Raw genomic sequence first — 144,179 nt, 5'->3', positions numbered from 1 at the left:
TTTTAGGAAATATCTGGATAGGTAGAGGTATGGATATTCAGATAGGTAGATGATTGTTAGGAAGATGATAGATGATAAAGTATTTTTTTAAAAAAGTCTTGCAAAAAACTAAAGCAGGAGGGATAGACATCTAAAATTTTTGGAAGAAGGATGATATCTAATATGCTGATGAGAATTACTATATAATATTATCAAATAGATTGGTTTAAATACATTTTTTCTATCCCAAGCATTGCCTAATTTAATAACCTGTTTTCACTTTGGCATTACTGGTAAGCAATTGAAAAGCAGATTATAGTGTAGGTTGCTTCTCTTTTTTTCCGTCCCCCGTGCCCTTTGGTAAATCCAAATATCGGTAAATTATGGTTTATAAGGAAGGAAGAGGATTATGAACTTTCATTACAATTACAGGCCTATACAGACAACAACTGTTGTCTAGTTAAAACTGTATCTAATCCCTTGACTGCTTACGGTAGACAAATGATGTTTTTATTTTCCAATAATATATTCATAAAAGAGAGTGAAGGCAGTTAGAACTTCTCTGTGAGGTGTTTTCACTGTGAGAAACATACTGTGGTGGTATCCCCTCTGATGGGATTTGATGGGCTAAGACTACTGTGTGGGTCCTTGATATCCCACTGCAGCATTTTTTGCTCATAAGTGAGAGTCAGGTCTTTCTTCTAGAGATTTTTTCCATTTAAAGATTTGTTTTTAAAGCTTTGCTCATGGTTCAAAAGCATTTGTATTTATCTCTACAAGTCACTTGAAAATAGTGTCCTAGAGATATTTATGCATTTTCCAAAGTTTGATGATGCTTATAATTTTGGATTTGTCATTCAGCAAGTAAATACAGATTTTGCATAACACTTATCATTATGCAATTATGACATTTCAAAAGATAAAAGAGACTTTTTGTACAAGGAAATGGCTTTGCTGAAAAGGAAACAGTCGAAGTGTAAATGTGCTTTACCTTATACTTTACCATCACTGTAAAGTTGTTGATAGAAAGTTCCTTTGTCCACTTCTGGGGCTGAGTTCTACTGCCTGACTTGCCACTGGTCCTATGTCCCAGGCATAGGATTCTTGGCTTCTCAGACTCATCATTATTTGTGGAGAAAAACCTTTCAGTTGTTCACTTATTCGTAGCATCTAACAGTAATCCATGTGAAGAAATGGATATGTTAATGTAGGGAATTGGGCCAAAATTATCATGCTTTCATTTAGAAAGGAATGATCAAAGTGTACATTTTAACTTGGAGCTGTTTAGATTAAGTTGCCGCAAATTGGAAAGCAAGTGTAAATGTTATCAACCTCAACAAGTTAGAAAGTTTGATTTAGAATACTATCCAAATTCATTATTTCAGCCTGAATACAGACAGGTATTTTATGAGATTTTTATTTCCCCATTTGCTCAATTCCATGATTTATAAGAGTTCTAATTTGAACCATGCAGAAATGCCACCACAGAAACAGTGGGGGTTTTCTCCACAAAATTTATTATAATTGTTTCCAGGCCCCAGGGCACATTATCATGTGGAAGTATATATTTTAAAATGGTGTTTCAAATTTATTTAGCCTTTTAAACTTTCAAAGTAAAAAATCTATTCTTTTTTAGTTTGTTTTTAGAGGTGAAGGTATTTTGGTTGATTCTATTTTCATTAGCCTTGGCATACTTCTTGGTTAGCTCTTGTTGTACACTACATTTTCACAGACAGCCAGAACAGATTTCAGTCCTCAGTGAGTTAGATTATTCATATTATAGGAATGTGGTCAGAGCACTCAAGGAAACTAAACATTTCATAATTATCTATTACTATGAGCTGTTTCCAAGTAAGCTTTTACAATATAAAGGGAATAAAAATAAAAGTAAATGTGATATTATCATACAAAGAAAGTGTCCAAATAATGGCACTTTTTTTGGAGCTAGACATTAGGGTTAATATCAATGAAAATTTCCTAATGTAGCATGAGGACTATTGACTTATTTAAAAAAAAATTCACCAGATCACCCAGTGACAATATTCAAATTAGAAAAAGTTAGACATATATCAAATCTTCTTAAAGAAATGACCTATCAACCTTAGAAGTAAGAAAATCATGTCTGGAACTCAAATTATGAAATAATAATCCAACATTTCTGTGGGAGAATGGTAGACTCTAATACAACATGTAGAGGCTAGTTACAGTTTTCCTATCTATCCTGTGATCTTAAATAATGTCACTGTTCACATCCCATGACATGATGCCATAATACTAAAATTCTTGTAGAGAAAAATAATCCATTCAAAGAAGCTGAAGTAAGGTAATATTGACATAGGAAGGAAAATAGATTGCACTTCTCTTAAATACTTCATGCTTCTAAAATCATAGGAAAAACTTGCACTGGGCCCTAAAGGAATATTTTAAGGGAAAACCAGAAAAGAAAGCATTAAAGGAAAGTACCAAGAGGAAACTTCTGTATTGTTTGGTAAAATAATAGCCAAAGTTAATGGTCAAAAATCCATGACTTTCATCTTAATGAATTACTGATTTAGAATCATATAAAGGAAATTAAAGCATTTTTTTTCTTATCAAAATGTGAGTTTTTTTTTAAAAAAATCATACTACTCCTCATTTTTCCCTACTCCTTTTATAGGGACAAAAACAAAAAAACAAAAAAATCCTACCATACTTCTCATGGTCACAACAGATTCCTTGTTAACCATAAAATGCAATTATGGACAAGTTCATAGGAAAAAATAATAAGGAAATAAAAGATGATATTTGTTGTATCTAGTATAAAGCATGGCATGAAAAGAAAAACCTCTTTAATGCTTAAGGCATTGATTCTTAATTCATGTTCTGAGAACAACTTCCCTGAGAATTACCTGGGAAGCTTGTTAGAAATGCTACTAATTCCTGGGCTCTATGCCAGATCTACTGAGCCTGAATCCAGGGAAGTGAAATTCAGAAGCAGTTTTGCTACACAGATAGTCTCAGATGCATCTTAAACATGGACAACTTTCAGAATCCCTCTCTTAAAGGCAAATCTTTAGCCTATATAATCACTTAGAATCACAGGCCAAATCAGATTAACCAGTGGAGTGAGATTAACTCTGAAACACATATAATAAAGAGAATTTAAATATTTTCTGTTACATTTTTGTGTTTGTGAATTATCTTCTACATGGCAGGCATTCATCCAACATATATTAAATAAATGAATAAAGAAATTTCATCTGTAACACAGACAAATATCATTTGGATACAAAATATACATTTTAGAATAGGGAATAAAAATTAGGAATTTTCAAAGGAAATAATTTTTTCTACTTAATATATGTGTATAATAATATTTGGAAAATAGAAGATAAATAATTTAAGTTACAGACAAAGTAACAAGGAGGGGGCAAGATTAAAGATAATCATGAACTCTTTAGCAAGTCCCTGTTTATATAAAAAATAGAGATGTTGAATTTGCTAGCCATTACTTTTTTTTTTAAACTTTTGATATTTTTAAGTAGAACAATTGTTTATGTTAAGTTTATTACAGTTTCTGTATTTATGGATAAAATTTCACACTTAAACTCAAGAACATGAATGTTTTTTACCCTTACATATTTGCTGAAGGTAAGATTATTTCCCGGAGAAGGCAATGGCAAGCCACTCCAGTACTCTTGCCTAGAAAATCCCATGGATGGAGGAGCCTGGTAGGCTGCAGTCCGTGGGGTCGCTATGGGTCGGACAAGACTGAGCGACTTCACTTTCACTTTTCACTTTCACACATTGGAGAAGGAAATGGCAACCCACTCCATTGTTCTTGCCTGGAGAATCCCAGGGACGGGGGAGCCTGGTGGGCTTCCGTCTATGTGGTCACACAGAGTCGGACACGACTGAAATGACTTAGCAGCAGTAGCAGCAGCAGCAAGATTATTTCCATTTTAGCAATAAGAAAAATGAGAAACTCATTTTTATATGTTTATACATGTGTTCACTTATTCAACAAATATTTATTGATTGCCTAGTCTGTATAGCAACGGCAACCCACTCCAGTACTCTTGCCTGGAAAATCCCATGGACGGAGGAGCCTGGTAGGCTGCGGTCCACGGGGTTGCTAAGAGTCGGACACGACTGAGCGACTTCACTTTCCCTTTTCACGTTCATGCATTGGAGAAGGAAATGACATCCAACTCCAGTGTTCTTGCCTGGAGAATCCTAGGGACAGGGGAGCCTGGTGGGCTGCCTTCTATAGGGTCTCATAGAGTCGGACACGACTGAAGTGACTTAGCAGCAGCAGCAACTGTCTGTATAGTTAAATAAGGTATGGTCCCTGGCCATGGAAAGCTCATAGTTCAAAATAGCAAGAGAAATGGCCTAATTACATGACAAAGGGTTAAGGGAAAATCTAGATTTATAAACATGTTGTGTCATATTTCGTGGCTGATCAATCGTGTATCAGGGACCATACTTTTTTTTTTTTTTTAATGAATCTCTCTCATAAGTCTGCTTGGAGACCATATAATTTAACAGGTAAATATGTAGTTGAAGGTGAAAGGCAAGGACTAGCTGCAGGAAAGCTGCCTCCATTGGTATTTCAGTGCTAGCCCAGAAGGAAGCCTTTTCCTTTTAATCACAGATGGTTACCAGGCAAAGTCGGATGCTCTGATTTTGGTCATAGTCATTGGGAGTATTCTTGAGCAAAAGGCATTAGCGTTTATATCTCATTCTCTTTTTGTTGAAGCAAGCTGCCATAGGCTCAGTAAACATGTACTCAATTGTTTATAGACCATCATTAAGAGCAGTCGGAGTATTTCCCTTTCTTCTATCATTGTTAGGGATACCTCCTTCCCCACTATTGTTAAACTAGGTGTGTCTACATCCTGCTTCTTTCATAATAATCTGTTTAACCTCTTTAAGAGTTTTGTCTGCTTAATTAATGGACTAGCTCCTAAATACTGAGGTGACTTTCGTGTAATTTTAAAAAAGAGATAATAAACACACACACACTGGTGTCTTTTAATTAGAAATATTATGGGTAGATGAAGGTATTGGCAATAACTGAAATCAGCAAGTCATTAAAAATTCTTCCACAATACTACTAATTTTTTTGTAATAGCCTTCTAATTGCAGCATATAAACAAAGGCAAATGTGGATTGGACTGTATGTAAAAAGTATCCATCTTATGTTTCCTGTTTAAAGCAATTATAATTTCTACTGTTGGTGCAGTTGAAATAAAGATAGAACGCTATATCCCATGTCTTTGGCTGGCAAGGTCCTAATGCTCAGGAGCCTTTTCTGAAAGGTGGTGTCTTTATAAAATGTTTATTGTCAGTTGGTAGCATTGTGTAGTCTAGAAGAAACCACAAGAGATGCAGGTGCCTTATGAGTAACCAGATGGGAAATGGAAAATGATTAAACTTCCTTCTAGACCCTATGAGTCAAAGAGAAATGACAAAAGATTTTCCTTTGAACCGCTGAGGAGAGTGAAACTGAATTTTAAAATGTCTTATATACAAATGATGATAATGTCCTGCATGAGCCTCTTTCTTAAAGGCACAAAACCTGTTGTCTAGGGCTTTTCCCATCACCAAAATACAGCCCAAGTCTGTGATTAGACTCAGCAGCTGTTTAACAGTGCCAGGAACACTTATGAACTTCCAAGACATTTCCTTCAAGCAAAATACTATCCTCCAAAGAGAACATTCTGAGTTCATCTACTGCTGACTCAGAGGGAAGAGTGCCACCTATTGAATCCTGACCTCAGTATTCACAGCACCTGCCGGCTCCTTCCCAGGCTCCCTTCCACCCACCCACCAGCACATCCTGCTTCCTGCAGAGCTGGATATAATAAGGCTCTGAGGTGGTCTGAAGTTCACGTGTAAGTGTCCTCATATCATGCTCTATAATTTGAAGAAAACACATGAATTTTAATCAGTTTTTAAAACAACCAAGCCTCTCTTCTCATTTACTAGAATGGAAAAAATTCACTTTTATTACCTTAAAGATGCCAAACAGTGCCATTTTATTACTGTGGGAAGCTGGAAGTCATTTCCGAACTCTTTTGGCAAGGGTGCTATGTAGAGCATCCAGTTCAGTCCTTTAAGTGTCTTTTGAGAACCACCGCACAAACTGTGATTTACTGTCTCCAGGAGCTAAAGGGACACTTTCTACCCTGAAACTGAATAAAGAAAGGTAAAGTGTGTTTAGGAAGCATCCCATGGGACTTGCAAAAAATATGAGACAGCACAGAGTGAGCCAGATGTAAAGAATGTTTTGATAACCCACAAACATTTCCAACTCGTAATTTTAAATTTGGCTTAAATGTTGTGTTGTTAGCCTTTAAAAACTGCAAAGACTTTTGTATATTGATTGATAGGTCTTCAGGCCACTTTCACAAACTTCTTAAAATTCACCACTACATGGTTCCACTTTTCCCTCTTGCTGTTGCATCCTAAATAGGTTTGGTACACTTCCGTGGCAAATAAGATGTCATAGTTAAATATATGTATACTATGCTAATATATTTATTTGTTGTTGTTTAGTAGCTAAATAATGTCTGATTTGACCTGGCTCCTCTGTCCACGGGATTTCCCAGGCAAGAATACTAGAATGGGTTGTCATTTCCTTCTCCAAGGGTTCTTGCAGCCCAGGGATCAAATCCACAACTCCTGCACTGGTAGATGGATTCTTTACCACTGAGTCATCAGGGAAGCCCACACATATATAAATTTATACATATACACACACTTACACCCCCATACACTCCCTTACTGTGGAAGCACTTAAATTTTATAAACACATATTTGACAGATTAAGACAAATTAAAACAAGAAGCAAATGGAGATTTTGCATATTTTCTAATTGACATAAAAAGGTGGCATACCATTCAGTAGCAGCCATCAACGATTTGAATTTACATATTCTTTAACTGACTCAAATCTTTACTATTTAGAACAATGTAAGCTGAGGGATTGCTATTGTTAATTAACATATTCTCACACACGTGTATTTTGCTACCAGTGTTATTTTGTTTAAAGATTCTGCCTGGCTAGTTTATAGAGTCATAGACCCTAGGTCATTAGATGCAAAAATCCAATAATACAAAAAAAGATATTTAACTGCTAGTCAAAAATTACATTACACTTGTGTACATGCATGCTAAGTCACTTCAGTTGTGTGGGACTCTTTGAGATCCTATTAACTGTGGCCCTTTAGGCTCCTCTGTCCATGGGAGTTCTCCCAGCAGGAATACTGGAGTGGGTTGTTATGCCCTTCTCCAGGGGATCTTCCCAACCCATGGATCAAACCCATGTCTCCTGTGGCTCTTGCTTTGCAGGCAGATTCTTTGCTGCTGAGCCAATAGGGAAGCCCTATATTACAGGTTTAGTTCAGTTCAGTTCAGTCACTCAGTCATGTCTGACTCTCTGCGACCCCATGAATCACAGCACGCCAGGCCTCCCTGTCCATCACCAACTCCCGGAGTTCACTCAAACTCATGTCCGTTGAGTCCGTGATGCCATCCAGTCATCTCATTCTCTGTTGTCCCCTTCTTCTCCCACCCCAATCCCTCCCAGCATCAGAGTCTTTTCCAGTGAGTCAACTCGTCACATGAGGTGGCCAAAGTATTGGAGTTTCAGCTTTAGCTTCAGTCCTTCCAATGAACACCCATATTATAGGTAGTGCCTGACAAATGGTGGACTTTCTATAAATACATGTCAAAATAATGAATGGATAAACGATTTTATTGTGGAAAATAATGTCAGTCACATCACAAATGAGAAGCTGTTTGATAGTGTAAAAAAATCTAGTGTATGCTTTTTCTTGACAAAAATCAATGAACTACTGGCTTTAAGTAAAATTCCAACCTTTACTTGCTTTTATATTTTTAAGCTTTGACTAGTAATTGTCTAATGCAATACTCAAAGGAATGGATAAATTTTTCTCTGGTTATAAAAACTCCAAATCTTTCTTGGCAAAATGTCTCTTCAGTAATTACATTCTTAGCAGAGCATTATATTCATAAATGTTTATCACAAAGGCATCCATGATGGTAGCCTGCAGTTTCCATGTCTTTTTTAAAATGAAATTAATATTTCTTATGACACTGTGGTTATTAATGAGGAGACTATTATTTTTTCTTGTTTGGCCAGGTAGGTAAATAAAATTTGGTGCTTGGAGTGGCATACTATTAAGGCATTAGAATATGTGGTCTATTCCTTGTTAGAACCAAGATGATATATCTACTCAGAAGTAGAAGATTCATGATTGACAGTTAAATTTAAGATTTCATGCTGTTTTCATTGCTAAATCTAGTAGGGGTAACAGAGGCCAAATCTTCAAGTAGCACCTGCCAGGCAAATGGTGAAGGGAAAGGAAGTTTTCAGCCTGGAGGTGTAACACAGTGTCTCTATCCAAAGGTATCTAGGATGTCCAACTTAAAAGGAGTAAAATTAAAGCTTTGATGTACATATAACAAAAAAGTAGAGAAAATTTCCAGGAGCAAATTTATCACTAACTTGCAAGTTACCATTAACAGCTGTTACAGGGAAACAATAGAGGAAAGAATGATATTTAAAGAAAAAGTCAGGAAATCAGTCAGTTTAAAAAAATATCATTTTTAATAACTATGCCCAAGAAGCTCTGTCCATTTAAACCAGCACAAACATTGGACTGACTCATGAATTTCCTGTATGCATATGCTATTATATTTCTGATATTTCCATCTGACCACCCATCATTCAACCTTCATCTAGTCATCCATCTATGCCAACAAGGTATTTACACATAATTTATTTTTTTCCATTCATTCATAGACCCTATTGGTTTGGGTACCCGCTACATGACAAGTACCATTACTAGTGATAGAAAGTCATACACAAGAGAGACCATTCCCTCAAGGAGCTTAGTTGAAGAGAAAGCATATCAATACAGCACAGTGTGATAGATACTAAGATAGCACTACCCAGTGAGAATAGAAGGACTTCTAAATCAGACTAGTGGGTCTGGGTAGGCCAACATCAAAGCTGAATTTTAAAAGATAAAGAAGAAATGGGTAGATGACGAAGAGGTAAGGAATTTTTGATGAAAGGCATGGTGTATACAGAATGTGTCATTAATAATTGGTATTCTTTTATAATCACAATATAGTCATTAAATAAATTCAAAAGCTCTGAGCGATCAAGCCTCACCACTGGCCCCAGATTGAATTCTTCTTCTCCAGAGGCCAAGAATCCCAGCTTCTTTTGTGGTTCAGCAGCAACCTTTCATGTTCGGGGCTCTTCCAAGATTCTTCAGGGCAAGGTAAGGATGTTTGGAACTCTAGTTATTTGTTCACCTAGTGAACATGTTTTCTGCTGTACTTTACTAACTCTACGGTGTGCTTGTGTGAATGAATAACATGCCCTGTGCAAAGCAAGTGAGGAGCCATGCTCTATGGTTTCGTGGAGACCTCATACGGCTTATGGCAGAAACCGTGTCAGGGGTTTATACTGACCTGCCAATGGACTTCCCTGGTGGCTCAGACTGTAAAGTGTCTGCCTACAATGTGGGACACCCGGGTTCAATCCCTGGGTGGGGAAGATCACCTGGAGAAGAAAATGACAACCCACTCCAGTATTCTTGCCTGGAAAATCCCATGGACGGAGGAGCCTGGTAGGCTACAGTCCATGGGGTTGCAAAGAGTCAGACAGTACTGAGTGACTTCACATTCACTTAACTTTCACACATATGGGACATAATGACTCAGTTAACAATGACCTGGGGAAACAACAGAATTTAGTGGTTACATGTGCTTTCTCTTGGGCTTCCCTCATAGCTCAGTTGGTAAAGAATACACCTGCAATGTAGGAGACCCTGGTTCGATTCCTGTATCAGGAAGATCCCCTGGAGAAGGGATAGGCTACAGACTCCAGTATGTTCTATTAAGGTATTAGAAATATGTGGTCTGTTCCTTGTTAGGACTAGGATGATATATCTACTCTGAAGTAGAAGATTCATAGTCGGCAGTTAAGTTTAAGAGTTCATGCTGCTTTCATTGCTAAATTTAGTAGGGGTAACAGAGGCCAAATCTTCAAGTAGCACCTGCCAGGAAAATGGTGAAGGGAAAGGAAGATTTTAGCCTGGGAGTGTAACACAGTACCTGTATCCAAAGGTATCTTTGATGTCAAACTTAAAAGGAGTAAAATCAAAAGCTAACATTCAGAAAACTAATATCATGGCATCTGGTCCCATCACTTCATGGGAAATAGATGGGAAAACAATGGAAACAGTGACAGACTTTATTTTGGGGGGCTACGAAATCACTGCAGATGGTGATTGCAGCCATGAAATTAAAAGATATTTGCTCCTTGGAAGGAAAGTTCTGACCAACTCAGGCAGAATATTAAAAAGCAGAGATATTACTTTGCTAACAAAGGTCCATCTAGTCAAAACCTTGGTTTATCCAGTGGTCATGTATGGATGTGAGAGGTGGACTATAAAGAAAGCTGAGCACTGAAGAATTGATGCTTTTGAAATCTGGTGTTGAAGAAGACTCTTGAGAGTCCCTTGGACTGCAAGGAGAACCAACCAGTCCATCCTAAAGGAAATCAGTCTTGGATATTCATTGGAAGGACTGATGCTGAAGCTGAAACTCCAATACTTTGGCCACCTGATGCAAAGAACTGACTCATTGGAAAAGACCTTGATGCTGGGAAAGATTGAAGGTGGGAGGAGAAGGGGACGACAGAGGATGAGATGGTTGGATGGCATAACTGACTCAATGGACAGGAGTTTGAGTAAACTCTGGAAGTTGGTAATGGACAGGGAGGCCTGGCATGCTGCAGTCCAAGGAGTCGCAAAGAGTTGGACATGACAGAGTGACTGAACTGAACTGAACAGAACTGACCCACTCCAGTATTTTGGGCTTCCCTTGTGGCTCAGCTGGTAAAGAATCCTCCTGCAAAGTGGGAGATATGGTTCGATCCTGGGTTGGGAAGATGCCCCAGAGAAGGGAAAGACTACCCACTCCAGTATTCTGGCCTGCAGAATTCCATGGACTACTGTCCATGGACTCACAGAAAGCTGGACACAACTGAGCAACTTTTACTTTCACTTTCGTGCTGTCTCTGAACCAGACTTCTAAATTCTGGCTCTTTTACTTTCTATCAGATAACTTGGGGGAAATTACTCAACATTTTTCTGACTCAATTTTCTGCATTCAAATTGGGAATTCTTTTTCTAAAAATTAAATTTTTATACAATTTAAAAGCTTTCTTTCCATTTACAGTTATTACAAATATTGGCTATATTCCGTGTGTTGTACAGTACTTCCTTGAGCCTATCTTATACTGTATAGTTGTGTCTCCCACTCCCCCACTCCTATACTGTCCCTCCCCACCGACATTCACCGCTAGTCTGGTCTCTGTATCTATGTCTCTTTCTTTATTGTTGTATTCACTGCTGCTGCTGCTGCTAAGTCACTTCAGTCGTGTCTGACTCTGTGTGACCCCCATAGACGGAAGCCAACCAGGCTCCCCCTTCCCTGGGATTCTCCAGGCAAGAACACTGGAGTGGGTTGCCATTTCCTTCTCCAATGCGTGAAAGTGAAAAGTGAAAGTGAGGTTGCTCAGTTGTGTCCTACTGAGTGAGGTCGCTCAGTTGTGTCCTACTGGTAGGAGTGTCCTACCAGGCTCCTCTATCCATGGGATTTTCTAGGCCAGAGTACTGGAGTGGCTTGTCATTGCCTTCTCCGTTTGTATTCACTAGTTTGTTATATTTTTGTAAGACACGTGTAAGTGATATCAAGCAGCATTTGTCTGTTTCTGTCTTACTTTATTTAGTGTAATGCCTTCCAAGTTCATCTATGTTGCTGCAAATGGCAAAATTTTATTCTATTTTATGTTTCAGTAGTATTCCATTATAGATATATGCCATATCTTCTCTCTCTATTCATCTGTTGATAGACACTTAGGTTGGCTTCCATATCTTGGTAATTGTAAATAGTGCTTCTATAAACATTGACATGAATGTATCTTTTCAGATTAATAATTTTTTTCAGATATATACCCAAGAGTAGAATTGCTAGGTCATATGGTAGTTCTATTTTTAGTTTTCTGAGAAACCTCTGTACTGTTTTACACATTGGCTGCACCAATTTATATTCCCACCAACAGTGTATGTGTGTGCATGCATGTTCACTTGTGTCCAATTCTTTGTGACCCCCTGAACTGTAGCCTGCCAGGTTCTTCTGTCCATGTGATTTTCCAGGCAAGAATATTGGAGTGGGTTGCCATTCTCTTCTCCAGGGAATTTTCCTGACCCACAGATCGAACCTGTGTCTCTTGCGTCTCCTGTATTAGCAGGTGGATTCTTTACCACTCAACCATGTGGGAAGCCCTTCACCAATGGTGTGTAGGAGTCCCCTCTCTTCTGCATCCTTCCTACATTTGTTATTTGTATTCTTTTTGATGATAGCAAGAACAAATAATTTTAAAATTTGCGTGGTAACACAAGATCCCAAAGAGCCAAAACAATCTTGAGAAAAAAGAATGGAGCTGGAGGGATCCAGTCCTTGACTTCAGACTATGCTACAAAGCTATGGCAATCAAAACAGTTTGATACTGGCACAAAAACAAACACAGAAGAGCAGAACATAATACAAAATGCAGAAATAAATTCACACGCTTATGGTCAATTAATCTATGGCTAAAGAGGCAAAATATACAATTGAGACAGGATAGTTTCTTCAACAAGTGTGCTGGGAAAATTGGACAGCTACATTCAAACAAGGAAATTATAATATTCTCTAAATCAATAAACAAACAGAACCTAACTTAAAAGATTTCACACATCAAAGGAAACCATTGACAAAAGGAAAATTTAATCTACTGAATAAAAGAATATATTTGAAAATAATATTATGTTTCTTCTAGTGAGTATTAAATTTATTTATACATGAAACATTCATTTATATCTGGCATAAAATAATCTATTTTAGGATAATATTTTCCTTTGTTAAAATTCACTTACTGATGAGAATAGTGATGACAATAATAGCAGGTTGAAGGGATGGATAAAAGCTATCACAAACTGAAATTTACTACATTCATAATCCAAAGAGATTTAACCTTTTCTGAAAATTAAAACTGCTCAGAGCAAGGTGGAGAAGCCACTAGCACTTCAGCTAGATGCCTTGAGCTCAGATTTTGTCTGTTCCTTTCCAAATCTGAAGTCTTAGTCATGTTGCTTAATGCATGTGCCTCAATTTTTTATCAGTCATGGCCCTACTAATGACACCGACAAATTCCTTCTGGGCATCTGAAGGGGTTAAATGGGATGACATATAAACGCATCATTTATAGATTTTTTTCATCATCAAAAAATAAAACCCTCTAAAATGCTTAGAAAAAATATAATGACTAATCTAAGAATTGTGAAAAATATCTTTCTCAAAATACTTCTACAGTTTGAGAGATAACATATAAATATTCTCATCTGCATTCACTAGCTCTGGAAAACACTCTTGAATGTTATTGCTGACTCTGATCGGCTGCCTTTGTGTCTTTGCCAGAACTTGCTCTGGTTTGCAGCTATTCATAGAATGCCCTTGGATAATATGATAGGTGGAATTCGAATTACTCCTCCAATCATTTCAGAGGGAGTAATAATGGTAACTAAAATGGTCATCTGGAGAATAAACTAAGCTTGGGCATTTTTGATAAAATCTTTCTTTTTTGCCCATCAGTTCAGTTCAATAGAATAACCCAAAAGCAGATTATCTAATGCTATATGAATAAATAAGCATTAAACATGCTAACATAAAATGAATTTTCCTTAGATAGATACTATAGGTTTTAAAATACCACTAATCTCAGGTGGAAAAGATATACGAAGCAGCTTAAAAAACATAAATTATTGGAAAACAGATACTGCACTAGATCTTTTCTGGAATTACTTTTAATTGCAAATTCAGCTTTATGATTGAGAACCCAGTCTACCAATACATATGCAGACTAGCTTTAAATAAATTTAGCTTGTATATCATATTGCTAATACTATTAAAATCTTTGGTCTTACAAACATCTTGACTCCTTTTTTCTACACATATGAATTTCTTTTACATGTAAGTCCAGGCTCCTAAGTCTGCCTGAAGGAGTACGAAAGTTTCATGCTACCATAGCTTTTATTTTATTAGAAATTTTTTTGCCTGCAACCTGATTTCTTCTGGGCCTGACCTAATTCCTTTGATGCCTGGGGCTTGGAGGCCTGTGCTAATCTGCATCATGGATGTGTGGAGGAAAAGTGAGACATACTAAAGAAAAGTAAAGGGAGGAAAAAATGACACCTGAGTGAGAGTGCTCTTCAAAATCAAATAAGCATTGTGAAAGCTGGCCATTTTCTACCCCATCCTTTAAAGAGAAACCTACATTCAATGCTTGGTCTCAATACAAATCTCCCTCTTTTATCTTTTTTAAAACTGGCTAGTAAAACATTCTGTGATAACAAAAAAAGGCAATAACATAATGCTAATTGTTAGCATCATTGAATTCTAATGTAAGAAAAATATCTGCAAAATAAGTCATGTTCTAGAAGTTGTAATGAAATGATACATTTTTGCTGACTTTGATACAGAGCTCCTGCAATACCCTAAGCTTTGGGACGTGCTGATGCCCAGAGCTTTTGAGCCCTATCTACTAACTTACTGTTCCTCTGAGTCTGTTCCCAGTTTGTTTGTTTTTTTCCCCTTTTGGGAAGCAGGTTCTTCTTACTGTTCAAATATGCATTCAACATCTTGTAGTCATTAATATCTCAAAGGTAAGGGGTATAGGGGCAGATTTTCAAAGTGTCTCTGTTCAGTTGATTTCAGAATACTACTACAAATCCTGGAGAAGTGGAGAAGTAAAATGTATCCTTCCTTGGTAACAAATCATAGGTTTTCTTCTCTGTGATGTTAAGAAGCTGTGATTTTTGTTTGTGTGGATTTACTTGAAAAGGGGTGTGCATGTCCATTTGTGATTTGATGAATGACGATTCACAAAACCATCAGTACACCTGTTCCCATGAGAAGAGATATACTTTATCTAAAGCAAGAAAATGATCAGTAACAGTAATTGTTTTCAACACAGTAGCATGGTTTGGTTCAGGGATATTTTCACTTCACAGATGTTTAAAGTCACTTGGTGCTCATCCTTCAAACTTGTCATTCATTTGGCATCCAAATTCATGTTTCATAGCCATGCAGCTATCTAATGTGGTATAAAAAGAAAAATCCTCTGAATTTCAGAGCTATATTCTGGGTCTATCCGAGCTGCCTAACCTATGCAGCTTCTGTGTTTCAGGATATATTTTCAGATTCAAAATATTTATTTTGGTCAATTGCTTAAAACCACTTATTCATCAGATATCTATAGCTGCTAATCAATATAAATCTATGTTCTTTTGTGTTTCTCTTCAGGGTGGTGGATGTCTTCTTTATACTCTCCTTTTATTTGCACTTGTGTTTGAGTTGTAGATATACCAGTAAGCAGGAGAATGACCCTACCCTGGTGCTTAGGAGGACAGAAAATGAACAGAGGTTTAGAATTCAGGTAATTCAAAAATGGAAAACTAACAGAGGCAAGGTCCACAATGAATCGACTCCTCGAGAGTACTAAAGTCATTAGGAATGATCACCCGTGTGCACACACGCACTACTGGTATATTTAAACACAAGTTCACAGAAGCAGCATTTTTCACGCTGATGAACATTTTTTGCAATTTAGTCTGAACGTTGTTCCTAGCAGAGCTGAGAATGCTATTTCAAAACAGCATGAGTCTCCACATCATTTCCTACTTGATTCAAAGAAATACAAACTCATATAATGGTACAAGATGCTGCTACTTTATTTCACTGGCCCCTTCCACATAGACTAATGAACGACTAAGAGCAGAAAATCCAGCTATAATTTAGGGCCTCAAACTATGCATTCTAGTTTTCCTTTAACAGGGCTATCTAAAACAATCTCATATTTAGAGGTTTATATTGCTCAATTTTGAAATACATTATAGTTTCAGGATTGGGCAGGTGAGAGATTAATTTGCCTTTGTAAAATTGTACACCCTTGGGGGCAGCTGTATTTTATTCACAGGTGAACAGGAATTTTTTAGCACCAAATCTATGGAGCTGACATTTTTATGCCTTCTATTTTTTTTTTTTTTTGAAGCATGAATTTAAGCCATGAATAGCAGATTCCCAATTTTAAATTGCTTATTGGACACATCTTTTGGTTTAATGTAATAATTTATGTGGCTCATAAACCAACACTAGGTGCAAACTTCACATATGTATTTATATATGTATATATATATATATATGCTTTTCTCAGAAATTTTTATTTTATAAATTACAAAATATTTATCAAGTTGAGTATGGGAGTAATTTCTTTCTACTTTAATTAATACTTATGATCCATTTCATAAAGGGTGCTGCTACTTGTTATATTGAAATAAGAAGAAACCATTAAAAATGAGCCTTCTCGTCATACATCTAGGACGGATTGCCTAAATTTTGTTATATTTTTGCAAAGATAAATAATTTTGGTGAGCATTGATCACAGTGGCTTTGTATAAGCTTTTCTCTGTAAAAATTTAGTTGCAAACAATTTTATTTTTGTAAAATTTTGATGAGCAATAAATGGTGCTGAATTCCTCAAGCAAGCTGCACTGAATGCTTATGATAATGATCACAGCAATTACAAACACAATAGATGTACATTGCCCCAAATCAGATGTGAAGTCCTGATAAAAGGGAGACTGGGCCTCTTCCTTTTTCCTGTGTGTGTCTTGTGTAGCAGACTCATTATTTGTAACTAATAGGTAAAAATATAAAGAGATGATTTTGTATTATACTATATAGAGAAAAAGAAACCAAATCGCTTCGTTTCCACTGTTATGCTAGCCCTTTTCTCAGATGATCTTGGCAGCTTTGCCTCTCTGTAATTTTGCTAACATATCATAGATATAAAAATTGTGCACCCCCAATCCTTTGGCTCCTTCCCTTCCCTTCTCCTTCCTGCTGTTTCATTACATTTTCTTATGTGCATACCATCAAGTCCTCTTGGACACATAATAAGATTTGTGCCAGACTATGTTTCTTGGCTTTAATGGTTAGCTAGCTTTCCAGAATACACATGCTGCTTTATACATGCTTTTATTACTGACATCATGAGAATGCATCTCTCCTATGTTTACAATTGGGTGTTCACCCTTAAATAAAAGCAATGAGATCAGGTTGTTTAAGAGAATCTTTGAAAAGCAGAATAAAAACAGCTGTTATCTGCTTGAGCCATTTCATTTTCTTTCATGATCTGAATGATAATGATGTGTAGCAGTGGGCAGTCTCCAGCTCTCATTATACACCATACATCAGAGCCTCTTTCAGGTTGGAATTGGGTCTCTGAGTTCCAACAGGATCGTTTCAACCTCACTTCTAACAGGTGTTGGTGTTTGCAGGAGGGGTGAGGGGAGGATAAAACACCTTTGCTTGTTCCCCACTGACCTTCAGATTCAGGAGGCTGGTTTTCATTGGCAACGTGGGTTTGAAAGTCAAACCAGGTCCTTTCTGAAATCTCTCTCACTAGGAACGAATTACAAATATTTCCACATGTCAAACAAATGAACAATAGGGTGGTCCTTATTAATCAAAGCTCTCTTAAACCAAGTACAGATGGTAGCAATGAACTTCCCTTCCATGAAGATTTCTTGAGACGGGAGGAAAACACATCTCAAAGACATGCACATTTCTTTAAGTGACACCAGGCAAGGCTTAAGGAGTTTACATGAAATGCAACCAAAAACAAACACAGCAAAACGGTAATAAATAAATAAAAATTTTAAAATCCCAGTGTTTGGATCTCAACAATCCAAAGCAGAAGGTTGATTGAGTGCATTTTCATTTACATGGCCCTCATCACAAGCCATTTCTGAAGATTCCACAACATTTGCTTAGAGACTGACAAGCTTAAATTGGTGTTAACCTTGAGAGCCCACTTTTCATATCACAGATGTTGCTGATGCTGATGTTCCTGCATTCCCCAAAGTCAGTGATTTTCAGGCTCTGGTGGCATCTAACCACAGACAGCGTCAGAAAACAATGTCATTTGTTATTTTTAATTAATGGAAAAGCACCAGTAGAAATGGTTTAAATTGCATTGTATTCCAAACCTGAGAGTGAGGAGAGTCAGAGAAGCAATTCTATTTAAAGATCAGCCCAGAGGCTGGACCTTGGGCTGTGTTTCTCTGACCCCAGCTGTATTACCTAAGCCTCTAGGGTAACAAAAACCTGCGTTGGAGAACCTCCTGGGAAAAAAAGATTTCTTGGGACTTTCTGTATTACCAGGTGTTACTATTTAGGAAGAGTGTATTTCAGATGTTTTAGCAAAATTGGTTCCACTTCACTCAAGATTGGTGTTATTATGGTCCCGTGTAGTCCTTCAAGGTGAGGGATCAAAAGACACTGAGGCGTCACTCAGTTCCCGCCTTATCTCAAAACAGTGTTAAACATAAATTGTATTTGAAAGGTGAAAATTCTGTTGTGAAGCCCTTAACACAGAGAGTCTGTGATTTACACTGATAAAAATAAATTCCATAATGTAAAAATTACCAGAGGCCATTTCTCTCTAGCCTAAATCTTTTATACTGCAGTTGAGAGTCTATTTCCTCTTGATCTATGCTTCATAAAAGGGAGCAATATTCAAATTGTTTAATGTATGGGTAAATTTTTTAAACTCTCTTCTCAAACTTTCTCAAGCTAATTATAGTAAATATGGAAAGTTTTTCTACTAAGAGATTAAATATGTGTCTGAAACCTCAGAATAATTATAATCTTTTTCAAAAGGACAAAACTTTTATAACATTTCAGGAGGAGATAATGTTTTATTGGATTTTAGAAGGAAATGAAATAAAAGTGTTATATATAAAAACAATCCCCTTACTGCCATAATTATGACTCCACAATGACTTTTTTGTGGGGAGGGGAAGAGATTACCCAATTGATTTTGTTAACCTATTGGTTAACCTATTGGTCGCGGAGAGTCGGACACGACTGAGCGACTGAACTGAACTGAACTGAACCTATTGGGAAGTTGCAAAAAATCTTATGAAAAAACCTCTAGTATTACTTTGAGAATGAGGGATATTTTGTTAAAAGTGTATATATTACTTTACTTCAATATCTTGTACTACATTTCAGTATCTCAAATAGTATCCTGAATATATGGAAGTATATTTGAATCCAGGTCTTGTCTTATCCAAAATAGATAATCAGATTCTAAGTTGACACAGAATCATGGGGAAATGCCAAAAGAAGACTTCGGTCTTCCAACTTTCTTGTGGTGTTAAGTGATGGTATTTCAGTGAAATTTAGTTTTGAGCTTTCATGCTCCTCATTACAGAGAGGCATTCTTCAGAAAATACTTGCATATGCTTTTAGGCTTGTTACTGAACCATCATAAAATTCAGGGCTATTTGTGCACTCTGTAGTATAAACTAACATAATAATTTCTATGTCGAGAAGACAATGAACAATTTAGAACAAGTAGTGAAGTCTCAACACTATTGAAGAACGTCTGAAATTGTCATAGACTATAACAATGGACTTTTAGAATCTTTTTAAAGCCATGTTTACCTTCAATTTAGTCATACAAACTGTATTTTATAGTAATCTTAGTTTGTCTACTAGTCTCTTAAAATAAGATGTCACAAATCTGTCCATTAGAGGGAGGTAATGAGAGTGCCATGAGTGAAAAGAGAGTGCAGACAGATGATATTTTAATGGAAGAGTCAGAGGAGAAAGTAAAGGTAAAGGAAGAAGAATTCTAATTCTCCACCTAGATAATAGTAGGACCAAAAGTTGCTACAATTTGTCTAAAATCATACATCCAGTAGGTGGTAGGAAAAGGGTTGGTATTCTATATGCCTGATTCACAACCTTCATTGTGCCCAAGTGAGTGAGAAGGATGAGGTCCAAGGTCTATCTATCAACTGTTAACTACTGACTAAGATACTTTAATCTGATCTTCTGATAAAAACCAAAGACCCTAGACTTTATCTACAATCTCTGTCATTTTAGGAAGGAGTTGTAGATAAGTTACCAAAATACAAAATCAAAATTGCAAACATGTACATAAGCCTTTTTTTTTTTTTCCTGGAAGTTCACTTTTCAAGAGTACCAATTATTGAACCGTTTGATGGTAACACTATATTTGATATGGGAACTAGAGGTATTATCATTAAAAATCATGTAAATTCCACTAGATTTTTTATTTTTATTTACTATCATTATTATTCTGGAATTAATTGCTTGTTACCAAGAGCATCCTCCCAGATTCCCCTGACTAGATGAAACTGTTATTTGGATCTTCCCTCTACTGAGTGAACTTTGTATCTTATACATGTCATAATTTTATCACACATTTAAAAATGATTATTTGAAATATGAGTGTCTTCTCCATTCCACTGAAAGCTCTATGAATGAAATAATTATTTCTGGTTTGTTCAAGCTTTTATTTTTTGTACCTAGAAATGTATGCAGGATAGAGTGGGAATCACTCAATAAATGATTTTCAATGAATAAATGAAAGTCACAGGCTTTTGACAAGAGCCCTTTGAAGGTTTCCCTGGTGGCTCAGAGGTTAAAGCATCTGCCTGCAAAGTAGGAGACCCGGGTTCGATCCCTGGGTTAGGAAGATCCCCTGGAGAAGGAAATGGCAACCCACTCCAGTATTCTTGCCTAGAGAATCCCATGGAGGGAGGAGCCTGGTGGGCTACAGTCCATGGGGTTGCAAAGAGTCGGACACGAATGAGCTACTTCAGTTCACTTCACTTTGAGGGTAGTGGTGGTGATTAAATAAAATAAAGACCAGTAGCATACTGGTAACATGGTACAAGCTGTATGACTAGTAATGCTCTATGGACAACATGTGTCATGGTTGTTTCAAGTAGTAAGTATGAAAAGATAATACTAAGGAATCTGAAGAAAATGGGGAAAACAAGATCTACATGAAAAAAAAAAACCTGAGTTATTTTGTTTCAATGGGAGATAGGGAGTTTAACAGGAAAATTTTTACTTTTTACCGTAGTTTTTGCAGTTTTGAGTTGAGTCTCTGTTTGTAGTCTTATTAAAACAAGTTGGCTGTGGTTAGAACATGTAGGTTAGAACAATGTATACCAGAGGGTTGATGGCAGCAGTAATATCACCTTTATATGGTGGATTCTCTTGTTGTGTATCAGTGAATCATCACTCAGTGACCCTTGAGTGCAGGAACTTGTATATGATTAATCAAGGAAGCACTTTTTTTTGTTGAACTCTGGAAAAAAGTTTCTGTACCCAGCAGGTGAAATAACATACTAGTGAGCCTGGCAGGCAGAGTGGCATATTCCTTTCTGACCTCAATTTCCCAAAGACACTGTGTAGTCTGTTTGTGGATCACATACTCAATGGGAAAAGCACCAGACTAAGAAAAACACTGAGGATCCTATCATAACTCTATTGATAGGGAGATAGTCATCTTCCCATTTAGTTTAAAAAAAGAGGCTAGATTTCAATGGCATTTGAATAAGAAAAAGATAAACCTATCTAATTACCTGTTTGGAAAGAAACAGGGTCATCTAAGTCCGTTGTTGCCAGTTGTATCTGTTTAGCTTGCAACTATTGGAATTGCAAAAAAAAAAAAAGGAAAGAAAGAAATCTGCTCTTAATCCTTCAGAGAGAAAGTCTAGTTATCATTTTTTCTCTATGGTTGATTGAGTAATTATTTTAGAGGTGGGTATTTATAGAAATTTAAGCATAAAATATATTTGAGTTTATTTTAAATTTAAAAGTTAAAAATGGAACAAAATTATGTGGATTTTATTGCCCTAAACACACAATCCACAAATGCACAGTGAATTTGAGCCAGTAGCTGAAAACGATGCTACTTAATTACTTCACTGGGCAACTAAGATATCTCCTGAAGTTGGTCAAAATAATTCTCAAAAATCAATTACTCTCATCTAATAAAGACTTTCAAAATGATATATATATATATATATATATATAAAGTACAAAGTACAAATATATATATATTGGAATAGTATAATTATTAGTTGGTCAATTGATTTATATCTATTATAATGGGTAGAATTTTTATTTGTTATTCTTATGCATCCAGTTGGCACAGCTCTCTTCAATTTTAAACTTAGGCTAGGTGAATTTATAAGGATTTTAATGCTGGAGGTAGGTAACAGCATCTTCCTATCTCTTGAATCATACAGGCCTCTCATTGGTGTTTCTTCCTTCTGATAAATTAAAACAGACCATAACTCTTAAGTAATTAAAAAAGTAAAAGCAATTTGTCTAATCCTCTTTTCTTTCCAAACTTAAACTGACATGGATTTCACTTAGAGAACCATAAGAATAGAGACTGGTTAGCTATCAAGGGGCTTACCTATGAAATAGTTGATGCTTATTTTATGAATGTTCTTAAACTTCAAAAGAATGACTTCCATGAAATTCTCCACAAGTACAATGACTTTTCTGGGGCATGAAGTTTTGTGTTTTATCTGAACTTTCTTTATATCAGGTTTTAATCACTGATCTCCTCCCCCACCCAAAAATGATAGAGATAACTAAAAATATTTAAATATTGCTTGCTGAGAATTTCTGATTTATTAAAAATATAATTCTTAATAAAAATTTTACCAATTTTTCTCCTCTGTGAGAATATATTATATATATATATATATAAAATTTTCTGCCTCTCTTCTTCCTTTGTAATGTTAGATCTCCACTGGAAAGAAAAGCACTAACAGCTGGAATTTATAACTATATGGAAACATCAACATTGTTGAAATTTACACTCCCGTGTGCAAATGTTATCAGACAATCAAAAAAATGTGTACAAACAATAAAAGAGGAAAGCAATTTTACCAAAGAAGCATGATTCAGATGGGGTACAAAAAGTTATACATGTATATTTTCAGAACAACAATGTGGATCGATACAATGAGATAGATTTTATTATAGCAAGATTTGTCAAAAGGTTTCTAACTCTAGGATAGGCATGATCTATACTAGATGGCTGACTTTATGAAACATAAGTGGTTTTGCTCCCACCACATTATATAAGCAAGAGAAGCTGAACTAATAAAATGAAACTGTGCCAGTTGGCGCTCCTTCCCACTGGATTTTAAGACTGTAGTCTAACACGTATCTCCCTAATACTTTTGGGCATGGTCTCTTAATAATATGCTTCCAGCAGAGAGGTTGGGCCAAGTCTTCCACTGCTAATTTATATCCTGCTTATCTAAGAAAGATTGGTTAATCCAAGTATGGCATTTTGGGATGTAGGATTAGACTAATACTCCTCTAATGTAGATAACTTTTTTTTGCTTCCTTGGGGCTTTATCTGTCAAGCTAGCTTCTTTGTTAGCATTAGCTTGCTCCTCCAGCATAATTTAGTAGAAATTGGTTAAAATAGATGAAACTTTAGTATCCATAAAGACCCTAAAGCTGCAAAATTTTATGGGAAGGTAGGCGTAAAACTTAAATATCTCACATACATTCAAAACCCTCTCCCTAAAAATAAACTTTATTTTTATTCATTGCAATACAGGCAGGAAGTTTCTTCTTAAGTCCAGGGAATTTTTTTTTTGGGGGGGTCTGGGCGTGGGTTGTTGTGAAGGACAAGAAGTATGTATTTGGTGATTTGATACATGGCTTAGAAATATTCAGATTTGAAAACAACCTCTAATTTGTAGAAGTGTTGCATAACGGTTGAAAGTATGCATAATAGAATCAAACAGACCTGAATTTAAGGGTTGGCTCTGTATTTGCAGGATATACAACTTTGTGAACTACTTTCTCCCCTGCATCATACTTCTGATGAATAGATTGGAGATAATGAGTGCTATGGAAATTAAATAAGATGATTTATGTAAAGTGATTAGTATAGTAAATAAAGCACTTACTACGGCCTGGCGTGCTGTGATTCATAGGGTCGCAAAGAGTCGGACATGACTGAGTGACTGAACTAAATTGAACAGTGGTAATAATTCAATAAATGATAGGTACTGTAGTTTATATTATCATTATTATTTTAGATGCATCCCTAAGCTTAATTGACAACAGTAAAATACATGTTTCTGGATAGTCTCTATTTCTCCCTTCCAGAAACAGTATCCAAACAGGCATCTGCTGGTCAGAGAGAAGTTACTAAATAGCTTTCAATGTGGACACAGTGAAGTATGGAGTGAAATTGTCAAGCATTAGTCTGACTGTTTCATAGACAGACTTCTGCAAGGATCAACACTGCTATATTCAAAAAGAACATAAAGATAAATAAAGTTGCAGAGGACTTGATAGAGAGGTAAGAGTAGAAACATAAATCCTTCCTTTATTTGAGAGGAAAAGATATGTGAGCCACAGATAGGAAATTATTACAAAGTGCATAAAAACTGAAGCTTGTTTGCCAAATTTTTTTTCTTTCTGCAGAAAACATTGAACAGTTGTTGAAAATGCCTGAAGAATGACTACATACTTGCAGTCATAGCACTGGTAGAGAGAGCAGTGGCTCTGGTTCATCATTTTCAGTATTTACATTAAAACAGCAAAATCACAGGGCAGCTCTCTGGTAATAGCACTTGCTACATTGTACTGCAATTTATGTTAGCATGACTGTCTCTCCCACAAGTGCTACAAGCACAGGACCAATCTTATTCATGTATCATCAATTCTGAACACAGAATCAGTGCTTAGACAACGAGTTTGCTGCATCAATGAATCAATTTCAGTGAGTCTCAGATAAGGGCATTCATTTATCCCATTTGTTAACAAATTTGATTGCCTGTTATACTTCAAAACAGCATATGCTAAACTAAAGCTTAAAACAAATTTCTAATTCAGTAGTTACCAAACGATTTTAGCATGAGAATCTTCAAGTGTCAAAAATTTTCATGAGTATTTGTACTTGAATTATCTCTTGATTGAGAAAATACATGACACAGCAGCTGCCAAGGCAGTTCGTACATCTAGTCAAAGCTGGTAGTGTAAATGGCTGTTTGTGATAGCCTCTTTGTTATAGCAAAACAACTGAAGGCAGGTTCTGAAAACATAAATGTCCACCATAGTGGATTGGTTAAGTAAATTATGCTAGATTCACATAATGAGATACTTCACAGTACTAAAAACGAAGCTGGTAGATCAATATATACTGATATAGAAAAATATCCAAGATACAAGAGAAAACATCAAATTGCTCCATGGAACATACAGTATAACTCCATTTATGTACAGAAAGCTACACAAATCTGTTTCAAAGAATATGTAAAATTTTGTAAAAATATACAATACCTTGAAATGAATGTGATTGGAAAGGGACATTTATTTTTTACATTAATACCTATTGTACTAATAGTACTATCGTACCGTTTAAATTTTCCCTGGATGAACATGAATTATCTGTATTTTACAAATCAAAATAGCATGAATATGCATGGATTATATGTCTTTTTCTCTTATATATATATATATATATATACATACATACACACATATGCATGCTTGCATGTGTGTGTGTGTGTGGTGTGTGTGTGTATGATATTCCCCCTTTGCTAAGACCTATGCTCTGCCAATAGCTAACGTTTGGTATGTGCCTCCATGTGAAAATCCTTTGCAATATTTCTGCCGCTTTCCCATCATTCTTTCATCATCATAATGAAAACCAGTCATACACAGATTCAAAAACCTTTTACCTTTTTTTTTTTTGACAAACAAACAAACCAGCAGGTTTTCAAATGCTTGCTAGCTGCACTATCGTTTATGATCAGGAAACATTACAGGAATCCCACTATTAGAATGGATGAAAGCAGAAATCTGACGGATTTCAGAACGAAGTTTCAGGACTCCCTTCCTCTCTTGTTCTGTGACAGCCTGAAGTGTGAGTGGGGAAGGGTGAAAGGAAAAAGCCACAGAACATTATGTTCTGGGAGCCCAGTGCCATTGCCTTAATCTGTGCTAGTACGTCTTTTGGTTGATTCAAGGTCAAACAAGCTACAGAATTGAGATTAGAATTCAGTTTCACCAACATGAAACTTTATGAGTACAGTTTCTTTTTAACCTTATATGAGTTCCATGTTGCAGAAAGTTCAGGAACTACTCTGTGCCCACCTTCACACTCACTTCCCCTGACCACTTCCATCCAGTGCCAAACAGTACCTTGTATTTCTAGATAACCAAAAACTAACTAAATTAATTAGTGAATGAATTGAATAGGTTAAATGACTTCCCCAAGACAACTCAGCAGGTAAATGACAGGAGGGATCAATCCAAGTAACCCTATTCCCAATTCAGACCTCTTACTATTGTATGCTAATGCTACATTGCTTAAGCCATTTGTCACAAGGTATTTAATTTAACTTATACGTAATTTTAAATTCCTTTGTAGGTTACTGTTGATTTTCCAATTTCCTTTAAATTTAAGAAAAATAGTAAGCTATTACATAAAGTGCTCATTGCCTGTATCCTTGCACTAATATCTGTCTCAGCTCCTTGTCTATTAACTTCATAGTTTTAAATCACAACTCAGAATCAATTTGTCTTTTTATTTCTTTTGAATATGATTGTCTGACTAGAATGCAATTTCTATTAAAGAAAGACCCTGTCCCTGTTATTTATTGGAGAAGAAAATGGCAACCCACTCGAGTATTCTTGCCCAGAGAATCTCTTGGACAGAGGAGCCTGGTGGGCTGCTGTCCATAGGGTCGCACAGAGTAGGACATGACTGAAGCGACTTAGCAGCAGCAGCAGCTGTTATTTATTGGGCCTCTATGTTCAATAATAGCTATATTATTGAATGCTGAATGGTTCAATAAAGGTCACATTATTCAGAGAAATCTCACTGAAAACAACAACAAAAATTCACATTAAAAGGATTTTCTTAAAAGGATCTAACAGGTGACAAGATAGTAAGATCTACAGGATAAAATTGAAGAAAAGTGACATTCTATAAAAGCATGGAGCACTTAACTTACCTTTGACTCATGGGTATTTTGTATTTTGTCACATTAGACCTATAGTTTCGGCAGACTTGTCATAGGTCTTCAATTAAGGGGTTGTAAAAGGACATGTGTGCATGCGTGCTAAGTCACTTCAGTCATGTCCCAATCATTGCGACCCTATGGACCTTAGCCCACCAGGCTCCTCTGTCCATAGGATTCTCCAGGCAAGAATACTGGAGTGGGTTGCTGTGCCCTCCTCCAGGGGATCTTCCCAAAACAGGGATTGAAGCCATGTCTTTTATGTCTACCTGCATCAGCAGGTGGGTTCTTTACCACTAACACCACATGGGAAGCCCTGTAAAAGGATAGCTAGCCTACTTATGTTAAGCTGTCCCCAAAAGGCCCCAAATCTCAGAAGACAAGTGAGACAAGAGTAACCATGATTTTATCCTTTCATCCTCTGCTTCTTGAGGTCTGCAGTGAGGGCTGATGTGGCAGATCACAGAACAGATGAGAAAAGGAAGGAGGAAAGCAACCTACTTTATAGAAGTTATTGCTGATTCTTTCAGGAATTTGCAGCCTCTACTATACACTGCTTTAGCGATCCTGGGTTCTTCAATCAATGAACTTGAATTGTGATGGTTCTAGATAGTGACACTAGGTGTTTGGCAGAAATCACCATGTATTCATCTGGAGGAAGGCACTTCCATTATAGACCTCAAGGAATCTCCATGATTAAATATATGAGGAATCTACAAATGAACACCAGGAGAAGGGAAAAATCTACAGACCTCAGATACTGGAATTTTCTGTCAGAGACACTGAAACTACTACTGCCACTATTAGGGAATTAAAAGGCAATTTTGAAAATAGTTGCAGGGAATAAGAGCTATAAAAAATGACATAGAAGAGTTGAAAAAACTGTTAGCTTAAAATATTTTCAGAAAACTTAAAAAATTGAGATTAAAATACAACAGGTAGATTTAAAAGGACATAAAACACCAATGACATAGATCAGAAAAATGATTTAGAACAAACCATAGAGAAATAAAATGAAAGAAAATATAGAGGAAAAAGTAAAGATATATAGCATAGAATGAAGGATTTTAGGATATATTAGATTCCCAGAGGGGAGTTAAGAGAAGATGAGACAGACATTATTTGGTGAATAAAAGAGCTGGGAAGTTTTCAGTTCAAGAAAGGCACTAATCCAAATGCTTGAAATATCCCCTATTCTCAGGCAAGATAAATAGAAAAAAAGGCATACCACCTACATCATCATGAAACTTTATAGACTGCAAAAAACAAAGTGCCTGAAATATAGCAGTTGGCTAACAAGTAATGTTGGATAAATGAACTTATTTGTACTTAACACTGAAGGCTTTGAGGTTAGATTGCTGTGTTCAGTCATATAACAGGCTAGTTTACTTCATTTCTCCAAGCTCTGGTTCCTCTTCTGTAAAAGAGGGTAACAATAGTATTTACTTCATGATTGTAGAAAGGATTAATAAATATTTAAAGCATATGAAGCAGGTGCCTCACATGGAAAACATATTAAATGTAATCTTCCTTTGTTGTTATAATACAAAAATAAAGTAACTATTTGCATGATTTAGGATTATAAATGAAAATTTTCTTAATTTGTTTTATTTTCTGAGTTCCTCTCTACAATAGACACACTTAGGTGGTATAATTTGCCTGTCTGTGATTATGAATTGTTTTGGAAAAAATGTTGGTGACTAAAATAGTCTACAACATTTGGCACAGACTCAAAAATCAATAATGATAACAATTAATATTGGTGTATTGCTTTACAAGTTCAAAGTGCTTTAGTATAGACCATTTCATGCCTGACTTTCAAAACTATAGCTTGTGAAGAATGAGTAATTTCCTGTGGAATAGTAAATCACAAGCAAAACTAGCTGAAGTTAATTCTGAAAATAAAGATCAACTTCTATTAAAATCAGAACTATATTAAAATCAATTCCTAAAAGCCATGACTGTCTAATACTGTGATGCAGTGCCTAACCACTCCTCGGGGTAATGACAGAACATTGGTCTTGTGGTCCTCATGAAATATAAATTGGATATTGATGGACAGCAGAGTAGAAAAGACAATATCAAGGACCATAGAGATGAGAGGAGATTTAACAGAGCGCAATTGAAATGAGTGCTTCTACTCACAAGAATGGTAGCAGCAGTCACAGTTCCATAATGACCATTGATTCAATAGACATTTATTTAGTACCAACTGTTTGCATCAAATTGGTCCAGGATTTTTTTAAACCTGGTATATACACAGTAGGTGGCACCTACATGAAGAATCGGCCTGCCAATTTAGGGGACAGAGGAGCCTGGCGGACTACCGTCCATGGGTTTACAAAGAGTTGGGCAGAACTGAGCGACAGCACACACTAACATGCTGCACATCATTTATTTTAATGTGCTTCTATTAGCTCAGTATAAATTCTGTTGTAAAGCATGGTGACCAAAACACAAGGCGTACTAGTGCCGAGACAATGTAAACTTCTAGCTTATTGCAGAGAAAATCATGCCTGATAACAGTACATTTATTTGGTCTTCACTGGGGACTTGTTATTATATGGCTACCAAATAGGAGGGGAAAAAGAAATAACTTGAAGATATTTTACTGTACAATACAAAAAACACTGTGAGAGAAGGTGGAGACTAGCAAATAGAACCAGTTCAGTTACCACCTTGCCACCCACCAAGGACTGCTGGTTACCTTTGAAATCAAGGCCCAAACAACTAAGCTAAATAAAATGGTTTCCTGCTTACTAGGTTCATTTTATTAGGTCCCTTATAAAAGAGCCTGTGTCTGTTTTATTACATTTAGATAGAAGAATAGTCAGACATGTCATTAGATTACCTTTGAATTTGACCTTGTACTTGTCATATTTTATGGTAAAGAATAGGACTTTTTTCAGGAAAAAAAAGTAAAATTCTTTTAAGTCAGACTTTGCAACCTAATAGATTGTGCTATTTAAACAGAAAACAAATTAAGATTGCTCTGGAGCTTTTTTTTTTTTTTTTGTAATTAGCCACAAGTTCCTAAAGGACATTAGACAATTATAGAAACATACTGAGCTATGTGGTCTCAGACTTCAAGTTGACGCTTATTATCCTGGTTTCTGATGACCTTTCAAATCTTTAGTGATAATTTTGGGGACCATTTCCTTTGGCTCCCAAGTATATCTTTGTATTTATTTAGCAGAAACTGTAGATTTGAAAAGTAGAATTGTCTTAGTTTTCTGCTTAGAACAATCTTGATATAAGTGAGTCAAGTCTTCTTTAGTTTTATTTTAGTTATTAATGAAATATAGAACATATTTCATTATTAACACATAATTAAATCATTTTCTAATTATCCTAATAAACAAATTTTCTCTAATACTAGAGCAGGCATTCCAGTTTCACCGAATAATATCTAAGGATTTTTCCTTGCCCCTTTTTCTAAAATAGTGTTTGATAGCCTTATGTATCAGGCAACATTTCTGTATGCTTTATCTATATCACTTGTGTTTATTCTTTCTTATTATTTGAAGCTTTATCTTCCGTTTCCTTTTTATTTAATTTACTTGACATCAACCAGTTATTATGAATAGACCAAATTTTCACAAATTTTCAATTTCACAACTGTAGTAAGATGATGTTTTTTGAGTTCTCATTTTGAGTCCTCATGAAATATATTTCAACTCAGGAAAATAAAATCAGTTAAAAAGCTTTATTTTTATACTAGGCTTATATTCACATGGATTTATGACTTTTCAGTACTCACCTAAGCCCCCAAAGCTGTACCTCACTAAAGACAAATAGTTTTAAATAAATTTATAAGACTATTACTTTTATATGGTCATATAATAAAAGAATATGTGAAAAGGTTGGCTTGAAGCTCAACATTCAGAAAACAAAGATCATGGCATCTGGTCCCATCACTTCATGGGAAATAGATGGAAAAACAGTGGAAACAGTGTCAGACTTTGTTTTTTTGGGCTCCAAAATCACTGCAGATGCTGATTGCAGCCATGAAATTAAAAGACGCTTGCTCCTTGGAAGGAAAGTTATAACCAACCTTGATAGTATATTAAAAAGCAGAGACATTACTTTGCCGACCAAGGTCCGTCTAGTCAAGGCAATGGTTTTTCCCGTGGTCATGTATGGATGTGAGAGTTGGACTGTGAAGAAAGCTGATCGCCGAAGAATCGATGCTTTTGAACTGTGGTGTTGGAGAAGACTCTTGAGAATCCCTTATACTGCAAGGAGATCCAACCAGTCCATTCTAAAGGAGATCAATCCTGGATGTTCATTGGAGGGACTGATGCTAAAGCTGAAACTCCAATACTTTGGCCACCTCATGAGACGAGTTGACTCACTGGAAAAGACTCTGATGCTGGGAAAGGTTGGGGGCGGGAGGAGAAGGGGACGACGGAGAATGAGATGGCTGGATGGCATCACCGACTCTGTGGACATGAGTTTGAGTGTACTCCGGGAGTTGGTGATGGACAGGGGGGCCTGGCGTGCTGTGATTCATGGGGTCGCGGAGAGTCGGACACGACTGAGCGACTGAACTGAACTGAACTGAACTGATGTGAAAATAGTTTTGATAAAATTTAAGTATTCTCTTTAGGTATAGCAGAAGAACAAAGGGATGGAATATTATGTCCATTTTTATTTATTTACCCAACTATAGGCAATAATATATAGAACTGATTACAACTTACTATCATGTTGGCCAATGATGAAAGCTATGGTAGCTACCGAGTTATGATGTTTAAGGTAAATAGGAGGAAGATAAAGTCAAGTTCTTCACAAGCATTAACAACTGATAGAGAAGATAATAGATATCTAAAAATTATTTTTTAAAACATCCTGTGCTTAAAATAAATGGATACAATTGATGACTTGGTTTGTCCTTTTACATTGATCTATTACTAGTGATATTATGAATTAACCATTCTGTTACATTTTCAACCATGTTGGTTATCATTGATACATGGTCACTAATAATGTTCTAAATATTCAACAGGTGTATGGACTGAATTATGTCCCCTTCAAATTCATATGTTGAAGTCCTAACTCTCAATATAACTTTATTTGGAGATAGAACCTTTAAGGAAGTGAAGTGAAGTGAAAGTCAATCAGTCGAGTCCGACTCTTGCAAACCCATGGACTGTAGCCCGCAAGGTCCTCTGTCCATGGGATTCTCCAGGCAAGAATACTGGAGTGGGTTGCCATTTCCTTCTCCAAGTACTTAATGTTGAATGAAATCAAAGGGATGAGATGGACTCAAACGGAATCCTAACTCCATTAGGACTGTCCTTATGAGAAAGAGGCAGGCACCAGAGATCTCTCTCACTTCCTACCACACAAAGGAAAAGCCATGTGAAGACACAATGAGAAAACAGCCATTTGCAAGCCAAGAAGATAAGTCTCACTAGAAACCAGTTCCACTGCTACCTTGATATTGGACTTTGACTTTCAGAACTGTGAGAAAACAAATGTCTGTTGTTTAAGCCACCTAGTCTGTGGTATTTGTTATGACAGCCAAAATGGTTTATTACAGAGGGCAGTCAAATATTTCAGATCGCATATCAGTAAAACTAAAAAAACATATAATGTATAGAATTATAGTGACATTGATGGAAATAGTATATTCTGATTTCACATCTGTTATAAACTTGTTATTTTATACTACTCAAACCAGAAAATGATTCATTATTTAAAGCTTAATTTAAAATGCAAAAAATTATTAAACACTGGGAAGAGGAACAAAGTAAAAAGCTGCTTTTCCAACCACTTCAAACCTGCCCACACATTTTAACCAGGAATCAATTTTTAAGAATTTCTTTAAAATCTTTCTTGTAATCTTGTACCAGACACACACACAAGCACACACGCTCACATACCATTTTTATGCAAATAAGATTATTCTATACTTCAGCAATCTATTTTTGGGAGACCACACCTTTCAGCATATAGGATTTTAATTCCTTAACTGAGGTTGAACCCTTGTACCCTGCAGCGGAAGTGAGGGGTCTTAACCACTGTACTGCCAGGAAAGTTCCTAATAATTTGTTTTTAGTAACCTAAAAACAGATTTCCCAGTATAGGGTCCATATAGATCTGTCTCATTTTTAAGGGTTGCATAACATGCCACAATATGAGTACACTCTAATTTTTCTACTCAATTTCCAACTGATACGCATCTTAAAAATTTTTAATTGTTTTCTGTGATAAAAAAGCTACACTATATAGTTGCAAATATCTTTGCACATTTATATGAGAATTTTTATGGAAAAAATTCTGAAAAATAGTGAAAAAACTTGTATATTTTGGGTTTATTTTTACCTTTGATAGACATTGCTAAATTTCCCTTAAAAATATTTTATCAAAGTGCTTTCTCACAACACAGTTTGCAAAGAATCTGCTTTCCCATGCTTAAGTTAAAACTGGGTGATATAAAGCCTTTAGATATTTGTAGAGTATATCTTATAGTTGTTTTAATTTGGATTTTCTTAATTATCCAGAAGTTGATCACCTCTGACAAACTCTTCTCTGGAGAACTTGTTGAATACTGAAGAACACATCACTTGTGGTTGTTCAAATAACACACACACACATGCATACAGTCCTCCTCTCTTTTTATCTCTCTCTCCCACGCTGTCAAGGAACACTCAGAATCCCAAAACTTTTTTAGCTGTTGTATGAGATGTTTCAATGATGCAGGATGAGGTCAATCACTTTGATCTACTATTAAAATCAAACTAAAAGAAATATTAAAAGAGTTGAGTTTTCAGTTTAAAATAACTCCGAAGGAGTAAGCTTTTTCTAAGTATCTAAATTTTTCTCCAAAATGGTTCAAGAGAGAGCTGGAGGCATGGATGCAAAGGGCAGATGTTATATAAATTAGAAAAATATTGGAAACTTGAGGAGTTCTCTTTGCTGGTACATCTTCAAAGCTTAGGACAATGCCTGATTTAAGTGCTTAAGACAGGTTAAATGAATACACAGACAACTGTAAATGCTAAACATGTAAGTAAAGCAGTTACAAAGTTACCTTCGAGAAAGAATCCTGCAAAACTTCCTTGATAAACAGAAACATCCCAGAACATAGTTAGGCTTCCCATGGAAAAATTAAAATTTTATAATCACCAGTTTAGCAGAACAGGATCTCCCAACACATTTAATAAAATCTTTCATATTTTCTATTACTCCCAGAAATTCTGGGATCCTAAGAAGAATTATATCAATCCAATTTTTTTCTTTTTTTTTTCTGTTTATTTTTGGCAGACTTTCAGCTCAGAATGGAACTGGAATCTTTAAATGCAGGTTTGTCTTTGATCAAAATTCTTTGCTGATTTACCTCCTTTATTTAGCTCTGTTTTTACCCAGTGCCTTCAGTTTCTTTCAATCTTAAAGTTGCTTTTTAAAGAGCAAATTATCTAGACAATGGCATGCAATTGAAAATAGTTCATTTCTATCTCAGACATGTGTGGGTCATCAGGCACACAATATTGCCTAGCAAGTTGTTAGCTCACAACAGTTACCCCTATTGTGTGTTAGTCTTTAATAGTCATTCAAATCATTATTATCTTAAATAGCAATAGAAGTCTTGATAATGATGAGATATTGAAAAATCACATATGTTGAATCTGGGTAATTTTAAAATTCTAATCATGCCAGTGAAAACAAAACCTGCATTTAGCTATGAATGTTGATGTGATTTGATGTGAGAGGTGAAGAACTGATAACTTGTTGAATGACAGAATAACTCCCCTGGGAAAGTTCTATATAATGATGATTATATAATGTATGCCATGGTATGATGAAACTTATTTAGAACTTTAAGGCACAGAAGGGCTCAATTGGGCCAGTACTTGAGAAGAACATCTCCAAAATTATTTTATGTCAGTAATTAGTGAAACATAAGAACAAACATTAAGGAAGAAAAACTAAGGCACTGTTGGACAAAGAAATCATGACCAATGAAGGGCATGACCTTTGTCAGTACAAATCAGGTCAGACAAGCTTAATTGTTGCTTTTATAGGATTACCAAATTGATGGATAAACAAAGCAAGTGGAGTTATAAGAACAGGACTTTAAGGAATTGTTTGATGCAACAATTATTACTAGCTTAAATTCTTGGGCTATAAGTCCATTGTTGGAGTCTTGTGAAAAATAATTTACCATAACCACATGAGGTTTAATCTCAGGAATGGAAGCATGATTCAGTATTATAAAATCTATGCATAGAGGATAGCAAGTTGATACATTTAAAGGAAATGATATGTTTGTGTCAAACATTTCTGAAAAGGAGGCTGAAAATTTCTGCAAACGTTCTTTATGAAAGCACTAAAAGTAATAATAAACCATCTTTTGGACATGAAAAGAGTCACTATTGAAGACCAAAAGTGTATTTAATGGTGAAATCTAGGACTAAGAGAAGATCCTCATTACCATCATTTTGTTTGTTTTTATTTGGGGATTTCTGAAAAGCAATGTTCATGAAATCAAATATGGGTTACAATTATTGGGCAATTATAATCCCCTCAAAATTATAAAAAGACTATGCATATGACTTAATATAGGAACATGGAATGTTAGGTCCATGAATCAAGGTAAATAGGAAGTAGTCAAACAGGAGATGGCAAGACCATAAAGAAAGCTGAGAACTGATGCTTTTGAACTGTGGTGTTAGAGAAGACTCTTGAGAGTCCCTTGGACTGTAAGGAGATCCAACCAGTCAATCCTAAAGGAAATCAATCCTGAATATTCATTGGAAGGACTGATGCTGAAGCTGAAACTCCAATACTTTGGCCACCTGATGTGAAAAATTGACTCATTTGAAAAGACCCTGATGCTGGGAAAGATTGAAGGCAGGAGGAGAAGGGGATGACAGAGGATTAGATGGTTGGATGGAATCACCAACTCAATGGACATGAGTTTGAGCAAGCTCCAGGAGTTGGTGATGGACAGGGAAGCTTGGCATGCTACAGTCATGGGGTCGCAAAGGTTTGGGCACAACTGACCAACTGAACTAACTAGCTGATGACTTAAAATATAATTATGTTTATTGCAAATCTAGAAATGTAATTAAAAGAAAAAATTCCAGTCAAAGCATCAATAAAAGATATTAGTAATGCAAGAACTCATAAAATGCAATCTTTACATCTTATAAAGAAAATTGCAATTATAGTTGCAAACTATTTAGGTATAGTATATAAAGAAAGTTAAGAACTTTATTGAGATCTTTAAGGGAACATGATTCTGGAAAAGATAGTTGAACCTCATTTATTAAATATGTAATATAATTCCCACACTTATTTGGGAAATGAAAAGGTAAATGAAGTAAAATTGGAGCTTTTAGGGAAAGTCAAAAATATTTTCTGACATAGCACTTATTTGGAAAGAAGGAAAGACTTTAAAAGTAAATTTGAAACAATTATTACTACTACCACTACCACCATCACCACCATTACAGAATGGGTTGTAAATTTCTGATAAGTAAACCTATGATTTTGATATAAAAACAGATAAATAAAAAATAATAAATAGCCCAGAAATTATTGTCATTATTTTAAAAAATGCAATCCATAATAGAGTGTGTTAGTCACTCAGTGGTGCCTGACTGTTTGTGACCCTATGGACTGCTGCCCACAAGGCTCCACTGCCCATAGGATTTTCCAGGCAAGGATACTGGTGTGGTTTGCCATTTCCTTCTCCAGGGAATCTTCCTGACCCAGGGATCAAACCCAGGACTCCTGTACTGCAGGAAGATTCTTTACCAACTGAGCTACCAGGCAAGTCCCCAATGTATAATGAAGGAAGTATAGATCAATACAATGAGGAGGAGAAGCCTTAGTCAAAAGGCATGTAAGATAAAGACTTAAACAGTTTGGAAAAAGCCATTTATTCCTTCTGACCCTTCAGGTGTCACAGTGATAAAGAATCCACCTGGGATTCACAGGAGACACAGGAGATGCAGGTTCAATCCCTGGATCAGGAAGATCCCCTGGAGGAGGAAATGGTAGTCTACTCAAGTATTCTTGCCTGGAAAATTCCACAGATAGAGGAGCCTGACGGACTGTAGTCCATGGGGTCACAAAGAGTAGAACACAACTGAGCATGCACACAGCATGAACATGTATTCTTCACCTCACCTTTTTTTCCAAAGTAAGTTCAATGTGAATTAAAATGTTAAAATGATAAAACAAGCACTTTGTTAAGTTAAAAAAAATAGACATAAATAAAGTATATTGTTAGAAGATGCATATGAATTCACAAAAGCTTAAAAAAGTCATAAAAGTCAATAAATTTAGTTTTATAAATATTAAAAATACTTATTTCATAAAGAATACCTCACTGTATATTTAACAAAGGCAATGGCAAGCCACTCCAGTACTCTTGCCTAGAAAATCCCATGGATGGAGGTGCCTGGTAGGCTGCAGTCCATGGGGTCGCTAAGGGTCAGACACGACTGAGCGACTTCACTTTTTCACTTTCACACATTGGAGAAGGAAATGGCAACCCACTCCAATGTTCTTGCCTGGAGAATCCCAGGGACGGGGGAGCCTGGTGGGCTTCCGTCTGTGGGGTCACACAGAGTCGGACACGACTTAAGTGACTTAGCAGCAGCAATATATTTGTAATTAAAAAATATAAATTCGTAAGTACTGGACAAAAGACATGAATAGAAAATTCACCAAAGAGGAAATAGAACTCGTAAGCAAACTTATGGGAAAATGTTCACCTCATTAGTAGTCAACAAAATGCAAATTCAACTTAGGCTGGGAAAAAAAAAGGTTGCAGTTTGTTTTCATAGCTCAGTCTTCTGAAAAAAGGAGGGAGTAGAAGCAGTTTGAGTCTTGGGATTTCTGTTTGTTAGAGAAATTATGAGATGTCCATTAGCAGGAGAAAACTGTGTCATAGTGACCTGGTAGAAAACTGCTGCCCTGCAGTTTTCTCCCACAGATTTTTCTGGGAACAAGTGACTGAGTGGTGGGGGTGTAGAAGATTGGATGGAGAATTCTGGGAAAGATGCTATTATTTTCTTTTAGTTAAGTTGAAATTAATTTTAACAAACAGCTAAGTGTGGTATTAACAAACATGAAATATGGCATCATCTTTCATGTATCACCTCATGGTGGCTGAGATCGTAAAGAATCTGCCTGCAATGCCACAGACTCGGGTTCAATCCCTGGGTTGGGAAGATCGCCTAGAGAAGGGAATGGCAATGCACTCCAGTATTCTTGCCTGGAGAATACCAGAGACAGAAGAGCCTGGTGGGTTACAGTACATGGGGTCACAAAGAGTCGGACACGACTGACTAACACTTCAAAGATCACAACAGCAAAATATTGAAAAATAAAATAAAATATTGTAGTGGTGTGAACCTGGTATTATACTATCTAAAATAACATTTATAATATTGTATTATAGGATGTTAACAAGCAGTTAGAGGTGGTTAAAAGATTAAAGACTAATCTCAACCATTAAAATGCCTAATGTTTAGTGAGTACTATGTTTTGAGCATTGCAGGAAGCACTTTACATGGCTTCTTTAATTTAATTCTCACAATGAGGTATATGTTGCTATTGTTATTATTATTACCTCACTTTTACATAAGGAGAAAATGGGTTTCAGGGAGGTTAAGAGACTTGTAAATCTTACATTCTAATACACAAGGGAGCTACGATTTGGCCCTGGACATTCTGACAACAAAATCTGCTCATAATCACTACATTACACATAATGTGAAACACCATGGCATGAGATAGTATGCACATTATAATTTTGATTCTAAAAAGTGCATAAAAATTCAAAATATTAAAATGCTGAGTGATGTGCTAGGTGGTGGGAAAGACAATTAATCATTTTTCTCTTTTTGAAGTAAAAATTGAACGATGATAGTTGTAAGATATTTTTGAAATGAAAAACATCTGTCAGGCAATTAAAAATATTTACATCTATTTCCACGTCATAGAGATTTGTAGCACGAACAGGAAACCCTAACGGTTAACATGGACTTAGGATGATTGTAAGTGTAACAAAGTTCCCTTTAGGAATCTCAGAGATTGAGTAGAATCTGAAGATTTTCCAACCTAAACAGCTCTGGGATAATACCTTTCCTGATGTCTTAGTGTAAATATGTACCAAATAGCATCCAGACAATATCAGGATATGATTTTACCAAAATAGGTGCTAACTGAAGATTTTGATAGTGATAGTAACTTGAGCATGAGGAAGGTGGTGATGATAATAGCACCATGTGCTGAGCATTTATTACATGCCAGATACTGTGCTGAATACTTCTCTTGCACACTAGCTCTCAGTGTAAATTTACAGTATTATTATTATCTGTTTCATATATTTGCTGATTGATTTTTTCTCTAAGGTATTATTTATCTCTTGGCTCCAGTTTGGTTGCTTTTGATAGATGTAAAGAGTCATGAACTTATCTTCTTGACCAAGTGATGTGCGGTTGGTGTTGGCAATGTCTGCCTGAATGCACTGTGGCTCCAACTCCAATAGTCACAGCTCATATTCTGTCTTGTTAGGTCACATGAAGTGGCCAGCTTATTCGTGGGGTGCTCATCCTCTTCTGTCATGTAGGAGTAAATAAAGCAACTCTAATACCAAATCACAAAATATTGGCGGGCTGGGTAATTGATAGGAGATAGTGAAAAGAGTGGAGAAGGCAAGGGCACCCCACTCCAGTACTCTTGTCTGGGAAATCCCATGGACAGAGGAGCCTGGTAGGCTGCAGTCCATGGGGTCGCTAAGAGTTGGACATGACTGAGCGACTTCACTTTCATGCACTGGAGAAGGAAATGGCAACCCACTCCAGTGTTCTTGCCTGGAGAATCCCAGGGACGGGGAAGCCTGGTAGGAGGCCATCTATGGGGTCACACAGAGTCGGACATGACTGAAGTGACTTAGCAGCAGCAGCAGTGAAAAGAGAGAATGAGAGAAGAGACAGGTAGGGAGTGAGGAAGGGAGATAGAGCAGGAAGAACAAAGGAAGGAAGGAAAAAGGGAAGGGAGGGAGAAAGGAGAGTGGGGGAGGGAGGGAGAGAGTGAGGAAGAAAAGGATGTGACTCTTATTAATCAATTATAACATAGGATTCTGTGAAATTACTACAGATCTAGTCAATTAAATGAGGCATTTTGGGAGCACTGTAGTGTTTGGTCTGCCTCCACGAAGCAGGCTGGAAAAAATCCCAGAATATCAGGCCACGAGGCAGTTTTTTCTTGGTTGGCAGTATTCTGCTGTTCTCTTTCTCAGAACTGAAAAAAAAAAAAAATGTGGAAAGTGAACGTTACCCCATAGGCAACTGGGAAAAGGCCTAACGGTTCTCTGGAATAGGTTAGCAATAAACTAGTACGTCCAGCTTTGACTTCACAGTTTTGAATAGAACAAAATGGGATTTTTAAAACTTAGAAAATTGACTTGGGAAGTAAGGTTAAGGATATCTATAATATTCTGCCTAAGAAAAGGAAGAGAGACAGGGCCAGTGCCAGGAATGGCAGAAACAACGCACCGAAGAATGAAAGCTGGTATTTATTGCTGTCTTGATAATGATCTTGTTGTTGTAGTACAAAATATCAAATTAATTTATTTTACTGAACATAGTGAGCATAAGACCCAATATGAGTCTCTTTGTTCTAATTATCAGTGTGTCAAAGATATATTCTTGCTTTTAAAAATAGCATCAACGATAGCATTAAAAAAAAAAAAAAAGATCATTAAGTCCAAGTGATGAAGCAGAACTGAATTTATCCCTGAGGCCACCACTACATTATGGCATGAATCTAGTGCAAGCCTTCACAGAAGGGGGTGTCCCAAAATTTCATTTACTAAGAGATTGTTTTAAACAGTCTAGGAGACATCCAAGATAGAATACCGAGCAAATAATGTGACACCATTTCAAGTACTGATATTCTTGCAACATTCCACTTTAACCTGCTTTAATCCCAGAACAAGCGCTAGAACATTAGAAGCATCTAAAGATGATCATTTTTTTCAGTTTGTAAGCGGTATCATGTTCTTTCCACTTGTATTAATGTGTTTCTAGAAACACACATGTTCAACTGATAGTTGTTGCTGCAGTAATAGCTCATTTATAGTTTCTTAATTGATAAAAATTCTCTTCTTTTTATGCCCATATATTATTATAAATGATCAGTCATTTCTGCTGTTTGTTATCTTAAATACCTTTGAATAAAATTCAAGGCACTTCATAATTTGGATTTGCTACACCACTAGCTTCATCTTTTGTCCTTTCAATGGTAATATCTGATAATTTATCTTCTAACAAGCACTTACTCATCCTTCCATTTTGAGCTTGAATGATACCTGTCATATAAAAACTTCCTTGATTTCCTGAGCCACACTTAAGTGGTCTCTGTTGCTGCCATCACATTTTGTATATACGTGTAAAAACAGATATCAAACTGAATCTGCTCACAGGTACTCAGATCTCAATTGGTCTCAAACCTCCTGAGACAGAGATGATATCTAGTTATCTTTGTGGGCTGCGGACCTAGCATTATACCTTGAATGAAACCTTGATGATAACTGACCTCATTTGGAAGTCCCTAAACAGATTATACCTGGTGGGCATGGTCTTCCACCCACTTCTGCTCTCAAGTGAAGGCTGACCAGAAGAAGGGTATTTTCCACTCAGGAAGGGAAAGACAAAGGATGGGTCTTTGAGTCTTCAGTATTATCTCATCTTCCTGACTAGAGACCAATGAAATTGGTGCTGACAAATCAGGAAACACCTGAAGTAGCTGTTGCTGTACTGGAATTCTCAATATATCTGAGAACCCTAAATGTGTATGTAAGTCAGTATGTATGTAAGCTAGAGTAGGCCATTACTACCACAGCTGGGACCTGTACATGTATGGATTGCATGCCAGGATCCCCAGGTTTAGTTGGGCAGGTTTGTCCTAGTCATTTCATGAGCATCCTAGCAAAGTAACTTTGCATTTTCTGGGGTTAAACATTTTTACCCAACACACTGTGTTATGTTGGGGGTTTATTGTGTACTTTAATAAGTGTTTCTGAATCAAGAACTGGATTAAAGGATGGAATTAAGTACTCTGAATAGGTTTAATTAATCTCAGTATCTTAAAGAATGGACCTATCACTATACTTTTTTGATACTTTCTCTCTCCCTATGTATATATGTACATATAATATGTATATTATAAATGTCTACTTGTGTGTGTGACTATAGTTATTTACATGTATATTCATATACGTTTAAAGGTGGTCACAAAATACTGTTGACTACTGTAGAACCTTTCTCATTCAAGGTTTTACTGAATCTGGGGTTTATGAGATTAATCTTTAAATCCACTATATTTTCACATTATCACATTTATTGAGTATAATCTGTGCTTCAGGTTATTGCTTCAGATTGTCTGGATCTGGCCAGATTCACATTCCATTTCCCTCCCCCTTCCCTACCCCCAGTTTTGAATCTTCTATAATTTTGATTGCCCACCCTGCATGTCATCATCCAAACTCTTGATGATAATAAGCATTTGAATTTAACTAATGAGGCGTCACATCTGTGAAGTGAGTGAAGTGAAGTGAAAGTCACTCAGTTGTGTCCGACTCCTTGTGATTCCATGGACTATACAGTCCATGGAATTCTCCAGTACAGGATACTGGAGTCGGTAGCCTTTCCCTTCTCCAGGGGAATCTTCCCAACCCAGAGATCGAACCCAGGTCTCCTGCATTGCAGGCAGATTCTTTACCAACTGAGTTATCAGGGATTGCCTTACCACTACAATCATCTTCCAGGCTGACATCAGTATATTATTCATCTAGGTCTTTTATTAATTAATCTAATTTCTTGGACACATAACTTATCTTTGTCAATGCTGTACAGCCTATTGTGTGTCCCTGATGTACTAAGTAAAAAAAGAAAAAAGATAAAATGCTGCAGTTAGTCTTTGTTTTTCATGAAACCCTAGGATTCTCCTGATTTCTGCTTCCCTTCCAGCATTTCCATGGCCTATCCCTTTGAGAATATGTTTGGAATCTTATAAAAAAATGTATGTGTAGCTCATTTGTCTATCACTGAGGAAACAGAAGACTGAATCACTGTTTGACATTTGCAGTCACAGACTTTCAGCTCTCTGTATGGTCTTGCCCCCAGCTCATTTTACATAGGATTTTCAGGGGCCAACAATGAGAAGTGTGATAAAGAGCTATTTATTCTCTCCTTCTTGAAAAAATAAATAAGGTACAATTATTTATTCATTTAGTCAATGATTTTAGTATTTATTGAGCATTTTTGAAAAGGTTCTGTTCAGAGGTAAGAGTCAGTCTCTACTACTTAGGCATTTACCAGGTATGAATAGGATTCTTGTTGTTGTTTAGTCACAAAGTTGTGTCTGACTCTTTTTGCGACTCCACGGACTGTAGCCCACAGGCTTTTCCGTCCATGGGATTTCCCAGGCAAGAATAGCAGAGTGGGTTGCCACTTCCTTCTCCAGGGGATCTCCCCACCCAGAGATTGAACATGCATTGGCAGGTGGGTTCTTTACCACTGAGCCATCAGAGAAGTTCATTGAATGGGACTGTTGTTTTGTTTAGTTGCTCAGTCATGTCCAACTCTTTATGACCCCATGAACTGTAGCACATCAGGCTTCCCTGTCTTTCACCAACTCCTAGAGTTTGCTCAGACTCATGTCCATCGATTCAGTGATGCCATCCAACCATCTTATTCTCTGTTATCCCCTTCTCCTCCTGCCTTCAATCTTTCCCAGCATCAGGGTTTTCCAAGGAGTCATTTCTTTGCATCAGGTGGTCAAAGTGTTGGAGCTTCAGCTTCTGCATCAGTCCTTCCAGTGAATATTCAGGGTTGATTTCCTTTAGGATTAACTGTTTTGATGTTCTTGTTGTCCAAGGGACTCTCAAGAGTCTTCTGTAGAACAATAGTTCAAAGGCTTCAATTCTTCAGCACTCAGCCCTTTTTATTGTCCAGCTCTCACAGCCATACATGACTACTGGGAAAACCATAGCTTTGACTATACTGACTTTTGTAATAGGATAGTAGTTCTCAAAGTTTGAGCCCCAAATTAGCAGCAACAATATCAAGTGGCAATTGTTAGAAAGGTAAATTTGGGGCTACACCCCAGACTTACAGAATCAGTAACTCTTGTATATAAGGAAATCATGATAGTGTTATGCTACCCTTGTTTTCAACATTTTTCTGGAGAATAGAGAAGTAACTAACCAAATTAATATGGAAGTACATCATGAATCTGTGTGCCTTAGTGATGTGTATAGGTGGACAGGAAAAGGTTGGTTTCAAGGTTCCCTGGTAGAAAGAAAACATCTCTTTACTTGCCTGTTGAATTTGTTATTTAACAGAGGGCAAAATTTATTACTAAACCATCAGAAGATTTGCTACCACTAAAATGTCTTTGACATGAGATGGGGTAAAAATTAATCACAAGCACAGGAAGCCATAAGCTGATATGACAACATACTGCAGTTTACTGAAATTAAATGATAGTCAGTCAGCAACAGATACACTTTCCAGGTTGTGCAGGTACTTGCAAATGGTGGCAAGTAAGGTACCAATGAGAAAAGAAAACCTGATTGCATTGATGCTTCTTCCTTGAATTCACCCTCTCTGAGCTCCTTACATAAGGTGAAACTTTGACCTTGCCCAACACCTTTTCATTTTATGGAGACTTGGTTATAAGCTCTATGATGCACTAACATTCTTTATGTTTTTATGATTTATGAAGAATTTTGCTCACTTTTTGTTCTTAACAGAGTTTGACTTTACTCATCTTTTTTCTGAAATGATCCATTATTTGAAGTATTGCTGTAATGGATTTTCAGGCTTTTTTTCTTTTTAATTGATTGATGCTGAGTGTGTAAGGTCTTACTGACATTTGCAGATTTAAGGATGACCTATCATTTTACATGGACAACTGACAGATTGTTTGTTTCATGTTGGTGTGTTGTCGAAGATCTTTATGCTGTGGCTTACTACGGGGGGAAAAAAGACTTCAGTGTTCTAGGCCTCCTATGCTGACCCTTCTTACATGACTGTCCTTCAGCTGTACCTACAACAGATCTCCATTCCAGCACTTATTCCATTGTTTATCTGTTTATGTATCTGTAACCTCCATTGGTATTTGAGCGTACTGGGTTTTCTGTCCATTTCTATGTGCCCAGCAATTAATGCAATGCTTGAGAAATGATTTGTTCCTTAAGTATTTATTAAATAAATGAAAGAATGGTTGGATGATGAAGTGCATGATTTTTCTTGTTCAAAATCATGTTATGCTTCCTGAAAAATAGTCTCTGTATTTTCTAGTAAGCAATTTTACTTAGAAGCTATCATGGGGATTTAAGGCTATACCTTTACATTCTATTTCAGGTTACTTCTTGTTTTTGATAGACCATTTCATTTATGAAGAGCAAAAGTGATTAATGATGGAATATATATTCTCTGTGATAAATGCTTTACATTTATTCTCTCACTTTATACTAAAAAAACAAGTGTTTGTAAGTGAAAATATTGGTAGACATGCTTAATATTTTTGACAGAAATATTAGTTTGGGAAATCCAGGGTCATTCCACAAACTCATCCTTTTCATTTATCCTTTTCCTTTCCCATTGTCCTAATCACCATCTTTTAACTGTTTTTCTCCAGCTCTAGTTTATTTTTATGCCTTATGTTATTTCAACCTACCTTGGTATATAAAAATAGAATTTGAGGAAATAGTTACCTCAGTTACACAGAATACTTAAGTTTAGCCCTGTGACTATGGGCCAAACAAGCATAACAGAGAAAGGTGGTTGACTCTAGTTTCCTGATTCATTTAATGAATCTGTGGGTGGTGGAAACCCTAAAGATGCTGCTTTTCTACTCAAGATAGATGAAGTACAGAAAACGAAAATTTATTCTACTTTTCAGTAACATCTGCCTCACTTGGCTACATATGGCCCAGAATAGATAGATTTTTAAAAGCAATTTATTAGCATACTGAAAATTCCCGTTAAATACTAGACTAGAAAACTCACTAAGTCACACACTATATTAAAAACTGTCCTCATGAGACTTCAGAGGATAGGGCTGATACATTTTTTCTCATCTCTAATATCAATGACTCTATTATATTTAATGCAACTTAATTCTTTTGGTATCTCCACATGAAAATTTATTACATAAAGTCATTTTTTTTTCTTTAAAGCACAAAGGGGCAAAATCATATTTGATATGGGATGAGGTGATTTTAAGTGCTATAGGATGTTTCTCAAAGGATTGGAAACATTTAAAATTTCTGAAGTAGACTTCCCTATAAATTTTAACTGTCTTCAGAGCTTAATACCTGAAAAATTTTTAATGGGGAGCATTTTCTTAGAATAAAATACACAAATATATTTAAGATGCCTCTATTTAGCTGAAAATATAATGTGAATATAATAATTTTCATGTAGAAACAATAGTAATTAAGTTTCTTTTATATACAATATGGTTTTAATGAATCACCTTATTCAAAATATTTTATCAAACAGACAAAAGCATTATCTCAGATAAAATTAGGATTATTTTCTGTTAACAGTAAGCATTGTATTATTTTGTAAAAGGCAAAAAGAAAAAAAAAATCCCTCCAGGAATGATTTAATAGTTTTGTATTTTATAAAGTTTTATATCATTTCTTTAAAATTCTGGGTCAATGCCAAGGTTCAATTTCTACTATACTAGTTGTATTCCATAAAAAAGGTAAAAATCAATTAAAGTCATATATTCTAGAAAAGCATCTAAATGTATGGAAACATTATTAAGTCAAAGCCTTTTTTGTTTTTTCTGGCAGTTCTCCTCCAAATTGTGTCCAAACCACTTTGCTTCACTGTAGAATAAAGGAAGCTGTATGTTTTCTTTTCTTGGCAGGTGAAGGTAGAACTAATACAGGGAGGAACATTTTTGGTAGTGTATGGGGCGCTACGGAAACTGGCTAACTGATGACATCACCCTGTAAAGAAGAAACTCTCAAGGCTATTCCACTGGCTCTGGAAATCAGTACAAGCTGCTATCCAATTTGCAATACCTCAGAACCAGAAAGCTTAGTGATAATAAAAAATTAATAAATAAAAAAATATCTAGTCCTGATACCAAAGGTAGTCTAGTGCTTACATGTGCTTCATGAAAATTAATGGTCAAGTTCAATGATGCTTTGTTTTATGTGACTTGTTTTTTTGCTATGCCTTTTCTGGGCCAAAGAGGTTTTTTTTCCCCCATGTCCATAGGAAATATAAATTGGTTTAGTCTAGCTTTACTTTGCTCATGGAAGAAAAAAAAAAGTATACATGCCCTTTCAAATGAGCCAATCACTTCGGAATAAGGTCATCCATTCATTCAGCTGAAGCAAGATTGCTTTTAGAAGCAGAACAATAGCCCTGTATAGAGAGGCTTGCATTTTGCCAGAAGTAGACTATATTTGAATGCTTTGTGCAAAATCCTTTAACCTTAATTCAAACAAAAAATAACCCAGGAAATGTTGCATGGTGCCAAGTGGCTACTAGCCGTAGACAGCTAATGTGTATGTGTGTATTTATACACACATATATTTGTATTTTTAGGTATATGTAAAGGTATATGTATACATGTATATATACACATAATGCATGGGAGCTTCCCCCATGGCTCACTCGCAGAGAAACTGCATGCAATACAGGAGACACAGGAGACACAGGTTCAATCCCTGGGTCAGAAAAATCCCCAGAAAGAAGAGGCAACTCACTTCATCTTCTTGCTGGGAAATCCCATGGACAGAGAAGCCTGGTGAACTACAATCAATGGGGTGGCAAAGAGTAGGACACAACTGAGTGACTGAGTATGCAAATACACAATATGTATACACACATTTTTTGTATCTCTGATGTGTCTAGCTTGACAGAAAAATAAACATGCCTTTCTATCACCATATTTAGCTGCATGTAATTAAATATACTGTAGCATTTGCTTAAAGGGGAAAACTTAGGAATTTTCTATTTAGGAACTTTCCTTTGGTGAGTCCTTGGAGTATTGATTCAAGGGAAAATGATAGCCCAAAATGAAAATGTATTAATGATAATTTTAGTTCTGTTGCCAAATATTTTCTTTATTGAATATCCAAATATAAACTTGTGAGGAAACTGTCTCCATTTATTCTTTTTTCTCTCTCTCTATATATAGAGAGAAATGGACTGGTTTCTCTCTATATATATCGTTATCTTTCTCTGTATCTGTCTCTCCTTCACAAATACATACACATATTCCTACAAGATTAATTTTCTTTTACTCCTTTTCTCTTTATTCAGAGCAAAGGCCAACCATTTGTTTAATAGATATATGTATATGCATATACATGTGTATATTTATATAATATATGATATAATAAGGGAAATATATGAATCTGATTTTCTCAGAGGAAGGACATTTATCTTATAGATATTTTATAATAATAGAGAAAGTTTTGTAAAAGAAATATGCCTAAAGAGGAATAGAAAAGTAAGCATGAGCGTCTCAAGATGGGCATGTGGAGATATCAGTAAATACATTTCATGTGTAGGAAAGTACATCCAGTGGGATAAAGGGATGCAAAATAATGGTTGATGGGAAAGTGGAAGCACAGAGGTGGTGAACAGACTGTCAGCCGTTCAGTATTACAGGAATGTAAAATATGAAGAAAAGACGTTAAAGACAGATGTTGAAATCATTAGGGATTGAATGGTAAAGGTCTTTGTATGCCATTGATGTAATTTCGGCTTTATTTATACATGACAGAGAGTCATTAAACGGTATTAAACAATGGGTTGACATCTCCAGATGTACACTTAGATCAGTCTCTCCAGCAGAATATGGTTGATAGAAGGAAAAGTGGACAAGGAGAAATATTAAAGCCTTAACTATGAAATTGGCAATTAAGGTGGAGATAGCTAAACTTAAGAGATATTAAGGACACAAAACTATTCAGATTTGGTAAATGATTAGATGGAAGAAAGGAAAGACCAATTAAAAATTATTTCCTCGATACAAAATCACTGAAGATGGTGATAGCAGTCATGAAATTAAAAGATGCTTACTCCTTGGAAGGAAAGTTTTGACCAACCTAGATAGCATATTAAAGAGCAGAGACATTACTTTGCCAACCAAGGTCTGTCTAGTCAAGGCTATGGTTTTTCCAGTGGTCATGTATGGATGTGAGAGTTGGACTGTGAAGAAAGTTGAGCGCCAAAGAATTGATGCTTTTCAACTGTGGTGTTGGAGAAGACTCTTGAGAGTCTCTTGGACTGCAAGGAGATCCAACCAGGCCATTCTAAAGGAGATCAGTCCTGGGTGTTCATTGGAAGGACTGATGCTAGAGCTGAAACTCCAATACTTTGGCCACCTCATGGGACGAGTTGACTCATTGGAAAAGACCCTGATGCTGGGAGGGATTGGGGGCAGGAGGAGAAGGGGACGACAGAGGATAAGATGGCTGGATGGCATCACCGACTCGATGGACATGAGTTTGTGTAAACTCCAGGAGCTGGTGATGGACAGGGAGGCCTGGAGTGCTGCGATTCATGGGTTTGCAAAGAGTCAGACATGACTGAGCAACTGAACTGAACAGGCTTGTATATAGAAACTGGTGACACCAAAATAAGAGAGGTATGAGGAAGAATGGGGCTGGGCAAGAAGAGTTGCCAGACATTTGAATTTGACAGAAAGATTATCAGTTGACATTATATGGCCCACCAGAACTCAGGAGAAAGTTACTGGTAGGAGAATGCATAGATCATAGGCATTAAGACTAGGATCATCTTGGGAAAACACGTAACGTAGACAGAGTAGAGCCTACGGATGAACCACTTGGGGAAAAACAACACATAAAGGTTGATAAAAGGAGAGGAGAGATAGAAATAATCAAAGAAGTAGAAGGATGAAGAGAGCCTTATTTGATAAAATGCAGTGGGCTTCCCTGATGGCTCAGTTGATAAAAAATCCACCTGCAATGTGGGAGACCTGGGTTCGATCCCTGGCTTGGGAAGATCTCCTGGAGAAGGCAAAGGCTACCCACTCCAGTATTCTGTAGAATTCCATGGACTATTCCATAGGGTTGCAAAGAGTCGACATGACTGAACTACTTTCACTTTAATGTGTGGGAGGCTTTGAAGAATCATAGATTTGAAAAGAATTAACTAAATTTTATCAAAGAATTTAACAATATAAATAAACTTTAAATATATGAAAATATTTTTATATTATTTGATTTTAAAGGAAGATTCAGTAAGTTCAGTTCAGTTCAGTTTAGTCACTCAGTCGTGTCCAACTCTTTGCGACCCCATGAATCACAGCACGCCAGGCCTCCCTGTCCATCACCAACTCCCGGAGTTCACTCAAACTCATGTCCATCCAGTCGGTGATGCCATCCAGCCATCTCATCCTCTGTCGTCCCCATCTCCTCCTGCCCCCAATCCCTCCCAGCATCAGTGTTTTCCAGTGAGCCAACTTGTCGCATGAGGTGGTCAAAGTATTGGAGTTTCAGCTTTAGCATCAGTCCTTCCAATGAACACCCAGGACTGATCTCCTCTAGAATGGACTGGTTGGATCTCCTTGCAGTCCAAGGGACTCTCAAGAGTCTTCTCCAACACCACAGTTCAAAAGCATCAATTCTTCGGCGCTCAGTTGTCTTCACAGTCCAACTCTCACATCCATACATGACCACGGGAAAAATCATTGCCTTGACTAGACGGACCTTTGTTGGCAAAGTAATGTCTCTGCGTTTTAATACACTGTCCAGGTTGGTAATAACCTTCCTTCCAAGGAGTAAGCGTCTTTTAATTTCATGGCTGCAATCAGCATCTGCAGTGATTTTGGAGCCCCCAGAAATAAAGTCTGACACTGTTTCCACTGTTTCCCCATCTATTTCCCATGAAGGGATGGGACCAGATGCCATGATCTTTGTTTTCTGAATGTTGAGCTTCAAGCCAACCTTTTCACTCTCCTCTTTCACTTTCATCAAGAGGCTTTTGAGTTCCTCTTCACTTTCTGCCATAAGGGTGGTGTCATCAGGCAAATCTATAGCACAAGTGTGAAATTCAGGTTAATACAAAGTATTTTTATATTAAATCAAAGGCTAGAGACTTTAATAGATTGATAGAGAAATATCTTTTTGGTGTGTATTAAACAGTAAGTGATCCTGGGCTAGTTAAAAGGATAATGACAGCAACAGTTAAGCAAGAAAATTGGTTGAAAATGTAATATCTGTATAATATAAGTCCTGCATTTAATTTTACTATCTTTTGTTTTACTACTCTCTGGTGACAGTGGTTTTGTAGGATTTCTGGCATGTTCCTATAAATATTTGTTCACTGAAACTGCTTCTTTGAATAAATGTGATTTTAAAAAGAACAGATCTTGCTGATTAGATTTACTATTTGTCTGGAGCCATGCTTATCATGTCCAGGTGATTTTCTTTTTTTTTAATTTTAATTTTTTTTTTAGTTTATTTATTTTAGTTGGAGGCTAATTATAATATTGTAGTGTTTTTTGAATTTCCTAGCAAAGAACTTATGAGGCGATGACGGTGTTTGAGATTCTTTCTGGCTGCATGACATACTCTTAAATATGATTGTAATCAGTTCATTTTTTATTCAAAACTTGGAAAACATGGGAAGTTTATGATGACTAAAAGAGACAGCCTCTAAAGATTTCCATAGATATTTTCAAAAGGAAGTTGTGAAAATATCTGTTGAAAAGCAACATACAATCCTTATTCAAAAAAGAAGGAAATTCACTGGAGTTGTAGAGAATAGAAAGAAACTATGATTCAAGAACCTAAGGCGAGTCACTTTAATATACATTAATAGACACATTTAACCTTTAAAACCATTCTTTAAGATAGTTCACTCCATTTGCCAATGAAGAAACCAAACCTGGAAAATCAGGTAATATGTTGAAAATCAGATAGTTTAGTCAGAAATGTCATTCAAAGCTAAATGACCCAAAGTCAATGATATGACTTGAAATCAAACAGATTTCAAGTACGGTTGAATAAGTGCAAAAGTTGAATCAAGGCAGTAAAATGTAAATGCTGTAACCAGGCTGTATATATTGTGGTCATCAAATGAAGATTTTTCAGTGCCATGAAGAGATGTGTTTTACGTCACAAAGCTGGATTCTCTCACTTCCTTTGATACAAGAAAGAAGAAAAAACATTTGATTTTCTTTAATCTTGATAGAAATAAACATAACAGAAGTGGAGATAATCATGATGTAAAGAGGAAGGGTGGCATATGCAACTAATTGCTTTTATCCAGTTTGAAGGAGAGTATAAGTTATTTACTGTAAGTGAACAGAAGTACAAATAAAAATAGCATTCATAAATTCCATTAATTAATTTTCCTATACATGTTAAATTTTTTCCTCCTCTGCTCTCCATGTCACCAGTCCTGGCTTTAGCTTCCACCTTGGTTCAGTTTGACTTACTGTCTACACCACCACTGTTTCTTCCAATTCATGATTTGCTCCCTCTCTTCTGGCTTGACCCTGTTTAACTGACCACACACAAATGGACTCTTTGTTCAAATTTTGTACCCGTCTTGGTAGAATGTTTCAGTGGGAAGCCCAGTTAGTCTTGGTTCGGTGTACTTTCCACCAGAGTGCCAACCTCAGGTGAATCAACTGCAAGGTAGAATGGAGAAAGAAATAGAAGCAAATAAATGCAGGGAATAATGGGTTATTTCAATTCAAGTCTTAGGTGAGTCACAGATTTGAAATATTTATTCAGTTCAGTTCAGTTCAGTTCAGTCGCTCAGTCGTGTCCGACTCTTAGCGACCCCATGAACCACAGCACGCCAGGCCTCACTGTCCATCACCAACTCCCGGAGTTCACTCAAACTCATGTCCATTGAGTCGGTGATGCCATCCAGCCACCTCATTCTCTGTCGTCCCCGTCTCCTCCTACCCCCAATCGCTCCCAGCATCAGAGTCTTTTCCAGTGAGTCAACTCGTCGCATGAGGTGGCCAAAGTATTGGAGTTTCAGCTTTAGCATCAGTCCTTCCAATGAACACCCAGGATTGATCTCCTCTAGAATGGACTGGTTGGATCTCCTTGCAGTCCAAGGGACTCTCAACAGTCTTCTCCAGCACCACAGTTCAAAAGCATCAATTCTTCGGCGGTCAGCTTTCTTCACAGTCCAACTCTCACATCCATACATGACCACGGGAAAAACCATAGCCTTGACTAGACGGATCGTGGTTGGCAAATTAATGTCTCTGCTTTTGAATATGCTATCTAGGCTGGTCATAACTTTCCTTCCAAGGAGTAAGCGTCTTTTAATTTCCTGGCTGCAATCAGCATCCGCAGTGATTTTGGAGCCCAAAAAATTAAAGTCTGACACTGTTTCGACTGTTTCCCCATCTATTTCCCATGAAGTGATGGGACCAGATGCCATGATCTTCGTTTTCTGAATGTTAATCTTCAAGCCAACCTTTTCACTCTCCTCTTTCACTTTCATCAAGAGGCCTTTGAGTTCCTCTTCACTTTCTGCCGTAAGGGTGGTGTCATCTGCATATCTGAGGTTACTGATATTTCTCCTGGCAATCTTGATTCCAGCTTGTGCTTCTTCCAGCCCAGCGTTCCTCATGATGTACTCTGCATATAAGTTAAATAAGCAGGGTGACAATATACAACCTTAACGTACTCCTTTTCCTATTTGGAACCAGTCTGTTGTTCCATGTCCAGTTCTAACTGTTGCTTCCTGACCTGCATACAGGTTTCTCAAGAGGCAGGTCAGGTGGTCTGGTATTCCCATCTCTTTCAGAATGTTCCACAGTTTATTGTGATCCACACAGTCAAAGGCCTTGGCATAGTCAATGAAGCAGAAATAGATGTTTTTCTGGAACTCTCTTGCTTTCTCCATAATCCAGCGGATGTTGGCAATTTGATCTCTGGTGCCTCTGCCTTTTCTAAAACCTGCTTGAACATCTGGGAGTTCACGATTCACATATTGCTAAAGCCTAGCTTAGAGAATTTTGAGCATGACTTTACTAGTGTGTGAGATGAGTGCAATTGTGCGGTAGTTTGAGCATTCTTTGGCATTGCCTTTCTTTGGGATTGGAATGAAGACTGATCTTTTCCTGTCCTGTGCCCATTGCTGAGTTTTCCAAATTTGCTGGCATATTGAGTTCAGCACTTTCACAGCATCATCTTTCAGGATTTTAAATAGCTCAGTTGGAATTCCATCACCTCCACTAGCTTTGTTTGTAGTGATACTCTCTAAGGCCCACTTGACTTCACATTCCAAGATGTCTGGTTCCAGGTGAATGATCATGCCATCGTGATTATCTTCGTCATGAAGATCTTTTTTGTACAGTTGTTCTGTGTATTCTTGCCACCTCTTCTTAATATCTTCTGCTTCTGTTAGGTCCATACCATTTCTGTCCTTTATCGAGCCCATTTTGCATGAAATGTTCCCTTGATATCTCTAATTTTCTTGAAAAGATCTCTTGTTTTTCCTATTCTGTTGTTTTCCTCTATTTCTTTGCATTGATCGCTGAGTGTTCTATTGTTCTGTACTCCAGAGGTCGTGAAAAATTCTGGGGACTGATTACAACAGTACTGTTTAGAATTTTGCAGTTTTTACCAATTGTTTCACTCTTCTTTTCTCATAGTAATAAAGATAATAAACGGTATATTTTTAATTTTTTGAGCACTCAATTGTTTTATTCTATTTTTTGTTAAGAAAGATTAGGTCTGAACAGTAAAGTTAAACATCCACATTTGCCAATTTAATCATCCTACACTTGGGTTCATCACATTAAAAATGATCAATTTTCTCTCTTTAGAATCTTTTATATCTTTACCTTTTTGTTCACTTAGTAAGTTTATTTTTAGTTTCAGATAGACCTATGAAGAGCTACATTTGGAAAATGGGAATAGGTCAAAATATAAATGATGAGTTTCCACTCTAGTTTAAATAAAAGAAGGCATGATCCTGGACTAAGGCAAAACCATAAAATAATAAAAATAAAAAATTTCAAGGCTCTTTCTTCCTTTGTCCTACAGTCTGATTTTCTGTTGACTTTTCAAGTGAGAGGAAAAAGAGAACTGAAATAATAATTGATGTAGAACAAAAATGGAAAAATAAGTAAAAGCATAGCAGAGACAAGTGCTGAGAAATGACTTATATTCTCTATAGACACAGAATGTAAAGATTATTCACTATCATAAAGAAACTAAGTATTCAATAACATTAAATGCTCTTAGAAAAGTCATTGTGATGCAGTTTAACTGAAGTGTGTAACTTCATATTAAAAATAGGAATGCAGTAATGAAGCAGACACTTATACAAGAGTCTTAATAAAATACCACGGAATAAGTATTTGTAGACTTCCACTATTAGACTTTTGTTTCCTTGGCACAACATATAGACATTAATATATCTTCCAATATGTATTTCAAAAAAGTCTCTTGACTTGGCAAGTAAGAAAGTTACCTCTCTGAATTGAGAAAAATAAAACACAACTTTTCTACAATTGTTTCTATATAGAGATAACATTTAAGTGATTTGATTAGTTAGCAGTATACCGGACAACTTTTGCCATTTTATTTGACCAAATGAACCAATGATTTAGGTTTAGGTTAAGATAGCTTTGTGATCTCTCTTCTGACTGCTCTTAGGTGAGAGTTCTACATAGTTGGTAGTTCTGCATTCTGCCCAGAGAGAGGGTAATTATGCCCTATAACACTTTGTTTTTTAATTGTCAGACTTTATGGAAAATCAGTTATGTATAGACATCTCTAGAGAAAAAACTATCCAGCTGGATTATCATAGGATTGACTCATTAATAACCTAATTTGAATAATGACAGAGTTACTCTTTAGCATGCTTGACTGTCGCAAAGGGATTATTGAAATATCACAGAAAGGTTCTTATTTCTAAGATTAAATCGAAGTTTCCTACTCGACATTTATGATTGTCAGGAATACTACACAGCACCAAATTTTGTCTTTTTATGTAATGTATTTTTCAAGTCAATATTACATCCACATACTTAAATGACTTAGTATATTTTGGCTTAATAAATCATTAGCAATATTCTAAAGGAGATCAATCCTGGGTGTTCATTGGAAGGACTGATGCTAAAGCTGAAACTCCAATACTTTGGCCACCTCATGCGATGGGTTGACTCACTGGAAAAGACTCTGATGCTAGGAAAGGTTGGGGGCGGGAGGAGAAGGGGATGACAGAATGAGATGGCTGGATGGCATCACTGACTCTGTGGACATGAGTTTGAATGAACTCTGGGAGTTGGTGATGGACAGGGAGGCCTGGCGTGCTGTGATTCATGGGGTCGCGGAGAGTCGGACATGACTGAGCGACTGAACTGAACTGAACTGAAGTGCACATAGCAAATATGTAAATGCTGATAAGTGAAGGAAAGATGCACTATAGTGAATAAAATAAAGTGATATATATCTGTATTTGGGATAATCTAATAGGAAAAGTGGTGGAGAGGTCCTTTAGGTTGATAATCCCCAAACATAACAGGGTTACAATGATTAAAAAGTAGGAAACAACCTGTATATTTAAGATGTCAGGATAGATTAAATAAAACTGGTATATCCACTTGAAGAAATTGAGTACTTGAGTACTCAGTCACAAAGCCATGTCCAACTCTTTGTGACCTATGGACTGTAGCACACCAGGCTCCTCCATCCATGGAACTTTCCAGGCAAGAATGCTGCAGTGGGTTGCCATTTCCTCCTCCAGGGGATCTACTGGACCCAGAGATTGAATCTGTATCTCCTGCATCACCTGCTTTGTCAGGTGGCTTCTTTACCATTGAGTCACCTGGGAAGCCCATACTGGCTAATTCGAAAAGAGAGTTTTAGTTACATGGAAAAGGTTATATATTTAAATATGTTATAAGGAAATAAAATATTAGCCATATGTGATCTTTCTCTTCTTTTAGTTAAAAAATAGTATGGACAAATATAAAGAATATAAATTTCATGAAGACAGGCACTTTTTAATCTTCACTGATTGCTATTCTAATCCTTGAAAAAATGAAATGTGTATATATATATATTGAAATTAGTTCCCATTTTTAAAAAATTTCCAACATAAATTTGAAGAACCCTATTTTCTCATCTTGTGGAGAAGTTAGTGAAACGATAGTAGGACAATATAATCCCATTTAATGGCTAAAATTTGGTTGCACCTGACTCTAAGCTTTTTGATAATCAAGAAAAAATTTAAAAATACAACTGCAGGACTATCCTTGAATATAATGAAAATAATTATTTCAGAAAAGCAAAGGTTTATTCAGTTTTTAGTTTAGAAAAATATTCTCACGTGACACTTCATAGAGAGAGGGGACACAAAGTGATATAAGGAAAAATATCATGCTGAAAAATGTTTCCTATAATAAATGTCAAGTTAAGATTTCTATATTGTTTTACTATAGGAAGGCTTAATGAAAACTTAGGATGCCATATCAAAGTACTTTGAGAAAGCAATCCTGTGAAGGGCCTAAAGAGTGGTATTTAATGTTTGGCTTTTTGGGCTGTCTCAATCCAGACACAATGTCTATTAAATACTGAAGGAAGAATAGACTCTATATCACTAACTAGACATAAAGCAGGAGGACCATGGGCTTTCCAGGAGTGGAGAGCAGCAGTAATGGGAAATCTGGTTTGTGAACTTTAGTAGAGCAGGGAATTACTGTAGGGAAAGCAGGAAAAAGTTCTAAGGTTAGGTAGGGGTCTTCATGGTGTTGTCTCTTAATAAATGTTGTGTGAGGGCAGAAAAATCCTTAATTTCTTTGCATTCATTCCAATGCCTTGCATATAATAGATGGTTAATAAATGTTGAATGCATAAAAAAAAATCAAGGGAAAGAAAGTGTTTATACCTTTTGGAAATCTAAAGGAAATTTCTGTTAAATATTTCACTCTCAGATGCCTGAAGTAGAAAGTCAGATTGACAGGGCAGATTGCTCATTTTTCTTACTAAGAAAGTAGAAATTAATATCGATTTATTTATTCATTCAACAAGCATTTATTGTCTTTAATGTTCCAGTCTTTTTGTGATACAGTGCTTTATAGCATAGAGTCTTTGTCCTTAGGGAGCACATACCCACAGACTTCTTCAAGGGTTTGGGCCACTCTGTGTAGAATCAACAAAGTGTGGGGCAAAAACTGTGATATGGTTTGCAATTTTTAAGTACTGAAAATAAACCAAAAGAGCTAGCAAAGCCATCTTTTCTCAGCAAGAATGTAGTCCAAACCCCAATCAGGGTAAGTTTGAGTATTACTGAGAGACTACTTTTGTAAAAAGCACATTAGAGTATCCCAAATGGCATTATAATATTTGCACTCAGCAGCCTCCAAAATGGCAGCTTAGAGACTTTGAAATCAATGGAGCTCCACTCAGAGGGAACAATATGTACTGTGAAAATGTAGCCCAGTGAATCATCTAATGAACGATCCCCCCCAGAATAAAGATGCATTTCATTGTGGCTTGCTGTCTTTCTTTCCAATTTCTTTTCTTTTTTTAAATACAACTAAAAAGAAAGCAAGATAATACAACTAACATTGCTCAAAAGCACAAAATTAGATTTTTTTTAAAGTTTACCTTGCCATTTGCATTCTTGTTTTATCCATAGATTTACTATTCAATTTTTTCCTTGTAGATATTAGGTAAGTAGACTTTATCCTCAAGGTGTATTAAAAAGTTTTTGGAGTGCATTGGGCAAAATATTTTTTCCTTATATTACATCTAGATTGAAGAGTGAATATGAATGATAAGGGATGCTGATTTGTTTTATTGGACACACTTGCCGTGTATTTTCTTTTTTCTCTTCATTTGTTCCTTTGTTACTTCCCTTCTTTTCTTTCTTCCTTTCAATAAATATTTATGGATCACATTCCCAGGTACAAGAAATATAGTCATAAAAAAGATAGATATGGTTTCTGTTCTTATGAAATTTACATTTTTTCTTGGAATAGCATGTTTACAAAATAAGAATAATGTAGAAAATAAAACTAGATAAAATTATAAATAATGATTTGGATGAGCAAGATACTATATTATATTTGTGGTGGAAAATCTCTGTTGATGAGATAATGATAAAACTGACAGCTACATGACACCAGAGAAGAAAACAGTCAAAGACCCAAGGGCAGAGAGTTCCAAGCACAGGAAACAGCTGGTTCAAAGGCCCTGTTTGGCTTGCTCAAGGAATTAAAAAAAGAAAAACTATTGTGAGTGAAGCTAATAGCTCTAAAGAAAAGCATGAAAGGAGGGAATGTGGGGGAACTAGACAAAGAATAGATAATACAGGGTCTTAGCAGCCTTGTTGAATGTCAAGATTTTATTCAAATAGAAAGCAATTAGAGAGCTTTTAAGTTAAGATGTGACACCATTTGATCATTCCTATAACATAATCACCTGGAAGCTGTGTGGGAAAAGGCTTGTATCTACTGTAGTCGTGAGGGATGGCTGCAAAGATAAGCTCTGAATAAAGTTTTGAGGTAGAGCTGAGAAGATTTGTTGCTGGATTGGATGTTGGAAGGATGAGGGAAACAGAGGAGTCTCGTGTGACTTACTTTTGGTTCTCACTGAGTGTGGACGACTAGGAGAGCCCAGATTGGGAGTAAGGGGATTTGTGGGTAAATGTAAGTCTCCTTAGTATGTTCAGCTTGAGATTCCTATTAGTTATTTAGGTAGAGATGATAGCTATGCAGTTGGATATATAATGCTGGAGCACAGGAGCAAGATAAATGCTGACAATAAAAACTTAATGATAAGCCCCTCATAAGGATGAGGTTAATCCTTCCTCCCATACACAGCTTGGGGTGATGATATACTTGCAGTCTTAGAGGGACTCAGCCATACATAACCACATATCCATTCTTCCCCAAACTCCCCTCTCATCCAGGCTACCACATAACATTGAGCAGAGTTCCTGTGCTAAAGAGTAGTTTCTTATTGGTTATCCATTTTAAATATAGCAGTGTGTCCACGTCAATCCCAAGCTCCTGAACTATCCCTTCCCCATGTCCTTTCTTCCTGGCAACCATAAGTTCACTCTCTAGTCTGGGAGTTTGCTAAATACAACATTTTGAAAGCCTACATATTTACTGTTTGTAGTCAAGAAAGTATCTATGCTTAAGGACGATCTGGCTTCCGTTTGTATATGTCAACATCCCCCTGCCCTCACCTTCCAGTTTGTTCTTCATTTTTTGGGAGAACCAAAGGCCACTGAACATCAGGACTTAAATACACTATTTTGCTTTCTTTGATTTCCTTTCTTTCTTCCTGCACCATCATCCTCTTCCTCTAATTAATTCCTGCCCATTTCTCAGATTTCAGCTCAAGCATCTCTTCTTCAGGGGGCTTTTCTTGATCCGAGTGAGCAGAGCTCCTTCCTATCATTTGATAATTCTCCTGTGTAGCACTCATTTAAATTTCTAATTATATACTTGTGCAGTTGCTTGGTTAATATCTAGCTTTTGTTGTTTTAGTTATTAAGTCATTATTGACTCTTTTATGACCCCATAGACTGTAGTCCACCAGACTCTTCTGTCCATGGGATTTCCCTGGCAAGAATAATGGAGTGGGTTGCCATTTCCTTCACCAGGGGATCTTCACGAACCAGGGATTGAACCTGCATCTCTTGCATCGGCAGGTGGATTTTTTTTTACCACTGAGCCACCAAGAAGCCTGGTTAATATCTTACTTTCCATTATAATTTAAACACATCTGTTTTGCTCATGATTATATCCAGACAAAGGCAACAGTAGGTGCTTAATAGAAATCAAGTATCTTCATGATTCTTAAAGTGACAAGAATTATGGAATTTCTAAATACAAGGAAAATACAAGGTGATTTTATTTAGGCTGATTTTTTAAAACTCTTAATTGGAATGAATAAAACTATCAATGACATTTTCACCAAAAACAAACTTTCATGTATACTGCATCTTTGAAGAAATGAGCACAAAGCAGCATTCTACTGCACACATACTTGTTTTAAAATTGGGATTATTCAGAAATTCAGACTGAATTTAATACAACAAAAATCTAGGACATCATTAACTTTCAGAAAATCTAGATTCAATGCTTGTACTTTACCCTAACATACATGGCGTGCAATGGCATCCTTGACTTAGTCATCAAAGCACATTAGTTTCAAGGGAGGAGAGGTCACCACTTTCTCTCATTGTACCTTTTCATATGATGTGGGAAAAATATTCTCATATCTGCTTATGAAAAATCTGTATTTTCCCACATTGCCTTGGAAATTCACCCTCTGTCACACAGTTTTAAAAGTGTAAAGTTTACCCTGCTTCCATAAATTAGCTTTTGTGATTGTTATTTTTTTAATTATGTTGACAAGGAAATTAGACATCTAATTTCCACACTTGGGGGCTTCATTCTTCTAAGTATAAATGGCTAATATTAAGTGCCTTTTAGCTTAATATGTATAATAACTTATAGGAAAATGATTGTTACCCAGCATTTGTTAATTTACCTTATTATTACCCCATATTTCTATAATATTTTAATGTTTATCAAGCACTTTCCTTTATTTGATTTTCACAAGAGCATTCTGAGCTATTCAGTGATTAATACCCTCATTTTGTAAATGAATGAATTAAGGCTTAAGGAGTTTAAATAACTTCAGAGGCATAATAGTTTAGTGAAAAGAGTGTGCATATTAGAGTTAGAAGAACTGAGTTAATCCATGGATTTTATTAGTTACTGACTATAGGAACTTAGGCAAGTGATCAGTAACCTCCTGAACCCTCATCCGCAACCACTTCCTCCCTCCCTGCTTCATTTATTTCATCTGTAAAATCATGATGGTGGTGTTTATTTCATACCACTGTTGTATAGGGGGCTTCCCTGGTGGCTCAGTGATCAAGCCTCTGTCTGCAATGCAGGAGACCTCGGTTTGATCCCCGGGTCAGGAAGATGCCCTGAAGGAGGGCATGGCAACCCACTCTAGTACTCCTGCCTGGGGAATCCCATGGACAGAGGAACCTAGTAGGCTGCAGTCCATAGGGTCACACAGAGTCAGATAGTGACTAAGCAGCAGCAGCAGTAGCATTGTTACATAGATTAAATGATAAGACATTTCTATGTGTTTAAAAAATATCCAAAATAGTGCTAAGATTTACCAAGTCCAGTGATTTTTTTTCAAATAATGTCATGCTATATAAAAATAATTAAAGGGGTAAAATACTCGAGTTATATAATAACAAATTTGCTGGAAACTTTAATAGAAACAGCCAGGAAGAGAGTAAAGATGGATGACTTTAATAGACCTAGGGCTTAGCAAAACTATCAACTGAATGTAAAGAAGCCTAGAATAAAAAGTTAGGGGGTTGGGGAACCAGATGCTATATTTTCAAGTGTAGGATGTTTACAACCCAAAAGCTGAAAAGAGAGGGGACTGGGAACCTGATCACAAAATATTAATCTTTCATAGCCTATGAATTTAAATCTGTGAGGCAAAGGATAAGGCAAAACATATACAATTCCCAGTGACTCAGCGATCCTCCTTCAGAGTTGCCTCTCTAGGCTGAAGAGGAGGACATCCAAGGAAGACAAGTCCTGCTACGCTTATGCTCTTTTTCATAGGGTCTATGAGTGTGAGTGGCCATTATCTATATCTCTTGGACAGATGAGCTTTAAGTAGTTCCTTAGATGAAAGGAAATCTGTCTCTTAAGGGGCTTCAAAAAAAAAAAAGAAAAGCAAAAACACCTTCTTAATGCTCCCTGAAGACAGAGTAAACTATCCCACTCAGAACATGTTTAGAAGGCTTCCGTCAGAAGAGACTCCAGCACACATCATTCAGCAGCTGACAAAATAACCAGGCATTCCTTCACAAAGAATAAGATGTGACCCTCTCTTTCTCCTTATTCTTTTTTGCTCTCTAATTTTTGAAGTCCCACCTCCCCTAACAAAAATCAGTTTCAAACTATGTGCCCAAAATTATATAGTAAGCAAGGAGACCGAAGGTGAAAACATGCCTAGCAAAATACCATATTGTTTTTATTGATTAATACACATTTTTGATGTGATTGAGAATCTTTTATTTCCTCTTAAAAGGAACTAGCATTTTGCAAAGTACAACCTAAGCCTCGGTGAAATTTTAGGTTGAATTTAGCATGCTTAATTTCTTAATATTCCTGTTAGAGATGACACCATTTCCCTTCCGTCCGTTCCGTTCTGTCGCTCAGTCGTGTCCGACTCTTTGCGACCCCGTGGACTGTAGCCTACCAGGCTTCTCCATCCATGGGATTCTCCAGGCAAGAATACTGAAGTGGGTTACCGTTTCCTTCTCCAGGGGATCTTCCCGACCCAGGGATCGAACCCGGGTCTCCCGCATTGGAGGCAGAGGCTTTAACCATTTCCCTTAGTTCATTTTAAATCTAATTGAGAAGAGCAATTGTATAAATATTAGGGGTGGGAATGAGAGAAGCATTTGAGAATTGTCCTTGAATGCTATCTCAGTTCCTTTTTTTTCCTACCTACTAGCAAATCATTACCCAATAGAATAATTGCAAGTCACTGGTGAGCACTTGGTTAGGGTTCCTAAGCAAACAGCGTGCATATCCTACCCAAGATGAAAAGAATAACACCAGGAGGGGAAAACATGTAAAGGTGACAATAAGAAAACATTTTTCTGAATTTTGCACATGATGAAGTTCTCAGGCAGTTCTCAGGCAGTATTATCTGTATAAATGTTAAAAAAACATCTTATCCAGGGGTTACAAAGAAAGCAACAAGATCAGGCCAAGAGGGAGTAGGTCACCCTTCATTGGGTAATAGCAGATGAAAAGTGGTCCTTATTGCCCACAAAATGCCTGTGAGATTCAGAAGCTGCTGTTTAAGTAAGTGAGAGCAGCAAAGTGTGGGCTCAGAGTGAACCTGATTCTAATCAGCTCTCTCCTCTCCATGAAAGGTTCCGTGTGTTGCGGTCTGCAGTACATTTTTCAAGACAGGAATGCTTTCTTTCCCAAATACCAGCAGATGTTATGTGTTCCCTTTATGGACAGCTATATCCTTTCACTTTTATCTTATCCATCTAGGTATCTGAAGTATTACTTGGTAATTTACTTTTTGGGCCATACATCCAAGCAAGTCTATAGATTAAGAGTGCATGTGTGTGTGTGTGTGTGTGTGTGTGTGCTATTGTTGTTTAGTCACTAAGTCATAGACTGACCCCATAGACTGTAGATCATCAGGCTCCTTTGTCCATGTGATTTCCCAGGTGAGAATACTGAAGTAGGTTACCATTTCCTTCTCCAAGGGATCTTCCTGATCCAGGGATCAAACCTGTGTCTCCTACAGGTTTTTTACACACTGTGCAGGCAGATTTTTTACACACTGAGCCATCAGGGAAGCCATATATATGTATATATATATATGGAAATATATAGTATGCCATATTTCAAATGAATATAATTTGAAATGCAAAAAAAAAAGTCTATGAAAATTGGTTTTTATTAAAGCATAGACAAAGCCTGTCGGCTGTGATAATAAGTAGCAAAAAACCTTGAGAGAGTCACTGTGAATATCTGGCATTTATTTTTTTCCTTTACAGTTGCTTTTTCATGTGTGTGTGCTAGGTTGCTTCAGTAGTATCTGCCTCTTTGCTACCTCATGGACTGTAGCTGGCCAGACTCATCTGTCCGTGGGATTCTCCAGGCAAGAATGCTGGAATGGGTTGCCATACACTCCTCCAGGGGATCTTCCTGACCCAGGGATGAAATCCAAGTCTCCTTTGTCTCTTGAATTGACAGGTGGGTTCTTTACCACTAGCACCATCTGGGAAGCCCACAGTCACTTTTACTAAAAATCTATATTTTATATCCTTTAATATCTTTCTGAAAAGATAAAGGGGAGGTTGTGATACAGTCATGGATTAAATGTTATTTAATATTCTGATTTTAAGCAGTTAAATCAGTCAGCAAACAATTACTAACACCTTCCAGGTAAAAGGCATGGAGCTAGTTAACTCAAGGAATACAGACATACATAAATGTCCTTGCAGCCTGGTTTTGAAGTAAAATGAATACAAAAAGGGAACTGATTGTATAAGACAGAATAGATTCTAGGGAAGTGGAACAGACAAATGCTGTACGAGTACAGGAGAAGGTGGTCCATCTCTAGATGATCCTGACAGGGAAAGTTTTCAGTGTAAATTTGAGACGTGATGCACTGGTTTCAAATAAGGCTAATAGGGAGGCCTTCTGGGAGGAGATGAGCTGATAAGAGGAAAGAAAACAGTTATACTTCAACCCTTGTTCTTTCTTTCATTCAATCAGCATTTATTGAGAATCTACTGGTAGTGTGTAAGGTACAAAGAAATGCGATGGTTAAAATATTCATGTCCTTGCATTTGAAGTATGGTGAGTTAGCATATGATTATGAGTTTAGCTCTGGGGAAGAAGTGGAAACCTAGTTTCATCATTAACTGGTTAAGCAACCTTGAACAAATTCCTCTCTAAGAATTATTTCCCTTGTCGGTGAGATGAAACTGGTAATTGCGGTTTCCTTGTAGGATTATGTGGGAGGATTGAATGAAATAATGCCTATGAAGCACTCACACAGTGCCTGGCTTACAGTCATTATCCAACAAATTTGAATCTGTTTCTGCTGGACTATAAAGTCTGTGCTCTTACCACTATGTTATTTTAAACCCATGATCTCATACCATATTCTTCCATTCTGTTTCTTTCCTTGATTCCTCATTTCATGCTCATCCATTAAATGCTACAATTCTCAGGGCTCTATGCTAGAGTGTCTTACTCCACATATTTTATTTTGGGATATCTTCTCCTTTTCATATCATGCCAACAACATTCAGTTCACTGTTGGTTACCAACTACTAATTTGTAACTCTATCCAAGGCTTCTCTCAAGAGATTCAGAACCACAGCATTCTAGACATGCCTACGCTGTCATCCCAAAGATACTTGAAATACATTATTTTAACTCTTTTCTCCTTGGATTCTCTAATTTATTGAAGATATTTCTGTCCAATGTGCTTCCAGACATCAACCTTGAGATCAGCCTAGACTTTTCTCTCTTTCTCATCATTCCTTCTCCAATCAATCATCATATCTTATAAAATCATCTTTACATATTTATCTTCAGATGGACCCCCCTTTCTCTACTATTCTTGTTTCACTCTTGAAAACTTCCATTCCATTCTCTTAAAAATTCTTTGCAGATGTGGTACAGAGCTCCCAAATCTTCCTCTTTAGAAGCTCAGGTGAGAACAGAAGCGCAGTCATCAGAACCTGTATCCTAGACTTTAGGTTCCTCCTCAATCTGTCCTTGATTTAGATGTCAAGCAAGTCTGATTGTGACATTCAGCTACTCAAAAACCTTCAAAGACTTCCTAATATCTACCGAATAAAAGGGCCTAGTTTGAACTGTCCATCATGCATACAAGACTCCTGGTGTTTCCATTTTCACCTGGCAGTCCAGTCTCATTATTGCTACAGGTAGCATAGGTGATGCATAAGTGCAAGGGTCTGGCAGAGAGATTGCTTGGGTGCAAATCCTAGCAAGTAAGAAAAGGTTAATGATAATACCCAGTTGTCAGGTTCTTATGATGATTTACTGACTAACATTTAAACATGTGGAATATTGCCCACTGTATAGCAAGCAGCAAGCATTCATTACAAACATATTGGCTATCATCGCTTCTATGGAGCCTCCAGCATGAAATCCATGTTCCACCACTACTATCTCTTAGTATTTTTTAAAATATATGTTTTGTCCCACTCCCCAGTCTGACTATTTGCCTGGCTAAATCATTCAGTTTCATTTCCTAAACACTACTTTAATTGTTGTCTCACTTTTGAAGTCTTTTTTGACTCCACTTGTCAAATTTACACTCTTTCCTTTTATTTCCATTGCTACTGCTTTAATTTACTATGTTGTTTATATGTAGCATTTCTCCTTTATATACTGAAAATGTCTAGAATACTAAAAGAAGTGACTATGAATTCAATAGGTGCATAAACTGCATCAAAAGAATAAAAAAAATGACCACTTTCTTAACCTTGGAGGAAGGACATGCAGTACTAACATACAACACTTTTTAATAACTATTGATTTTAAGAATTTAAGGTAGAACTTTGAGGTACAACAGAATTTCCAAAATTTTTCCAAAATTTCCAAGACTGTTTTGCTTGTTCAATTCCCACTGAGAGTTCTAGAATTTCCTAGAAACTCCAGAACTAGCACACTGCTTAACCTATGGCTTAAAGTATTCTTGATGCTATCTCAGGCTGCTCAAACTTAAGCTTTAATAGCTGGAGCTTAAGCTTGTGGTGTAAAGTTATATTCCAATTAGATGGGGTGGGGAAGAGAAATAGGATATCACTTGCAAATATTTTGTTAGAATTTTGTGTGATTCTAATGGTTATGTTGCTGGCAAATAAACTGCAAGAAAATTTAAGAAGTTGAAACTCAGGGATAGTTCATCAGAATGTCCACTGGCATTTGAGACTCTGTTCATCAGATATTTGGGAGGATAAAAATTCTGTTCTATTGCCAGAAACTTCACATTGGCTACGTGAAGTGAAAGTTGCTCAGTCATGTCTGACTCTTTGTGACCCCATGGACTATACAATCCATGGAATTGTCTAGGTGAGAATACTGGAGTGGGTAGCCATTCCCTTTTTCAGGAGCTTCCCAACCCAGGGATTGAACCTAGATCTTCCACATTGCAGGCTGATTGTTTACAAGCTGAGCCACAAGGGAAGCCCAAAATTACTGGAGTGGGTAACCTACTCCTTCTCCAGAGGATCTTCCTGACCCAGGAATGGAAATGGGGTCTCTTGCATTGCAGGCGGATTCTTTACCAAGTGAGAATTCCATGGGCTGTATAGTCCATGGGTTGCAAAGATTTGAGCACAACTGAGTGACTTTCACTTTCACACTGGCATCTAGGCATCCACAATGTGGCATCCTTCACATTGATACCTGGGCTCAGTTAAGGGAATGGAGATCAGTGTGGGTGAATGAGGGCAGCCAGAACCCAGTACTGATGGGTGAACCTTGCAAAGATTTTTGCTGTGACTGTTTGGTCTATTGAGGCTGTGCCTTTGAGGTTAGAAGCAGCACAAGCCTTTGGAAAGCATGTGTGTATGCCTGTATGACATCCTGCTGCCATTCTCTGGCTTTTCTGTTTTGGCTACCTGCCACTGAAATGAATGGCTTTCAAATTACTTGAAAAGTGCGATGGCACTTTTGTATAATTTCAGAACAAGGGAGCCACTCTTAATCTTTTTAAACCGACTTAGACACTTGTCTGTTCTTTGAAGGGGTTTATAACTTTGACACCTATGTAGTCATCCAGGTTCTTAAAAAGCAAGTACAGTCAGTAACAGGAATACTTTTTCTGAGCAGAAAATGTAAGCACTGACAACATTATTTAGTTTGAGCTTGATTCTGAGCATTGAGCATGTTCCCTCTAGGATTCAAACCTCCTTCCATCTATCTGTAGGTTTTACACACTAAGTGAAGGACATCAGGGACTTTTTCACAATTAATCTGTAATCATTTTTCTTTTACTTGGTATATTTGTCAAATAACTTGTCCATTCAGTAGAATTTTTTCATTTGATTTAATATATTCTGATTGCTACTTCTCATTGGAATTTAAAATTCATTTTTATTTATTGTCCTCAGAACACATATAAATGATTCAGGAATTGGGTAGACTTATTATCATCATAGGATGAGGAGCAATTCCCTACCTATTATCGTATTTTTAAATGAAAATATTTATAGCTCTGGTGTAGAAAAATAAAACTTCAGATTTTTAGTTTTTGTGTAATTTGGAAGTTACCAGCAATTTTAGAAACATTTTTAGTGAAACAGAAAAGAAAGGGTAAAAAGAAATCTCACACAAATAAATAAGAAACATCTGGTCTGCCAACTTGTGTAAGTTCCAGACTTCTGCAACTTTGAACTGACAAGCCTTAAACTTCTGAAAGTAGAGATTTGTAATGGAAATGCTAAGTGACCCTTAAAAGGCTTAAAGGGACACTGTCAAATAATTTAGGGTCCAATTCTGACCAAGTTTAACTTGTCGTACTCTGGTGGGAAATATATTCCAGATTTTAAATATTTTTATAACATTGTATTTGTTCATAAAAATAAATGAAAATATAATGGGCATTGTTTACTTAGAATCATCCTTTTGAGCTGAGAGTCAATAAAAGTGAGCAAGACTTTTATTTTCCAGATTAGAGATACGTTGATAGAATATCCACACTTTGCCACAAAATTAACGGTCACATTGTCTAGTGTACCTGTGTAAAAAAATGCCTGCATGTAAAATAAGAAAACAAACAACAACAACAAAAAAACCCCCTAGATTTTAGAATTGCAATATGAAGCACAAAAAGTCTCAAATTGCCTAACGTTTATTGTCATTAAATTTTGCCACTGAAAGATCTTACTTTGGTAGACTTTGCTTCTGTGCTTTCTTTGTACTTCCATGCAATCTGGCCCTAAAATTCTATTAATGGAATTCAAACTATTTTATAGTTATGAAAGAAATTCCATATTCAAATATTTTCATCTGGTTTCATTTCAATATTTCATGTTATGACACTGACATCCTCACCAATCTTCTTTAGATTCAATTTTTAGCAATTCTCTTTAAATTACCTCCAAAATAATTTTAGGTACTTTTCACAGAAATCCTTGAGGATTCAGTTCAATCTTAGTTTACAGGACAAGAATGTTTTACAAATAATTATTTGAGTCAGTCTCAAACCTCTGCTTACTTTGTTCTTTGCAAATTTTTGGTAGTGATAAGCACATGTGTTACTGTTGGGACATTCTCAGGTAGGTAAATCACTGCATCACTTAATACAACACAAACTTTGAGAAAGTGTTGTGTAGGAGAGTTATATGTATGCACTAATGACATCAAGGAAAATTCTTTGTCTTCTGCTTAAAATTTTATTCCTAAAAACACAATGAACTTTTCAACAGAAGTAATTCTTAAGAGGAATGAAAGATGCATAATAAATTGTAAAGTTGTCAAAATGTTTCACAGAATACCCAAATGGCATTTGCAGTAATTATTTCAAGTCTGATATGGGAAAGGAAGTTGCGGGGGTAAGGGAGGGTAGATAAAATATCATAAGAATAGAAGACTGTAAAATACAGTACTGACTAGGAAATGAGTATCTAAAGCATGCTTGAAGAAAATATATTTTTCTTTTGTTTGACTCCCCCACCCCTCACCTTTCTATGAAGCGTCAGAAATTGGTCACTCCCAGAGGCAAGGTAAATGTGTGGTCTGATATGATATGGCAAATTGACCATTCCTATATGTATTTTTATATCTGCTTTCAGTCAGGCATGGATATACTGATGAAAGAATTCTTGGGCTTACTGAATGAATGAGGACTGATGTGTGTGTGTATGCCATTTGCAAAACATGTCTTTAAAAAAATTCTTTGGACTTTTGGAGAGATTGGTGCAAGGAGTGTGAGTGTGTGTGAGAGAGAGAGGGAGAGAAAAGGAGACAAGAGAGAATAAGAGAAAGAAGGAAGTTTTTAAAGAGTTCAAAATTGAGAGCACTAACACTGTTCCTGCATTCCTGCCATTCTTGTCATCACTTATTCTTAGCTCCTATCTTCCCTTCTCAGGTTAGTTTGTGTGTAAAGTTCTCTGGCTCCCAGGCTAAAAAGAAATGAAAACAAACAAGGAAGTTTACACCACAAGACATGAATAGAAAGATCAGCTTGTGACTTTACACCATATAAACAAAGAAATTCCCTGATAAGAACAACCACCCACCATTTAGCACTTGTCCAGCTGCACCTGGCTATAAGTAGACATCTCTTTAGTTGCTGTGGAGTGAGGGCTGTAGAGGCGCCGGGTGCCAAGGTCCCCACTATGGTTAATGGCTTTGCTTGCATCGATTTAAGCCTAAGCCTAGCTCTTGGGAAGCAGTTTTGCTTGGGTGCCATGATTCCTTTCAAAACAATCAATAGTTATGAATACACAATTATAAAACTTTTCAATGAAGGAAAAAAATACAGTTTAAAGTATAATAAAAAATCAGTGTGACTGTTAGAATCTCAGAGTATTACTTCAGATTACTTCCACTGGGGCAGCAAAGGTCATACAGTTATATACTGTTTTTTAAAATCAGTGAATGCATAATAGTTTTGCTACTCTGAACCAGAATCATTAAATTCATAAATCAATGAAGCATACAGATTCATCACTTTAATTATCATTTCTGCTAAGATGGTTGGTTTATATAATGTAATTGTTTACTGCTTCCAGTATTACATTGGAAAAGCTCGGTTGGGCCACCTCATTTTTCATACTGTCCGAATTTTAAAACTATTTTTTATCTTTTATTTTTAAATTAATTTTTATTGGAGTATAGTTGTTTTATAATGTTTTAATTTCTCCTGTACAGCAAAGTGAATCAGCTACGCATAAACATATAACCCACCTTTTTCGGATTTCCTTCGCATTTAGGTCACCACAGAGCATTGAATAGAGCTCCCTGAGCTATACGGTAGGTCATTAGTTATCTATTGTATACATAATACATAAAAGTAAATATATTGCCCATTCTTCCAATTTATACCACCCTCCCTTTCTTATCCCCCAACCCAGTATCCATATGTCTCTTCTCTACATCCTCCATGTCTCTATTTCTGCTTTGCAAATAAGTTCCTCTCTACTGCTTTTCTAGATACCACATATAAGTGATATTATATTAATACCATATTTGTTTTTCTCTTTCTGACTTTCTATACTCTGTATGACAGTCTCTAGGTCTACCAACATCTCTGCAAATTTCACAATTTCATTCCTTCACTTCAGTTCAGTTGCTCAGTCACGTCGGAATCTTTGCGACCCATGGACTGCAGCACACCAGGCTTCCCTGTCCATCACAACTCCCAGAGCTTGCTCGAACTTATGTCCATCGAGTCAGTGATGCCATCCAACCTTCTCATACTCTGTCATCCCCTTCTCCTCCTGTCTTCAATCTTTCCCAACATCAGGGTCTTTTCCAAGGAGTCAGTTCTTTGATCAGGTGGCCAAAGTATTGGAGTTTCAGCTTCAGCGTCAGTCCTTCCAATGTATATTCAGGACTGATTTCCTTTAGGACTGACTGGGTGGATCTCCTTGCAGTCCAAGGGACTCCAAGAGTCTTCTTCAACATCACAGTTCAAAAGCATCAATTCTTCAGCACTCAGCTTTCTTTGTGGTACACTCTCACATCCATATTTGACTACTGGAAAAAACATAATTTTGACTCGACAGACCTTCTTCAGAACAATAGTGTCTCTGCTTTTTAATTTGCTCCCTAGGTTGGTCACAGTTTTTCCTACAAGGAGCAAGTGTATTTAGATTTCATGGCTGCAGTCACCATCTGCAGTGATTTTGGAGCCCCAAAGTTAAAGTCTGTCACTGTTTCCATTGTTTCCCCATCTATTTTCCATGGAGTGATGGGACCAGATATCATGATCTTAGTTTTTTAAATGTTGAGTTTTAAGCCAGCTTTTTCATTCCACTCTTTCACTTTCATCTGGAGGCTCTGTAGCTCCTCTTTGCTTTCTGCCATAAGGGTGATGCCATCTGAATATCTGAGGTTATTGATATTTCTCCCAGCAATCTAGATTGCAGCTTGTGCTTCATCAAGCCCAGCATTTCTCATGATGTACTCTGCATATAAGTTAAATAAGTAAGGTGACAATATACAGCCTTGATTTACTCCTTTCCCAATTTGGAACAACTCTCTTGCTCCATGTCCAGTTCTAACTGTTGCTTTTTGACCTGCATACAAATTTCTCAGGAAGCAGGTAAGGTGGTCTGTTATTTCCATCTCTTAAGAATTTTCCACAGTTTGTTCTGATCAACACAGTCAAAGGTTTTGGCATAGTCAATAAAGGAGAAGTACATATTTTTCTGGAACTGTCTTGCTTTTTCTATGATCCAATGGATGTTGACAATTTGATCTCTGGTTCCTCTGCCTTTTCTAAAATCAGCTTGAACATCTGGAAGTTCATGATTCATGTAGTATGGAAGCCTGACTTGGAGAATTTTGAGCAATACTTTGCTGGTGTGTGAGATGAGAGCAGTCGTGTGGTAGTTTGAACATTCTTTGGCATTGGCTTTCTTTGGGATTAGAATGAAAGCTGATCTTTTCCAGTCCTGTGGCCACTGCTGAGTTTTCCAAATTTGACGGCATATTGAGTGCAGCACTTTCACAGCATCATCTTTCAGGATTTGAAACAGCTCAGCTGGAATTCCATCACCTCCACTGGTTTTGTTTGTAGTGATGCTTCCCAAGGCCCACTTGATTTCACATTCCAAGATGTCTGGCTCTAGGTGAGTGATCACACCATCGTGGTTATGTGGGTCATGAAGATCTTGTTTGGATAGTTCTTCTGTGTATTCTTGCCACCTCTTCTTAATATCTTCTGGTTCTGTTAGGTCCCTACCATTTCTGTCCTTTATTGTGCCCATATTTGCATGAAATATTCCCTTGTTGTTTCTAATTTTCCTTAAGAGATCTCTAGTCTTTCCCATTCTGTTGTTTTCCTCTATCTTTGCACTGATCACTGAGGAAGGCTTTCTTATCTCTTCTTGCTATTCTTTGGAACTCTGCATTCCCTGGTGCCTCAGATGGTAAAGCATCTGCCTACAATGTGAAAGACTGGCTTCAATCCCTGGGTGGGGAAGATCTCCTGGAGAAGGAAATGCTAACCCACTCCAGTATTCTTTCCTGGAAAATCCTATAGATGGAGGAGTCTGGTAGGCTACAGTTCATGGGGTCGCAAAGAGTTGGACATGACTGAGCGACTTCACTTCACTTCTTCTTTTTCTCCTTTGCCTTTAGCTTCTCTTCTTTCCTCAGCTATTTGTAAGGCCTCCTCAGACAACCATTTCGACATTTTTCATTTCTTTTTCTTGGGGATGGTCTTGATCACTGACTCGTGTGCAGTGTCACGAACCTCTGTCCATAGTTCTTCAGGCAATCTATCAGATCTAATCCCTTGAATATATTTGCCACTTCCACTATATAATCATAAGGTATTTAGTTAGGTCATACCTGAATGGTCTAGTGGTTTTTCCTACTTTCTTCAATTTAAGTCTGAATTTGGCAATAAAGAGTTCATGATCTGAGCCACAGTCAGCTCCTAGTCTTGTTTTTGCTGACTTTACAGATCTTCTCCATCTTTGGCTGCAAAGAATATAATCAATCTGATTTCGGTATTGACCATCTGGTGATGTCCATATGTAGTGTCATTTGTGTTGTTGGAAGAGGGTGTTTGCTATGACTAGTGTGTTCTCTTGGCAAAACTTAATTAGCCTTTGCCTTGCTTCATTCTGTACTCCAAGGCCAAATTTGCCTGTTACTCCAGGTATCTCTTGTCTTCCTATTTTTGCATTCTAGTTCCCTGATGAAAATGACATCTTTTTTGGGTGTTAGTTCTAGAAAGTCTTGTGGGTCTTCATAGAACCATTCAGTTTCAGCTTTTTTAGCACTACTGGTTGGGATATAGACTTGGATTACTGTTATATTGAACGGTTTGCCTTGGAAATGAATGGAAATTATTCTGTCATTTTTGAGATTGCACTCAAGTACTGCATTTTGGACTCTGTTGTTGGCTATGAGGGTTCCTCCATTTCTTCTAAGGGATTCTTGCCCATGGTAGTAGATATAATGGTCATCTGAATTAAAATCTCCCATTCCAGTCCATTTTAGTTCACTGGTTCCTAAAATGTCAATGTTCACTCTTGCCATCTCCTGTTTGATCACGTCTAATTTGCCTGATTCATGGATAGACCTAACATCCTATTAGGCCCATGCAAAACATCCTATCAGGTTCCTATACAATATTTATATTTACAGTCTCGGACTTCCATCATGGGTCACACCCACAACTATAAGTTTCATTCCTTATTATGACACTAATTTCCTTATATATATTTATTAAATATTTTTTATCCATTTTTCTGTTGATGGACATTTAGGCCGCTTCCATATCATGGCTACTTTAGTGCCACAATGCTTATTGGGATGCACATATCTTTTTGAATTATGATTTTCTCTGGGTATATGCCTTGAAGTTGGATGGTTGGTATACAGTTATACTGTTTTACGGTAGTTCTAGTTCTAATTTTTTAAGGAAGCTTCATACTGTTCTCCATAGTGGCTGTAGAAAAAGATCTTAATGACCCAGATAACCACGATGGTATGATCACTCACCTAGAGCCAGACATCCTGGAATGTGAAGATCAGTGGGCTTTAGGAAGCATCACTATGAACAAAGCTAGTGGAGGTGATGAAATTCCAGCTGAGCTATTTCAAGTTCTAAAAGATGATGCTGTGGAAGTGCTGCACTCAACATGCCAGCAAATTTGTAAAACTCAGCAGTGACCACAGGACTGGAAAATGTCAGCTTTCATTCCAATCCCAGAGAAAGCCAATACCAAAGAATGTTCAAACTACCGCACGATTGCACTCGTCTCACATGCTAACAAAATATTGCTCAAAGTTCTCCAAGCTAGGCTTCAACAGTACATGAACTTCGAACTTACAGATGTTCAAGCTTTGGAAAATTCTTAAGAGATGGGAATATCAGATCACCTTCCCTGCCTCCTGAGAAATCTGTATGCAGGTCATGGTCAAGTTAAACTGGGTCAAGTTAAACTGGACATGAAACAGACTTCCCAAATCAGGAAGGGTCTACATCAAGATTGCATATGTCACCCTGCTTATTTAACTTATGCAGAGTACATCATGAGAAATGCTGGGCTGGATGAAGCACTAGGTGGAATCAAGATTGCCTGGAGAAATATCAATAACCTCAGATATTCAGATGACACCACCCTTATGGCAGAAAGCGAAGAGGAACTAAAGAGCATTTTGATGAAAGTGAAAGAGTATAGTGAAAAAGCTGGTTTAAAATTCACCATTCTAAAAACTAAGATCATGGCATTCAGTGCCATCACTCCATGCAAATAGATGGAGAAACAATGGAAACAGTGAAAAACTTTATTTTGGGGGGCTCCAAAATCCAATCCCAAAGAAAGGCAATGCAAAAGAATGCTCAAACTACTGCACAATTGCACTCATCTCACATGCTGGTAAAGTCATGCTCAAAATTCTCCAAGCCAGGCTCCAGCAATACATGAACTGTAAACTTCCAGATGTTCAAGCTGTTTTTAGAAAAGGCAGAAGCACCAGAGATCAAATTGCCAACATCCACTGGATCATCAAAAAAGCAAGAGAGTTCCAGGAAAACATCTATTTCTGCTTTATTGACTATGCCAAAGCCTTTGAATGTGTGGATCACAATAAACTGTGGAAAACTCTGAAAGAGATGGGAATACCAGACCACCTGACCTACCTCTTGAGAAACCTGTATGCAGGTCAGGAAGCAACAGTTAGAACTGGATATGGAACAACGGACTGTTTCCAAATAGGAAAAGGAGTACGTCAAGGCTGTATATTGTCACCCTGCTTATTTAATTTATACACAGAGTACATCATGAGGAACGCTGGGCTGTAAGAAGCACAAGCTGGAATCAAGATTGCTGGGAGAAATATCAATAACCTCAGATATACAGATGACACCACCCTTATGGCAGAAAGTGAAGAGGAACAAAAAAAGCCTCTTGATGAGAGTGAAAGAGGAGAGTGAAAAGGTTGACTTGAAGCTCAACATTCAGAAAACAAAGATCATGGCATCTGGTCCCATCACTTCATGGGAAATAGATGGGGAAAAAGTGGAAACAGTGTCAGACTTTATTTTTCTGGGCTCCAAAATCACTGCAGATGCCGATTGCAGCCATGAAATTAAAAGATGCTTACTCCTTGGAAGGAAAGTTATGACCAACCTAGATAGCATATTAAAAAGCAGAGACATTACTTTGCCAACAAAGGTCCATCTAGTCAAGGCTATGGTTTTTCCAGTGGTCATGTATGGTTGTAAGAGATGGGTTATGAAGAAAGCTGATTAATGAAGAATTGATGCTTTTGAGCTGTGGTGCTGGAGAAGACTCTTGAGAGTCCCTTGGACTGAAAGGAGATCCAACCAGTCCATTCTAAAGGAGATCAGTCCTGGGTGTTCATTGGAAGGACCGATGCTGAAGCTGAAACTCCAATACTTTGGCCACCTCATGCGAAGAGTTGACTCATTGAAAAAGACTCTGATGCTGGGACGGGTTGGGGGCAGGAGAAGGGGACAACAGAAAATGAGATGGCTGGATGGCATCACTGACTCAATGGACGTGAGTTTGAGTGAACTCCGGGGGTTGGTGTCGGACTGGGAGACTTGGTGTGCTGTAATTCATGGGGTCGCAAAGAGTCAGACATGACTGAGCAACTGAACTGAACTGAAAATCACTGCAGATGGTGATTGCAGCCATGAAATCAAAAGATGCTTGTTCCTTTGAAGAAATGGTATGACCAACCAAACATCAAATTAAAAAGCAGAGACATTACTTTTCCAACAATGTTCCATCTAGTCAAAGCTATATTTTTTCCAGTGGTCAAGTATTGATGTGATGCTGGACCACAAAGAAAGCTGTGCACTGAAGAAGCATAGATGCTTTTGAACTGTGGTGTTGGAGAAGATTGTTGACAGTCCTTTAGACTGCAAGGAGATCCAGCCAGTCAATCCTAAAGGAAGCCCGTCCTGAATATTCATTGGAATATTAATTCCTGAATATTCACTGATGCTGAATTTGAAACTCTAATACTTTGATCACCTGATGCAAAGAACTGACTCCTTGGAAAAGACCCTGATGCTGGAAAAGATTGAAGGCAGGAGGAGAAGGGGACAACAGAGGATGAGATGATTGAATGGCATCACTGACTTAATGAACATGAGTTTGATCAAACTCTGAGATTTAGTGATGAACAGAGAAGCCTGGTATGCTGCAGTCCATGGGGTTGCAAAGAGTTGGGCACGACTGGGTGACTGAACTGAACATTCCCACTGAAAGTGTAAGAGGATTGTCTTTTCTCTATACCCTCTCTAGCATTTGTTTGTGGATTTTTGACAATGGCCATTCTGACCAGTGTGAGATAATGCCTCATTGTACTTTGATTTGCATTTTTAAAATATTAGTGATTTTATGCATCTTTTCATGTGTTTATTGGCCATCTGTATCTCTTCCTTAGAGAAATGTCTGTTTAGGTGTTCTACCCATTTTTTGATTAGGTTGTTTGTTTTTATGATATTGAGCTTCATCAGCTATTTGTATATTTTGGAGGTTAGTCCCTTGTCAGTTGCTTTGTTTGCAAATATTTTCTCCTTTTCTTAAGGTTTTCTTTTTGTATTGAAAAACTTTTTTTTGTTGTTTTCTTAATGACAGCAAGAAGAGTTGTCTTTGAAAGCAATACAGGGTTTTTCCTTTGACATTTCTAAAATCTGGTCTCAAACTCAGAAATGTACATCTCAATTTATGTTTCTTTGAGTCAGGTTCAGGGAAATCGTCTGGAGTTTTCAATAAAACTGTCTTTATTTCCCTCTCACCCCCACTTCGCCTGTAGACCTAACATTCTAATTGTACCTTTTACGGCCAACAAAATGAAACAGATGTGAAAGAGCTGGGTGACTTTTAAGAAGTTAGATTCTGCGTAGCACTAAGAAACACTGCAACCCCAGGGAATGCTTCTGTCATGATGCTGTTTTAAAACATCAGGAGTGGCTGAATTAGATTAGTGATGTGTGTATTTGTAGTGGTGGTGAGTGTGTTTTCAAATCTTAGCTACAGGAGAAGATCCATTAGATCCATTAGATCTTAAGACTATAATCCTCTGGTTCTGTGCTCTGTTCTCCAGACCCATAGTGGGGGGCACTTTCAACTCCATGGCTCTGCAAGGCAAACTCACTCTTAGGCTCTAGGATAGGGGTGTAGCAGCCTGGGTGATCTCTGAATGATTTGGGGCATTTTTTCTCTTTTCTTAAAAAAATTGCACATGTTTGCAGCTGAATAGTTACATGGTCTAGAACTAGGTGCTTCAAGAAAAAAAAAAAAAAATCCCAGCATTTCCCTTCCCTCTGTCCTGCTTTCTCTGTCCCTTTTAACTCCAACTGGCTGTGACTCTGCTGATATAATCTCTGTTCCTGGCTTCTGCTGAGATGGCTGATAAGTACATGAGCCTCACCCATAATCTCTTTATCAAATGGTTGTTCAGTAACACAAAGTTCTCTTCAGCACTCAGTGAGAATGTGAGAACAAATGAGAAAAGTGAGGAAAAAGAGAAATGCTTTTTCATTTTTTGCAATATGGATAAACTGAGAATTTTCTAAATCTCCCAAGTTCTGTCTCCTTTCTTCTTAATGAGATCTTCTTCAAATCAACATTTTTTTCCTCATTCATTTTACTATAAGCAGTGAGAAAGATTCCAGAGAAAATCTTCAGTACTTTGCTTAGAAATGCCCTCCACTAAATATTAATTTCATCATTCTCAAGTTCTACCTTCCATAGAACATTAACATTCTCAATTCAATTAATTTCTTTGGTACTTTATAGCAAAGCTCAGCTTCCCAACAATCAATAATCTAATTTCCAAAACTATTTCTCATTTCCATCTGAGATTTCACCAGGATGATCCTTAGTATTCCTTCTTCTACCACAATTCTGTTCATTATTTTGTGTGTATTCTCTAAGAAAATGGGAGCTTTCTCTCCTGCTCTCATCATTTCCTTTTGAGTCCTCATCACAATCACATTTATTGTCCATATTTCTGCCAACAGTTCCTTCATAGCTATTTCAACTTTACTGGCATGCACCTTAAAACTCTTCCACCAGCTTCTTCCAATACCATTTCCACGTTTTTATGTATATATTAAAACAGCACACTGTTTCTCATATCAACATCTATCTTTGTCAGTTCAGGCTAAAAAAACAAAATACCACAAATTGGGTGGCTTAAACAACAGACATTTCTCAGAATTCTACAGAATGGAAAATCAAGGTACTAGCCAGTTTGGTTTCTGGTGAGATCTCTTTTTCTGGTTTAAAGATGACTGCCTTCTCCCCGTGTGCTCACAAATGGTGAATGAGAGACAGACACAGAGACAGAGACACATTCTCACACAGAATAAACAAACACAGACACAGAGAAACTGCTTCTTCTTATTAATGGCCACATTAGTACTGGATAAGAACCTCATCCAGTCTGAATTATCTCCATATGTATTCACATTGGGGATCAGGACTTTAACATATAAATTTAGGAGAGCAAAATTCAGTCCATAGTAGTCTCTGGTACTCCTGTAATTGTAATTAATCTGGAATTGTGGAGTAGGTAGAGTTTGAGTAAAGATGGTTTGCCAAATATTTCCTTCTGACTATGAGATTATAATGACACAAATGTGGAGTGGGTGTTTACACTAGTCAAAAGGATTCTAACAATCACAAAAAAGTGTGACTGTGACCTATTTCTATGTAAGTATGATGGATAACTTTCATTTTGCAAACATTTTGCAAGTCTGTGTAGGAAGCATTGTATTCCCAGGTGAGTATTCCCCTCTCCATTCTCTTTTACTTTCCTCCCCCACCCCAAATATCTGTCATATTTCTCAGCTTGCAATTTAGCTTTGGGTTAACAGACAATACTTTTATACATTTGCTGCAGAAACTGTTATGGAAAAAAGCAAACTATCACTGTTGCTGTATTATATTTTGTCACAGAAAATCAAGTGTGAAACAATAGAGGCTAGAAATATAAAAAAAATTCATAAAATTCTGAATCTAAGAACAGATCCAACAAAAACTTAAATCTTTTGAAATAGTACTTAGGTAAGTGCATAGAATATATAATGACTATTCCAAACTTCATAATCTCCATTGAATATCTAGATTTTTATTAAAACATTTTTTAACTATTTCATTTTAAATCATTTTATATAGATTTTCTTCCTTTCTTTCTTCCTTTGGCCTTTTCTTCTCTCTTTCTCTCTCATCCTTTCATTAAGTAGTTTTAAATCTAGAATAGTTATGGTCAGTAAGGCAAAAGTAGCTTACCTAAATTTTCTAGTTGCTATGTAGATTCTGTGGCACTACTATTTATAAAGTGAAAATTGTCCTCTATATGTATATTTCATTCATACATTCAGATAATTTGGTTATCACTTCTCTTTCTAATATATTGGCAAAATTACTCTTAATCTTCTGATTACTTCCAGGAAGTCATTTTGTGGCAATAGGAATAGATGGGACTATGTAGAAGGATGCATGGCTTTCAAAACATATTTGGCCAGTGTGGTTCTTTTAAAACTATCAATAGAAAACTGGCACATGTTTCTGAGATGAACTATATCACCTTGGAAGGACTGATGCTAAAGCTGAAACTCCAATACTTTGGCCACCTCATGCGATGAGCTGACTCACTGGAAAAGACTCTGATGCTGGGAGGGATTGGGGGTGGGAGGAGACGGGGACGACAGAGGATGAGATGGCTGGATGGCATCACCTACTCGATGGACATGAGTTTGAGTGAACTCTGGGAGTTTGTGATGGACAGGGAGGCCTGGCGTGCTGTGATTCATGGGGTCGCAAAGAGTCAGACACGACTGAGCGACTGAACTGAACTGAACTGATATCATCTTGGATAAGAGGAGGTGAGAGAGAGAGAGATGTCTCTTTTCCTTGGATGTGGCCTGAGCCTGAGCTCAGTGACTGACTTAGTGTGAACTATTACAACAAAACAATTATAGACTGGGTAGTTTGTGCATGCGCGTGCATGCTCAAGAGACCCTGTGGATTGCTTCTTGCCAGGCTCCTCTGTCCATGGAATTCTCCAGCAAGAATACTGGAGTGGGTTGCCATTTCTTCCTCCAGGATATCTACCCAACCCAGGGATCAAACCCGCATCGTCTCTGACTCCTGGATTGGCAGGCAGATTTTTTACCACTAAGCCACCTGGGATGCCCCACAGACAGCTTGTAAACAACAGAAATTCTTCTCTCACATTTCTGAAATTTGATATGTCCAAGATCAAAGCACAGGGAAATTCAGTGTCTAATGAGGCAGAATTTCCTGGTTCATAGATGCTACCTTCTCAACATGACCTCACATGGTAGAAGCGGTAAGGGAACTTCTTTTCTAAGTCTCTATACTTTTTATAAGACCCCACTCTCTTGACCTAAGCAATTCCAAATGCCTCATCTCCTAATACCTTCACATTGGGGAGTAAAGTTTCAACATATGAATTTGAGGCTGACGACAAATATTTAATCAATAGCAATGACCTACATCTAACTAACCATTTTCTGAGAACAATCCTAGATTTAGATTTATTTCAATAGAGAGAAGACGCTGTATGAGTTCCAAAGCTAGGTATGAAAAAGGTATAATTTCCATCTAGTTCTTCCTCCCTGGGTTTGCTTTCTCTAGAGGAAGCCAGATGTCATGTTGAGCAGTCCCGTGGAGACGCCTGCCTGACCAGGAACTGAGACTTCTTGTCAACAACTGGCGCCAACTTCCCGGCCATGTGAGTGAGTCACACTGGAAGTTCAATCAGCTCAATAGTAATGCTGGCAAATATTTTTCTTTTCTCTAAAAAAGAATGTGTTTCTCTATATCTAGCTATGTACGCACACAGAGAACACACACATCAGCTTATTACAAAAAAATTTGAAGCATAAAATTTGTCAATAATAATAAAAAATATAGTGGTCTTTATAAATTCCATATACCTGTCCTTCAATATGACATCCTATTTCTTGCAAAATTTATTACCAGTTTTTGTAATTTATCATCAAAATATAGAGTCACAAAGTCAGATTTTTAATGAATGCTTGTTACTAGTTAATTCAGCAAAGGATTCACTCTTATTATTGATGTACAAGTGTAGTTTTGAGAGATAAGTACTGTTTGATATTTTTGTTTACATTAATAAGTAAAATAAAAGTGGAAAAACAATACTGCAACTTCGCTGTTCATCAACAGCATGAATTACTTCTCCAACAAACTGAAAAATGCTTCCAAATACTGGAAGTATATCCTCTCAACATTTTATGCTGTTGACAATGTGATAGATATGGACATAATACACTTTCAAATATATTTCACAATATTAATATTTTCTGTATTGCTTTCTTAAATTTAGGCAATTAACAAAACAGTAACTAAGTCAAGATTTACAATGTTTGTCCATCTCTATTGTATAAATCCTCACACCATGATCAATTTCAACCTACAGATTTAGGTCACAGGATGTGAAGTTGGGAAGAGAGAGCACACAGTAGCACACAGTTCTTGAGTGTTTACACTACACAGACAAAAAATAGAAGTAAGTAACTTCAAAAGCATTGATTATAGTAAAAGAGTAAAATTACTGAAAGTGATTAGTCTTCAGTGTTACCTTTGATTTTAATATGATTTATGGATAATTTATATAATAATTTGCTATAATGTTTATATAATTGCATTTTAATAATGCCTTCATTTAACAGCTAGCTTCTTGTGGCTCAGCTGGTAAAGAATCTGCCTGCAATGTGGGGGACCTGGGTTCTATTCCCAGGTTGGGAAGATCCCCTGGAGATGGAAAGGCTACCCACTCCAGTATTCTGGCCTGGGGAATTCCATGGACTGTATAGCCCATGGGATTGCAAAGAGTCGGACATGACTTTCACTTTTAGGACTTCACTGGTGGCTCAGACAGTAAAGCGTCTGTCTACAATGCGGGAGAACTGGGTTCGATCCCTGGGTCGGGAAGATTCCCTGGAGAAGGAAATGCAACCCACTCCAGTACTCTTGCTTAGAAAATCCCATGGACGGAGGGGCCTGGTGTCCATGGGGTCGCAAAGAGTCGGACACGACTGAGAGACTTCACTTTCTTTCACTTTCTTTTGTAATATTCCTGAAAATATAAGAATCTTCTGTGTCAGACATGTGAGACAGCTCCAGCTCACCAATGCCGCTGACCCTACTGATACCTTGACTGGAACCTCATGAGAGGTGACACTGAGTCAGAACCATTTAGCTAAGACACTCTTCGATTCCTGACCCGTAAACACTGTGAGAGATAAAAATGTTTTTTGGTTTTAAGCCACTAAATTTGGAGATAATTTGCTATGCGGAAAATAAACGGTTAATACACATACAAACTTTATATTAGTTCCCAAATCTCAGTAAAACGTGAAAAGCTAAATCATTTTATTTCTTAAAAATAAAACAACAGATCTTATAGGATAAAATAAAAGATAATTTCACATTTTTGGGAAAATTTTATATGCAAGGAAAAAGATCTTTTTTAAATGAGAAAATGATTACAAATATCATATAGCTGTTTGATATGAGTGCAGAGTGTTAAGGGAAAGAGAATCACTAATTACAGGATCTTCACAGTGAATTAGGATTCTAAAAAATAACTGTTCCATGTATAACAATTGCTGTATGATTTTTGAGGACTAAAGACTAAGTTTGCTGATTTTTATTTTGAAATGTTCCAATTTTGCTCATTAGATTTAGATACAAAATATTTTGCTTAAAATGTTCTAGCAATCACGAATTCATGTGGGAAATTTATGTTGTGTAATTAATATAGGCTAAAAATTAGTAATCAAAAATACTAAAGTTACAAGACAAAACATATAATATAGTCCATAAATTAATGTGGAAATTACTTGGTAAATGCTTCCAAAGCTTAAATGTGAGGATGGGACAGCATCCTTTTGAGAATCAGATGGTGCCTCATTTGAATATTTGGGTTTCTCAGTGGGACAAAGTTTCTTTCTTTCTTTTTCTCCTTCCTCCTATAAACTTCCACATCTTGAGCGCTGAAAATTGGATCAATCATAAATCACAAATTGTAACTCTTGACTTATCCTCATTGTTGATTCACCTATGACCCTCATTTATTTTTAAATTTTTCTTTGTAATGACCCTATCCCTGTCAATCTACCACCAAACATCTACCGCATCAGTTCAGTTCAGTTCAGTTCATTTCAGTGGCTCAGTCATGTCCGACTCTTTGCGACCCCATGAATCACAGCACGCCAGGCCTCCCTGTCCATCACCAACTCCTGGAGTTCACTCAAACTCATGTCCATCGAGTCGGTGATGCCATCTAGCCATCTCATTCTCTGTCGTCCCTGTCTCCTCCTGCCCCCAATCCCTCCCAGCATCAGAGTCTTTTCCAGTGAGTCAACTCATCTCATGAGGTGGCCAAAGTATTGGAGTTTCAGCTTTAGCATCAGTCCTTCCAATGAACACCCAGGACTGATCTCCTTTAGAATGGACTGGTTGGATCTCCTTGCAGTGCAAGGGACTCTCAAGAGTCTTCTCCAACACCACAGTTCAAAAGCATCAATTCTTTGGCGATCAGCTTTCTTCACAGTCCAACTCTCACATCCATACATGACCACGGGAAAAACCATAGCCTTGACTAGATGGACCTTGGTTGGCAAAGTAATGTCTCTGCTTTTTAATATGCTATCTAGGTTGGTCATAACTTTGCTTCCAAGGAGTAAGCATCTTTTAATTTCATGGCTGCAATCAGCATCTGCAGTGATTTTGGAGCCCCCCAAAATAAAGTCTGACACTGTTTCCACTGTTTCCCCATCTATTTCCCATGAAGTGATGGGACCAGATGCCATGATCTTCGTTTTCTGAATGTTGAGCTTTAAGCCAAACTTTTCACTCTCCTCTTTCACTTTCATCAAGAGGCCTTTGAGTTCCTTCTCACTTTCTGCCATAAGGGTGGTGTCATCTGCCTATCTGAGGTTATTGATATTTCTCCCGGCAATCTTGATTCCAGCTTGTGCTTCTTCCAGCCCACCCCATAACTAGATTATTAACAGTTTATATTTTCTTGTGCTTTGCTCCCCTATGCTGTCACATAATTATTTCCTACCTGAGTTGTTATGGACTTAATTTTTGTGCATTCAAACCCTCAAAATTCATATGATGAAGTCCTAAGTTCCAGTGTGCAGGTATTAGGAAGTGAGGCCTTTAAGAGCTAATTAGGTGTAAGTGAGGTCATGCGAATTGGGCCTCCATAGGGGATTAGTTCCTAACAAGGAGAGAAAGAGATACTGGAGAGTACTCTTTCCACACTTGAAGACACATGAGAAGGTGGACGTCTAGCAGCCAAGAAGAGGGCCCTTACCAATAATTAAAACTGCCAGCCCCTCATCTTTGACTTTCCAACCTCCAGAGCTGTAAGAAATAAAATTCTGTTATTTAAGCTACATAGTCTATTCTATTTTGCTATAGCAGCCTGAGCTGGCTAAAAAGTAAGGAAACTCTAGTTTTGAATTTTGTGTTAATCTTAACTGGCTTTTAAAAATATTTTATTATACACATCTATAAATATAACAAATAATTTATTGTTAAAGGAAGATTGTTATATAAATATAATTATATAAGTGCACTTACTATTTTCTTTACATGTACATTAAAGGTTTCATTAAAAAAGATCACTTGCTTTTTCGTTTACTAAAATATCTATTAACATCTCTAGAAAAGCACAGAGCACAATTTGGAAAACTCTGATGTAATACCTGGAGTTTGCAAACAGAAAAAACTGAGCACAAATTTAATTTCCATAACTTACTAGCTGTCTATCAGAAGAAAAGCTGGCTAACATTTGTGAGCCTTGATTTTTCATTTACAAGGTAGGGGACAACACTGGCCTCATTAGGCTGTTATAAAGATAAAATAATATGCTAATGGTAATGTAAAGAACTTAATGCATGTGCTGAGAACTCAATTTTTTTGAAAAGCTACTAAATGGAGAGTTAAAATTTCCTAGATTATTATTATTATTTACCCTATTCAAGTGGTTGACCCAAGTATTTTAAATTCCATCGACATCAATGAATTAAAATTATATCCAAATTGCCATATGGAAACTTTTTCCAGCTATCGGTGGTTGTAAAATGGTGAATTGATCTATGAACCACAGTGAAGGTATAGCTTGATATCATTTAGTGGCAAAGCCAAATTCAGACAAGCCCAATCAATTTCTTCCAATATAATCATAAAATGAACAGAAAATTGTTATAAAGGGCCATGTGATAAAATTGGAATACAGATCTTATTTACTTTGATCAATCCCAGTGTAACTACTTTTTCAATATTTGTTGTAATTATTATGGGTTCTCAACATAAAATCTAAAACATGTGCTTATTTAAGTAATATTTTAAAATAGATTAACTAGAGTATTTATACTAAGGATTTTACTAAAGGGAAAAATTCCTGCAGAAAATTTTGGCTGTTATTAAATTATTGTCTATTCCTAAATACCTATACTCAATATATTCTAATCCTTAGCATATGGCTAGATCCAAAACAATTTTTGTTCTGTAAGCTTGATGTGCAGGAGACCTACCTGTCACTAATTCAGAAAGGTCTGTCCTACTCATAGAAATAGTCAACAACACAGTTTGAGTTGAACACATTTGCCTGAACAACATTCACCACTACTCATCTCCTAGTCTTTTCTCAGGAAATAACTAGTTTTCATGAGATTTACACTTCCTATGCTAAAGCTGAAACTGCAATACTTTGGCCACTTCATGCGATGAGTTGACTCACTGGAAAAGACTCTGATGCTGGGAAAGGTTGGGGGAGGGAGGAGAAGGGGACGACAGAGAATGAGATGGCATCACTGATTCTGTGGACATGAGTTTGAGTGAACTCCGGGAGTTGGTGATGGACAGGGAGGCCTGGCGTGCTGTGATTCATGGGGTCGCGGAGAGTCGGACACAACTGAGTGACTGGACTGAACTGAACTGAACTGAAAGGAAAAAAAAAATTGAAACTTGAATTTATTTTAGTTCAAATGTTGATTCAAAATAGATACAGTTACTAACATTTACTATAGTCATTAGTACTAGTTCTCTGTGTTGATAGGTTTTAGCAGATAGGTACATAATGGACACATAAATGTATATAACTTCAGTGAGCTATACCAACATATTCTTATGGAAATGCAAAATCATATAATAGTGTTATCATATGAAGGTAACATTAAATATCACTTCCATTAAAGGCTTAAAAATCAGAATAAAGTAGATAGTAAACTGTTACTTCAAATTTGAAAAGAACCTGCTTTTAAATGAGAAAATAAATGTTCATGAGGTTGAGAAACTGTCTCTTAAGTATTTAAATGCCAGAAGATAAAATAAAAACATAAAAATAGGCCTGGTAAGAAACAAATCACAGTTTTCTACAAGGCAAATAGCCCAGCTGATAAATCATTTTTGTTCTGTCTGCCCTGTGTGAAGAGGCCGAAGAGATGACACATCTTTTAAATAAATCTGGAAGCTTTTCTCATTTAAACTATCTTTGCTGCTATATTTATTCCAGAAACTAAAATAGTTCCATGGCCTTTCAGAAAAACATTTTTCCTCCTAACAATTTGAGTTTCGTTTTGAATCTAACAGTTTAATTTGATTTCTTCTTTAGGCATAAGATTCGGCCAGTTTTAAGCCAGGCTGTATAATTTTGAAATGTCTTAAAAATTGCATTTTACCTCAATTCCATGTTATTTAAAGGATGCATTATCAAAAGATTATTATATTTTCCTCCACACATTGTAGCCACCCATTACTTTAGAAAATGCAAACATATTTCAAATAGATGATTGAAATGATGGTAAAAATAAAATTAAGCAGAATGGTATATGCTATGGACAATATGAAGACTGAGCTCATTTTAGAAAAGATATCTATTTTAAGACCTTTATGATTTCATTTGAAAAGATCTTTGCTCTTTAAAAAAAACTTCCCATGAGAGATGCCTGGGTGACTTGAATTTATCGGGCATCAACTTAAATAAGATTTGTTCTAGAATGAAGTTGGTACAGACCGTCTCACACTAGAGCACACATAACCTCTCCTTGTCTCCCTAGATAGGCCTCTAAACTCTAAAACACTACTGAGCAAACCATTTTCTTATCTGGCATGCCACAGACTTTTACCATTGATTTAATTTGGTTCTCACATTTTTATTGTCATACAAGTACTGCCAAACTGCTTCTTCTTTCTAACTTTTAATTTTAATCATAAATGAGTGTCAGAGATGGTTTTGGCCATAGATAATATGTGAATGCTTCTTAGAATGAGTAATTTCCTTTGACACTTCTATTTAATTCCCTTCCTATTCAGCCAGGACCATGGAAAGTCCAATCAGATGACCCTGCTACCCTGGTAGAGAGAAAAAAATTACTTCTGTACCAGAAGCATTGATGTGGCCTCATGACCCCAGGCAAGCACAAGTTGGGTAAAGGATTCAAAAAGGCAGAAACTTAGATATTAGTGATAAGGTTAATGCATCCTTCCATTAGTAATTATAATACATTGAAAAAGCATGAAAAAGGCAGAATAAAATATCAAGCTTCTTATATTAGATCTATACTTTGAAATAAGAGTTAATAATATTTGTGAAAATGATTTCAAATTACTTTTTATTATGAAATGACATAACACTAACATATCATTTCTCAATAAATAGCATCTTCTTGTAAATATAGTATTATTCAAAATATTTTCTTTAGGTTTCTCATTTATTCATTTGCTAAATGATTTTTTGACTCACTGGAAAAGAATCTGATGCTGGGAGGGATTGGGGGTGGGAGGAGACGGGGACGACAGAGAATGAGATGGCTGGATGGCATCACCGACTCGATGGACATGAGTTTGAGTGAACTCCGGGAGTTGGTGATGGACAGGGAGGCCTGGCGTGCTGTGATTCATGGGGTCGCAAAGAGTCGGACGTGACTGAGCGACTGAACTGAACTGAACTGACTGAAATGATTTTTTGAGCAATTTATTGTTATACACTCTTACCAGCATTGGGATACTGAAATGAATATACTGTAGCTCTTTCTGATAGTCTACTGGGGGGAAAGATAAAGGTAAGCATAATTGGAACCTGATGCAAATCATGTCTTGCTCTCATATAAGACATGGATAAAACAGTACAGAGGAAAGAATACATGAACCCAAAGCTGAATCAGAAGAATTACTTGGACTTTGCAAATCAGAGAAAAGAAAGAAAGGCATTTCAGAAAGAAAGATCAGTGTCTACAAAGATAAAGAGAAAGCAAATTTCAGGAGATAGCAGTGCTGGTACTATGTACTAGGAAATGAAGAGTATACAGGTGGGAGCTAAAGCCATAGCAGTGGGTCTCACCTGGAGTTGGAAGACTAGCAATTGTCTGAGAAACACAATGAAATAAATACCATGGTGTTTGGGAAACATCATGATGTAAGTATTAGGTGAAGGACTAAAGGGAAAAGAGGAGAGAACAAATAAGGAAAATCATAAATTAAAATTTCAAGCTATTTATTTGCTAGTCACTGCAGTAGAAACTGAGACTCTGACTCTTAAGTTTCTTGCAGTAAAGATTAGAGAAAAGTATAATTATTATGATTCTAATACAATAGTATATGGATATGGTGCTTAAGAGCAAGATATTTGGAATCAGATTGGCTGAGTTTGAATCTTGGCTTTCTCAGTTACCACTAATTAATTCATTTCAGCCTTGAAGTCCTTAATTATTGCTATTAGGAATGTTTGCTGCTTGGTCAACTGTGCTTGAAGCCAGTCAACATCTTCCCTGTTCTGAGCAGAGCCCAATCTGCAGAGGATGAACTCAGAGTTGGAGGGGCAGTTGGGTCTTCTGCTGCCTTATGCTGCAGTATTCTTTCTGTGAAATAGAATGACTTATCTATAGGGTTTCTGCAAAGATGGAACACAATACTCCATCAAAAGGCATTAACGCTTGGCATACATTAATGTTCAATAAATATTAGTTATTATATGCACACACGTATACACTTCAGAAATTGGGAACACTGAAGAAGGTGCATCCAAGTTAGACTAAAGCTTCAAGGAAGGGGGCTTCCTTGGTGACTCTGTGGTAAAGAATCCTCTTGCTAATACAGGAGACACAGGTTCAGTCTCTGATATGGGAAGATCCCACATGCCATGGAGCAACCGTGCCTATGAGCCACAACTGAGTTTATGCTCTAACACCTGAGAGCTGCATCTACTGAGCCCACATACCTGAACTACTAAAACCTGTACACCCTCTGTGCATGTGTTCTGCAACAAAAGAAGCCACTGATGAGAAGCACACTCACAGCAACTAGAGAGTAGCCCCTGCTTGCCACAACCAGAGAAAATCCCACACAGCAATGAAGGCTCAGCACATAAATAAATAAAATAAAATAATAAATAAATCGAATAAATAAAATTATTTAAAATAAATAATTAAATAAATAAATAAAATTATAAAAAAAAAGATTCAAGGAACTCAGTTTTGTAGGATGAGTAGGAATTAGTGCCACAAAGAACACGGGGAAAAAACATTCCATTCGTTAGAATAGTATAATGAGATGGGAGAATAAGAGAAGAGTAAAACTCTCAAAATAAGGGAAAGTAGAGGGCATTTTAACACCCAGAGGTCAAAAACAGAGTTGTACCATATGCTTGTTGGGTACTGGAGTCAGACTGTTTGGTTTCAATTTTTTGTTCTGCCTTTTAGAGATGCTTTGAATTTAGTCAAGTGACATAATCCCTCTGTGCCTCAATTTTTTCATTTGTATAAGAGAGATACCAATATTTGCAATAGAAAGAATGAAGAATTACATAGGACATTATCTAACATAGTAGTAAATGGTATGAAATTGCTAACTATTTTTATTAAATTTCCAGGTTTCTGGTAGAGTTAGCCTAAAGTAACGTCTGCGGTTGTGAAGGAGCTTCTTGGGTCCCTGAGCATTCTTTGCCTTTTTTTTAGTTATTTAATTTTTAGTCACTGTGAACTCAGTTAGCCTTTATCCTTTATTATCAGTTAATACGCTAGTGCCTGGTCGAGACTAGACACCAGGAAAACATTATGCTAAGAGGAATGTTAATTGTAGTAACTCAAAATCACTTCCATAGTAGACAATTTCTAAAACAATCATATCAATAAATGTGGACATTATTTTTTCTATTTAAAGAAGTATATTGGAAGCAAGAACTGAAATTTGAAATTAGCATTTCACACACCTAGGAACTCTGGCCCTATTTGGATATCCATTTATAAATATGCTATTGAAAACTTCAGCAGACTCACAAAATTCATAATACACGTAATGGAATCTCAGATGACAGACTGACCATTTGATACAGTCCAATGTACTGTGGGTTCATGGGGTAACAAAGAGTCGGACACGACTGAGTGACTAAACTGAACTGAACTGAAAGTTCTAAGAATCACTTTGAACAAAAATCTCTAGAGTAGAAAATATATGGTAACTCTTGCTAGCAACTTTTGTTTGTTTGTTTTCTACCATATCCTGTAGACTGACAGAGATCTTAAAAAAGTGGATATGGACAGTGGGATAACTTGGTGGTGAACAAAGATTAGCAGCTATAGAAACACAAGGACAACTTAGTCTCCTCCAGTTTAAAGTAAGTGGTATTCTGTGAGAGATATCAGAGTGCTAGAATGGCACATGCGATGTCTATGAACTCTTTCCAGAGGAAGAAAAAATTTGTTTTTAGAAAAGCAAAAGCATATGTAAATGCTTAAGAAAACATATCTAAGTGTTATCACTGTATTCATCAGACTTTGGATTCAAATCAACTTGGTTTCATGTTTTGGCTCTTCCATATTGCAACCTTGGGTAAATGATTTAATCCCTTCATTTCTAAAATGATCAATTTGTGATGGTTAGTCTCAGGTGAGGAAGGCTCATCAGGGGTAATAGAATGCACTGTGAGCCAAGGCATATGTTAAGCCCTTGACATACCTCACTTCATTTAATCATCACCATAGACGTCTTTCTTTTCCTTTTTCCTTAAACACTTTCCCCTGCCCCTCAGCTTCCACTGTCTTCCACACGTCTATCCTGTGAAAATTCTTACTGTCTGACTGGCAACCAATCCTTCTAAGGTGCTGACTGATAATCAATGTGTGATAATGACTTCAGGCAGAGGTGAGCAACCATTTTTTACAAGTGCCAATTCTGGGAAAATAAATGTGTTAATAGGCCATATTAAAAAAAAAAAAAGGAATACTGTAAAAAATGACCTGAAATCCTAATATTGATTGACAGCCCCATTTAAATATTAACAAACTACTTTTGTATTTTGTGTTTGTTTTATTTATTAAGGTTTTTGGAGAACAAATATAATTATGAAATTTAGTTTATTGACCAGAAGATCACAATTTAAAATTGGTATTTCTTTGATCTAACTGAAATAGTGTTTGTGTTATATTTGGGGAAGTTGCAACATGGAAATGATTTTCTAACCTTTCATCCTAAAATTAGAAAAGTATTTAACAAGAATAAAACTTATATTGCAGAAAGACAGGCTGGTTGGTCATAACAATAGTTAATAATACCTAACTATTTTGATTATTTTATGTTAAAAATTGTAATAAGTAGCTTGTGTGCATTATCTAATTAACACCTATGAGATTGCTAAGATCTTATTGTTTGCAGAGATGAGGAAACCAAGACACAGGGAGGGTAAACAAATTGCACAGGCTCATGCTGACAAGTGGTGGGGCCAGATCCAAACCCAGAATGGCTGGCTTCAGAGCCTGTGCTATTAACTATATGTTGTTCTGTGAATATTGGTGAAGATATCATACCTTCAATCCTATCATGAAAATTGGATCTGAAGATTGGAATAATAAGCAAACCCATTTCTAGGCCAAATTGAATGGGGTTACTAATAATATATCAAGTATCCTTCTAGTGACCAGAATCCAGTATAAGGGATTTATTTTTCATGTTTTTGTGCATAAGTAGAGATAGTGAAATCACACTGTAGTTTGATTGTCATATAAATTTTACTTTACTTCAGTACAAGGTATCTTAGACTGAAAAAAAGACAATTTAAGGTAACTGCTACCACTATCGAAACTGTGACGTCATTTCTACCACATCATCACACTAAGAATTACAATGATACATTAATATAATTGTTGGCTTTACTTTATGAGAGGTGCTGAGTTAGAGTCTTTACATTCATTTTTTCATTCAACACTCACCAGACTTGTGAGGAGCAGTTATTCTTACTTCCATTCTTCTGACCAGAACTGAAGTTCAGAGTTTAGTGACTTGCACAAGGTCTCACACGTAGCAAGGTACACAGCAGAGATTTGAAACCACATATGCTCAAATATGGCTTTGGCCACTTTGTCAGACTGATTTCTCCTCTTTTCTCTCATTTACTCCTCTGGGGAATAGGTCTGACCCTGCCCAATTCTCTGACCTCATCTGGATCACATGCCTTCCCTGGATCAGTGGGCCCCAGCCATATGGATCATCTGTTTTCTAAGTGTTTTTCTGCTGCTGTTTCTCTGAATAGTATGTTCTTACCTGAGATCACCCTGTGTCTGTTTGTCTTTGTCACTGAAACTTCAGCTTAAAGTTATTTCCACATAGAGAACCTCCTGGTCACCTGAAGTAGCCCCCACTTGGTCACTATCTATCATACTACCCTTTAGAAACTGTCTTCCTAGCACTTGCTATCCAATATTAACATGCTCATTCATTTCCTTGTTTATTGAATGTCTTCCCTAACACAAATGTGTATAAGAGAAAAGTATCATTCACTGTCCTGTAATAATATCAGTAGATATTTATTACATGAATAAAGGAATGATAGATAAATGAACACTGGAAAGTCATATGTTTTCCAAGTCTACCTTCTTGCATTCCTGACCTCATGACTAGCCAATTTACCTCACATCACAGTGATCCTTGCAAGTAGTTGTGGTTAAGAAAGAAGTTAAGGCCAGTAATTAGGCCCCCTTCACATGTGACTTGCAAGGCAACAAGTAAGCAAAGACTTTATTCACCGGCCACACATATATTACATGTCTACATTGGGCAAGGTGCTATGCTGGGTGGTCTTGAAGGCATGGAAATTACCTAATACTTTTTTTGGTACCACATATATGCCAAATCTAGATTATATTTTCATCTGCTTAAAGAAAAATGTGCTATTTCAAATGTTCCCTATGTTTGATACTCTAGGAAGTATCAAATAAGTCAAAGAGATAAAAATTTCATTGAAATTGGGAGGAAGGGTGCCACAGTAGGTGGGTACAGAAGCAAGGGGCCCAATGTTAAAGAGTATGAATTATGGAGTCAATGCAGCATGAGGTTAAAGCCCAGAGATGCTACAGAAGATCCTGTGAGGAAGGTCCTCCTGTGAATGGCAGTTCACAAGTAGGCAATGTGAGACAGTGAAATCAACTAACTTGCTGAGTTGCACAGGCGATAAATGGAAAAGCTCAAACAAGGACACAGGCTGATTCTAGATCTGTATTTAATAATTCTGCTCTAATTTTGTAATGCTCAAATATGCCTTTGAAAAATTCTTATCTGAGCTAAATTACACAAATGGGGCTCTGGGAAACAAAGTAGACAGGAAAAATTCCTAATAGGTTTCAGAGTCAAAACGTCCCAAAGGGATTGACTACCACAGAACAGTATCTTGTCTATCACTTTCCATTAGGATGGAAAATGACACCTTTTGAGGGGGGGCTGTGGGAGGTGACATCTTATATCTGAAGGCTGAGACGGTGAGAGAGGTCCCCAGAGTAAAGGCAGCTAAAGAGTGGGGTCCTTTGGCTTGATGCTGGTTTAGGCAAGAATGAAGGAAACAAAAAACAAACCTCCTGGTATTTCTCCATTTTTTCAATCAACTTTCTATAAGTAGAAGAGCAGATTCAGGATAGGAGACCTGATTGGTAAATAAAACTGTATTTGGGTTACTCTCTTTGAGTTCTCTCTGTCGTTAGTAGATGCCAAGCAAAGCTCTAACATAATAAATGCCTTTAAATGATATATTCCAATATCCTCCATTTACAACATCAAGTGGCAATGACTATGAGATCTAGAGGGGTTTTGTGTCTTGGCCAAAGCTATACAGCTGGATGATGGTAGAGTTCACTTCAGAAACTAGTTTCTTAATTCTCAGGCAACTATTCTTTCCAGTGTATGAACTCTAAAATCACGTCATTGTGAAATATTACAATCCTATAATGATTCATATTTCTCCAAGAAAAAAAACATCAAAACAAAACTAGAGACAAACATATGGCTTTAAAAATTTACAAATTAAAACAAAAACTCTTAAACTGAAATTTCACATAAAAATCCACCTCTCTACCTCTTTCAAAACCAACTTTCTTGCTTTGATGTATTACTAAAGAAAATAAGGCAAAAGACCATTATGTTAGGGATATTTGCTTTGATTTCATATAAAGTATTATCATTTAAATATATATATATTTGAACATATATTTTCTCAAAGAAGCCTAATATTCATCATTCAGGTAATAGAAAATAAGAACCTTATTTGGGAATAAGTTTTTTTCCATGAGGAGCTTTGAATTGAACATTTCTTTAACTCTTAGAACATGGATATCACTAAATTCGATGAATAAAAATTGATTTGATAGTATAAGATACTCAACTTGATTGGCATATGAAAGACTATAAAGACTCCATAAAGATTGTTATATTCCCGCCCAACCCAGTCTCTGCAAAAAGTATTTCTTTTACTGATTAAATATACTAATAAAATGGGAGACTCTCGAATTGAGGGCAGAAATTGTCTTATCTAACAGGAAAAAAAAATCAGGTTGTAAGATCAAGTATTCTAGAACCTTGAAGCCATATATTGATTTTGACTTCCGTTATCTCAGTTCTAAATATAAAAATGTTCATTGTGATTTTGCACAAATGAAAGGCATGAAGTTGGATAATTTTTTTCTTCTCATTTCAGCTGGCAACATATTACCATGACTTTTATAGAAATAAGCTGATTACTAGAGTGGGTAGCCTTTCCCTTCTCCAGCGGATCTTCCCAAGCCAGGGATTAAACCCAGGTCTCCCACATTGCAGGCAGATTCTTTATCAGCTGAGCCACCAGGAGAGCCCATAGCAATAAGCACCCTTGTGAATTGAAGAATTCATTTGTTGCTCCAAAATATCAAGTAGGACGTGGGCCCATGGCAAGTATGTGTTGCTCTGTGCATGTGTGTGTCCTGTGGATTTAACTCGTACTAGGTAAACAGATATAATTTAACTGACATAAGTAGCTTAACTATTTTTTTGTGTATATTTTTAAAAGTTAAATACCCTGATTAACTTATATTCCAATCTGATGTCCAATCAATTGATGAATTTACCTTAGTTCAAATGTTCTCATATAATCTTCAGGGAAGTGATATTAAGTTTTTCATCATAATGCATACTAAGCACTCACAGTTTCAATTTTTTTTTTTGTATTTAGTAAATGTCAATAAATCTATGGCATGTAAAAGGGCACTGCTAACATGGCAGCTATTTGATTTCTATACTTTGTCAAATATATGTACCTCTTAATTCAATAATCCTTAAAGGCAATGCACATTGTGGTTTCCCATTCATGATACCTGACCTTTCCTTAATGTCAGACATCATTTTCTTCTAGCAAGGGAATAAAGTATATTATTTATATAAAGCTAATAATTATTTGGGGAAAATAAATATAACATGAAGGGTGAAAAAAAGGAGCACTTATTCATTGTGCTATCATGCCTGTGAGTTGATATATTACTGTCCATATTTCTTCTGTATGGATATTATGGTCCAAAATATTTTTTTAAAAAGTGTCAAAATTTACCTAATCATTATTACAGAGCCTAACTAGTAGCATGAATTAATTCCAGAACCATCCATTTTACTTGCAAATGTGAATTATATCTTTAAGATCTATTGTCTTTATCATTCCTGCATATTTTTATTATTCAAGGCGGTTCCAAATTATTTGCTGTTTTTTTTGTTCGTTTTAAAGAAATTACATGAGGTATGAATATATAGAAAGTAAAGAGATCTAAATGTCAAAAATCCTCCCTTTTTCAAATGATGCTTTGGTTTGATTCAGATGTAAAGTAAAATACTCATTATAATCACATATTCATTGACAGCATACAAGTTACCAGGCATTGTGCCAGGTGCTATGGTACTTGAAAAAAAGTTTAAGACATGGTTCCAGCACTCATGAAATTTATGTCTGTAATGTGTATACTCATCAACCAAATTAATCTATGTTGTTACACTTTAAAATGTTAGTATCAACAATTAGTAATATGTGTTCTGAGTTCCTCAAAAACATCATCTGAGTAACTTTACATGTTTTCTTGAATGCACATAGCAGGTACCAATAATGCAGACCATAAGCACTATTTTGCACTTCTACAAGGTGCAGATGTCACCCTCCAAAAGTGTGAAAGACCTCTTTCCAGGACATGATTAGAATACATTTGTTGTTGACTGATACATCTGTGGGGAGCTGGTAGTGATGATGATCAGGTACGCCAAGTGTTAACAGCATTTATGTGTTTAGATGATAATAGCATTGTATAATAGGAAAGATTAATTAATTTGACTAAATTTAAAGATATCCCAGTTTGAAATAATAGTTTCTGACTTAAGGATATCTAAATTCTCTATCTAACTGACTCCTGAAGTGTACTTTAACTCTGATCAAGGAAAATACCTTAAATATTTTTGTATTGAAATTAGATGAATTAGGGTTGAAGTCTCCATTCCCTTGCAGTAGAATATTTTCCAAGGAGAAGTGCATACTTGTTGAAATGAAAATGTATGACCTCTCTTTTTTTCCACACTGACCTATAGATGTCATGAACCAGGCAGTGTATCACATGTGTTTTATTCAGTGACATGTGACAGTTTGTGAAATCTGTTTGAATTAATCCCCCTGGGGTCAGTATTTGAGATTATCTTCTGACCCTATTTTTCCTGTAAAACATCAGCATATTTCAGATATCTTTGGTCATCCTCATCATGATGATGAGATGCTAAACATGGTCAGATAAATTCGTATTTTAATACTCTTTAATCTTGTGATTTTCTAGTTTATTAGCTTATGGCAAATGCCAGCTAGGAACTAAAAAGCTTCTTGGATGAGGAAAAACAGTCATCTATTTAAGAGCAATTTAATCATAATGACAATTTTCTATTTGACTTCAACTCAAATGAAAAACTGATCATCAGAAACATGAAAAGCAAAAGAAGAGAATTTACACTAGCACAGTTGTCAGATAACAATTAACCTGTAAAGATCACCATTTCTAGAGTAATATAATAATGTGCTGGTAACTACAATGTCTCAGGCGAAAGAGAATAGGAACATTTTATAGTGTGAAACTAACAATTTTTCTCTTTGATTCTCTTAAGCTTGGAAAATAACAGTTGCTTAAACCACAAACACCTATCACCTCAAAGTTTCCAAGTGAAAAATAAATTGGCACGTAAAAAACAGTAGGTGGTTTGGACAGGTTTCATTAAATCAAATTATTTTAAAGTTGCAGCTTATATTTAGAACTTTCACTTCTAAAATATGATGGTGCTCAAGCAGGCATACGGGGCTAAACAATCGCTACTAACAGAATCCCCATCTACATTTGGAGAAGTATTTTGCATTAAATTTGAGGTTAGAGGTCCTCTGAATAAAGCACCTTGGAAGCATATTTAAGGAGCAAATTCAAAGACTGTATAACAGAGACTATTAACTGCCTATCTAATATATAGTCTCCTCCTCTTCCTAAGAAATATAATCCCTACATTATAGGGAAGAGTGATATGTCTGTCTACAAATTTTCAGCCTCTTCAAAATAGGAGATACAAATATGAATCTTTTGGTGTGTGGTGGTGGCGGCGGTGGCGGTGTTCTGGGAAGAAAACAATAGGATGATTCTACAAGCCCTTTTCTTTCCTTCTCTAGTACTTAGAAAAAGAATGCGTTTGTGCTATCTTAAAAACATAAGGCAAATTTAAAGAAGAGATGCCAACATTCAGGTGGCAGAGTAAAAAGACAGCAGGATCCCATGGATGACTGACTATGCTGCTGCCATTCTACTCCAGGGCAGATTACTTGTAGACTTCTTTTCATGAAAAAAGATATTAACTAGTTTAAGTCATTGCTAACTGGGTTTTACACTGCTGCTGGTGGTTTTACACACAAGCAACCAAATCCTATCCTAATATAGATTCTCTATAGACCATGTAAAATATTCTTTACTAACAAATACCAAAGAAAATTTAAGCTTTATTTAAATAGCACAGGTAAGGGGAAGAAATAAAAAATGATAATTAAGTACATCTGGGCTTTTTGATAATTTGAGTCAATGCAGTGTTTAATAGTGTGGGTGTGTGTGGGACGTTGTATTGGGTGGATACAGATATTGGATTAGAGGTGATTCTTACTCCTGGGGTAGTCAGCCATGTTAAAGTATTAGAATATTGTTCCCTCAACTTTATCCAAGTGGAAAGATATGATGCTTACCTTTCAGTTCAGTTCAGTTCAGTTCAGTCGCTCAGTCGTGTCCGACTCTTTGCGACCCCATGAATCACAGCACTCCAGGCCTCCCTGTCCATCACCAACTCCCGGAGTTCACTCAAACTCATGTCCATAGAGTCGGTGATGCCATCCAGCCATCTCATTGTCTGTCGTCCCCGTCTCCTCCCACCCCCAATCCTTCCTAGCATCAGACTCTTTTCCAGTGAGTCAACTCGTCGCATGAGGTGGCCAAAGTATTGGAGTTTCAGCTTTAGCATCAGTCCTTCCAATGAACACCCAGGATTGATCTCCTTTAGAATGGACTGGTTGGATCTCCTTGCAGTACAAGGGACTCTCAAGAGTCTTCTCCAGCATCACAGTTCAAAAGCATCAGTTCTTCGGTGATCAGCTTTCTTCACAGTTCAACTCTCACATCCATACACGACCACGGGAAAAACCACAGCCTTGACTGCTGCTGCTAAGTCACTTCAGTCGTGTCAGACTCTGTGTGACCCCACAGACGGAAGCCCACCAGGCTCCCCCTTCCCTGGGATTCTCCAGGCAAGAACACTGGAGTGGGTTGCCATTTCCTTCTCCATTGTGTGAAAGTGAAAAGTGAAAGTGAAGTCGCTCAGTTGTGTCCGACCCCCAGTGACCCTACGGACTGCAGCCTACCAGGCTCCTCCATCCGTGGGATTTTCTAGGCAAGAGTACTGGAGTGGCTTGCCTTGACTAGATGGACCTTTGTTGGCAAAGTAATGTCTCTGCTTTTTAATATGCTATCTAGGTTGGTCATAACTTTCCTTCCAAGGAGTAAGCGTCTTTTAATTTCATGGCTGCAATCAGCATCTGCAGTGATTTTGGAGCCCAAAAAAATAGTCTGACACTGTTTCCCCATCTATTTTCCATGAAGTGATGGGACCAGATGCCATGATCTTTGTTTTCTGAATGTTGAGCTTCAAGCCAACTTTTTCACTCTCCTCTTTCACTTTCATCAAGAGGCTTTTTTTGTTCCTCTTCACTTTCTGCCATAAGGGTGGTGTCATCTGCATATATGAGGTTATTGATATTTCTCCCGGCAATCTTGATTCCAGCTTGTGTTTTTTCCAGCCCAGCTTACCTTTACTAACTACTAAATTATATTTTTAATGTATGCCTAACCAGCACATTTTCAATATTATGAACTCATTTTACAATAGGTTTTCTAGGATAGTATAGAAACATTTTTTACATAGAAATTACAGTTTAGGAAACTATACATTATGAAGAGGAGAAGGGGAAGACACAGGATGAGATGGTTGAATGGCATCACTGACTCAATGGAAATGAGTTTGAGCAAACTCCAGGAGATAGTGAAGGGCAGGGGAGACTTGCCTGCTGCAGTTCATGGGGTCTCAAGGAGTTGGACACAACCTAGCAACTGAACAATAACAATAACAAAGACACTATGAAGAGGAAGTCGAGACAAGAAAAAGGGAGACTTCCTAATTGCTTTCAGTAAGCTTCCAGTCTAGTTATGAGGTTTAATTTATACCTTTCCCTGGGGATTTGAGGTTGATTTGACTTTTATGTTTACAAAGGCATGAAATTTAAGATTAAAACAGATTTTCAGGGGATAACAAAATTTGGTAATTCCTTTGTGCTTTACTGCTAGAATTTTCCTGGTATCAAGGAAGATCTTAACATTTGAGTTCTGACTCCCAGTGAAAAATTTCAATCTACCCTTTTTTTGTATTAAAATTATAGCCACCTAATGTAGCCGTTGTGTGTATGGTCTTCCCCTCTGAATTTTACCGTGAGGATATGTTGGTGCTGAACCTCTTCTGCAAAGGAAAAGGTTGGAAATCTGTGGTTTCCTGTAAATGCTCCTTACTCTACTTTCAGTGAAAAGTAGTAGTCTTGTTCTTCTTTGGGACACAACTTTCTCAAATCTTTCTTTGTGTGTGTGTGTGTTTTACAGAGCCTGTAGATTGTTTCCAAAAAGTAATTTTAGCCATTATGGTGCAGGGTCAGCTGGGGGCCGTCAAACTATTTCCGTGGGTTATTCAAATCTAACACCGACCAAGATAATAGCTCAAGAAGCAACTAACGGCCCTTGTCCGCAGTACTGAGCACATGTATCAGGATGACCCATACATTTTAAACAGTCTTTGTATCGATTCACAACTCTTTCAAAGTTTAAAACTGGGCTAAGTTGTATACACGAGCAAAGTCATAGAACAATGATCATTTAACATACAGAGGGCATGACATTTGATTATATCTAAGCTTCTTCAAATGCCAAGAAGAATCTGGAGAAAGATATTTGATATTGACTTTTAAAAGGTCCACACAGATAAAATTAATAAATCTTATTAAAGTTTATTTTAAGGATATTGATTTTAAAGTAGAAATGCACCCACAAAGAAAGTCCCGCGATAAAGGCTAATGTGTAAATTCCTTTAAAATCCATAGTTACTGTAATTATATGGAGCATTTTACAAGCAACCAGGGACTTCTTTGGATAGATGACTGAAATTTAATCAGTTTCTGGCACAGACTGCCTTTCTTTCCCACCTCAAATTTCCAAAGCACTATTTCTAGGGCAGACCTGTTCAGATAGTGAACCTTTATTATCACATTTGATCTGTCTTTGAGCACTTTCCTAAAGAAAGGCTTCCACAGATCTCATAGAATATAAAGGAATAGAATGATTTTTCTCAATAGCGCATGTTCATCCTCCCGCCCCATTCCATTCTCAGCAAACTTAATTCAGCTCTACAGTCTGGATTTTATAATCACATGGAGCATTATGTATGAAATGCATAAAACATCGATGTGCTAATGCTGCCATCAGAGACTATCTGATAAAAAGTAAGCATATCCCTTTGTACTCTTAGGACATAAGTGTTTGTCCTGAACCTCTTTAAAAAACAACTTATTTCCTTTCTAAGCATTTTGGGTTTTATTTGTATTGAGTAGCCTAGGTCTGCCAGTCTGCTGAAGAGAAATCTGAGTCAGATGTAGTTTTTTAGGCAAGAAGAAACTGGAAAAATAATCACAAATGATGAATGTGAAAATTAAGCTACCTTTAGAGTTTATGTTTTACAAGAATGGAATCGATCAGTTTATCTCCCAGCTGATTTAAAGCATATCTGATTATTTCTGATGGTTCAGGATGCAATGGTCTGAAAGTCTAAATAGAATTCTTAGACTTACCTTTATTGAAACTTGAGGATCTGAAGATATAACTGTCTGGATTGATTACTATATTTCTGCTGTGGAGAAAAATAACAGCCCTTATTCACTGCTTTTTGTTCACGTCTTTGTTAATGTGCTTAATATATTTCTGTCCCGAGAGAAAACTAATTTTTAAAAAATTCTTTTGTATTGTCGTTCACTTAAACTTAGATTCTTTGAACATAGTTGGATTGCAGTGCGACATCTGAGTCCTAGAGATCAATTGATAGTTGTTAAAGATCATGAAGAATGGCCCATTAAAACAGTTAGTATATGACAAATAACAATGTTTGTGTTTAGTGTGGAAATTTATCAACTAGACAGAGCACTTATTCCTGAGACCGAATGAGTCTCCTTGAACCAAGTTATTAATCAGTCAGTGCCCTAGTCTTAACAGATTGTCTTATTAGAATTGAACTCTAATGTGATAGATACTATCCCCGAACCAGAATCACAAAGCTCACAATTATTATGGAAGACTAAAATCTATGAAAAAGAAAAACAAACTTTTTGTTCTAAGGACTGAGATGCTTTGCCTCAAATCTTTGGCTCTTATTACATGCAGGTATGCCATGAAATTCCTGGCTATGTGGCCAATTTTTTTCCCCACTCTCCATTTAAGGTGGGATCACACACCAAGATATCATGACAAATTTAAGGACATTGTGTTCCTCCCCACTACATATATTTATACAGACCACACTGCAGAATCTCTAATATACAAAGCTTTCACAGGGTTAAAAAAAAAAAAAAAAAAAAGAATCACTACCAAGGGGAAGGAAAAAAGATTGTTTTGGCTGGCAAGTGGTATTAATTCTCAGCAAGATGCTCCACGTGTGCTTAGAAGAAATCATCACAGCTTTCTATCCCCTGTGGAGTCTCTGAGGGTAGACACCCTTAAGAGCTGTGAGTCATGGGGTTGAGCACTCATGACAACTGGGTTGAATATCATCTTAAATGACAATGCCAATCAGTGAGTATCGATTGTCTGGAAGTGCTGGGTGAAGAAGGATGCTTGAGGCTAAGTTTAAGCACAGCAAGAAAGAAAGCCATAATAAATTAGTGACATTTGTTAAAAGAGAGTTTAGGTATGATGGAAGAGAACTCTCAGCTTCTAACCTCTGCAACCCAATTCTGGTATGATGTTGACCTTTGCTAACTCAAGAGGGGAAGTGAACATTTCAGTGTACAACCAGTAGTTGCTTGATGTGACCAATAGCATCCTGGTACAAAGGTGCCATGTGACCTAGCAATTAAATGGTTTACCAAACACATGTGGTGATCTAAGTGAAAATCTTCTTTGATTTCTTCTCAAGAATTAAAACTTGATATCTGGAATTAAACACAATAGTATTGAAAAAGACTGAAGTCCAGTCTTCCACAAAGTGCAGAAATCCTTAAAAAAAAATCTTAAATATCTTTTGAGACTTTGATCTCTGCTAATATCACTACTTATTCCCTTCTAAGGCATTCTTCCTCTTCTTCTTTTTTTTTTTTTTTTGGATAGTCTAGTTTCTGCGGAAGAGTTCTTTTGTGGACTGAGTTGAAATTGACCTTCTGGTAAATTTGACATTGTGGTTATGGATCGATTCTTTTGAAGAAAACAAAACAAATCTTTGCTCACTTCCATCTGAAATTCAGCACATATTCACCCAAATGATATAAAAACTCTCTTTACAGTTTTTTTAGTTTTTACTATTGTTTAAACAATTGATTCTACCTCTCAAAGTTTTTGTGGCCAAAACAAGGCATTTGAACTTTTGCTTTAAAGTTTCTTCAACTCGTTCTCAATAATTCATCTAGCTATGCCAGAAAATGGGGGTCTTGCTTGGCACCATATTTCATTTTCTAAAAGCACGTTCAATCCATCATCATATTCTCTTGATATTTCCTCCCAAATGTCTTTGAACCTCTCTTTTTTTCAGTCTCTACCTTCTTCACATGATTCAAATAACCTTTATTTCTTGACTGCAGGTGTGCATGCTAAGTTGCTTCTGTTATGTCTGACAATTTGCAACGTTATGGACTGCAGCCCTCCAGGCTCTTCTGTCAATTGATTCTCCAGGCAAGAGTACTGGAGTGGGTTGCCATGCCCTCTTCCAGGGGATCTTGCTAATCCAGGGATCCAACCCACATCTCTTAAGACTCCCGCAGTGGCAGGAGGGTTCTTTACCACTAGCACCACCTGGGAAGCTCTGTCTCTTGCCTCTGAAGTAGATCTCCCACATCTAAGTCCTTTCCACTGTATGATCCAAACAAAGTCAGAGAGATCTTTGTAAAAAGCAAATCTCCTTGCCTTACTCTGTGCTTAAACTCTTCAGTAGCTTCTCCTGGAACTTAGGATAGAAGTCTTAATGTTACTCCAAAGGGGCTACAATAATCTGGCTTCACTTTCTTCTCAAAAGTTTTTTCTAATTTATTTATGTGCTCTAATCACCTGTTCCTCAGTTTTTAAGTTTTATTAAACTCTTTTTCACCTTAGGGACCTTGAGTATGAGACTTTGCATTTGCCATTATCACTACTTCGAATAAAGTCTGCCCTCCCCCATTATTTGATTCAAATGTTAATTTTTCAGAAAGCATCCCTTGACAGTATATTCCATCCCAATTATATCAAATCAGTTTATTTTTTATTGTAGTATTTTCTATCCTTTCTTATCATTATTTATTGCAAAGTCTCATACTCAAGTCCCTAAGGTGAAAAAGAGTTTAATAAAATTTAAAGATTGAGGAACTGGTCATTAGAGCTGCTGCTGCTGCTGAGTCACTTCAGTCGTGTCCAACTCTGTGTGACCCCATAGACGGAAGTCCACCAGGCTCCCCCGTCCCTGGGATTCTCCAGGCAAGAACACTGGAGTGGGTTGCCATTTCCTTCTCCAATGTGTGAAAGTGAAAAGTGAAAGTGAAGTCGCTCAGTCGTGTCCGACCCTTAGCGACCCCATGGACTGCAGCCTACCGGGCTCCTCCATCCATGGGATTTTCTAGGCAATAGTACTGGAGTGGCTTGCCATTGCCTTCTCTGTTTTCTAATTTATTTATGTGCTCTAATCACCTGTTCCTCAGTTTTTAAGTTTTATTGAACTCTTTTTCACCTTAGGGACCTTGAGTATGAGACTTTTCATTTGCCATTATCACTGCTTCGAATAAAGTCTGCACTCCCCCATTATTTGATTCAAATGTTAATTTTCCAGAAAGCGTCCCTTGACAGTATATTCCATCCCAATTATATCAAATCAGTTTATTTTTTATTGTAGTATTTTCCATCCTTTCTTATCATTATTTATTGCAAAGTCTCATACTCAAAGTCCCTAAGGTGAAAAAGAGTTTAATAAAAGTTAAAGGCTGAGGAACTGGTCATTAGAGCACATAAGTAAATTAGAAACAACAATGCTAGAGGAAAGTAGAGCCAGACTATTGTAGATCTGATAGAGTGCCTGATGAACTATGGATGGAGGTTCGGGACACTACAGGAGACAGGAATCAAGAGCATCCCCAAGAAAAAGAAATTCAAAAAAGCAAAATGGCTGTCTGAGGAGGCCTTGCAAATAGCTGAGAAAAGAAGAGAAAAGAGCAAAGGAGAAAAGGAAAGACACACCCATTTGAATGAAGAGTTCCAAAGAACAGCAAGGAGAGATAAGAAAGCCTTCCTCAGTGAAAATTGCAAAGAAATAGAGGAAAACAATAGAATGGGAAAGACTAGAGATCTCTTCAAGAAAATTAGAAATACCAAGGGAACATTTCATACAAAGATGGACTCGATAAAGGACAGAAATGGTATGGACCTAACAGAAGCAGAAGATATTAGGAAGAGGTGGCAAGAATACACAGAAGAACTGTACAAAAAAGATCTTCATGACCCAGTTAATCACGATGGTGTGATCACTCACACTCACCTAGAGCCAGACATCCTGGAATGTAAAGTCAAGTGGGCCTTAGAAAACATCACTATGAACAAAGTTAGTGGAGGTGATGTAATTCCAGTTGAGCTATTTCAAATCCTGAAAGATGATGCTGTGCAAGTGCTGCACTCAATATGCCAGCAAATTTGGAAAACTCAGCAGTGGCCACAGGACTGGAAAAGGTCAGTTTTCATTCCAATCCCAAAGAAAGGCAATGCCAAAGAATGCTCGAACTACCGCACAATTGCACTATTCTCACATGCTAGTAAAGTTATGCTTAAAATTCTCCAAGCCAGGCTTCAGCAATACGTGAACCATAAACTTCCAGATGTTCAAGCTGGTTTTTTTTTTTTTTTAATTGGAGGCTAATTATTTTACAATATTGGTTGGTTTTGCCATACATTGACATGAATCTGCCCCGGGTGTGCATGAGTTCCCCTTCCTGAACCCCCCTCCCAGCTCCCTCCTCCCCTTATCCTCCCTCTGGGTCATCCCCGCACACCAGCCGCAAGCATCCTGTAACATGCATCGACCCTGAACTGGCGATTCATTTCACATATGATAATATACATGTTTCAATGCCATTCTCCCAAATCATCCCACCCTCACCCTCTCCCACAGAGTCCCAAAGACTGTTCTATACATCTGTGTCTCTTTTGCTGTCTTGGAGATCCAACCAGTCCATTCTAAAGGAGATCAATCCTGGGTGTTCATTGGAAGGACTGATGCTAAAGCTGAAACTGCAATACTTTGGCCACCTCATACGACGAGTTGACTCACTGGAAAAGACTCTGATGCTGGGAGGGACTGGGGGCGGGAGGAGAAGGGGACGACAGAGAATGAGATGGCTGGATGGCATCATCGACTCTGTGGACATGAGTTTGAGTGAACTCAAGGAGTTGGTGATGGACAGGGAGGCCTGGCGTGCTGTGATTCATGGGGTCGCAAAGAGTCGGACACGACTGAGTGACTGAACTGAACTGATATATAGTGTTATAAAATATTATAATGTATGTAATTCATGTTTTAATAAGCTTACTTAATAAGTTTTTAAAATATATTGATAAAAAGGTAGTAGTCCTCCCAATTATACAGTAAAAAGCATTTTATTTCCTTAGTTTTGAAATGAGTGCTGTGCCTTAATCATTTAAAATTAATTAAAAACAAAAATTTAAAATTTTAAAGACTAATAATAAACATATCTTATGAACTATACCTATATATATTTACATAAAGATGAAAACAATAATTCTAAAAAACTTTGACCTAGAAGGCCTGGAAGGCAAAATGGTAACTGGGTCTTATTTTCCTCTTTAGTTTATTGGCTTATTCTAATAAGTAAAATTAATGAATGGATAACAAAAACTTGTGATAATTTGAGTCATGATAGTTTTAGTCTTTATGGAACCATTCACTAGGAATATTCATCATTCCAGTTTCATTCAGAAAAGCAGTTGTTGAGAGCCACTTCTGTGATCAGCCTCAGAAATGTTATTCTCAAAGACAAATGTGATACATTAGCCAGTTGGGATCAATGGAGAAGAAATGGATGGAATTCTTCTTGTTAGATAAGAAATTTGCATATTTCACAGCTTCTTATCTGTGATGTGCTCTATTTAAAAAATCCTGTTTTGTATTTATGATTATGTTGTTCTGGTGAGCCATGGCAGGACATGGAGATGTAAAACAAATGCTGGTGCATTTACCAAAGAAATATAAGTCTGGAACCTGCTCTCAAAATCTTTCTCAAACAAACTTGCAAATGATGTTATAAACTCGTGGGGAATAAGATCAATGTTATATGCAACAGAAGGATGGAAGTAGGAGAAAAAAATATGACAGAGAGTATTAGAGTATTTAAGAACATGAGTTACGAGTTATGCTAAATATTATGACTACAGTAAGAAGAAACCATGTAAGAGAAGCTGTTTTGTATTTTTTCTAATATAAATCCAATTTTATATTATAAGGATGTTATTAGGTATATTTCCCAGGTTTTAAAAGAAATCCTGGTGTATAGTGTCCTATCACTACTATCATTACTAAGATGATTACCTCTGCAGCTACTACTATTGTAGAAGAGACACCATTTACTGAACTAACTTATGTGTCCATGGACACATAAAAATTCTTTTATATATCATTTCATTTCTCTTAAAAAAAACATATGAAGTAGGTATTAATAAATGTCAGTATTATACCCATTTTACAGATGAACGTTTGGCTTAGAAGTTAAAGAAATTGTTTAAAGTCTCACATCTTATAAATGGTAGAGCCAGGAATGGAATATAAATTTTTCTGATTCTAAAGATGGATTCTTAATTTTTAAGCTCTATTGAAGTAAGCATTATTTACCCAACTTAGCCACTTAACAATAATGTTTATTAATCCGATTTGTCAGATTTTGACTTCACTCTTTCTCTTCATGGAATAATGAATGGCCATTGCCAAGATGCAGAGTAATCAATATTATTGTTGAAATGTGTATCGACTAATGTAAAAGATAGTTTTGCACTCTCATTGATTAATATCAATTAAAAAGTTAATTTGTCACTTACTGGGCTTTCCACATGGTGCTAGAGGCAAAGAATCCACCTGCCAATGTAGGAGACATAAGAGATGTGGGAGGGAAGATACCCTGGATGAGGGCATGGCAACCCACTCCAGTATTCTTGCTTGGAGAATCTCATGGACAGAGGACCCTGGCATGCTACAGTTCATAAGGTCACGTAGAGACAAACACGACTGAAGTAACTTAGCAAGCGTCACTTATTATTCAACGTATAGATATATTTTCATGTTGTTTAGTCACTAAGCCATGTCTGACTCTTTTGTAACCCTATGTTCTGCAATCTGCCAGGTTCTTCTGTCCATGAAATTTCCCAGGCAAGAATAATGGAGTGGTTGCCATTTCTTTCTCCAGAGGATCTTCCTGACTTGGGGATCGAACCTGGGTCTCCTGCATTGGCAGGTAAGCCACCAGGGAGGCCCCACGTATTTTCATAATTTGATACTGTTATTGACCATATTCATAACCCAAAACACAGATATCAAGAAAACATAAAAATAACAGTATTTCATTAAAGGAATCTATATTCTTTAGAGGTGGAAAGGACTTCCCCTATTTCATTACAAATACAATATTTTGCAAATTAACTATAAACAGTCTTTAGAGTCTGGAAAATTTAATGATATAAATGTGAAAATATGCTTCATTTAGGTACGTGTGTATATTCATGATACTATCTCGGAATGTCTTCATTAAAATGTATACCTTATTAAAAATATATATGTACATGCAATCATGCCATGTTTCATAAACATATGATTATGTTTTAAATATAGCTAGCTATGCAGATATAAATAAATACGCAAACAGACCCCTACTTACAAATGATTATAGCTTAATTTCTTTTAAACAGTTATGCTTTTAAGTCAATAACTTCAATTTATATATTTAACCCACAACGCCTGATGTAGTATCCTAAGTGATATTTAAGCTAAACCCAAACACCCTGTATGGTATTTCTAGAGGTAAGCTTAATTTTATTTAACAAGTTTTAATAGGACAGTACAATTCAATTTAGTTGCTCAGTTGTGTCCGACTCTTTGCAAATCCGTGGTTGCAACAGGCCAGGCTTCCCTGTCCATCACCAACTCCTGGAGCTTGCTCAAACTCATGTCCATCAAGTCAGTGATGCCATCCAACCTGCTCATCCTCTGTCATCCCCTTCTCCTCCTGCCTTCAATCTTTCCCAGCACCAGGGTCTTTTCCAATGAGTCAGTTCTTTGCATCAGATGGCCAGAGTATTGGTTTCAGCTTCAACATCAGTCCTTCCAATGAATATTCAGGACTTATTTCCTTTAGGACTGACTGGTTTGATCTCCCTGCAGTCCAAAGGACTCTCGAGTCTTCTCTAACACCATGGTTCAAAAGGATTAATTCTTCTTCTGTGCTCAGCTTTCTCTGTGGTCCAAATCTCATACCCATACATGACTACTGGAAAATCCATAGCTTTAACTAGATGGACCTTTGTAGGCAAAGTAATGTCTCTGCTTTTTAATATGCTGTCTAGGTTGGTCATAGCTTTACTTCCAAGGAGGAAGCATCTTAATTTCATGCCTGCAGTCACCATCTGCAGTGATTTTGGAGCCCACAAAAATAAAGTCTGTCACTTTTTCCTTTGTTTCTCCATCTATTTGCCATGAAGTGATGGGACCAGACGCCATGAACTTAGTTTTTTGATTGTTGAGTTTTAAGCCAGCTTTTTCACTCTCCTCTTTTACTTTCATCAAGAGACTCTTTAGTTCCTCTTAGGTTTCTGCCGTAAAGGTGGTGTCATCTGTGTATCTGAAGTTATTGATATTTCTCCCAGCAATCTTGATTCCAGCTTGTGTTTCATCCAGCCTGGCATTTCTGGGGCCTTGCTGGTGGCTTACCTGCCAAAGCAGGAGACACGGGTTCAACCATTGGGTCAGGAAGATCCTTTGGAGGAAGAAACAGAAAGCCACTCCAGTGTTCTTGTTTGGGAAATCCCATGGACAGAGGAGACTGATGGACTGCAGTCCATGAGGCCACAAAGGAGTCAGACACAACTTAGAGACTAAACAACAACATGAAAATACATCTGCACACTGAATGATAAGTGATGCATGCTAAGGAGCTTTCAGTTCAATTCAGTTCAGTCGCTCAGTCGTGTCCGACTCTTTGCGACCCCATGAATCACAGCACGCCAGGCCTCCCTGTCCATCACCAACTCCCGGAGTTCACTCAAACTCATGTCCATCGAGTCGGTGATGCCATCCAGCCATCTCATTCTCTACTGTCCCCTTCTCCTCCCACCCCCAATCCTTCCCAGCATCAGAGTCTTTTCCAGTGAGTCAACTCGTTGCATGAGGTGGCCAAAGTTTTGGAGTTTTAGCTTTAGCATCAGTCCTTCCAATGAACATCCAGGACTGATCTCCTTTAGAATGGACTGGTTGGATCTCCTTGCAGTCCAAGGGACTCTCAAGAGTCTTCTCCAGCACCACAGTTCAAAAGCATCAGTTCTTTGGTGATCAGCTTTCTTGTTGTGTTCAATTCTATGTGATCATATGGATGGTAGCCTGCCAGGGTCCTCTGTCCATGAGATTCTCCAAGCTAGAGTACAGAAGTGGGTTGCCATGCCCTGCTCCAGATGAGCAACTCAGGGATCTTCCCAACTCAGGGATCGAACCCAAACCAAAAATGTCTCCAGATATTACCAATATCCTCTGGGAAGCAAAATCACTTCTGAGAACAATTTCTGTAAGCAGAGAAAGAGAGAGAGAGAGAGAGAGAGAGAGAGAGAGAGAGAGAGAGAGAGAACTATCTCTGTGTAGATTAATTTGCTAACTTCATGTTGACAAAAAAAGGCACAAATTATATTTGCATTCTCCCAAGTTGCTCCAGGGATAGTCTAAATTGGGGTAGATAAAAGATAGTTATGTGGATTTCTTATGTACTACTCTGATGCTGGGAAAGGTTGGGGGCGGGAGGAGAAGGGGACGACCGAGAATGAGATGGTTGGATGGCATCACCGACTCTGTGGACATGAGTTTGAGTGAACTCTGGGAGTTGGTGATGGATAGGGAGGCCTGGCGTGCTGTGATTCATGGGGTCGCGGAGAGTCGGACACGACTGAGCGACTGAACTGAACTGAACTCAAATCTGGGATCTAGTATTTACTATTCAGGGATTGCCTATTTATATTATAGATGTAAGTATAGGTACACACACACACACACACATGCACACACATTATATTATAGATGTGAGTATAGGTATACACACACACACATGCACACACATTGCAGAGACATAAATCAGAATATCTCTGATTTGGCCATGATCATGACATTTAATGGTTATCTAGCTTTCATTCCTATATCTTATCAGCAAAACATCATGAACTTACTAGAATTAAATACATGCCTTGTGGCTGAAGTGAGTTGAATCAGCCTTACAAATACTATGATACTGAATGAATTCCAAGAGTCTCCTCAGAGGGGGAATATCTCTTTAGTGAAGTTTCATTATATTTCTCTTTAAAGAAAGAATAAGCTATGAAAATGGTAAAATATGATTGGCTTAAAATACAATATATCCAACTTTAATCATTTTCTAAATCCAAAGATATTTTTAGATGAAAGCAAAGGAGGTCGTTTCCAAATCATTCTGTGAAACTTAAGCCTACCCAGAGGAAAGGTAATTTTGTTTGATCCTGAACATCAAGTGAATTTGTTCACCAAACCATTTATTCCAAAAGGTAATTAAAATAATGTAAAATTGATCCAGTATATGTTTAACAAAATTAACTAATTATAATCTGCTTAAACCATTTAACCTTTATAGTTCCCACAAAAAAAGTTTGATTTTCTTTGTAAAAATAAACAGTGTGTTTTAAAAACAAGGTACATCTTCATATACCTTTCTGTTTCTTTTTTGGTTTTTCCTTTGGTCAGTTATTCTATTCTAGGATGTCAATATAGCGAATAGAGTAGATAAGCAATTAAGGAAAAAAATAAGAGTTTCCCTTAAGTCAAGAGGACATTTGAAAAAGAAGAGAAATATTATAAGCTGAATAAATCAGATTCTACTTTTTGATATTAATAGTGAGTTCTGTTACAGTCGGTATTGATACTAATACCTCAGTACTTAAATCAAACCTCTAAACACAAATAAAACGTGCATCAATTATTCCTTCAGTCTTCAGATTGATCTATGGACAAAATAAATACATACTGCAGCTTAGCATGTTTGTTTTCAGTTTCTTTCCCTTTATTCAAGTCATTGTCAAGTATACCCTAAAAAGTACAAGTTGAAAAGTCTAATTGTCTGCCACTGACTACATTTACTTTATGCTTAATGCATTCTAATATCAGACAGAAATACTGAGTAGATAGACGTCAAGATTTGGAAGGGTTTATAGAGGCTCTTAAGTGTCCATGTGAGGTATAAAATAGTACGTAAAAGCAGAAATGTGCTGTGACAGCTCCATTCTTTTAAAAGAGTAAGTAAGTAAGTAAGAACCACCTCAGGGAAAAAATGGTAGAAGTAACCATGGGTCCCCAGAGACTTTCTAATCCACATCTGTCTATTATTAATTCATTATAACTTACTACTTTATTTTGGAGATAAAATTGTCATTTATGTCACTCCTAAAACCAAATAACATTATGAAAGACACTTCCTGGTAAAAGTATTAACAGAATTGACTGTCTTTGCTTCGTAGAGACAAACAGGTTATACACTGGGGGAAAAATGTCTGTGAATATTTTTGATACCGATGAAGCAAGTCACCCATTACACTGAGGTTAATTTGTTGGCTCATGATTTCCACTTATCCAATGATATTGAATCACATGAACAAACCTCTACATCTAATCATATTTTTTTATTGAATTGTGACCTTTAATCCACCTTCTTCTTGATTATGAATGACAGTGACCTTTATCTAATTTAAAGCAGACACTCTGATGCAAAAATATGCAAACTACACATGTAAATTCTGAATCAAACTGAAGATGAGCATAATCTAACTGGGGAGAAATTATTTCAGAAGACATTTATATTAAGGCTGAATGAGGTATCTGAGAGTAAGTGAATTAGTCAGCATACGAATGGTTGGTCGAGAGAGTTGCAAAGACCAAATGCTGTTTATATTTTCTCAGTTTCTATTTAGAAAAACTGAAATGTCAATATACATATCAATTTTTATTATTCTACTCAGCATTTTATGGCATTCAGGAAATGATCACAATGTAATAAAGTCAGACAAAATTATTTTTCAGAGGGGTTCACAAACTGTGCCTGAATATTCAATTCATTTTCATTTCGATTTTCTGCTGCATGAAAACCTGATAAAATTCAGCCATGGCACGTGTGGTATGTTGACTTCCTGATGATGTTTTATCTCATTAAGGGGAAATTTGTGCCCAATAGCAGCTGGCAGTCAGCAGTGTTTCTAGGATACATTTAGAAACTACTATCTTAAGGAAAAAAGTTAGAAGAATAAAAGAATCATGCTTGCTTTGAGAATCAGATGAACATCCCATACCAAACCTCCCTTTCCTGATTCCCCTCCTTTGTACCACCTCTTTCCTTTTTCTGTGGATTAATAAAAGTAGTTCTGAGCTGACATTACTGAGGGCAAAGCCTTCCCTGTGCACAAACTAAAACACAGCCTAGTCCTGAAATCCACTCTCCCCTTTCGCAAGCCATTCATGTTAATGCAAACTGGATGTTGGTCCTTCTCAAATTACATATCGTTTTCCATATGTACAAAAACACCAAAGTAAAAGTGTTTAGGCACATATGTCTAAAACTCATGATCTACATGTCTGCATTTTATAACATAGATTCACATGTATATAAGTTTATATATGATGAGGATTATGCCACAGCAGGGGGCCTTTGAGAGCATTTTGCTGTCAGAACCCCACCAAACTCTACCTGGCACAAGGATGTACTTTCTCGATTAACACCAGGAGGTTGTCCGATTGCTATATCTGAAATAAACAGATTTACCCTGACAGATAATCAGCATTTTGCACTGCCTAATACATGTTTATCTTCCACTATTGACATAATTACGCTAAAAGTGCACTTAATGTAATCTTTCATAGGAAATTAAACAGGGTTTAATGATATACTTATAATGAATTGGGGACAGAGTTGATGGAGAGAAATGTCAATACTAGATGTTTTGGGAGAACACATACATGAAGCAATGACGAGGGAATCAATGAATATTGGAAAAAATCAATGATAGTCTGTGTTTAAGGAATTCATTTACATAGTTTCCAAAGAAATCAGAAAAACCTTACAAAGCTGTGAAATACCCTCTTGATTTTTCCATGTTTTCTTGCTTCTTTTCTTCAGATATGTGTTCTGTTCTCACTTCACACACAGAAATTAAAAAAAAAAAGAACTTAAAATCCTCTTGGATGGATTTTATGTTTGACTAATTCATAGTCAACACTTCCAAAAGTTCTCAGTTTTAAACTTGGATACTGGGAACTCTCAGAGTGGCCTGCACAGATCTTACTCAAAAGGAAATTCAGCAAGCTCTGTAGTTAACTACCATCACTAGCGTGCCTGAGAGTTCTAACAGACATGCCATTTTAAGAGCAGCAGAAATTAACACATGCTGGTCATTAGGCATCAAGCGTTAAGGATATTAAATCAGGACCTGGGTCAGCAGAGGTAGGTGAAATATTAATTTTAATCGAAAGTATAAATATAACCCCTAGCATAGGAAGCGTCTTAAGAATTTGCTATTCACGGCTATAAAATCAGCCTCATATGAGAATTTTAAGTCCGACTGTCCTCAAGATACTATGTCAATAACAGGATCAGTGTTCTGTTGTCCCATGAATCTCTTTTCTTAGCTACAAATTTAAACTAAGCCATGAAACATTTAAATACATGTGTCTCTGAGTGGAATCCAGAGTAATGGAAATTTGATGATTTTGGAGAGAAAACAGAATTTATATGAGGAAGTACTGTTAGATGTCTTCCATTAGGTCAGCATTGCTTGAGACATACAGGAGCTATCCTTTCCATTTTCACTATAAACGGAGAAGTGCATATTTTTATTTCCAGTTTATAGATGAGGAAGCTGAAACTCAGAGAAACTAAATAATATTCCCATTAGCTGGGATCCCAACCCAGTTCTACCTGTCTGAAGCCTGAGATCTTTCTGTTTCTGCTTCCTCTGTAAACTCAATTCACATGATTTTTAAATGTCTTTGATTTTTGTCTTTCAGCAAAGGATGTAGACTTTAAACCACAGTCCTATATCTCTTGCACCCGTTAGAAATAATTCTTCCACAGTCATCTGCAGGCGGCTCTATCCCTCTCTGAATCCAACAAAATCTCCCTAACCAGAATGCAATGACTTTCACATGCTAATCAGAAGAATTTAAAAAAATCATCTTTAACATCTCCATGGCTAAGGACTGAAAAATGAAGTGACTGTGAACTGACACAACAAAATGACTCTAGCAAGAGGCCAGAGTACCCCAACTGGAGCGACAGCCATGATTTCAGTGTCTTTACTTTAAATCTTCCGAGGAAATAGGAGATATTTATCTTCCTTGGATCCTCACACCCAGAAGGGAGTCCTGCTTCCTACCCAGGTGGTGAACCCCAAACTGCTTTTTCTGTTTTACTTCTGCTAACAATGCTTCCTGAAGCTGGTGTCTTATTGCATGCATCCCAACCTTTTTCCACAAGTGTACTGGCTGACAGTCACACTTTTCAAGCTGTCTTGAAACCGATTCCTAGATAGGCTCCATCTCCACCCTGCTTAGGTGTCGATGTCTGCTGGGTAAGACTGGTTTGGTGTACTTCTTTAGAATTTGATTCAAGGTTGTAAGCTTACTTTGTGAGATTTCTTACCAGGCTGACTACTTTAGAGGTGGCATTAAAAGCTGCCTTATATCTTCTTTGCTTTCTTCCTTACTTAGGACCCCAACCCCACTTAGTACGTTCATTCGCAGGAAGCCAAAGCTTTAGGCCAAAGAATAACTTCTTTTTGAGATTAATTACAATTTCTATTTCAGTTACAGTGTATGAAGATTTAATGACAGAAGTTCAAAAGCTGTAAACTGTGGTTAATGAGAAATGCCAAGGTTTGAATTCTTGAACATCTTTTACACCCCTCTCTCCTCATGTTGCAAGTTCTCTCTCCCTTCCCCATTCCTCCCCAGCCGCCTTCTATATTGCCTTAGTTTCCCTTTTTCATTCTCTTCCTGCTCGGATCTTTCACCTTAGTTCTTTCACTAGTTGCTTCTCTCTTTAACTTCCGAAAATGAGAAATTCTATATATACATGTACATGTAATCTTATCTATCGAAATTATCTCTTTTTCTGTTGCTATTTTTAAAAGTGAGCATGGGTAAACTTTTATATGCTGTCTGAGCATAGGCCTAGTGTCCAGAATATAGCTAGGTCTTAAGAAATGTTTTGAATGGATGGATGTCCCTCTCTTTGCCCTTGAAACAGATTTTTAAATATAATATAATATATATATATATAAACTAAGATAACTAGATTTTTTTAAAAAAATCAATGAGCCATTCAAGTATTAATCAAAAATACCCTTTGGCTTTCACATTGAGTCAGATGTGTTAAGGACACAGAGTAAGGATAATTTTTACCCTTAAATAGTTTATAAGCTACTTGAAATACAAGAAATTGAACCACAAAACAACCAGGGGAATATAAGAAAACAATACAGAAGCTAACTTATGTGGTGTAACCTGTAGGTTCTGAGAATACATAGGGAAAAGTTCTCAGTGACTGTGGGAAGGGCACTTGATTAATATTTCTGGGAGAGGATTGATAGGAAAATAACACATATAACAACATCTATAAACAAACATACCAGACTCTCCAACCCTGGTTTAAGACTTCTTACAAATTTTGGCTTTGCTTTCCAAACTTGGCTCTTAAAAGCTAGGGGAGGTTTTATTTTTGAGCCTGGATATGTTGATAACTCTTCAGTCCAAATCTATTGCTAATATATTTAAGAAATAAGTTATCTGAATATTTTTTGCCTTTCTCACAAGCATTCCAGAATGAGGACAGTCTTTTGATTTTATTTTTAATTCTAGGAAATTAACACCTTTCAGACAGAAAATTCAGTTATGCAGCTGACAAATTTAGCAGTGAGGGACACAGCCTTCGGATGGTTTTAGGTCACTTTTAACTCCTCTGAATGTTTACATCAACACATAGCCCATAATCACCACACCCTGTTCTCTTCCTGCCCTCTCCTTTTTTTTCAAGGTAAGAATATCAACCAAGAAATAGAGAAATAAAATCTGAAAGAAATGTCTCACAGGCTAAGAACTCACTCAGCAAGAGATGATGGAAGGGTAAGCTCAAATTTAAATTAATTCTCAACCTTTCCTGTACCAATGGTCTATGTCTCACTTAGCTAATCCAGGCAAAATTGATATTTTAAAATAACTTCAAAGATAGGTTCTCAGACTTTCTGCCTGCCGGCAGATAGGGGTTCTGGATATATAGGACAGTCCATCTGCTTGATACTTCAAATAAGATTTAAAAAGTATGCTGGTATCATGGAATGGCATCAGTTTTTTTTTTTTTTTTTTCATTAGTTACTAGAGAAATGTATAACTGGTTTAGTAGCTACTGACTCCATGTTCTCCACATTCCTGCCACTTGGTTATGTGGTAATCTTGTTCAGATTTTTGTTTACATTAAATATTTGATATTCAAAGGTAAAATGAGCACAGTCTTTAAATTGGGTTTCTATGAGTTCCGTGCATAATAGTTCATTTTCTTTCATGGGAGGGGTGGGGTTAGGAATAGCAGGAGACTGTTCAAGCGATTTGGAATAAATGGAGAAAACTAAAGCCACAAATGCTTCCTGGTATGGACCTGTTCTTGCTCATTTCTCCCGAAGGAAACAATACTTTCTGATTCAAGGACAGACAGAGTCTCATCATTTAAAGATGGATTTTCACTTCATTTGTGATCTTTATCTGCTTTTGGAATGCACTGGTATATTTCAACCGGGGAAATTTTCATTCTTATGTGCCCATGGAAAGCAAGACAAGGAAAAGGGCTTCTTTTCACTACCTAGGAGATTCTGAAGAAAGATGACAAGACGGAGGAAGATATTTTTTCTGAAGGGTACAGTTGTTTGCATGAAAACTTTAATTGTTACCAGAACTTCAATGGAGTTGCAAGAAAAGGTAGTTAGATAAAGCCTCAGGTTAATTTCCATCATTACCAAGCACTTTACACCAGTGAAAAATTCCAAACATATAAAGAGATGTCAGTCTTGTTCTTTAGACAGGGAGGACAAAACAGGTGTTGGGGGAAGGGGTGGGGATAGTGCTTAAAAGACTGTCAGTAGACAAGTCAGTCAATTATAGATCAGTTTTAGTCCTTAACTTCTTGAGGTAAAGGACTAATGTTTTGCAAGAGTAACAATTTCTGTCATGTATTAAATGAAAATACTTAAAAAATATATCTGTTATAATGATAATACAGACAGGAGTGAAGTGATGTGAAGAGTTGAAAAATCAGAATCAGATACTTGAACCAAAACTACACATGGACAAATAGTAATGCTTTTGCTATGAGTTGGAAGGGTGTTCTTATTGCATTTAGTTATCTGAGCTAATTAGTCAGGAAGGTATTACTGTGTGATATTTCAACACTGGTATCAAAGTAAATGGGTTCAAAGCTCAGTTCTACTACAACTTTGTGGCCTTGGCTAAGTTATTTAACTTCTCTAAACCTCAGTGTTTCTATCTAGGAAATGGGTATGATGGTTCCATTGACCTCATAGTGTTGTACAGATTAAATTAAGACAGAAGAAATAATTAGCATCTGCTGAGTTTTCACTTAATATTACATTTAATTCATACACAGCAATGAGTTTCATGATTTAGAAAATAAATACGGTAAAGAGTCGGACATGACTAAGCGACTGAACTGAACTGAACTGATGATACAATAGTTCCTGAGAAAATTTTTCATGTCTACAGATGATATAAGTGTTGAATGTCTGCTGATGAAACACATCGTTTTCTCTCAGGCAGGGTTGCAAGTTTCTTTGGACCCACTAAACACTTCTGAAGTTACAGAGAACTTATTAACACCCACTATACCATCCTTTTAAGATGATAATTTATCTTTTTAACTGTATTCAGTAAAAACCAGCAGAAAAGAGCCAGGTGGGAATAACAACATGGTGTTATATACAGCTACAAGGTTTACTAGTTCTATACATTCTGCTGCAAGGCATACTAAAATGGAATAAAATGTAACTTATCTTGAACAGTTGCTTGAATGAGTTACTAGAGGAATGGCAAGTTTACAGATGAAGCAAAAAAATAAAAAACCCAGGGGAATTGAAAGCTGTGACCATTTTATTTAGGATGCACAGTAAAACCTAACTTAAGGCATACATGTTAGGTCTTTGGAGAGTTTCCTAGGAGGTTTGCAAACAAATGTGAAAGTCTCTAAAATACATGCTTTTGAAATAACTCTGTGAAATGATGGTTTGAAACTCCATGGGGGGAATGCCGTCATACCTATCAAATACTAGTAATTTGGTTGAAAAGAGAATGCCTCGTTGTTTGCATTTTCTCTGTCCCCAAAAGATCTCCCTGACCACTTTTTTTATATCTATCCTCATCTTGACTGCTGAAGAGTATTACATGGCGTTCCTTTGTTCTGAAAGGGCATCCTTCAGTTTCACACTAGTTTCAAGTTCAAACAACCAGGCACTCCCACACACCTTTCCATCTGTTAAGGTTTTCAAGTGTCGGTTGCCTCTCTCTTAGTCGTTTTAAATATGAAAGAATCACCCTCTACCGTTAGTTGCAGATCCTTTCTTTTCTCCCTGGTAATATTGAAGATGTGAATGGAATCCTCCAGTGACAGTGTCTGGGAAGACGATATTCATGGGGAACAACATGATTTGAATAGATAAATTCAATTAGTCCTTCTCGGGAAGACTCAGTTTACTTTATCATTCTGTATTTCAAAGAGTTTTAAAGAAATTCTAATTACTGTGTAAGAAATAAGTCATATTCCTCTCTTCTCACTGTGTACGGCTTTTATTACCCACTGCTATAAAACATATATCTTTTTCTTCCTGTTGCTATCCTAGCAGAGTAACCTGCATACCAATAGGATCACTAAAATGCCACGAAGCAGAACATATTTATCTGTTAAATTCTATGTACAGTAACCTAACAAATGCCAAAGACAGAAAGATTGCCCTCTGCACAGTGATACTTGTGTAGATGTCTTCTTTATGCTAACAATGACAAGGCTTCATGCCTTGTACTGTACTCAAAAATCAGAATGCATTTTTAAAATAGAAGACTCTGTACCAAAAAGAAAAAAAGAACTGCACATTTTTGGCACTGAGATATTTTATGTGGATAATAAATTTTTTTCTCTCGAACTCCACTAACTACAAGCACCTACCTAGAAGATGAAAACTAAGATTTATGTCATCAGAACTATTCAGTATACCAGAGGATCATTTTTTCTTCTTTTCAGGACTGTCAACTTTGTTTACTATTTATGTTCAATTCTATACTATACAAGAGATTAAATAGTCTTGTCATAGCCACATGTCATACCTTGCCAGAAAAATAAGGTAATAAATGTAAAATCATATTGATAAGGCCTGCTTTCAAAGACTTATTGGGTTTATCAAAATCTAAATTATAACTGGAATATTATATTTGTACTAATCAGAAAGATTTCTACAAAGAAATTTAGTATGTTGTAAAATTGAAATGACTAGGAAATGATTAAAATATCATTACAAGCAACTTCAAGGAAACACATATGAAGTAACATAAGCCCAGGAATTGCCTTCATAAATCAACATGTATATCGTCAAGTCTTGTTAGCCTCTTACATGCATTTTTAATCCAAACATAACCATTTGGCTATTGAAATCAGTCTTAAAAATTGATATCAAACAGTGCTATACAAACGTAAGCTTATTTTTAGCCTTGCTACATTAAACTTTTTTACAATGCAACTTCAATCTCAAAACAATAAATAATAGCATGTATAATGACAGTAATGAATCCTAACTAATTGTAATGCTTCTACATAGCCTAGTAACAATTTATAAATTGTGAAAAATAAATCTATTTGACAGGCCTGTTAGCAATAAGGCCTTCAGTTTCCTGCTTTGCAGCAGAATGAAGTAAAATCTATCCTTTTCTTGCTCTTGTTAAAAACATTTCAACAGTTAGTTCTTTTTCACAGAAAATGCTGCAGGAATGTTCCAGGTTAAAAAAGAAAAATAGCACGGTTGAATTGCACACTTGGCTATTACTGGCCAGAATACATGATAAGTTAAAACATACTAAAGAGATTATTTTTTAAGAAGGAAAACTTGATAGAGATTTGTATTTCTATATTAGAGAGTGGACACTATCCTCTTTATTGCATTGTAAAACTGAAGCTGGCTGCAGGGAAAATAAACATTACAATTACTCGGCACTTAAACAATTGTACCTATACAGTTAAGTAACAAAAGCGTGAGGCACCTGGAATCACAGCATTTGTGCCTATTGCCAGCAACAATATAAAACATTCAAGTGACATTTGATAATGAGCAGACAGTGGAGGCATTACACACGTCTTTAGAAGAATCAGACTTCCTACCTTGAAAAGACAGATGGAGGTAAGTTCCTTTATAAAAAAAAGTTGTAAGTAAAGCCAGGCAGCAGTTGTAGTAAATTGAGTCCTTTCAGTCACTGTATACATACAGCAGTTCTGCAATAAGGGGAAAAATATAATGGGAGGAGCGGCTGTGAACGAGTGACCTCCTCAAGCTGAGTCCTCTCTGTGAACCAGGCATTGAAAGCCACTGCTCCTGATTTGCATGGATTATCTCCACTTGAACAGATACAGAGCAGATACATTTAAATTGAGCTGGCACAATGGCAAAAAGATGGAAGAGTGAATGAGTGAGGGGCAGCGCAAGAGAGGGAGAGAGAAAGAGAAACAGACACGAGATCGGAGAGCGTGGATAAGCTGGTTCTTGCAGAACTGTGTCTCAGAAGAGCTACAGCTCCCTCTTCATGTCACAGTTGTAAGATAAGAAATGTTGTCATTAAGAACTGGTTAATCATAGGGAAAAATTTACTCAGATTAGCTGATGCTCCATCTGATCTGATTTCTATGAACATTTTATGACTCTTTCTCTTTTATCATCAGGATTTTAGATACTGAAAATCTTTTGATTAGTAGACAGGTAAACAAATTTGGATAAAACTCTGAGTATTGAATAAGATCAGAGCTTTGACTTGACTGAAAAAATGTCAGTAAAGAAACCTAGATTTGTTAAACAGAATATTTATTTTGAAAGAAAATTAATCCTTGTTAACTTTTAAAGAACTAGTAGTATATACTCAATATAAAAAGAAAATGACATTTAAATATTTATTAAAGATTAATTATCTGAAAGGATCCAAATGTACAACTAAAAAGGGGATTTTTAAACTTTCTTGCTGTGCTATTTTTTTTCCTTCATAATATCTCTTGATGGCATTTCAGAGCAGAAGAAATCCCTCTTTCTATATAATACAGATATATCTTAAAATACACAATTGCTACTTGATTTCTCATTTAGCATTTGCAGAGTTTTATATATCCATATTCTCATTTTGAAAAGAGAGAGAGGAGAAGGGGCATATGATTGTAACTCTTGTCACTTGTAACTCAATAAATCTGTGGCAGATCTAGAAGAAAAGAATAACCCTCATTTAGCAAGTTAATGTGAAGCCTGCTTTCTCTTTATGTAAAGATATCTGTGGATACCCAAACAGTGAGACAATTAGGTCAAATTCAAAGGAAAAATCAGTCAAACCAGTTGGTTGACTGAATTGATCATAGCCGTGGGGAAGCCAGTATTAACTTGGTGTGAAGCAAATGACATGGGTTAAATGTATTTCAAAAAATGGAATTAAAACTTAGCAAATGCATGTGAGTCATATTTGCAGAAAGCAGTAACAAGGCCAGTAAGATTTTTGCTTGCTGTTGGGATCCCACATCTTTCCTGTCGATAAAAATTTAAACACAGGATACTTACGGGAACTTTGATTTGACGGATGGAAATGATACTTTAAAAGAAACCTCCAGGAATATACCATCATATGTTTCTGTGAGATTTAGTGAAGATCTGGAATTTCTGAAGTGTGCAGACTTAGTGAGTATAACTGTGTTTAGGAAACAATTGCCTAAAAGGATGAAGACAATAGTTATTTTATGATTCTGACATCCAATAGTCTGTTTGCTCTCTGAGTGGATGGTGAGTGCTCAGGTATTTTTTCTTTTACATCAGTTTGGACACATGTCAGAGTTGGAATGTTATTGAGGTCTTAATGGTACTTTTCAGGTTGTAAACCCTTTGGAGTCAGGGACCATGTAGCATCCTTTAAACTGGTTCGTCTAACATTTTGAAAGTGTGCTTTGCATATTTCAGATATTTCTAAATGTCTGTAGAAAATATATTGGAAATAATGGTAAAGCACTTATATTCTCTATAGCGGTTGTTTTCTGTAAAAATTAGATTCAGAAATTATAATCTCTCTTGTAATCACATTAAATAAAAGGAATGAAATAAATTTAAATGTCTTGTCATATATAGGATCATAATAATTATAGCAGCAGTGCTGGATTGTATACTGACACGTGAGCTTAATTAGGGACCTTCTTCATGATACCAGGGGGTACCTTCCAGAAGGTAAAAAGGTATGTTTAGGATTTGACTAACAATTTTCTGAGCACCAGTGCTGACTAAGACAATTATCAGCTTTGTGACTGTGGGCAAATTACTTGTTTGTAAAATGGGGATAATAAAACAACATTTATTATGTGGTTAGTGTAAAGAATAAAGGAACAGGCTTAGCATAGCACCTGGGTAAACACTTAATCAGTGTAACCTATTGTTCCAATTATTATAAATCTGTTTCCATTGAACTTGATTACCTCTTTCTGAACTGGGAAGTGTTATTGCAGTGTCTATTGGATGTAGAAAAGAGACTTCTTTGTTCTTGACTTTTTCTGGCCATTGTATGAGGAGGGCTTCTTTCTGGTCCCTGACAACCAGAAGGGCTGGTGCTTCTACCTTTTTATAAAAGACAGAAATAGAAATATTATTCTCAGGAGAGCTAGAGAGTGTCGTAGCAGCAGATCCAACCTTCTGTACAGGAATAGGAAATGGCTTGTGTGGTACAATGTGAAGGGCACCCAGAAGCTCCCAGTCCAGAAATATCTTCCCATCTGTCCTTTCTTATTTCCTGAAATGCCACCATTAGAGGTTCATTTCTATGTTTTATTGGCTTCCCATTCTCTTTTTCAGTGCACATACTACTGGCAGAATTAACACATTAATAAATTTACACTTAGAGTGACACATGAATTCATAGTGGTTTTAACTATTCTATGAGAGATGCTTTCTTTTACTAACTTGCTGAAGATCAGCAATGTCAAGGAAAAGTCAGATTTCAATGAAAATGCATAGAAAGTCCACTTGTTAGATAGGAATGTGTGGGGATGGAATCCTAACAAGGGTGGCGCTATACCTGTGCTGCTGTGCTTTGGATCTGCCAGTATGTGAGAGATCCTGCAGCTGGCACAGAGAGTAACGTGGAGCTTCTGGCCTCTGGGGCACTGGGATGGGGAACAAGGGCTCACTCATTCATTCAACAAAGTGGACGGAGTGTTTTGTTAGCAAAAACCTGGACTAGAAGTGAGAATAAGGATCATCTAGGTTTTTGCTAACAAAACACTAGATGATCCTTATTCTCACTTCTAGTCGAGATGATAGACACAGGAATGGGAACAGGTTAATCCTAATATTGGATATCTGTGCAAAGGAAAAGAACAGAGGAAAAGCACCATTGGGAATAATTAAGAAGGACTTTATGAAGTGGGTAATGCTTGATCTGATGCTTGAAGACACAGTGGGAGCTGTTTGGGGAAGTAAGAGATGAAGGAGGAGAGGTTGCAGGTTTATTATTCCAGGTTCAGTGAACATGGTACAGCGGCAGGGGGGCATGAAAGAGACAACCAGCTGGGACAACTTGCTCAGAGCAGAGTGAAAGGATGATGAGTGGGACATGGAGACAGATGGGACTGAAATGTGAGCAAAGAATTGAGCAGGTCACAGAAAGGAGGCATGGGCACAAGCACTGCAGGGCCTTTGTACCTTGGTCTCAGTCTCAGACCGTCATCCCTCCTCTTACCCTGTACACCTGGTAACTGCACTCATCTGGGCTCCCCAGCCCTGGGAGCACACACATAAGCAAATATTTAAACGACAAGAGCTGTTCTCAGTGAGTAAAGCGGGGTGTATTGCCAATTAGATTAGAGGCTAAAGTCTTTGGGGACTTGAAATAGTCCAAAATTATTTGCAAGAGTCAGCTACTGTCTTCCCTAACCTATAGTGCTATATGGAATATTCATATATGAATTAAAATTAATTGTGCTTAGAGACTTTGGGATGAAGCAAATCAGGGTGGAAATCACTGCTGGAGCCCTGGAACTCATTTAGGATATAAAATATACAGAAAACCTTAGTGAGAAAGATTACCAGCATTAATGCCATTAATACTGAAAGTGAAAAGTGAAAGTCAAGTCACTCAGTTGTGTCTGAATCTTTGCGACCCCATGGACTGTAGTCCACCAGACTCCGCTGTCCTTGGGGTTATTCAGGCAAGAATACTGGAGAGGGTTGCCATTTTCTTCTAAAAGGGATTGTCCCAATACTACTGATGGTTAATAATTGGAAAATCATATTTATGAAACAATAACAATAATAGTCAAATCAGATAGCAAAGCTCCCAACTTTAATATAAAATGCTGTATAGTAACCTTTCATTTTCTTCTATTGCTTGAATCTTAGCTATTTTGACATATTTATCCAGAAAATATTGATATTTCTATACTTAACCCAAGAATAACAAATTGCTTGTTGTAAATATCACACTTACAGTAAAATTCATTGTAAGATAAATGGTTACACAGATTTGGAACCCAGCAGTGGGAAATATATTTGAATTCTAATAAGGACTGGTTCAAGCCTAAAAACAATTAATAACTGTCAATTTCCCATGACAAGTGAAACCTCTAAAAAAGGTACCCAAACCACAAATGATTAAAAAATTATGCCGATTAAAAGAATGACTGAATATATCAGGACTCTTTTAAATTATTTTTCAATAGCAGTGCCCTCCTCCGACCTCTATGGAGGTAGAAAGAGCACAGTTTAGTTCAACATTCAGCTCTTCTCCAAATATCTTAAAACTACTTAAAGTTCTGTGGTCAAGGAGATATGTCACTTAGATCTCTATTCAAGAAAAATTCTGTGGTTCTGTAGCAAGGTATAAAGTTAACTGACAGCCTCCAGCTATTAGCACTTTCACTATTCACCTCCTCAGACAGCCCTTAGATCATAAATAAGCATAATGGAACTCTTAAGACTTTTCCATTTCTTCCCAGTCCAGGACTTCTTTGAGGCTTTCCCCTGACCAACCAGCCTCCTTCCTCCTTTGACTATCAGGCTTTTTTCTGTTTTTGCAGTATTGTGCGCTTAGTCACTCAGTCATGTCCAACTCCATGGACTGTAGCCACCAGGCTACTCTGTCCATGGGATTTTTCAGGCAAGAAATACTAGAATTGGTTGCCATTTCCTTCTCCAGGGGATCTTCCTGACCCAGGTATTGAACCCGCAACTCCTTTGTCTCTTACATTGTAGTCAGATTCTTTACCTGCTGAATCGTCCTGGAAGTTCACCTGGAAAGCCCATCATAGGCCTGCTGCTGCTGCTGCTAAGTCGCTTCAGTCGTGTCCGACTCTGTGCGATCCCATAGATGGCAGCCCACCAGGCTCCCCCATCCCTGGGATTCTCCAGGCAAGAACACTGGAGTGGGTTGCCATTTCCTTCTCCAGGCCTAGGTCCCTAATAAAACTCATAGATAAAATTTAGCAGACACAAGTTTCTAACAGTCAAAAATACTTGATTCGGAACCAACTTTTCTTTCTCTTTCAATTTCCAAAGAACTGAACTCTTACTCTTACTATATTCATAGAACTCATAGATATGTTTCTGCTCTGTTTTTACTTTCCAGAAGTTCTTGTTCTTGGAACAGTAAAATGTTTTTTGGAGAGCCAACTTTCTCCAGGAGTTGCTCTCACTGAATCACTTCTCAAATTACTACTTTGTTTCCACACCTCTGTTGTACTGAAAACATAGGCACGTTACCAAACACAGAATTGAGTAGTCCAATAGACTTATTAGACTAACTGCAAGAGGAGACAAGCAGCACAAACAACATGTTGATGTACTTAGATCAATAAGGCTCTGGAAGACGTTCAGGTTCAGTGCCGAACCGAAGGAGGTTCACATTAAAGAGAGTTTGAAGGATGTAAGAGAGCAGGAAAGGAACTTGTTGGTAAGTAGTGTACATTCTTTGTGGTATATGGAGTAAAAGACAAAAATGAATGGGGCTTTAGAAATGAAGTCATTAGTGAAAATGATTGGGATTTTAAATTCAATTCTTATCTCTATCACCAAGGTACTTATATGTTTTCACTGCAAAAGGGATAAAAACTTGCTGCTGTTCCCATTTATAAAACACTGCGAGTCTCCCAGACAATGGCATTGTTTAAAAGAAGAGGCATATCACCATTAATGAATCCTTTGCATTTTAGATTCTAAGATGACAATCAGTAAGGAAGAAAAGAATCCTTTTAAAAAGCTTTCTGTAAGGTATTCCTAAATAAATTCATGTGACTTATTCAGAAAAAAAGCTTACCTGAACTCTGAACCTTAAAGAAAAATGAGTCAAAATACCAACTGGTATAACTAAATGAAAGTCGCTCAGTTGTTCTGACTCTTTGTGACTCCATGGACTATACAGTCCATGGAATTCTCCAGGCCAGAATACTAGAGTGGGTAGCCTTTCCCTTCTTCAGGGGATCTTCCCAACCTAGGGATTGAACCCAGGTGTCCTGCATTGCAGGAGGATTCTTTACCAGCTGAGCCACAAGGGAAGAATCTGGTATAACTAAGGGGTAAGTATATTGTTTACTTGTATATACAAATATAACTAGTCCAAAAAATCACCTTGAAATAATTCACTGTTCAAGGTTTATATAAAGCAGATGAGTATCTAACCCCTTAATAAGGTATTTCAAGTAGTTATAATGTTTACTTTGGAAATAATGCTCTATCATGACCATTTCATATATGTTCCTACCAGGTCTCTTCAGGCATGTCTGACTCATTGTGACCCCATGGATTGTAGCCTGCCTGGCTCCTCTGTCCATGGGATTCTCCAGGCAAGAATACTGGAGTGGACTGCCACACTTTCTTCCAGGGGATCTTCACTACCCAGGAGTTGAACCTACATCTCTTCCTTCTCCTGCTTTGGCAGTCAGGTACTTTATCACTAGAGCCACCAGGGAAGCCATTTCATGTATAAGCCCACATTAATTCAGCTATTTAATTAGAAGCGGTAATTTACCCCACCTGAAAATGCAGGTTATAGATATCCTGTGTATGGAGTTTCTGAGGTAGACTCAGGAGAATGGAGCAGGCCAAGGATTCATGACATCTATAGACAGTTGCATTTTAGTTTGTCTTCCAATTGATTCTCTCATTCATTCTTTCACTCATTTATTTTTTGAAAATATGTATTCAAAGTCTGGACTTCCCTGGTTGTTCAGATAGTTAAGCATCTGCTTGCAATGTGGGAGACCTGGGTTCAATCCCTGGGTTGGGAAGATCCCCTAGAGGAGGGCATGGCAACCCATTCCAGTATTCTTGCCTGGATAATCCCCATGGAGAGAGGAATCCGGCAGCCTACAGTCCATGGGGTCACAAAGAGTTGGACATGACTGAATGACTAAGCACAGCACTTTCAAAGTTGACTTTTGGATTAACGGTGAGTAAAGACAGACATGGTTCCCTGCTTGTGGGGTAGCTAGCAAGGAAGAGAAGTGTTACTGTTCAGTCATGTCTGACTTGTTCCGACCAATAGAATTTGATGAAAATGAATTTGTACCAGTTTTGAACCTAGGCTTAAAGAGACCTTGTAAGCATCTGCTCTCACAGTCTTGGAACCTTTTGACTGCTATGTAGACAATCTCAGACAGACTGTGGAGATGAGAGACCCCATGGAGAGAGACCCCTGTTATCTCATCCATCTCACCTGAAGCCATTAGGCACCAACCAGCCACTATTGCATTAGATAATGACAGATACATGAGCAAGTCCAGTCAAGATATATTGTCCATAGTCTAGACCAACAGCCAATTGTTATTCTGCAAAACCATGAGTTAAATGCATTCTTTTTCATTTTATATCACTAGCTTCTGGGGTGGTTTACAAAAGCAAACTAAGACAAATGACAACAACAACACAAAACTATCAAAGAGATAAACTTAGGATACAGAGCATCAGTTCAGTTCAGTATATTTCAGTCACTCAGTCATGTCCAACTCTTTGCTACCCCATGAATCACAGCACGCCAGGCCTCCCTGTCCATCACCAACTCCCGGAGTTCACACAAACTCATGTCCATCGAGTCAGTGATGCCATCCAGCCATCTCATTCTCTATTGTCCCCTTCTCCTCCTGCCCCCAATCCCTCCCAGCATCAGAGTCGTTTCCAGTGAGTCAACTCTTTGCATGAGGTGGCCAAAGTATTGCGGTTTCAGCTTTAGCATCAGTCCTTCCAATGAACCCCCAGGATTGATCTCCTTTAGAATGGACTGGTTGGATCTCCTTGCAGTCCAAGCGACTCTAAAGAGTCTTCTCCAACACTATAGTTCAAAAGCATCAATTCATAGAATACATAGATACAGAGATTCACAGATACAGAGCATAGAAACATACTAATCCAATCAATTGAAGTTGAGGAAGGCTTCAAGAAAGAAATGACATCTAACTTGAGACCTGATGAATGAGAAGTAACAGCTATCTAATGACCTTGATCCAACAGTATGAAAGCTTTTTAGGAGGGGCTTTCCTGGTGGTCCATCGGTTAAGAATCTGCTTCTCAATGTAGGGAACACCAGCTCAATCCCTTGTCGGGGAAGATTCCACATATTCTGGGGCAACTAAGCCCATGTGCAACAACAACTGAGGCTACACTCTGGAGCCCTCAAGTCAAAAGTACTGAATCCATGTGCCTAGAGCCTATGATCTACAACAAGAGAAGCCACTGCAAAGAAAAGTCTGAGGACCGTCAACTAAAGAGTAACTCCCCCAATCTCCCCAACTTTGAGAAATCCTGCACACAGCAATGAAGACCCAGTGCAGCCAAAATAAATAAGCAAATAAATATTTTGAAAAAGCTTTATTGGAAAGGAGACATTCCTGCCATATACATCAAAATATGTCATTTCCATCTTTAAAACGTCTCTTGAATCCAACACTTGTCATCACTTCCATTTTTACTGTTTAAGTACAGACCACATACTCATCTGAATTATTGCTCTGTGTCCTATGGTCTCTTAAACTCTGCTGTGCAGTCTTTCTGCTTTCCTTATGGTCTCTTTTCACCACAGGAAATAAAATGAACAGGTAAAAAAATGTCAGATCTTACTGCTCCTCTACTCAAAACTCTGTGTAATAGATCAACTAATCAGTTCAGTTCCGTTCAGTTCAGTCACTCAGTCGTGTCCAACATTTTGTGACCCCATGAATCGCAGCATGCCAGGCCTCCCTGTCCATCACCACTCCCGGAGTCTACCCAAACCCATGTCCATCAAGTTGGTAATGCCATCCAGCCATCTCATCCTCTGTCATCCCCTTCTCTTCCTGCCCCCAATCCTTCCCAGCATTAGGGTCTTTTCCAATGAGTCAACTCTTCACATGAGGTGGCCAAAGTATTGGAGTTTCAGCTTCACATCAGTCCTTCCAATGAGCACCCAGGACTGATCTCCTTTAGGATGAACCTAAAGGGGTGGGCCTCCTTGCAGTCCAAGGGACTCTGAAGAGTCTTCTCCAGCACCACAGTTCAAATGCATCAATTCTTCGGCACTCAGTTTACTTCACTGTCCAACTCTCACATCCATACATGACTATTGGAAAAACCATAGCCTTGACTGGACGGACTTTTGCTGGCAAAGTAATGTCTCTGCTTTTAAATATGCTATCTAGGTTGGTCATAACTTTCCTTCCAAGAAGTAATCATCTTTTAATTTCATGGCTGCAATCACCATCTGCAGTGGTTTTGGAGCCCCCAAAAATAAAGTCTGATGCTGTTTCCACTGTTTCCTCATCTATTTGCCATGAAGTGATGGGGCCAGATGCCATGATCTTAGTTTTCTGAATGTTGAGCTTCAAGCCAACCTTTTCACTCCTCTTTCACTTTCATCAAGAGGCTTTTTAGTTCCTCTTCACTTTCTGCCATAAGGGTGGTGTCATCTGCATATCTGAGGTTATTGATATTTCTCCCGGCAATCTTGATTCCAGCTTGTGCTCCTTCCAGCCCAGAGTTCCTCATGATGTACTCTGCATATAAGTTAAATAAGCAGGGTGATAATATACAGCCTTGAAGTACTCTTTTCCTATTTGGAACCAGTCTGTTTTTCCGTGTCCAATTCTAATTGTTGCTTCCTGGCCTGCATATAGGTTTCTTGAGAGACAGGTCAGATGGTCTGGTATTCCCCTCTCTTTCAGAATTTTGCACAGTTTATTGTGATCCACACAGTCAAAGGCTTTGACATTGTCAATAAAACAGAAATAGATGTTTTTCTGGAACTCTCTTGCTTTTCCAATGACCAGCAGATGTTGACAATTTGATCTCTGGTTCTTCTGCCTTTTCTAAAACCTGCTTGAACACCTGGAAGTTCACGGTTCACATATTGCTGAAGCCTGGCTTGGAGAATTTTGAGCATTACTTTACTAGCGTGTGAGATGAGTGCAATTGTGTGGTAGTTTGAGCATTCTTTGGCATTGCCTTTCTTTGGGATTGGAATGAAGACTGACCTTTTCCAGTCCTGTGGCCACTGCTGAGTTTTCCAAATTTGCTGGCATATTGAGTGCAGCACTTTCACAGCATCATCTTTCAGGATTTGAAGTAGCTCAACTGGAATTCCATCATGTCCACTAGCTTTGTTCATAGTGATACTTTCTAAGGCCCAATGACTTCACATTCCAGGATGTCTGGTTCTAGGTGAGTGATCACACCATCGTGATTAACTGGATCATGAAGGTCTTTTTGGTACAGTTCTTCTGTGTATTCTTCCCACCTCTTCTTAACATCTTCTGCTTCTGTGAGGTCCATACCATTTCTGTCCTTTATCGAGCCCATCTTTGCATGAAATGTTCCCTTGGTATCTCTAATTTTCTTGAAGAGATCTTTAGTCTTTCCCATTCTGTTGTTTTCCTCTATTTCCTTGCACTGATCTCTGAGGAAGGCTTTTTTATCTCTCCTTGCTATGGAACTCTGAATTCAGATGCTTATATTTCCTTTTCTCCTTTGCTTTTCACTTCTCTTCTTTTCACAGCTATTTGTAAGGCTTCCTCAGACAACCATTTTGCTTTTTTGCATTTCTTTTCCATGGGGATGGTTTAATCCTTGTCTCCTGTACAATGTCACAAACCTCTCCATCCATAGTTCATCAGGCACTCTGTCTATCAGATATAGTCCCTTAAATCTATTTCTCACTTCCACCAGATAATCATAAGAGATTTGATTTAGGTCATACCTGAATGGTCTATTGGTTTTAAGCCATGCCATGTGGGGCCACCCAAGGTGGACGGGTCATGGTGGAGAGGTCTGACAGAATGTGGTCCACTGGAGAAGGGAATGGCAAACCACTTCAGTATTCTTTTCTTGAGAACCCCATGAACAGTATGAAAAGGCAAAAAGATAGGACACTGAAAGATAAACTCCCCGGTTGGTAGGTGCCCAGTATGCTTCTGGAGATCAGTGGAGAAATAACATCAGAAAGAATGAAGGGATGGAGCAAAAGCAAAAACAACACTCAGTGGTGGATGTGACTGGTGATAGAAGCAAGGTCCGATGCTATAAGGAGCAATATTGCATAGGAACCTGGAATGTTAGGTCCATGAATCAAGGCAAATTATAAGTGGTCAAACAGGAGATGGTGAGAGTGAATGTCGACATTCTAGGAATCAGTGAACTAAAATGGACTGGAATGGGTGAATTTAACTCAGATGACCATTATATATACTAATGTGGACAGGAATCCCTTAGGAAAAATGGAGTAGCCATCATGGTCAACAAGAGTCCAAAATGCAGTACTTGGATGCAATCTGAAAAACGACAGAATGATCTCTGTTCATTTCCAAGACAACCCATTCAATATCACAGTAATCCAAGCCTATGCCCTAACCAGTAATACTGAAGAAGCTGAAGTTGAATGGTTGTATGAAGACCTACAAGACCTTTTAGAACTAACACCCAAAAAAGATGTCCTTTTCATTATAGGGGACTGGAATGCAAAAGTAGGAAGTCAAGAAACACCTGGAATAACAGGCAAATTTGGCCTTGGAGCACAGAATGAAGCAGGGCAAGGGCTAATAGAGTTTTGCCAAGGGAACGCACTGGTCATAGCAAACACCGTCTTCCAACAACACAAGAGAAGACTCTACACATGGACATCACCAGATGGTCAACACCGAAATCAGATTGATTTTATTCTTTGCAGTCAAAAATGGAGAAAATCTATACAGTCAGCAAAAACAAGACCGGGAACTGACTGTGGTTCAGATCATGAACTCCTTATTGCCAAATTCAGATTGACTCTTAGCCCCCACAAAAAGATATATATACATGTTTACCTCCTAAAACTGTGGAAGTGACTTTATTTTTTTTTAAAAAAAGAGTATTCATAGGGTAATTAAGTTCAAGATTGCAAGGTGAGATCCTCCTGGATTATGGAGATGGACTCTAAATGCACAAACAGGTGTCCTTATTAAAGAGAGAAGAGGCGAAGACAGAGTAATACAGAGGAGAAGACCATGTGAGCAAGGCAGCAGAGACTAGTGTGATGTTACCCAAAGTTAAGGTATACACAGGGCCACAAAAAGCAGGAAGAGCCAAGGAAAAACTTCCCTTATATTTTTGGAGGTAACAGGGCCCTGCAAATACCTTTATTTTGGATTTTTGACCTCCAGACCTAAGGGAGAATAAACATCTATTAAGCCACGTGGTTTGTGGTAATTTGTTAAGACAATCCTAGGATCTAATAAACCTCCAATATCTTCTTGTCTTATTCAGAATAAAGCCTAATGTCAAAGCTCTTGCATGGACCTACAAGGACCTACCTGGACTTCCTTCCCCCTACTCCTGACCCCTCTGACATCATATTCTACACATACTCCCTGGCTCTCTCCACTTGAACCTCTCTAGTTTTCCGAGAGAGAAACTGTTCCTTCAGCACAAAAGGCATGCACCTCCTCAGGGCATGTGTGTTCATCCTTTCCACTGCCTTGCATGCCCTTCCCCTAAATATTCTATTTGTGTGACTATCACAGTTTTTCCAAAATGCCTTTCATGTAGGTTAATGAAGACTTCTCTGATCACCATGAAAATTCCATCCACTGCTCAACATCCCCCATCCCCAGCTGTGTCCTGTTCTCCTTTTCTGACTTACTTTTCTCTACAGCACTTACCATGAACTATGGTAAGTAGTAACCAATGTACAGTGTACATTGACCTTATTAATTTAGTGGTCAACTGTCTTCCCAACCAGAATGTAAACTCCATGAGAGAGAGATTTTTTTTCTTTTCCTTGTTGCTTTATTCCCAGCATTTAGGAGAGATGGCCAGTAAATAATTGTTCAGTTACATAAATGGTATGTTTAAGATCCGAGGAAAGTATTTAAATGATGACTCTAAGAACTCTTTATTTCTGCTACTCCTGAGAAATGTTTCCAAATCTCTCCAGATTGGTTGTTGAGTAGAATTCATGCTGCCAATTCTCTGGAGTAGAAGAGCATAGATGCTCTAATTTAATAGGACAATGACACTATTCTATTATGGCAAGAAGATCATATACAATTTGTAGCTTGAAGCCCCTTGGTTTTCACTTGTCACTTTACATTTGACTTCATAGTAGGCTCTGGAACTCTGAGAGAAATAGTAATGAGGAAATAGCAGCAGTGCTAGCAACAGGTAATGAAAGTTGAAATTTAGGGATTTAAAGAAAGTTTGAAGGCAACAGGATCAAAAGGTGGATACACATGTAAAGTGGTCTTGGGATGAGGGATGAGGGACAGAGAATGTGTGTCCTTTGCTGATTTTCTTTGATGGGATTTCAAAGAATCTAGGGCATATTCTTATAGACTGATAGCTTCTAAGCATCAAATACATATACGCTCTGTTGTATAAACGCATAAGACAGAGTTTGCACTAATCTTGCCAGTTCATGCTTCCTACATAGAGGAACATGAACTTAAATGCCAACATTAAATGCATTTGCCAATACATATATAGGCAAATGTGTATACACACTCACGTATATATATATATGCATGTGTATGTTTAAGTATTCCTTTCTCCAAATGTATAAAACAACATAAGTAGTAATGTGTCACAGGACATCTTTTATACCGTCCTTAGTCATCAGAAAGAAAAAAAAAAGGATTAAATAGAAAGTTCCAGAAGTTTCCTGTCGCCATATCTATGCTATCTGACTTTAGTAATTTTGCCTTCTTTGTGCAACTCCAAATACATTTGCCTAGCAACAAAAAGTGGGATAATACTTCCATCCTTTGAAAAGCAGTGGGAGAGCTGGAATGAAACTATAAGCAATCAGCAAGAACATAACTGAGAGGCTGTATTCCAGAGGCGGAATTAGTTGAACTAAACTAATGTCTAAACATAGTCAAGGAGTTAACAATGTCATGGTATGTTAATTAGGGTTGGATTTTGAGTTTAATTCAAATAAAAATCCTCAATTGCTTATCCCTAGCATACCAAGACAGCCCAAACATCTTGGTCTGAAAAATTAGGCTGGGAATAGAGCCCAAACAGGATTTCTGAAAAGATTTTTGGGTCTTTCTTCTTTGACTAAGGCTTGAAATTCTGCAAGGATTGCAAGAATAGTTTTCTTCTTCTTTTTTTAAAAAATATTTTTGGCTAGACGCTGGGAGTGAAATAACATGAGAAATGTTTATGTGTACTTACATAGTTACCTATAACACTTCTTATATTAAAACAAAATTTGAATAGATTTTTAAAGAAATTCTGCTCAAGACATAAGAATACAGAAGCAGACTTAGCTATTTGCTTCATTTTGATGACAGAAGATAATAAATGGATAAGAATTCAAATGAAAATTACAGTAAATCTAGAAACAAATAATATAGGAAATATAAGAAATTTGGTGGCCAATAGGAGTTTTAAAATCCATTTTAGCATTAAAAAATATCCTGAGAAATTTCTTAGTGCTTTGTACTAGCTGAATAGATGTTTTCTATTCATCTTTGTACCTACTAGAATGCTGCTGGGAAGGGAGGTTTTATATATCTAAATGAAATCAGAAATATATGCACATTAGTTACATAAACTCAATGAAAAGTAATGAAAAAGAGAAAAATATATTTTATGTATTTAATAATAATTTATTGAGTGCTTGATGTTGAGGATGAAAATGAACGTGAAAGTTGCTCAGTTGTGTCTTACTCTTTGAGACCCTATGGACTCCAGAATACTGGAGTGGGTAGCCTTTCCCTTATCCAGGGTGTCTTCCCAAACTGGGGATTGAACCTAGGTCTCCTGAATTGCAGGCAGATTCTTTACAGCTGAGCCACAATTTTGAGGATACAGTAGACAAAAAAGACCCCATGGAGGTTCCAGTGTAATGGTCAAAGGGGGGAGGCAAATATTTAATGAGAAAACAAAGCTCACTTTTCTGTATACCTATTTATATTATCATCATCTAATTGTGGACTACAATATGTTTTATGAAGTATAAAATTATAAAAATACAAATTATACAAGGATACAAATTATAAAAATATAACGAGTGGAGGTCCAAAAATATTATAGAGAATGGTCAAGGGAGAATTCAGATTTATTAAGAAAACAGAAGAGTGTGAAAAAGTTGCCATATGTGGGATGGGAAAAAGCATTGTAGGGAGAGAAAACATCACATGTGATACCTTGGCATAGGAAAAATATCGGTGTATTTAGGAACATAAAAGAAAGCTGAGACTGGAACTTTGAGGAGGAGAGTGTCAAGAGGTATAAAAGGAGACATAAGAAAGTCAGAGCATTTTCGGACTCCAAAGGATGATAAACTTTCAGACTTTCTTCTAAGTATAATATGAAGACCTTGGAGGAGTTTTCATGTTACCTCGGGATGGGGCAGAGGAAGGAATGACTTCATCTAGTTTCCATGTTGAGATCACTTTTCTGCTGCAGAGGATGGCCTGGAGCAAGACACATGTACAAGTGGGGAAGCCAAGGAGGAAGTCATTACTATAGTAGAGATGTAGCCTAAGAGTGACTTGGACTAGGATGGTAGCAATGGAAATAAATAGAAATGGACAGACCCCAAATACAGCTTGGATGTAGACACTGAAAGGACTTGGTGATGGAGGGTGAGAAAAACGAAAGAGTGGAGAAAGATTTCTAAGTGTCTGACTTTAGTGGTAGGTAGTTGGTCATGCTACTCACTGTCAGAGGTGGCAAATATTAAGGGAAAGATTAAGAGATGGCAAAGATTAAGGGATGAACTATATTAGAAGGAAATGAAGAATCTGAACATGCTATGTATGTGAGACTCATGATACCTCCAACTGGAGGCGGAAAGAATCTAGGCTGTTGGGCATGTGTATAATGTGCTCAGAGGAGGGGCCTGTTCCAGGGATTTAAACGAGGAATGTAGTAACCCCCATCATTGGATGCTCATTGCTATAGCACGCTACAGTTTAATGTCTTTAAGATGTTATTGAAGCCCATCTACTCTCTTACCTTTACAGCTTTATAGTCTTTGTGATATATGAAATTAATTTTTCCTGGATTCCAGTATGAGTTAAAATGCGAAGTGACAAGGAAAAAGTTAGGGGCTCAATTCTGCATGTGATCTCCTTTCAGTAAAATTATATCCTTCGTGGATTCATCTTTTTACCTCAATAACTCTTGGGGCTTCCCTGGTGCCTCAGAGAGTAAAGAATCTGCCTGCAATGCAGGAGACTTGGGTTCAATCCCTGGGTCGGGAAGATCCCCTGAAGAAGGGTATGACTACTCACTCCTGTATTTTTGCTTGGAGAATCCCAAGGACAGAGGAAACTGGTGGGCTACAGTCCACGGAGTCACAAAGAGTTGGACAAGACTGAGTGATTAACACTTTCACTTTCACACATACTTCTTTATTACTTCCTTGGTGGCTCAGTCGGTAAGGAATCCATCTGCTATGCAGGAGACTTGGATGTGTAACTATTGAAAGTCCCTTGGATTGCAAAAAGACAAACCAGTCAACCCAAAGGGAAATCAATCCTGAATATTTGGCCACCTGATGCAAAGAACTGATTCATTGGAAAAGACCCTGATGCTGGGAAAGATTGAAGGCAAAAAGAGAAGGGGAAAACAGAGAATGATATGGTTAGACAGCATCACCAACTCAATGGACATGAATTTGAAAAATCTCTGGAAGAAAGTTGAGAACAGAGGAGCCTGGTGTGCTGCAGTCCATGGGGTTGCAAATGGTCAGATATTACTTAGCAAATGAACAAAAACAATGACACTTACTAGATGACATCACCACTTATCTATTTATGGTTCTGTGTACTCTAGTAGCACATGTATTCATCAAGGACAAAATAGTTCTTATCAACCTTGTTAAATCCAAGGCCTAATATCCAGAGTCCAGAGTGCTTGAAACATGGTGTATGCTTAACAAATCTATCTGCTAATGTATATTAAACAGAGAAAATAAGAGTTGAATTTGCTTGGAGAATTTTATAGACTCTATGAGCTCAGCTCTGGAGTATTGCAGAGATACTGCTGAGAATTCTATAAGAGGGTGAGCTAAATGCCAAAATATGACAAATTTGATCTTCTGTTCAGTGTTAAGGTGGAGTATCTAATTTGTTCTTTGCTAGGTAATGACATTTCTGGATACTTCCAGAAGTGACACTTCCACCATGCTTGGTACCAAGGAGAAAGCAGAAGGGAGGGAGTGTTGTAAGAAAAAGAAGCACAAGGTCCTTTTTCTTTCCCATAACTTGACATATACACGTGCCATTACCAGAACAAATGGAGGCCACCTTCTCCCCACTTCTACACATATTTAGATTGTTCTTTGGAGAATTTTTTCCCTCCTCAATTCTTTCTTGGAAGTGAACTTTGAATTGATTTCAGTTCTATGAACACACACCTCAGAGTCAGGGAGTGCATTTTATGATGTTCATTTTATGATGGCCTCATTCCCTACAGATGGAATTATCTAGGCATAAGTCTTGTTCCAGGTCTGTCTGATTCTTGTTCAAGAGAACTTACAATGATCTCTAGAACCAACCTGGTCTCTAGTTGTCAACAAGATCAAGACTTCTGGAGTATCTGATTTCTTCGGTTCAGTTTAGTTGCTCAGGCATATCTGACTCTTTACAATCCCATGGACTGCGGCATGCAAGGCTTCCTTGTCATCACCAAATCCCGGAGCTAGCTCAAACTAATGTCCATTGAGTCAGTGATGCCATCCAACCTTCTCATCTTCTGTTGTCCCCTACTCTTCCTGCCTTCAATCTTTTCCAGTACCAGAGTCTTTACTAATGAGTCAGTTTTTCCCGTCAGGTGGCCAAAGTATTGGAGCTTCAGCATCAGTCCTTCCAATGAATATTCTAGACTGATTTCCTTTAGGATTGACTGGTTTGATCTCCTTGCAGTCCAAGGGACTCTCCTCCAACACCACCATTCAAAAGCGTCAATTCTTCAGTGCTCAGCTTTCTTTATAGTCCAGCTCTCACATCCATACATGACTACTGGAAAAAACTATAGCTTTGACTAGATGGACCACTGTTGGTAAACTAATGTCTCTGCTTTATATGCTAAGTTTGTCATAGCCATTCTTCTAAGGAGTAAGTGTCTTTTAATTTCATGGGTGCAGTCACCATCTACAGTGATTTTGGAGCCAAAGAAAATAAAATCTGTCACTGTTACCATTGTTTCCCCATCTACTTGCATGAAGTGATGGGACTGGATTCCATGATCTTAGTTTTTTGAATGTTGAGTTTTAAGCCAGCGTTTTCCACTCTCCTCCTTCACTTTCATCAAGAGGCCTTTGAGTTCCTCTTCACTTTCTGCTATAAGGGTGGTGTCATCCACATATCTGAGGTTATTAATATTTCTCCTTGCAATCTTGATTCTAGCTTGCACTTCATCCAGCCCTGCATTTTGCATAATGTACTCTGCATATAAGTTAAATAAGCAAAGTGACAATACACAGCCTTAACGTACTCCTTTCCCAATTTGGAACCAGTCTGTTGTTCCATGTCCAGTTCTAGCTGTTGCTTCTCCTAAACTATTCTGTATACCACAGCAAGTCCCAGAAGATGAGGAAGTTTTAGAACTGCTTTATAGTAGAGAATGTGAACATGGTTTTATCTGGGGAAACCTGGTACATTGAAATAAAAAATGAAACATGAGAGCAGCAGCTTGAGTTTAAGTCTGAAGAGTGGTTTCTTATTGTGTAGTAAAAGGCACAGATTGTAAGAGCCTGGAATAAGGGTCACAAATTCAAGTACTGTCATGGGCCAAAAAGGTAAAGTGAATGAGTGAAGCAGAACTGATGTTAGACAATAGAGCAAGTATAGTAAACAGTCAATTGGACAGTGCATGCCCTCTATGACCCTACAATATACGCAGTAATTAAAAAACAGCAAAACATGAGAGAGTGAGCCTTTAAAGATGTACACTAGACACATCACTCCTTTGCTTTACCCCTCCAATAGTGTCCCCTCTCTCCCAGAGTAGAATGCAAAGTTCTTCTATTGCTTGTGAGGCTCTTCCTGACCTGTATCTCCCTGACCATACCTTTTACCTCCTGCTTCTGTTTCTAGCCATCCTAGCCCCTGGGCCACCTCATTGGTCCTTGAACACAATTAGCATGTCCAAGTTCAGGCTGTTATATATGTTGCAACCTGTGCTTGAAATGATCTTCCCTTCACTGAACAGGCACTCGATCAGCCTGTCAGGTCTCTACTCAAATGGTGCCTTGTTATAGTTGCCATCCCTGAAAGTATGAGAGCACTCTGTCTCCATCACTCTCTAGCCCTCTTCTTCTGCCTTATCTTTACAGTATTTTTCACAAGGAGCCACTTCACTCTTTCTGAAAACATTTAAAGTGAATGTGCAATATTACTTCAGTACAATTTGTGTATATTTATTATCATTCTTATTTTTAACCAGCTTATTTTAGTTTAAACCTGAGTAGACACTTCGAAGTATGTATATACTCAAGGAGTTAGACTTCGTAGGGGAAGTGGAGCACACAATTTTCTTCTTTTCCTCAATTTCTCTTTCAACATACTCTAATTGTTCTATCTGTCTCAAATATAAACTCATGAGCTTATATCTACACATTTCATGTCACTCTTTAGATAACTCATAATCTAGCTCCAGATTACAAAATCAAAATTCTCTGCTCATTCTCTGCTCTCATTTAAAAATGCAGAAGCATTTTATCAACCACTATGGAAGACAGTATGGTGATTCCTTAAAAAACTAGGAATAAAACTACCATATGACCCAACAATCCCACAACTTTGCATATACCTCAGAAGACCATAACTGAAAAAGACACATGAACTCCAATGTTCACTGAAGCACTATTCACAATATCTAGGACACGAAAGCAACCTAGATGTCCATTGACAGATCAATGGATAGAGAAGCTATGGTGCAGGTATACAATGGAATATTACTCAGTCATAAAAAGGAACACATTTGAGTCAGTTCTAATGAAGTGGATGAACCTAGAGCCTATTATACAAGAGTTAAGTCAGTGAGAAAGAGAAAAACAAAAGTCATATATTAATGGATATGTATAGAATCTAGAAAGATGGTATTGATGAACCTATTTTCAGGGCAGCAATGGAGATGCAGACATAGAGAACAGACTTATGCTCTAGGGAGGGGTGGGGATGGGGA

General features: G+C 37.1%; 2 long non-coding RNA genes across 2 annotated transcripts; one reads left to right on the top strand and one right to left on the bottom strand.

Moving 5' to 3' along the window:
- Window positions 1-50,780: 50,780 nt before the first annotated feature.
- Window positions 50,781-124,008, bottom strand: LOC148778056 (uncharacterized). The gene is made up of 4 exons (XR_016037204.1): window positions 123,701-124,008; window positions 103,574-103,632; window positions 52,598-52,684; window positions 50,781-51,079 (listed from the first exon to the last, which is right to left on the bottom strand). It is a non-coding gene; the product is annotated as an uncharacterized LOC148778056 (long non-coding RNA).
- On the top strand, window positions 119,323-132,322 carry LOC148778055 (uncharacterized). The gene is made up of 3 exons (XR_016037203.1): window positions 119,323-119,397; window positions 130,306-130,483; window positions 132,114-132,322. It is a non-coding gene; the product is annotated as an uncharacterized LOC148778055 (long non-coding RNA).
- Window positions 132,323-144,179: the final 11,857 nt, after the last annotated feature.

This window comes from Moschus berezovskii, chromosome 4 (genome assembly GCF_049115385.1).
Source record: "Moschus berezovskii isolate FMDL1 chromosome 4, NW_MosBer_1.0, whole genome shotgun sequence".
In the NCBI taxonomy this organism is placed as follows: Eukaryota; Metazoa; Chordata; class Mammalia; order Artiodactyla; family Moschidae; genus Moschus; species Moschus berezovskii.
This window is presented reverse-complemented; position numbering and strand designations above follow the sequence as displayed.